Here is a 108,184-nt window from a genome sequence, read left to right on the forward strand (position 1 = left end):
GGAATTAATTGTTTTTGGTGAAGGAACAGTGATAATATCTCCCATTGTTGTAGCTTGGACTGTGACTGTCCGACAGTCTGAGTGGGCCATGATCCTACTAGAAGGTTAAACTCTGCCTCAGTCTCGGCACTGTTTCTTCCATCATTGCCCTTTATTTAGTTCAATAATCTCCCTGCTGAAGAACAACATGCCAACATCATGATGCTGCCACTACTAGTTTTACTGAGGGGATGGTGTGTTCAGGGGGAGGTGTGATGTTACTTTTCTGCCACTTATAGTTTAGATAGATTTTGTTATGTCTAAGAGCAATAATATGAGCTTTTACAAAATTGCTAAACTTGTTTTCTGCTTACCTCAAGCATTTAGCATTGCAAAATCTTTTTCTGATGAATGAACTGTCAAGATGTCAGCCTTGCAGCATCTTTTTTGAACCATGTGTGGTTGAGAAGCAGAAGCTGTTATTAGAGCTGCTGTAGACACCTTATTAGGCTCCAAATGAAGTGTCATCACCAGATTCTCCCTCTTGCATCATTTCCTGATATTATATCACAAATGTTATCCAACACAGTAATTGCCCACTTAGTGTCTTACATCCATACCCCGTTAACATTTTTACATGTTGTCTCTAAAAATCTGAAAAGTTAAACATATTTTCTTGGGATTTTTTGTGAAAGATCAACACAAAGTAATGATTTTTCTTTTGTTTTAGGAATGATGTTTGGCCTCCTCTACTCTATTACCCCCAATTAAAATCACGTGCACCTAATTGTTTTCGAAATCCCCTAATTATTAAATAGAGTCCACAAAAGTGATAAAAGAATTAATTACATAGAAGCTTTTAATTGTCTCTTTTTGATATGAAGCATCTACAGTCATTTGAAAAGAGTTAGGTCACACTGCAAATGCCTGTGTATTTTTCTAACACTTAGAAATTAGAAAAAAAATTATTTTGTTTTACAGAGAAATTTTGGTAATTAAGATAAATATTACAGCTAAAGAAAAAATCTTTTAAAATTTGAAGTAATGTTTATTCCTACAAAAAATGTCTAAATCACACATAAGAATCTCATTAGAGGCTTATGATTTAAACATCATTAGTCAGCATTTTGAAGGAGGCTTGCTCGGTTTGAATCTCAGACATTTGAGTTAGGTGCTCCACCAACAAAGAAAAAGAATGAAATGAAAGGCGGAAAAGAATGAAATGGAAACTCCTTGGCCTAGTCAAAGCCCGGATCTTGATCTCATTGAGATGTTGTGGAATGACTTGAATGTCATTGAGAATTGCCTCCCAGAGGGTATTTCAGCACAGAGTATTGGACTATTAGAGGATAGGATGTCCTATTTTTTCCCTCAGCTGGAAAGCCCATTATTTGAGATAAGTTTTGTTTAGTGAGTGAAACCAGTTTAGCCTTTGGTGTTTACCTGTAATTTACTCCCCTTTTTTCCAGAGATAATAATAATTTTTTTTTTAAAACTAAAGCTTTCAATATGTACAGCTTATTTTTGACAGAATTGAATATTTAAGGGGGGGATTCAGATTTTTTAACACAATTGTATTTTGTGACAGAAACATTGAAAGCAGATGCAGTTCTTTTTAAAGTAAAGGAATTTTAAGGAATTCCTGCCTCACGTAAAAGAGAACTGAGACACTTTAATATTGCAGTGCAAGTCCAAATAGAGCACATCCATTCATGAACTGATAGTTTGATAAAACTGCACAAGTTGCTCTGCCCTGACTGATACACTTCAGGTTTGTTTAAGTCACTTTCAGTAAAATGTAAGAATTATATAACTCAGTTCAGTTCATCCATCCATCCATTTTCTATACCCACTTCTTCCGTACTGGGTTGAGGAGCTGGTGCCTATCTCCAGTGATCTATGGGTAATAGGCAGGGTACACCCTGGACTGGTCACCAGTCCATCGCAGGGCAACACAGAGACACACAGGACAAACAACTATACACACACACCCATTCACACCTAAGGCCATTAACCTAACAGTCATGTTTTTTGACTGTAGGAGGAAGCCGGAGTACCCGAGAAAACATGCAAACTCCATGCAAAAAGAGCCCAGCCGGGAGTCAAACCAAGGACCTTCTTGCTGCAAGGCAACAGTGCTACCAACTGTGCCACCGTGCAGCCCATCATTTATGTACCAGCTCAATCCAGTTCAGTTCAAAATTGATTATTTCTATTTATTCAACTGAGTTGAATTCAGTTCAGTTGAATGGAGTTGTCTTTAATTCAGTTGAGTTCAATTCAGTTTGGTTCATTTCAGCTGGTCATTTAGGCTCATTTCAGGTAAATTCAAATTGAGTTAATCTAAATTCAGTTTATTTGTATAGCACCAATCGACAACAAGTATCATCTCAAGGCACTTTAATGGGCAAACAGGTTATACAGGATCCAGTTTGGTCCAAAGCCTAATCAGAAGTCAATCCAAAACATCACACTGTAAAATATATTTTAATCACATAATGACAGTTGGTAAAAAGATATTTCAAAGTTAAACTATTTCTCCAAGGAATACCAGTACTGTTTTGTCATGATAGTTTGGTTTCCAATATTTATATATGTATGAAATTTAATTATTAACACACCTGTAGTTTAAATAAGGCCTAGTTTAGAATTTTAAGTCTAGGGTATAATTGAAACTGGGAAAAAATGGTTTAGTTTTTTTTTTAGACATATGATAAGTATGCCGTACTAAGGCTTAAGCTTTGCTCTGAGATGTAATTTCAGCTAAGTGTTGAGAGCTGTTTATCAGTGTCAGAAGTAGGGGGCAGATACAAGTCTCATCTCACAGTCAGCTCACAACATCTCAGTCACAGTGATTGGCCCAGGCACTGTAAAACAGCATGAATGGTGCTATCAGTGGTGCTTGCTTTCATGAGCGAATCATTCTGTCAAACAGACAGAAAACAAAAAACTTAATATACCTTTTAGTTACCATGATGGCAGCATCAGACCTTATTCTTAAAATGTTGACTCTTTTGGCCTTTTGTCTGACATTTTGTCAAAAGAGGCAAGAATTATACACTATATTGCCAAATGTATTTGCTCATTCACTGTCTTGACTCACACATGAACTTAAGTGACATCCCTTTCTTAATCCATAGGGCTCAATATAATATTGGTCCACCCTTTGCAGCTATAACAGCTTCAACACTTCTGTGAAGGCTGTCCACAAGGTTTAGGAACATGTTCATTGGAATTGTTTGACAATTTTTCCAGGAGCAGACTTGTGAGGTCAGACAGTAATGTTGGACGATTAGTCCTGGCTCTCAGTCTCTCCTTTAATTCATCCTAAAAGTGTTCAATTGGGTTGAGGTCAGGACTCTGTGCAGGCCTGTCAATCCACACCAAACTCTCCCATCCATGTTTTGATGGGCCTTGCTTTGTGCACTGGTGCACAGGCATGTTGGAATGAGAAGGGACAATTCCATGATCCCAAACTGTTCCCGCAAAATTGGGAGCATGGAACTGTCCAAAATCTCTGGGTATGCTGAAGCATTCAAAGTTTTTTTCAATGAAACTAAGGGGCCAAGCCCATCTCCTGAAAAACAACCCCATAGCATCATCCCACCTACACCAAACTTAATACTTGCCACAATACAGTCAGATAAGTACCTCCAAACCTAGACTCGTTCATCAGATTGCCAGATGAAGAAGAGAGAGTCGTCATTCCAGACAAATATTGCATCTGACGTTTTGCATTGGACTTGATGATGTATGGCTTGGATGCAGCTGCTTGGCCATAGAAACCCATTCCAGGAAGCTCTCTACATACTGTTCTTGAGCGAATCTGAAGACCACATTGAAGTTTGGAGTTCTGTAGCAATTACCTCTGCAGAAAGCTGGCGACCTCTGCACAATATGGTTGTCAGCATCTGCTGCCCGCTTCTTGAGGCTTGAATTTGTTATATTAAAAAAGACTGACAACTCAACTTTGACATGTATACCAATGACTTGTGCCTTGACTTGGACTTGAGCATCTTTACTTGAATAAGTTGATGCCCTCATCAAAGTCAAACATTTATCAGTCAAAATAATAATAGTTAAAGAAAATATTGACCTGCATCATTTGTTTCCTCGCATCATTAACGTCCCCCCTCCCCCCCTTATTCTGCAGATGCTTTTTTGACAGATTTTAACCATGTTGATAGCTATAGCTAACTGTGAGATTGCAGGTTTTGTTTCATTACACATTCATTACATTCACAAAGTGAATTACTAATATATTTAAGTTGAAAGGCAGACACTGATTTGTGCTTCCGCTTTGTGCTACTAGTGAGCATCTTCCTTTAGGATTTTTCTTTCTTTCTTAACATAGTATTTAAATGTGCACTGTCCAGACGTGAGAGCTAGAAAACATTTGTTTAACACATTTATTTATTTTTAAATAAATAAATTCATTAAATGCAAATGTTTTCAACTATATTGTAATGAGATTCGAGTACAATCATCCACACAGTGATAATTAGAGTGATAAATAGTGCAGAGCAATATTTCAGAACTTGTCAGTTGTTTATATTTAGTTCATGTTAAATTCTGTAGCTTTTTAGAAATGCTTCCTGCTTTCTAGCAGTGTTAAAGCATCTTTTTTCTTCTGTTTTGACAGGTTTAAATAATTGTTCTATAAATAAAGGTCTTGTTTCTTTGACTAAAAAAACTAGAAATAAAAGACTGAACTGATAAACTGGGAAGGAATTGTCTTGTTTGTCTAACTAGCTAATGATGTTTAGAATTATGACACTACCATTGAAATTCTGTTTTTTTATTAGCATTAACAAGTTGTTTATGATTGCCTTCATCTATTCATTCATTTTCTTCTGCTACAACATATTAAGGTTCTTGTAAGGCAGCTGGTCTTGAAAGCCTACCCTAGCTGCCAGAAAGCAAATGATAGGGCACGACCTGAACAAGTTGCCAGTCCATTGCAGGGCTGAAAGCCTTCAAGAAAGAAGTCAAAAATGTATGGAAAGTATATGTTTAGATATCTTGTGACATTTAAACAAACACTTTTCAGTTTTTTTTGTGTGTGTACAGTGTTTCAGGGATAGCTCATTATGACTTGGTAATGACTTGAAATTTAACTCAACTTGAGACACGACTATAACGACTTGAGACTTATTTGTGACTCGGGAAGTAATGATTTGGCTCTGCTAAATAGGGGGCAATCCTGAAAGAAAAACCTTTAATGGAATGGTTTAGATTAAAGCATATTCATAATGGCCCAATCAAAGTCCAGACCTAAATCTAATTGAGTGGCAAGACCCCACATTTGTTGTTCACCAAAGCTTTCCATCTGCTGAACTTGATTTTTGTTTATTTTGATTTCTGCAAAGGATAGGCAGACGTTTCACTCATTAGATGTGTAAAATCCTAAGAAATAGAAAGACTGCAGTGCAGCCTCTGATTTTGTGTGTGTGTGTGTGTGTGTGTGTGTGTGTGTGTGTGTGTGTGTGTGTGTGTGTGTGTGTGTGTGTGTGTGTGTGTGTGTGTGTGTGTGTGTGTGTGTGTGTGTGTGTGTGGATTCAGTTCAAGCATGCATAATTCAGATTTAGAATAAACAAAGGCCTGCTTATGTCATAACGACTGAAATCCAGCTTTTGGATAAACAGGATGAGAACACATTCAGCATTTTCTCCCTCTATCTGTCTTTCTGGAAAGGTGCATTCATTTCTCCTTCCTTTTTACACTTTACTTCAAAATGTTTGAATGACATGTAAAATCAGGAGGTAAAGCATCCATTTTCTGTCTCTGACTTGAATAAGATGGCAAAAACATGGCAATTATTGCTTGATTTGTTTATTTGACTTCTAATTTTTAGTCGTTTGAATCTGTCACTCCTTCACCCTGTGTTTATCAGTTTTGGGTTATAATAAAGGAGAAGAAAGCAGGCAATCTGTCAAAACATGATAATAATCTCCTTGTTTTAAGGGATGGAAACGATACCTAATGACCTCGGCTGCCATCTGCAGGGCTTCCCATGAAACTGCAGCAAACCCACTTAAATACTTTTCTCCGAACTGTCTTTTATCATTTGTTCTAAACTTTATTCAGATTTATTTATAAAATCTAGCTTTTTATATAAAAAAATACCATGAAAATAACAAAATAATGCAATGTTCTGGTTGATTTTCTGCTGTTGAAAGAGTTAATGCACAATTAAATATTTTTCAAATTCAAAGTAAACATATTCACACCCTTTCATTTTCTTATTTTGTTGCATTACAGATTTATTCTAAAAAAAGATTTGGCATTTTTTCTTTCAAATACTACTCACAGTTCCTTTATAACCCACCCAATCATCATCCATCCATTGTTCACACCAGCTTATCCTTGCAGGGTCTCTACAGCAGTCATAGGACGAAAGGTGGGATACACCCTGGACAACATGCCACGCCATCTCAGGAACAAAGAAAACTTTGTTAAAATATGTGAAAGACTTGCTGTATCAGTATGCACACCCATAGTTTTTGTTCACGTTAGAGAAGATGTGCTGGGTTGACCCTCTGGATGGGTCTCCTGTCTTAACAAGGAATGAGACCACTGGGGGTTTTGGCCATCTGATCAAGGCCTTTATTCCCAGATTACTCAAGCCATGTCCATATTACCAGGGAAAATTAGGTAAAAGGATATTTTCTGCGGTGGTTGCTCCTTTTAGATGTTTTTAAAGTGGCTTTCACAAGTGGACATTTAAAAAAAGACTTTATTTGGTGAATGTACAGGACAGACCAAATGTTTGGACACACCTTCTCATTCGAAGAGTTGTCTTTATTTTCATGACTATGAATAATGTAGCTTCACACTGAAGGCATCAAAACTATGAATTAACACATGTGGAATTATATACTGAACAAAAAAGTGTGAAACAACTGAAAATATGTCTTATATTCTAGGTTCTTCAAAGTAGCCACCTTTTGCTTTGAATACTTCTCCGCACACTCTTGGCATTCTGTTGATGAGCTTCAAGAGGTAGTCACCTGAAATGGTTTTCCAACAGTCTTGAAGGAGTTCCCAGAGATGCTTAGCACTTGTTGGCCCTTTTGCCTTCACTCGGCGGTCCATCTCACCCAAACCATCTCGATTGGGTTCAGGTCCGGTGACTGTGAAGGCCAGGTCATCTGGCGCAGCACCCATCACTCTCCATCTTGGTCAAATAGCCCTTACACAACATGGAGGTGTGTTTGGGGTCATGGTCCTGTTGAAAAATAAATGATGGTCCAACTAAACGCAAACCGGATGGAATAGCATGCCGCTGCAAGATGCTGTGGTAGCCATGCTGGTTCAGTATGCCTTCAATTTTGAATAAATCCCCAACAGTGTCACCAGCAAAGCACCCCCACACCATCACACCTCCTCCTCCATGCTTCACGGTGGGAACCAGGCAGGTAGAGTCCATCCGTTCACCTCTTTTGCGCCGCATAAAGACACGGTGGTTGGAACCAAAGGTCTCAAACTTGGACTCATCAGACCAAAGCACAGATTTCCACTGGTCTAATGTCCATTCCTTGTGTTCTTTAGCCCAAACAAGTCTCTTCTGCTTGTTGCCTGTCCTCAGCAGTGGTTTCCTAGCAGCTATTTTACCATGAAGGCCTGATTCACACAGTCTCCTCTTAACAGTTGTTCTAGAGATGTGTCTGCTGCTAGAACTCTTGTCTAACTTGTGTGGCATTGACCTGTTCTCTAATCTGAGCTGCTGTTAACCTGCGATTTCTGAGGCTGGTGACTCGGATTAACTTATCGTCTGCAGCAGAGGTGACTCTTGGTCTTCCTTTCCTGGGGCGGTCCTCATGTGAGCCAGTTTCTTTGTAGCGCTTGATGGTTTTTGCAGCTGCACTTGGGGACACTTTCAAAGTTTTCCCAATTGTTCGGACTGACTGACCTTCATTTCTTAAAGTAATGATGGCCACTTGTTTTTCTTTACTTGGCTGCTTTTTTCTTGCCATAATACAAATTCTAACAGTCTATTCAGTAGGACTATCAGCTGTGTACTGTATCCACCTCCTGCACAACACAACTGATGGTCCCAACCCATTTATAAGGCTTGAAATCCCACTTATTAAACTTGACAGGGCATACCTGTGAAGTGAAAATCATTTCAGGTGACTACCTCCTCTAATGTGCTTAAAAAGCTACACCTGGCCTGGCTCTGTGTCTACCTGTGACACCTTTCTGGAGAGGGGCATCATCCAAGCTTCTGCTGGCAACAACTTAATGCTCACCCTCTACCGATGATCCACATAGCCCTGTCTTTTAGTGTTTAACCCTTTCTCTCTCCTAGACACGGCGATTGACTGAGCTTAACTGTAACAAACTCTATGCGCTCTCTTTCAGACTCTAACCTTGAAAACTGGCTCAGAGTTTATCTGTTCTTTCTTTCTAGGTGAAACAACTAAAGGAGCTACATCCATTAACATTTACTTTTCCTTCCCATAGAAAGTACTCCTGGATCAGTGCTTCTTTGTTCTCTTTGTGTCTCTGCTCTGTTCTGTCCAACCCCCAGTCGGTCGTGGCAGATGGCCGCTCACACTGAGCCTGGTTCTGCTGGAGGTTTCTTCCTGCTAAAAGGGAGTTTTTCCTCTCCGCTGTCGCTACATGCATGCTCAGTATGAGGGATTGCTGCAAAGTCAACGCCAGTGACTGCCCACTGTCTCTACATGCTCATCTGGGAGGAGTGACTGCTACAAGTCTCTAACTCGATGCAATCTGCTGGGTTTCCTTAGATAGAAAAACTTTTTATCCAATTTGAATAAATAACTGAATCTGACTGCACTGTTCAATGGTTAGGATTAATTATGATGTATGTACCTGACTTTTGTGAAGTGCCTTGAGACAACATGTGTTGTGAATTGGCGCTATATAAATAAAACTGAATTGAATTGAATTACCTCTTGAAGCTCATCAACAGAATGCCAAGAGTGTGCGGAGAAGTAATCAAAGCAAAAGGTGGCTACTTTGAAGAATCTAGAATATAAGACATATTTTCAGTTGTTTCACACTTTTTTGTTCAGTATATAATTCCACATGTGTTAATTCATAGTTTTGATGCCTTCAGTGTGAAGCTACAATATTCATAGTCATGAAAATAAAGACAACTCTTTGAATGAGAAGGTGTGTCCAAACTTTTGTTCTTTACTGTATATACTGTATATACAAACTGCTACAGATAATTAAAAAGGGTAACATAGAGGATGACTTTGAGCATGTCCATCATCACCTTTTCTGCACAAACCACAATAATGGAGGTGTTTATGGGTTTTTTGCCACATCTGTTTATTATGACTAAGTTTCTTATGATCAGAAACCATTAGTTTTAATGTCTGTGAATACATGTTCATGTATTTATTTAAATGAAATGATCTTATTCTTCTAGTTTAACACTCGGTAAGCTTTTGAAACAAGCTGTGGTTAATTTGCAATCAGTTATAATATTTAAAATATTAAACTGAATCCACCGTTGCTTTTGTAATTCATATCTCAGTGGACCCTAAGTTCTGCCTCCAGCCCATGATACCAGGTTTTGTTTGTAACAGCCTGTCTCTATGGAAACAATAGAGTATTTAAAAGCCTGTTTAATTAGAAGCAGCAAATGGCATTTTTCTCGAGTTGAGCTTCCAGTGCTGCTGTCAGAGAAGATAGTCAGAGAGTCACGGGCTGACTGAATAAAGCTTGGGACAAACCAGACAATTTTAACGGTCTTCACAGATCTTGTTATTCACACTCACAGGCAGGTTTCAGCAGGTTTTTGTTCCTGAGAGACTTAAGATCACAAACTTAACAACTGGACCTGCTAAGGGATCACAGACTACAGGATTTGTCAAACCCTATGGAACCACCTAACCCCAGACTACAAAGTGGGCATGAGGGCAACAGTTGGAAGAAACAATCATACCACTAGGTGGCAGTAACAAAGGATGTTCCTAGAGATATGTTGTTGTTCCACTCCTCCCTAAATTAACTATTGGCAACATACATTTGCTGTTTGGTCAGGAATCCGTTCACACAACTCAGCTATGGCCAGATTCGACTGAAAAAATTCAAACATCTTTGTTTTACAGCTTCTGAGGCCGGTTGTTGTTCCACTCCTCCCTAAATTAACTATTGGCAACATACATTTGCTGTTTGGTCAGGAATCCGTTCACACAACTCAGCTATGGCCAGATTTGACTGAAAAAATTCAAACATCTTTGTTTTACAGCTTCTGAGGCCGGTTCGGTTCAGCTCAGTTCCCTCACCTCCAGACCCTAGTCTTCACCTCCTCTCACACTAACAGATTTTTCTACAAACTCACCACTGGCCAACTGATCAGAAATACTGCAGACTGACGCTGAATTTCCCTGAATGGGAATCGAGGGTAATATTCTGTGAACTCAGTTTTAGAGAGACACACAATCAGAACCAAAAAGAGAACTTAGTCAGATTCAAAGACAGGTCTGATCCACTTGGTTAAAAATTATGTTGCATAATGTTTTATTCACTGTAACTTTTGTTTTGTTTACTGTCTGATGTTTAAAGCGTTAACATATCTCCCCAGTGCTCATTTCCCTCCACTCCGTGTTTGTTTTAGAATTGATTTCACCGTTTTATTCAGTTATCTTTCACACATAGGTTGTCACATACAGGTCCTTCTCAAAAAATTAGCATATTGTGATAAAGTTCATTATTTTCCATAATGTCATGATGAAAATTTAACATTCATATATTTTAGATTCATTGCACACTAACTGAAATATTTCAGGTCTTTCAATGTCTTAATACGGATGATTTTGGCATACAGCTCATGAAAACCCAAAATTCCTATCTCACAAAATTAGCATATCATTAAAAGGGTCTCTAAACGAGCTATGAACCTAATCATCTGAATCAACGAGTTAACTCTAAACACCTGCAAAAGATTCCTGAGGCCTTTAAAACTCCCAGCCTGGTTCATCACTCAAAACCCCAATCATGGGTAAGACTGCCGACCTGACTGCTGTCCAGAAGGCCATTATTGACACCCTCAAGCAAGAGGATAAGACACAGAAAGAAATTTCTGAACGAATAGGCTGTTCCCAGAGTGCTGTATCAAGGCACCTCAGTGGGAAGTCTGTGGGAAGGAAAAGGTGTGGCAGAAAACGCTGCACAATGAGAAGAGGTGACCGGACCCTGAGGAAGATTGTGGAGAAGGGCCGATTCCAGACCTTGGGGGACCTGCGGAAGCAGTGGACTGAGTCTGAAGTAGAAACATCCAGAGCCACCGTGCACAGGCGTGTGCAGGAAATGGGCTACAGGTGCCGCATTCCCCAGTCCTGGGCTACAGAGAAGCAGCACTGGACTGTTGCTCAGTGGTCCAAAGTACTTTTTTCGGATGAAAGCAAATTCTGCATGTCATTCGGAAATCAAGGTGCCAGAGTCTGGAGGAAGACTGGGGAGAAGGAAATGCCAAAATGCCAGAAGTCCAGTGTCAAGTACCCACAGTCAGTGATGGTCTGGGGTGCCGTGTCAGCTGCTGGTGTTGGTCCACTGTGTTTTATTAAGGGCAGGGTCAATGCAGCTAGCTATCAGGAGATTTTGGAGCACTTCATGCTTCCATCTGCTGAAAAGCTTTATGGAGATGAAGATTTCATTTTTCAGCACGACCTGGCACCTGCTCACAGTGCCAAAACCACTGGTAAATGGTTTACTGACCATGGTATCACTGTGCTCAATTGGCCTGCCAACTCTCCTGACCTGAACCCCATAGAGAATCTGTGGGATATTGTGAAGAGAACGTTGAGAGACTCAAGACCCAACACTCTGGATGAGCTAAAGGCCGCTATCGAAGCATCCTGGGCCTCCATAAGACCTCAGCAGTGCCACAGGCTGATTGCCTCCATGCCACGCCGCATTGAAGCAGTCATTTCTGCAAAAGGATTCCCGACCAAGTATTGAGTGCATAACTGTACATAATTATTTGAAGGTTGACGTTCTTTTGTATTAAAAACACTTTTCTTTTATTGGTCGGATGAAATATGCTAATTTTGTGAGATAGGAATTTTGGGTTTTCATGAGCTTTATGCCAAAATCATCCATATTAAGACAATAAAAGACCTGAAATATTTCAGTTAGTGTGCAATGAATCTAAAATATGTGAATGTTAAATTTTCATCATTACATTATAGAAAATAATGAACTTTATCACAATATGCTAATTTTTTGAGAAGGACCTGTATAGGCCTAAAGGCTTTTATCCCCTTTTTTAAAGTAATCTCGCTATTAGTGTGGGACACTGCAAACAGATTTATGTCTTTATTTTAAAATAGCTTTCTTCTTTCCAGTATTAAATAACAACCAGATTTGTAGAGAGTGTGACTGATAGCTGTCTTGTCAACAGATCACTGCAACTCCTCCAGAGTTACCATTAGCCACAAGGCTAATGGTAACTCTGGAGGAGCAACCCTTGTGAAATGTTCAATGAGATATTATTTCATAACCTCAACCTGTCTTAAAGTACTCAAGAACATCATCCTCTCCGTGGCAAGAACCAAAGACATACTCCTAAGTAAACCTATAATTCTGATCTTATACAACTACTGTTTGGTAGCTATCACCCGGTATGTGTAAATGAGGCGGTGGTCTGTTTGTCACATCTGCTTTGGATAAATAGTTGTGGGCTTATTTATTGAGGTTGACTGCAGTGGAAAATACAAGCTGCACATTTTCCAGTGAGACCTATAACCAAAACGTTGCGCTTGTTAGTGAGCATCAATGCAAAGTTGCACACACTGTTCCGGACATGGATCGTTTCATGCGGCATTAAGTGTTCCCACGCTGCGGTGCGCTGAGAGCAGCTCCCCGCTGCGCACTGAGGACACTAGGGCCGCACGGACACCGAGTCCGCCTGGTGCCATCCGAACCAAGAGGACGGCGAAGTTCGGCGAACTCCGGCTCTTGGTAAAGATTGCACCAGCTCATTGCTTTTCTATGACAGATAGGGCTGCGGATTTCTTTGCTTTCGTTTGATTTCTTGCTGAGGGTCAGACCACCGTGACTGAGACATGAGTGGACTGTCCACAGAGGCGCTTTCCCCTAATGGACCTCTGAAGGTAGGAGCTCCCTGCTGATAACACACTTAAAGTGTTCTACTTAGTTTAATCCGTCCAAATAGCTCAACTACAAACTTTTATTTGTTATGTGTAATCAACCATTATAACAACAATATTTCAAAGTATTTTTGTATATTAGTTGCTTATACAAAACAGATTATCCATTCACCTTGAACGTGAAAAGTGAGATAGATCATGAGAATGTATTGCTATTTTGGTTGAAGTTACGCAGCTCATTTCTTGTGAAAAGCATATGTATATATATATATATATATATATATATATATATATATATATATATATTACCCGAAATAATATCAAATTAAAATATTTAAAGCATTAATACCTGAATGCCCGTGATATTAAAACATGATTACTCTTAGCACACTGAGCAGGTTAAATGCGTTGATCCTATAGTTTTCAAGCACTGGTTGAGCATTCCAGGCCCGGCCAGCAGGAGGCGACCTCAACGGAAGAAACTTATGTTATTTATCGCTGCTGCTGGGGTTTGATTTAGTTTAAATAATCCTGTCAGATTCAGATAACTAGATAACTTGGACTTCCAGACATTGTTCAAGCAATGGTTTTGATGTTGCAGGTAAAGGTGCAACTTATGATAAATGAACTTTTTTTTTTCATCTCTAGAGTTTTTACTTCTAGAGTTTACAAAAAACCAGCAACATCTACTTTGGATACATAGCTGAGCTGTGGGCCTATTTCTTGAGGTTGGAAACGTGGTTGATTAGGAAATTGCTGGATTTATCATATAAATAACGTAAGATGAATACCAAAGTCCTTATCTTTTATGGTCAAGCAACAAAGCTGCTTTACATCTCACCATTGAAGTGCTGAGCCCCTGACTTTCATTAATCATTGGGGCTGTAAAATGTAAGGTCAGTTCTTTCTAATGTGTAGTTTTTAAGCTGTATGCTCACGGAAAAGCCCCCGAATTACATCAGAATCTTTGTATAACAATGTGGCTAAAGTAACTAAACTAAATGAAGTGTCAGTCATAGAAATTATGGGTTTTGCAGGAGACTCCACCCCGACACTGTCCAGACCCATTCTGACTTGCAGGCATGCAGTTTTATTTATGATTATTTTACTGTCCCAAGAGTCTGTGAGTACATTTTCTGACAGATCATACTGAGAGTTTGTACACACTGCCTAGCAGATGATTAATACATGGCTTTCCTTTTTTCTTATAAATAAAAATCTGAAAAGTGTGGCATACATGGCTTGTGAGAAACTGCATTCAGGGTTCCCAAGGCATACTTTCAAAAATTACTATCTTTAGGCCACTTTTCTACAGAGACCAGAGTGCACAACTAATATGTGTGCTGTCAACAGGTTCCCCTACCTGAGCTTTGGATCTCTGCAGCTCCTCCAGAGTTACCAGGGGCCTCTTGGCTGCTTCTTCTGTTGATGCTATGCTTGCCCTGCCTGTGATTTTAGTTGGGCGTCTGTGTCTTGGTAGGTTCGCAGTAGCAGCATACTTGCTTTATAACCTAACTTTGCTTTAAACTCCTACACAACTTTCTCTCTGACCTGTGTGCTGTGTTTCTTGGTCTTCATGATGCTGATTGATCACTATTGTTCTCTAGTAAAAGTCTGAGGACTTCACAGAACAGCTGGATTTATATGTGATTTTATTGCACACAGGTGGAACTTATTTGCTGGTTATTAAAGAAAAATGACACTGGACTTTATTTAGGGGTTTCGGAATAAATAGGCTGATTTCAAATGAATAACACACTTTTCAGATTTCGATAAAAAAAGAATTTAAACCATGTATCAATTTCCTTCTATTTCTCCTTTTGTAAGAAAACTGTAAATGTATTGGATATGTGTCATTTCAAATGCTCCCATTGGGGCCCTCAAACAGAACGAAGCTAAACAATCGGATATGTTATTCTCCTCTGCAGTTCCTGCAACAAGCACAATGAAACTGATCTTATCCCCTTTTTATTGTTCATTGGATTGAATATGATTCATGCAATGTAAAAACATAAATGTTGCTGATGTGTACCTGAGTTAACTTTAAGCTACATTTAATTTGCAATCCTACTTACAGATTGAAAACGTTTTAGGGCTTTGTATAACAGTTAATGATTATTCCTCTTGTACATTAAATTAAACACTCAAATGACTTGGAATCTGACTCATAGGGGTGTTTCCCTAAAAACTGTCACTTAGAATTACTTTTTTTTCTCTGCTGACTGGGAAGCGTTAGAGGTTGAAACAGTAGTGGTGGCATACAACAAAGGATTCACAACTAGTGACCATAAATGTTAATGCTTTGTTTAATTGTGACACATGCCCTTAGTTCTCACTTGCTGCTTGCTTATAGAAACAGGAGCAAAGCTAAGCAGACCTTTTCCTGTGGCCTACAGGATGTTAGAAAGTTCAGATTTCTATGTTTTGAATCTGGTGTATCAGACACCATTTGCAAATGCATTAATTAATGGATGAATGAATGAATGAATGAATGAATGAATGAACGAATGAACGAATGAATGAATGAATTTTACATAACGTAATAATGATCAGCACAGCCGTTCCCTTTTCCTCATTGTCTCCCTCATTGGGCATACAGTGGCTCACAGGGCTTCCTGCTCAAATGACAGTAATCATTTATCAGTCATTTCAAAACACTGTTCCACCTTTAACATGAACTACCAATCCTAAAATGGGGAAAAACGTGAAACTATTAGCTTTTCAGCTGCTGGATTGTAACCAGCATCCAAGCATCTGTTGTCCATACTATCTTGTTTAGAGCTTCAAATTGCAAAAAGAAGGAACAGGAGCAAAAAAAAAAAAAAAAAAAAACTCAAACAAATGGAGAAGGAAAATTTGTAAAAACTGCATTTAAGCTTAAACAGACTGTTCTTTAGCTGAACTTAATTGAACTTTAAGACCATTAGAGAAAAAACCCAAACAGAACTAAAAGCAACTGACTAGTGCAGGGGTCAGTCACCTTTACAACTTTAAGAGTCGTTTTTGCCTTCAGTGCAGCTAACAAATGCCACAAAAGCAATAATACTCATTGCTTGTTTTTATAATGCCTCCTACTGGACATTTGTTGTTTATTTTGATGAAAAGCAAAAATATATATTTTTTTTTAGGTTTTTTACCTTGTCCTTAATGGGACATTTAATGTTTATAAAAAATTACATAAAAAAGCAAATAGTTCGCAACCTAAAACTGAAACTGAAATGTATTTTTGTTTTTTTATTCTTCAAACCCATGTTTGACTATTGGGTCATAATGTAGGTCATCACAAACAGCCCATTGCATCCTCTGGTTCAGTGCAGGTGATATTTTGGTGGGTCTACATCTTGATTTTGTTGTTCAGTGACATCAATACAGCATTGTAAAAGGCATTGATTCTGCAGCTCAACATACTTGCCACTTTCAAAGAAAGAAATACTTTTTGCTATGGGGGGCATGCAAGTATGCAAGTATGAATTACTGATGAAACTCTAGATATGCCAGATAGAAAATGACATCAAGGTCAGATATCGTCTCAGATTTGGACTTTTTACAGCTAATGGTCTTTTGCCTGTTTCAGTTTAAATGCTGCTTTCAATGATTTGTCTATTTGTTTTATCTTTAGTTTCTGTTTCTTCTTTTTGTTTTTTGAAGCTCTTGCAAAAACCTGGTTCTGATCCACCAAGCAAAAAATGTTAATACTTGTAATCACTACCAGAGTAATAAGATTTTGATCAGGATTGTATATCCTGATCAAATCAAGTGAAAAACAAGTTTGTAACAAGCAAATGTAACAATTTTAAATTACATATTTTACCTTCATTCTCTTCTGGAGAGAAATAATTTTAAATCCTGCAGCTAGCTCGTTGCACAAACCAGCATCACTATATCACATCCTGGATCTACGGAGCCAACCTGCCCTAGTTCCACGCTACCTCACTGGATGGGTCTGGAGAATAACAGAGTGTGGCTCCTTGCCACATTGGTCCTTTCACAAAACATATGGCAAAAATGCCTCTTTATCCAATCTTGAAGTGCTTTGTGAAGCAGGCTTGAGTAGGATTTTCAAACGTTTTGCTAATTTGCATCCTTTAAGTCAAAGTCATAGTTTGCCAACACATCAAAAGTGTCTCATTGTATAAAAGTATCAGTCAGTAGAAGGGTACAGTCAATGAACATTATGGAAGTAGATTTGACAAGATAAGGCAGTCATCAATAACTGGAGAAATATGGGACAACAGAGACATTACAAAAACTGGACATTTCCCCCAAATTTCGGAAATTCTACTGAAACCATTTAGGGAGACATTCAGGAGGCGAACAGCAACACTGAAGGAGCTGTAGGAAATTCTGCTATGTACTGTGTTCTACACGTGACAGCAATCTCCTTTAATTATTGCGCTGAGCAGTGTCATCTCTGCTGTTAAACAACAACTGAGTGAGTTAGGATTCTCCCAGTAACCAAGTGTCAGGGTTTGACATTTTAGAATAAATTTGATCATTAGGGACATGTGAATCTGAGATGAAAATCAATACTTTTGTCTTCACACTGCTGTACTATAATAATAGTCTGTTTACTTTTGTCAGTAGGAGCGGTTTAGCTCAGGTCGGCTCTGGAGCTGCAGGTGAAGTTTTGGACCTTCCACAATGGCTCTTCATAACTTTGGCTAAAAATGATAAAGAACCAACAAATGTTTTGTTATTATAGAAATAAAAACAAATGCAGGTTTTAGCAATTTTTCCATTTTTTATGGAATAATTGCGTTGAATTTCCACAATAGAATGACACTACAATTTCCGGTCATACTTCTTGTCATTAGGTTGTTAACTATATGCTTTTTCTTTTTTTTACATAATTTTCCAGAAATATCAACATCAAGAAAATGTTTCTATCATGTTTCTGCAAAGTTTTCTGTGTGTTTGGACTAAGGGGACAGAGGACGTTTCTTCTAAAAGAATCGTCCAGGGCTGGCTAAAATCTCCAAAAACATTGTGAAAGAATGTGTTATGGTCTGATCAAACCAAATTTAAACTTTTGTGTCCCAATAGTAAAATGTATGTTTGACTCCAAAAATAAAAAAAAATGTAAAATTAAATACCCACAGTAAAACGTGGTGGTGGCATTATGTTATGGGTTTACTTTTCTTCAAACGGAGCTAAGGCTACGTTCCCCCTGCAGGTCTTAATGCTGAAATCTGATTTTTTTTTTTTTGTGTGTGGTTGTTTACATTATTTTGAAAGTGCGCATAAGATCAAGAAGTCAAGCGCATCACAGCAGTAAACACGGAGAAATAGGTGTTATGGTTTAAGTGCCCAACAGAAGCCATTTATTGTGTCAGCAGGTGCTGTGTGGAAAAAAAACGTGAATAAAAGGAGAGTGAAACTCTTTATTGTTCCGTTTTAGGGAGATCTGACAATTCAGCACAACAAACTGTTTGGATGTGGAGACACAGCCAGCAATGGTGGGGCAGGGATGTTAACTTTACAGAGACCGAGTTTATTCAGAACTTTATCACTTCGAGGGCAGCTTTTCATCATATATGTCAGCACCTCTCCTCTCAACTCTACAGGCAGAAGCCTTGATGCAATACAGTAAATCGGACTGCAGCAGGGGCAGATCATCACATGCTCGGTAACCTTGATAGCATTTTAAAGTCCTCTGTTTGAACAGTTGTATACGAACTTTACAATACAAACTACGTCCCACATCCAGAGGCTTGAATAAAGTTTTATCTCTGTTTATTAACAAGCTCTAATTTCTCGTTGTCTCTCCACTGTGCAGTACTATTCTAGCCCCCCCATGGTTTTGCTAACTGCTACCATTTTTCCTGCTGGGCGGTGCAAAGTTGTGATGAATGCGACGGAAAGTGACGTCAAAGTCACATCTAATCCCACTTGGTCGTTCCCACTGGAGTCACATTCCGAAAGATCAGATACGAGTCGGATTCAGGACCACATATGAATGTGGCTCAAATGTGACTTGAAAAAGTCAGATACGGGCCAGATATAAGCGGTCACACTTGTTCTAAAAGTTCGACCTGGTCACTTCAACCCAAAAAAAAAGTTTGGGCCACATTTGCCTGCAGTGTGAACAGGTCCTTAGTTTTTTGTCAAGGTGGATGAAATTATGAATAGCCCGTAACACCAGTTGGTTCTGGTCCAAAACCTTCAGGTATCTGCTAAAAAGGTGAAGATGAAGAAAGATTTTATTTTTTATCATCACAGTGAGTCTGATCATACATCACATTAATATAATGAGATGATGACATGGCCCAGTAAGAGTCCAGAACTAAATCTGGCAGAACGTCTGTGGGAGGCCTGTGGAAGAGAGATGTCTTTACAGTGGAATAGATCTGGTGAACGTTTTCTGGTAGAAGGGACAATTATGGCCAAGCTAAGATGTGGGTTGCTGATGGTCTCTAACAAGAAGACTAATTGCAGGAATTGAATCAAAACTGGGTTCGGTAAAGTGTTAGTATAAAGGCGTGTACACTTATGCGACCAGTGTATTGTACCTTTTCTATTTTGGCCATTCGAACACATTTGGTTGTTTTCCAGTTAAATTCTACAGGGTAAATATCACATTCATTGTGGGAAATGGTTTTGAAATTATTCATCTTATTTTTCTAAATGACATAAACTTGACATTTTAATTAGGGGCTACACACTTTTGAGACCTATTGTATGTAGTCCCTGTTGTATATGAAAGTCCTGGGTGTTAGGTTAGAACATTTCTGGAGGTCTTAGGTATTCTTTTTTCCATTTTTATCTGGTGTATTATTGTCATGTCATATGATACTCTAGTTTATCCACACCAGTAGAGTCAGATCCCTAGCCTCTAAGGTTTGCTGTCCTGCATGGTTTAGCCCAGTAACTTGCAGGTTGCTCAGTGGCCGTTGCTGAAGTCAGAGGATACACGAGGGCACCTGTATGTGTTTTGTCATCTCAAACCGTGTTAAGAGTATACGCCCCTCATCCTGGGCAGCTGCTAACTACTACCACCAAGATTTAATCAAACCTACAATCTAATCCCTATCAAACTTTATATATAGCTTGTTATGCTGTCTCATGTGTCGATGTGTGTCACACACATTTTTAGCTGTGCTGCCTGTCAGATGCTCAAGCAACCGCCTGTAACACTATTGCTGCTCTGTTGACACAACCACTCTGTTTCCTGTTCTAGATATGCCAGCTCCTTGCTGACTGGGTCATTTACATATCAATCAGTGGTCTTCATGGTTACCAAATTACATCCATTTCACAACATTCCTTCTCTGTGTTCAACTTGGTGCTGTAGAGGTTTGAAGCAGGATTAGCTTGTGAAACATCTCAAGTTTTTGAGCTACATGCAAAATGCTGCCAGCCATGCAGGTGTTAAACATGTTGAAGAAGGTCCTCTGGTCCAATAAAAAGCTCAACCTTTTGCCCTACATGCAAAACGTTATTTGTTGCACAATATTAACATTGCACATCAGCTTTAACACATTATTCCCACTGTAAAACATAGTGGGGGCAGCACCATGCTGTGAGGATGCTTTTTCTTCTGCAGGAACAGGAGGGCTGAACAAGGTTGATAGGAAGATAAATTGAAAATTTCACTAAAACCAGGCACGGTGACAATGAAATTGATTAGATCTTATCAGTGTGTTATAACGGTCCAGTCAAAGTCCAGATCTAAAACCAAAAGAGAATTTTTAGCTAGATATTAAAATTGCTGTTCCCAGACACTATGAAGCAATCTGGAAAGGTGTTTAAAGGGTGTAGGAATACACACACATGCCACATTATTACAGTTTTCTTATTGGAAAAAAAGTTAAGTGAATTAAGACATGTATAAGTTTCTTTCACTTCACAATTCTGCAGTAATTTTTGTTGCAACATCATATAAAATCTCAGTAAAATCTTAAAAAGTGCAAAGGGCATATAAGGCACTGGAGATGCATTCCTTAACTGAGAAACCAGTCATCGAATTGTCAACCATCAGCTGATGCGTTTGTTAGTTTAACTTAAAATATCAGCTGTCACACAAACGGCCTAATTCAATTTCTGACCCATAGGAGCTATAGTAGATCCAAAACATAAATCTTTGCAAAAACAAGCCTAAAGGTAATGTGGGCGAGACAGTAAGTGGTTTTTCATAAGGCCATCATTACTCTAATAACATTACGTCTAATTCATCATAGTACAGGCTTTAAATGACCCCTAGAGTCAGAACATGGCCTCCTGGGAGATAGTGTATTCTGGAGAGATTTAAGTGATATAATGCTCGTTTGATTGACGTAGAGAGGGAGGAGAGAGGGAGATGGACCGTGGCCAATGATCTGCAAGCAAAGGAACTAAAGAAGAGGCACAGAAAAGATTTCATTGAGAGCGTTTCCCTGCATACCCTGAAAATGGGAGCATGTCACAGAGGAGGAGAGCAGAAACAGAGCCGGTGATGCTGAGCAGCCAGGTGTTTTAGTCTATTTAGGCTGTTTCGTTCATTAGTCCTGCTAACTTCATAGATGCGCAGGCTCCAGGTTCAGGCCATCGGCGGGGATTGGACAGATTACTAATTCTAAACATTTTGTTCCCAAAAATGAGAGCCACATTCAATATCCTGCACTAACGCAGGCTGAGGAGAGCTGGATTTATTGGGACGCGTTTCTAGCCCTTAATGTTCTCCAACGGAGACGGGAGGAGCAGAGAGCGGTTCTGGCTCGCAGCCGATGCCCGGAGAGCTCCAGCAGCGGCGGACGAGAGGGAAAGTGGTACCCGAGTGTCGCTGTTCGTTACCGGGGATCAGGCTCCGGAAGGCGCTTTCACTGAGGTATGGGCTGCGCTCCAAGCATCCACGTCTCTCAGAGCGGGGTGATCTACTGCCGGGACTCGGACGAATCCAACTCCCCCCACCAGACCACAACCATCTCCCAGGGCACCGCGGCCACGCTGCACGGGCTCTTCATCAAGACAGATGCGGCCGAGACCATCCCCTCCGTCATCACCTACCAGAGCCGCCATTCGCGCAACAACTCGTGCCGGGACCGAAAGGAGAACAGCGGGGGGCACGTCTGCATCGAGGCCGAGACCCAGACCAGCCACGCCAGTGTTAAGGTACGGTACCGTACCGGACGCGTTCTGTCCACAGACACAGTCGCCGCCGTGTTGTGAGCAATGATACGAGTGGAGGAGGCCTTTGTTTTGGTTTTGGTCTCCACAGGAGGCCCGATCCTGCAGGTCTGCTCATGAATCTGACCGATTCATTCAATCTCCGCTCATTCACTGCATCTGTCAGTCTGCATCGACAGTCAGCGGGGAGAGCTGCAATGATGACCCTGAAGTCATGCGACAGGAGCTGTTTCATCCATCCTGTCACAGACATGGGCAGAGCTTCAGCAGGTGGTTTCCAACAACTGTCCCACTGAACAATAGACCTGATAGACTTGACTTAATATTAAGTCTATACCTATCTCTGATTTACGTTTATAACAAACAGTTCAGCCCCTGTAACCCGCATAGTTAACATTTCAAAGGAACCACAAACAAAGTCAAAAACATGCAAAAATGCTAGAATGCCCATTGTGCAGGGCTGGATTTATGACAATGTGGGTCTCTGGGCTACTTAGACCACTTTTGGTGCCCTAGCTCCCCACAAATGCCAGTATCTATCTATCTATCTATCTATCTATCTATCTATCTATCTATCTATCTATCTATCTATCTATCTATCTATCTATCTATCTATCTATCTATCTATCTATCTATCTATCTATCTATTAATATTCAATAAATTTGAATATAACTGAAAATAATTATTTTTCAGCTCATTTGCCAGCGAATGAGAACATGACATTTAAGGTCAAAATATTACATCAGACCAAAAAAAAAATGTTTTGATACAGAAATGTGGGCTTAATGAAAAGCATGTTTTATACCTGATTAAAGGTTGTTATTTTCAGAAGGTACTATTGATCTGACAAACAAGCCTCTAATTTATTTAATAAGACTGTATCTACACAAATTCTTGGGTCCCATCCTACTGCACCAGTAAGGCCTTGCTAAATCCCAGCCCCAGCTTTATGAATTGAGTAATTTAATGCTCATCTCAGCCCTCCATTGTATTATTCAGCTGACATCACATTCTAAATGCTTCTATTCTGGAAGTCATTTTGCATCTAATTGCTCCAAATTATTTCATTTTTTGACTCTACTAAAAGTTTCAGTACAGTGTTAGCACCAAACAAGTTTTAGGCCTTCCTTTTTAACGTCAATGAAGTTGACCCACTACATTCTTTCTTTGCATTCTACATTTATCATTTTGCTTTTTGTTTACTTGTCACGTGCTACATATGAAATGTCCTGCCTTCTATATGGAAAGCCTCGTTTAAAGATGATCAACTTATAGAGTGCGTCTGCAACTACAGCAGTATGCTTGATCAAACTGTTAAATAAGCAAATATGTTCACTCACTCTGGAAAGACAGTTGCTTTGGCAAAAGGGATGGAATTGAAAGGATAAGTTGCAGTTTTACCAGATAAATTTAAGTAAAGCCCACTAAATAGTTCATGGCTTTGACATCCCTGTATTTGACGTAATTTTCTTGAAAGCTGTAAGATGCCATGTGCATTCTCTAGTGTGAAATAATTATTCTTTTACATTTGATCACATTTGAACAATTTAATTCAGTTTATTTATATAGCGCCAATTCACAACACATGTTGTCTCAAGGCACTTCACAAAAGTCAGGTACATACATTCCAATTAATCCTAACCATTGAACAGTGCAGTCAAATTCAGTTATTTATTCCAATTGGATAAAAGTTTTTCTATCTAAGGAAACCCAGCAGATTGCATCGAGTCAGAGATTAGTAGCAGTCACTCCTCCTGGATGAGCATGTAGAGACAGTGGACAGTCACTGACGTTGACTTTGCAGTAATCCCTCGTTGTGTTTTCTCTGGATTTAATGTAATACATCAACAAGAAGTATCAGGCAATTAAAAAAATACATTATTCTATAAAAATACATTATTCTATAAAAATACATTATTCTTAAATAGTGGCATGCATTTGTAACCATACTTCATGAGTCAATGCTGTGTAGAACCACCTTTTGCTGAATTTACAGCTACAGGTCTTTGGAGGTATGTCTCTACCATCTTTGCTCATCAACAGACTGGAAGTTTTGCTCATTCTTCTTTGCAGAATAGCTCAGCCTCAGTCAGATCGGATGGAGACAGTACGGGAACAATATATTTAACAAATTCCCTTTTGAATTTAGATTTGGACATTGACAGGACTGTTCCAACACGTGAATATTGTTAGCCTCATAGCATAATTGCCCAAGTCATCTTAGGCAACTATGCTATAGGGCTAACAATATGCTTTAAAATAATTTTAGGTCTATTTTAGGTCTGGCTGTATGTTTACGGTAGTTATCCTGCTGGATGTTAATCTTTCACCCTAGTCTCAAGCCCTCTAACAGGCGGCTTGATGCTGTCCCCAACATGTTTCACTGTGCTGATGGTGTGTTTATGGTGTAGTATTAGTTTTTTGCCTCACCAGGGCTTCTACTTCTTCCTGTTTGGCATGTCTCCTTCTAATTTGTGGTAAACCTTAAATGGGACGTCTTCTTAATTAATGGCATTCTTTTTGTAACTCATCCATATAGGTGAGGTTTATGAACTGCAGAATGTTTTGCTTACCTGAGCTTTGGATCCCTGCAGCTTCTCCCAAGTCACCATTGCCCTCTTTAGATGCTTCATTGACCAATGCTCTCCTTTCCCAATCTATCAGTATAGGTCGATGGCCATGTCTTGGTAGGTTAGTAGATGTGTCCTGCTCTCTCCATTTTTTGGACTGAACCACGGTATATTCAAATCTTGGGATATAGTTTTATAACCCAACTCCACTTAACAATTTCTAACCTGTTCTCTAACCTGTTAGTCTTTATGGTGCTGTTCTTAAGAAGCTTCAAAGAACCACTATATTTATTAAATATACAAATTAAATTATCAGTGGATTAACATAATTAAAAACAATATAAATATACAATCATGTGCTACAATTTGTAGGTCTGTCACATAAAATCCTAATAAAACACAACAAAGTTTGTGGTTGTAATGTCACAAGATCTAGAAAATTTCAAGTAAGCTGAATAGTTTTGCAAGATGCTGTATAACAAAAGGTCACAATCTTTTAAAATGTCTAGGGGTTTTGGCCCTGAGAGAAATGAAAAATGTTCTCTCTTTCCTCCATTTGTCTAACATGTTTCATTGAGTTTAGTTAGATGAATTACCCACTGGGTTGCTGACAGACAATAGAAGTAACACCGACATAATGCCAGGTTGGACCTGTCATCGTGGGATAAAAACGAGCCTGAAACTTGAAAGTCATGAAAGAAGAAAAAAATAAATAATACCCTGAGGGAAACACACATTGCTCTCCACATTTAATGTTACCCTTGATGAAGATGTGCAAAACGTCTAAGTAAATTGATATTTTATTGTATCTTTTTATTGCCGTTGGCTGTGGTTTACCACCCTCCTCACTGTGTGTGGTAGCCAAATAAATACAGCATTATTTGATGTAGTCCTACTTATTTTAAATGTATTCATTCCTGCTATCACAGTAGATAAGAGCAAATTGTGGCAAGTAGTTATTTTTTATAGATATTTTCTATTTTATGAATTGCATGTTCTCTTGTTTTTCCTATTTTGAAAAGTGGCCTAGAGACACAGGCTTGCTTTTTATATCGTATCTGTACCCCAGAAGGTAGGAAGTCCAGAATTACAAATGAAATAACGCTTGACACACTGATCAGTTTAAAGCAAGAAAACTAGAAAACATCCTTCAGTCAGATTTATTTTATAGGCATTGTTATGGGCAGTTTGGTAAAAAAAACAACTATTATTTACATAACAAGGGTTTTGTTGTTGTTGGATTTTTCCACATTTTCAGTGTCAGATTATGCTACTGCAATTAAGAGGAATTTATTTTGAGGCCTTTAACACTATCTTTGGTAAGGGTGCAAATAAGTGAAGAGGGTGATGGATGGTGTTCGGTAAATTATGACGTACCTGCTTTTTTTTATAGTCAAAGCCCTACATTTACATTTAGAGTAAGCTTACAATCCATTAGATATCTGTTAGGTTAAAGTTAGTTCAAGGCTGCTGTTATTTCAAAGTTATCTAACCAACAAAACCCTACTTGTAGATAGGGATTGATAGTGATTGTATGTTGGTGTATAAAAGACCTACATTCCAACTGAGACTAGGCCAGTTGTCTTATCACTTCCTGTGATAAAATTATAGGCTGTGTGTTTTGTAGTGATCCCTCTCATGAGGAGGCATGTGAACATCTTGATATTTATGATCAAACCCTAGAGGATATTGTTGTGTTTTGTTAAGAAGTGGTACAGCAGATGATCCAGTCATCGGACTCTCAAAGCATGTTAACCCATTCTTACCCAGCTGAGATTGGGAACATTTTCCAAGAGGAAACAATTCTGGTTACACTTTAGTTAAAAACAGCCACGACGGTCAATAAAAGGGAAAATGATTAAAATAAAAAAGTCATTCTAGTCGCCTAAGTAGTTGTACCATCCCTAACATGAAAAAATACCCAGCAGGAAATGCAAAGCAGCATTCATCCATCATATCCACTGCAGCTTTACCACTTAAAAAAGGTAAGTGTCTCACCCACAGCTACCAACAAAGATTTCAAGCGGTCATTGGTGTTAGGGGAGGCAATACACAGTATTAGAAACTACAGTCAAACCCAAAATTATTCATACCTCTGGCAGATGTAGGTTTGTTTTTCCTATCAGAAACAAACTTCCTGGTTAAATCCAAGTAATTTTAAATCTTTGTCTCAACTTGACGTTTTGAGCTTCATTTCAAAGCGATTTCTACCTGCCATGTGTTCCTTCCTTTTAGTCCAGAACTTCTTAATTTAATCAGTTAAACTGGACTATTGTTAGTAAGTAAATACTAATAAAGAGACACTGTGGTGGTGTCCATAAATAGACATTTTACTGCAGTGATTGCAGAACACTAACAGTATTGTGTTGCAGCTTGATCTTATCTGGACACTTTCACTCAGGCTATTCAAAGCCACTGCCTACGGCATGTACTTTACTGTGACTTAGATAACTACTGTTGTCTCTCACACACTCGAGAAAGAACTACTTCCTAAGTTGTTCGCTGATTGACATCACATTTACAACGGCTACCCAGGGAGGACATTGAGAATTAAAGCTCCTTCAGGAGATGGAGGAGCTAGCATGCCTTGATACGATTTTTGTAGCAAATTCTGTTTGTTCAGTAGATCAAAAGCAGGGTGATCCAATGATCTTCATGTAGGGTTACCGTGGCTCTTAAAGGTGTACTAACCTCTGTTAAAATGGCAGGTTTTTGTGTGTTGTGAAAAATTACACTGCAATAGATAAATGTGCAATAGATAAATAGTCAATATGTGATGTGACCTGTATCCTCACAGTTCAACTGAAAACGAAACAAATCTGTAGTGTGCACATGCTACTGAAGCAGTATTCAGTCCTCTTTGGTTGTAGTCTATCCCTCCTGCATCTTAATTTTACAATATTTCCCAACTCTACTTGGCAAAGGTTCCACCAGATCTATCAGATTGTGAGGAAATCTCTTGTCCACCTGCCTTTTTTGTCAGATTTAGTATAAGAGTTTGGCTAGGCCACCCTAAAACGTTGTTTCCTCTCATTAAGTCACTCCTTTGTGGATATGGTCGTTTGCTTGGACTCACTGTGATGCTGGAAAATAAAATCTCTTTATCTTCAGCATGCTACCAGACATCCAAAGGTTTGGATCAAAACTGACTGGTACTTGGAACTACTCATAACTTCATCTATTTCAACAAAAAGTAGCTCCATATGAAGATAAGGAACCTTCAGAGCATGATGCTTCCACCATCATGTTTCACCATGGGTATGCCTTATAGGCGATGTTTAGTGTAGTCTTTGTGCCAAACTCACCATTTAAAATTGTAGCTTAAAAGTTGAAGGTTTTTAAATCAGACCATAAAAATCTTTCACAATGATCTGGAAGATTTTACCCAGGCCTGGTTGTTTTCTTTGGAGGGAAATACATCTGTTTTGCAACTTATCTCCTTAGTCCAAATTAATGAAGAACATTGCAGATTATTGTCACGTGAAGAAAACAACCAGCAGCACCGCCTCCATATCCAGTTTCAGTTTTGGTGTTTTATCTGCTTTGGAGAAAGGTCCAGTTTTTGTAATCTCCCTGTTGTTCCTTATTGTTCTCCAGTTATTGGAGATTGCTTTCACTGTCCCATCGCGTATTCATAATGCCGTGGAACTTTTATTTTCTCTTCCCCTGACTGATACCCTTGTACAATGAGATCCTTTTAATCCTTTGTAACCTCCTTGTAAACTATGGCTTTGCCTAAAAGATTGCCTACAAGCAAATGAGTAACTGTCAAAAAAAATCCAAGTATGAAAGCTAAACCTTTTTTTCAGATTAATCAGTATAACTGTAATTGATGTAAAGTCCAGAAGACTGAGAACGGAACCTGAATCAACGGGTTCCCTGACAAAGTATTAGTTTAAGGGTGCATTCATGCAACCAAGTTATTGCTGCTTTTTAAATATATATCTTTCCTTGAATTATATGAAATATACAGTATGTATTTGAAATTATTTAGTAGTGTCATTTTCTTTATCACAAAAACCTGTCATTTTAACTTGGCACGAATATTGTTATTTTTGGGATTTCGATTAGTTTTTCTTTTAACAGGATGAAATGATGATACACCAAAGAACCTTAATTCAAATGCAGTTGTTTAAATTTATCGTAGATTCATTGCAGTGCTAATGGCTTTTATTTCCAGTAACTAGACAGGAAATTGGTATATGGAAAGGGAAAGATACTGATCAGAGTTCTCAGGGTATTGAGAATGGAACCTGAGTGGGGCCTCCACTCTTCTGGCAAACCATGTGCTCGTCGTCGTCTTCCGCTTATCTGGGACCGGGTTGCGGGGGCAGCAGACTCAGCAGAGACGCCCAGACGTCCCTCTCCCCAGACACCTCCTCCAGCTCCTCCGGGGGGAGCCCAAGGCGTTCCCAGGCCAGCCGAGAGACATAGTCCCTCCAGCGTGTCCTGGGCCGTCCCCTGGGCCTCCTCCCGGTGGGACGTGCCTGGAACACCTCCCGAGGAAGGCGTCCAGGAGGCATCCGGTATAGATGCCCGAGCCACCTCAACTGGCTCCTCTCGATGTGGAGGAGCAGCGGCTCTACTCCGAGCCCCTCCCGGATGGCCGAGCTCCTCACCCTATCTCTAAGGGAGTGCCCGGCCACCCTACGGAGGAAGCTCATTTCAGCCGCTTGTATCCGGGATCTCGTTCTTTCGGTCATCACCCAAAGTTCATGGCCATAGGTGAGGGTAGGAACGTAGACCGACCGGTAAATTGAGAGCTTTGCTTTCGGCTCAGCTCTCTCTTCACCACAACGGACTGGCACAGTGCCCCCATTAGTGCGGCAGCCGCACCGATCCGTCTGTCGATCTCCCGCTCCATTTTTCCCCCACTCGTGAACAAGACCCCGAGATACTTAAACTCCTCCACTTGAGGCAGGAACTCCCCTCCAACCTGAAGAGGACAGGCCACCCTTTTCCGGTCGAGAACCATGGCCTCAGACTTGGAGGAGCTGATCTTCATCCCAACCGCTTCACACTCGGCTGCGAACCGTCCCAGCGCATGCTGTAGGTCTTGGTTAGAGGGGGCCAGCAGGACCACGTCATCTGCAAAAAGAAGAGACGAAATCCACTGGTCCCCAAACCAGACCCCCTCCGGCCCTTGGCCGCGTCTAGAAATCCTGTCCATAAAAGTTATGAACAGGACAAAGGGCAGCCCTGCCGGAGTCCAATATGCACCGGGAACAGGTCCGACTTAGTGCCGGCAATGCGGACCACTCTTCTGCCACACCATGTGCTGCCACTTAATATGAAATTTCTATAGTCCACAGAAAGTCAAAATTGCTCTTCACTAAACTTTAATTAGTGCCTTAGCAATCTGCACATCAACCACACTTTTTGTAGCCACAGAAAGGCTTCTGGTGTAATTCTGGCTGGATATTTGACCACTCATCTTAGCAGAATTGGTAGAGTTCATTGAAAGTCGGCAGGGTTTCTTGGCGTAAACCCTGCTTTTGAGTATTCCACAAAAATATTAAATGGTTTTGGGGTTGGAGCTGAAATTTAGGAATTTGTAGGTAGTCCTTCTTATTCATTATTCTCTCCAGTTTGTACAATGTACTATTGGCTGCGAAACTTCCCCACTGCATGATGCAGCCTCCAGCATGCTTGACAGTCGATGATATGGATGTTTAAAAGCCTTACCTTGACTCCTTTTAATATGGCTAAAAATTTGGCCCGTTCCACTAGTAGCAACTCTGAGCAGTTCACCACAGCTGCTCGCTTTTTTGGCTTTTCAAATAGTTACGGTTACATGGAACCATTGCTATTTTTAGTACCAGCTTGATTTTGCTTTCAAAGTCGCACTGAAAACCCGATGTCAGAAGACAGTTGGTCAATGATTGGATCATGGGCAGCGGCACTAATCACAGCATATTTCAATAAATAATATTTTCAACTTTTAAATAATTTTACATGGGGCTTATTGTGTATATGAACGCTATTATAGCAAGCTAGCATTAGGCAGTGTTAGGCTACCCTCATACATCCTCTAGTTCGTATCCTTCTGTTTAATACGGGACGGGTTCCCTCTCTCTCCTGTATTTATCCACAGAGCTTCAGGTCTCGCTGCCCAGGGCCTTCTTTGGCTCTCTCCTTTCACTCTAAGGCTGGCAATAGTCACAAACAGAGCAGCAGTCTAGGCTGTTGTTGTTTTTGTATTTCTACAAATCACATCACTTTGGACTGTGGGGCTGCCTTGCAATTAACAATCCTGGCCCCAATCAGATGGTCCTCAATTGTAATGGAAAATGATTTAAACAGTGTTAAACTGACTTGACCTGACCTGAATAGATTGGGTACTAATGGTAAAGGGGCATTTGTCTGCCTAAACAAACAAAACCCTGGACAACACCCTCTTAATCTGTGTAAATGGAAAATATGCTTCACTGTGGACTGTGACACTGGTGCTCTAGGAGTATCCTGGTCATCTGAGATTTTAGCCTAAGTAGCCTTAGACCAGTCATGGGATGGAACAACCAATGAACTACAAACATAGAGAATAACAAACTAGAAATAACTCTGAATCCCAGAATGCACAGCATTAATCCTTTCTCAAGAAAAGCTCCTAGGAAGGAGTCACAGCTGGAATCCCCGTGACATAAAAGGTTACAAAAGTCTGGCGAACACTCCTGTTTGAACTCTTTCCCACAGCTCTTCACCAGAGCGGCAACGGGGAGAGACGCATGGATGTCTGACTTCATTGGCCAATATATACAGGGGTTGGACAATGAAACTGAAACACCTGTCATTTTAGTGTGGGAGGTTTCATGGCTAAATTGGACCAGCCTGGTAGCCAGTCTTCATTGATTGCACATTGCACCAGTAAGAGCAGAGTGTGAAGGTTCAATTAGCTGGGTAAGAGCAGTTTTGCTCAAAATATTGAAATGCACACAACATTATGGGTGACATACCAGAGTTCAAAAGAGGACAAATAGTTGATGCACGTCTTGCTGGCGCATCTGTGACCAAGACAGCAAGTCTTTGTGATGTATCAAGAGCCACGGTATCCAGGGTAATGTCAGCATACCACCAAGAAGGACAAACCACATCCAACAGGATTAACTGTGGACGCAAGAGGAAGCTGTCTGAAAGGGATGTTCGGGTGCTAACCCGGATTGTATCCAAAAAACATAAAACCACGGATGCCCAAATCACGGCAGAATTAAATGTGCACCTCAACTCTCCTGTTTCCACCAGAACTGTCCGTCGGGAGCTCCACAGGGTCAATATACACGGCCGGGTTGCTATAGCCAAACCTTTGGTCACTCATGCCAATGCCAAACATCGGTTTCAATGGTGCAAGGAGCGCAAATCTTGGGCTGTGGACAATGTGAAACATGTATTGTTCTCTGATGAGTCCACCTTTACTGTTTTCCCCACATCTGGGAGAGTTACGGTGTGGGGAAGCCCCATTAAACAATCAATGAAGTTTTCTAACGTTTAATTATCCAACTATGGAGTTGTGCAAATAAAACAGATTTGGAAAGCCATTATTAACCCCTGTGTTTCTACTATATTTACCAGGGTAGAAATAATTTTCCACAGTAGAAGTTTATCCGAGAATAAGGCCAGGGTGGGGAGGTAGATCTACAGCTCATTCCTTCAAATAACTTCAACTATAACAGCTTTTAATTATTCAGCATCTGTTTAGAGTTGTTTGTGTGGAAAGAGGGAGTTAATCCTTCATACTTAATAATATTTTGGGGTTGTCGAACCAATATACCACAGTTTTTAAGAAATGAGGAATTGCTGTTTTGTGTGTGTGGTATATGTTGTTTGGTGGTTGTCTCTCATGTTTTGTTTATTAAATATGTGTGAATGGTACAACTTTTCTCTGAATTTGTACCATTCGAATTTTTACAGTGTCACTGTAAAATGATAACAAATTTATGCAACACGAGAGAACACGGAAGTTGAAATGTGTTAAAGTTACAGCTTTCTATGGAGTGCTTTATATACAGGGGTTGGACAATGAAACTGAAACACCTGGTTTTAGACCACAATAATTTATTAGTATGGTGTAGGGCCTCCTTTTGAGGCCAATACAGCGTCAGTTCGTCCTGGGAATGACATATACAAGTCCTGCATAGTGGTCAGAGGGATTTTAAGCCATTCTTCTTGCAGGATATTGGCCAGGTCACTACGTGATACTGGTGGAGGAAAACGTTTCCTGACTCGCTCCTCCAAAACACCCCAAAGTGGCTCAATAATATTTAGATCTGGTGACTGTGCAGGCCATGGGAGATGTTCAACTTCACTTTCATGTTCATCAAACCAATCTTTCACCAGTCTTGCTGTGTGTATTGGTGCACTGTCATCTTGATACACGGCACCGCCTTCAGGATACAATGTTTGAACCATTAGATGCACATGGTCCTCAAGAATGGTTCGGTAGTCCTTGGCAGTGACGTGCCCATCTAGCACAAGTATTGGGCCAAGGGAATGCCATGATATGGCAGCCCAAATCATCACTGATCCACCTCCATGCTTCACTCTGGGCATGCAACAGTCTGGGTGGTACGCTTCTTTGGGGCTTCTCCACACTGTAACTCTAACGGATGTGGGGAAAACAGTAACGGTGAACTCATCAGAGAACAATACTTGTTTCACATTGTCCGCAGCCCAAGATTTCCGCTCCTTGCACCATTGAAACCGACGTTTGGCATTGGCATGAGTGACCAAATGTTTTGCTATAGCAGCCCGGCTGTGTATATTGACCCTGTGGAGCTCCCGACGGACAGTTCTGGTAGAAACAGGAGAGTTGAGGTGCACATTTAATTCTGCCGTGATTTGGGCAGCCGTGGTTTTATGTTTTTTGGATACAATCCGGGTTAGCACCCGAACATCCCTTTCAGACAGCTTCCTCTTGCGTCCACAGTTAATCCTGTTGGATGTGGTTTGTCCTTCTTGGTGGTGTGCTGACATTACCCTGGATACCGTGGCTCTTGATACATCACAAAGACTTGCTGTCTTGGTCACAGATGCGCCAGCAAGATGTGCACCAACAATTTGTCCTCTTTTGAACTCTGGTATGTCACCCATAATGTTGTGTGCATTTCAATATTTTGAGCAACACTGTGTTCTTACCCTGCTAATTGAACCTTCACACTCTGCTCTTACTGGTGCAATGTGTAATCAATGAAGACTGGCTACCAGGCTGGTCCAATTTAGCCATGAAACCTCCCACACTAAAATGACAGGTGTTTCAGTTTCATTGTCCAACCTCTGTAAGTTATCAAATGTAGTCGCTGTGGCAGAATTATCATTTATAGTTTTCTTACTTAAAATCACAGCTTTTTATTCTGCGATGGGAGCGTTTCTTCTATTCTGATTCCTCCCCTCCAGTGGGAGGACTTACAGCCCAGCATCTGCTGATGTAATGTCCCATTTCATCCCTGGAAACACTGACTAAAAATTTGCCAAGATAAGTGAAAGTTCAGAGAAAAATTATTCCCGGTCTTATAGTTTAAACGTGCCTTTGTTGCAGTCCTTGGCTGCTGAAATGAAATACATTTTCAGAAGTGAAACTCCTTAATGCCACATTGCAGAGTTCTAGAACAACATGACAATGATGTATTAAATCTATAAATAGAGGCCTTTTAATGTAGATATCATGACCATTATGTATCCTAAATAAGCCTACCACATCTGATTAGATAACTCTAACCTTTTTTAAGATTGTGCAGTCTGCAAGCCAGCCATATCAGTCTTCATCAATCTGCTTTTGTGGAGCATTTTCTGATGTTTTTTAGAATCAACCATTTTAAACTGTTTTAAATAATTTCAGGGCTGCACAACATATTGCAAACATGTCATCCATGTGTTGAGTTTAGAAAAACTCTGTGTGTTCATTGATCTGAGACAGACTTCTTCTGTGTGATGAGGATTCAATGAAGGTCAGCGTTCGGTTGTACAAAGTCTTCTGAAGAGAGGGCAACTTTTTCCATAGTCCCTCCACCCACAAAAGGCAATTCTCCACATGTTCTGTCATTTGTCAGGTATTCTGTTGAGACATGAAAAGAGAAGTTTATGTAGCATCTTTAAGTACACAGCAGATAGACATAATAAATTTGTATCAAAATAAGTACATTTCCCTTAGTTTGTGATCTCCTCCAACAGGGATGCGATTCCTCAGTCTCAGACAGGTTTAAAAGCTTCTTCCATATAACTGTGTGCAATATTAATACTGGAAAGGATTGTTTGGAATTGTTGACTAATATATTCCAGTGGCCTTGGGTTCACACTTTGTGACCTTCAGTTTGTTGGATGTAGTCTTACTGCAGTAGATGCTCATACAGAGCACAGATTTTAGTGTGCAAGATGCTAAAGGTCACAGAGAGTGTTTGAGAAGTGAGGAAAATGTAGAATTATGGAAGTTGATATTATAATCAGAAAATATATTGGTAACATAGTCACTGCATTATTTTCTAAAATCATTTGACTGTAACTTTTTCCACGAGAACAGCAACTTCAAGAAATATGAATAAATCCCCCTCTTCAGCATTCTACCTCAGAGAACACATTACACCATATTCATAATATTTCGATTCAGCATTTTAAGGCCAACCATTCATTCAACCATCTATTGTCTATTCCTGCCTATCCTTACAGGGTCGTGGAGGGCTTGTGTCTATCCCCAGCGGTCACTGGGCGAGAAGCATTTTAAGGCTTTTTATAGGTTTATAGATCATGAGTTTTGTGTTGCCCAGTGTGTGTGCATGTGGAGTGTGTTGGTTTGTCAGCTGTTCATTTGTTCTCCCTCAGTTTCCCAGTTTTATCACTGAGAGCTAAGAGACTATCAATGTTGCCATTTATTATTAAAACCATCTGCCTCACCCTGCAGGATCTTAATAATCCACCATGGTGTTGATCACGCTCCTGTGCCTGTGTATGTGCATGCACATATGTGTTTGTGTATGTTTGCATGCACAAGTAATCTGTTTACCCTTGTGGTGATTACAGCAGGGGTGAGAACAGTCACATGTACAAGAATGGATGCTGGTGGCTTGTACAGAAAACACCATGGAGCTTTGTGCAGAGTCACTGACTTACAATACACAGACCAGAGCAGGAACTGGCAACTTCTCACCATCGTGACATCTCTTGATAATTATGCAAAGGTTCAAGGTCAGTAGGGCTGTAGTGTTACATTTAACTCACAAAGTGAGACGATACAGGATATTGGGTTCAGAAGACCAAGATAAAATTTTAACAATCATTGTGAAACTAAAAATCTCCAGTTTTTGTTCTTACAAATAGAGTGAGGGTTTCACCAACCACCAACTATGTTTAAAGAATCTATAATAACTACACTAGCAGTCGAAAGTTTTGGAACACCTTTCTCATTAAATGCTTTTCTTTTTATATGACTTTTTACACTTTTTATGACTATTTACATTGTATGTAGATTCTCAATGAAGGCATCAAAACAGTGAATGAACACATCAATCAAAAATGGTAAAATAACTTGAAATATGTTATATTTTAGGATCCCTAAAGTAACCGCCCTTTGCTGTGATGACTGAAATATTAATCTCTGGCCGTCCCTCAATGAACCTCTGAGAAGTTCTTTTGAAGACTCTTTGGAAAACCATTTCAGGTGACAACCTCATGAAGCTCATGGAGAGAATGCCAAGAGAGCAAAGCAGTAATCTGAGCAAAGGGTGGCTATTTTGTAAAAATCCAAACTATAAAAATGTTAGAGTTATTTCACACTTTTTGTTTGCTACATAATTCCATGGTTGTTCATCCACAGTTTTTTTTTTGTCTCTGGTGAGAATCTACAATTCAAATAGTCATGAAAATAAAGAGACGTATTAACTGTGAATGGCGTTTTAAAACCTTTGACCGGTAGTTTCTATAATATTCCTCTCCAGGTTTTTTGGTTATTTAGAGTTCTCCTGTTTTGTGATTTTTCAAATTGATCAAAGGTTTCAGAAATCTAAAACTGTGTTTTAAATTAAAAGGAAGGTTTAAAAAAAATACCCATACTGACTTGACTGGAATGCTTTTTTTGTACATGGAAAAAAGCTGTTGGGGAACTTTTGGCTACTATCTCCCTACACACAGTTGTGGAGAGTTTGGCTCTAATTAGGGCTGTCACAGTTATTACATAATCTCGGGCAGCAATTATTTCTGCTGACCGCAAATCATTTTGTGTAATCATCATAATCATGTATATTTACATGTATGTAGCAGCTGGATGAAACTAACATGTCACTGTTCTGTCACAATTTCCACATTATTTCCCCCTGACTCAGGCTGAGATCATGCAATTAAACCCATTCTGTCTTTTTGGTCTGGTTTGATGATACCTGACTGGGGAGTTAGAGCCTTCGTATGTCTATCGCTATAGTTTACCTCACTGCATCAATTACCCACTGTTGCGGATTTAATAAAAAATACATAATTGTGAGCAGGACATTCAGATCATGGAAGACAGAGTGTCAAAATTTCCCAGACTTTATTTAAAGTCTCTCTAGAGTAAATGCAGACCATCTTGAGCTACATTATAATAGCAACAGTGGATTTCTGATCATCTCCAAACCCACTTACTTCATTCAAACTAAGGTTGAGTGATATGTAAACTTTTCCAACTGTTATTTATCAGTCCAACAAATGACAATGAGGGATACACTCACGCAAGTGACGTTTGGACTTTTTTTTGGGCAGAGCAATGTACACGTTCATGGACTGATTTAACAATTTAGAACACAAATGTCAAAAAATAGAGGAACTAGTTGACAATCAAAAATGTGGAATTACTTTGGCTTTAAACAGGATAAAAGAGGTAAACCTCAAGAAGTAAAAAGTGGTGTACCGCTTGTGTAGACGTTTAGTGCTACTAAGAAACATAAAGGGCAGAACATAGTCGGGCGTACTGTGAGCAGAGCGGACTCCGTGCGCACTGTCCACGGATGTTTGAGGCTTCATAGTGGAGCGTACCAAATTCCTACATTCCCTGCCCTTTCTGCCATAAGCTCAGATGCTCAGCTTTGTCTTTGTTGGAAAGCATTAGGTTGTGGTTTATAGACAGCTTCCATACAAGTATTGTGTGCATCGATTTAATACTAACTTGTTTTTAATAATTGGTTTGAGTAGATCTTGTTACAGGGTGAAATCACTGAACAAAGAGATTTTTTAAAACAAGAACAGGTGCATCAGTTTAAATTTATTGTGCATTGTGCCCTTTTCACACAGAGTCAAATTTATGCATATAAAGCCAAAAATATGTATACCCCACTACTAATATTTTAATAATTATCTCTTGCAGGTTGCATATTGATTGGAGGCTAGTCTGCAAGACAAACGTCTGGCTGTTTTGGCTTGAAAGCTGACCAGTAGAATGCATTTAAATAGTTTTTTTCTGGAGCATGTCTGAAGTTTATTCTATAATCCTAATCTTAGCCAGCTTTAACTATTTTAAAACCAGCTTTGAAACCAAATGTTTTAGCCATCTAGCTGTTGATTTGTTGTGCAGTTGAAGAATGTGAAGGTAGTTCTTCTTCAGTGAAACAGCCCCACAGCATGATGCTACTACCTCCATGCTTCACGGTTACTACAGTATTTTTAGATCTGAATGCCTTACATTTAGTCCGTCAGACAAACTTCTAGCCAGCTCAGTCTTTCAGACCATGAAGTTTTTCTCCAGAAGGCATTTGACTTGTCCATGTGGACCCCGTCAGTCCATGGTGACGTCAAACTGTTGCAGTTTGCAGTTCATTTTAGGCTGGAGCCCCGGCATTGTCTGGTTTGTTCCAAACACATCTTAACCAACTTCAATGCATCAGAGGGTAACAACACAGAGATGACACACCTGGCCTTACATACAGGTATTTGAACTGATAGCCTTGGAATCTGCAGTTGGGGAAATCTCACCACATTGTTGCCCTTTTCTTGTAACCTTGGCAATTCCTAAAAAAGAAAACAAGAAAAACCCATTAAAAAATAATACATTTATTTATAATGCACTTTACATGTAAATCTCAAAGTGCTACAACGTGACAGTAAAAACATTGACCAACATATAAAATTATAACATTTAAAACATAAAATATAAACATATAAAATCTAAAGTTAAGATATCAATCCAATTTTTTTTTTAAACTTGATAAAAGTCAGCGGTACTCTCAGGTATTCTGGTATCTCATTCCATAAGCGGGAGCGACTGAGGAGAGCTCCACTGTCCCCCGTCTCCCATCGATGTTGTGCGAAGGGGGCGTCCTGTGATGTGTATGGATAGTAGTTCTTTGAGGTAGCCAGGTGTGCTGTTATAAAAGACCTGGTGGGCGAGGAGACAAATCTTGTATTGAATCCGAACAGCAATGGGAAGCCAGTGAACAGAGTATAAAATTGAAGTGATGTGGTCACATTTTCTTGCCTGTGTTAGCAGTCTAGCAGCACTGTTTTGAATACCCTGTAACTTTTGTAAGTAAAAACAACAAAAAGTGTTGTTTAAGCTGAATCCTATTGTCATCAGCCTAATTTTATTTTATCATCCACAGATTTCAGGAGAATGCTGTAAAAACAATGTAAAACTGTAGGTCCTCTAATTGTGTTTCTATTGGCAATTTCAGTCACTATATTGTAAACATAAATACTTGGCATAAATTGATGCAGCCAGAAGAATAGTGTATTACTGATCAAAAATGTATTTACATCACCATTAGATGGTGGAGTAATATTAATCTATTATTAATGAACTCTGCTTGCTTAACCCTAAACCTGATTTTACCAAAAAAAGGGTTAATAGATCCCTGATTCATGCATTTGAGTTAGGGAATAGATGTGCTATGACAGGTTACATTGTAAACACTGACCAAAAAGAAGAGAAAAAAGCAAGAGGACTTTACATCACTGCTTTCTGTGATCACCCATGTAACTCACTTAAATGGCACAAACTAAAAAGCAATTATGTTATTTCATTCTCAAATACAGAATAAGAAGAATGATTCTTAGTGGACAACTGGGACAGCAGGTTTTCCATTGGTTTACCAGTCTTTGCCCTGTTAGCCATAGTAGTGAGGGATTCAATGTGTCGCAACATGAGATATGAGGTGTAGCCTTCTCATCCCCCCAGCACTTACTTAACACTGGTACCTTACTGGTACAGCCTCTGTTGATCTATATAATGAGTCTCTGCACAAAATTAAAAATCATAGCTTGAGCAGGTGCTGTACCCTCCTCAATTCCTATTAGGCATAGATATATAAATTCTTGAGTTATGTGAAAAAATTGGGACATCCTATGAAAACCTTTGTAACATATTTGGATGTTTGGATTTTTTATATAAATTTTAACATCACTAAGAAATTCAAATAATGCAAAAACAAAACTGTGGAAAATAAGTTTTTAAAAATAACTTTTAAAACCTGCTGAGGAATAAATTGGACACTTATAAAATTGCTACAAATTCACATAAGCATACCACATCAGGTGCAAATGACAAGAACATCGTTAGCATTTTTAAATGAGACTGTTAAAGGGAAAGTGAACATCATGGTGAGAGCCATTGATACCACTGTATCAAGAATTATAATTAAAAATCATAATTTGAGAAAATCAATTTCTTAACCAAAAATCCTCATTTATGAATCGAAACCAGAGATGTCTTCTGGTGTTGTAATTGTGGCTCAACGCCTTTGATAATTACAACCGTTAAATACTCAGTAATAATTAATAACTATTACTAGATGACACTGTTTAATTAACCGTGTATGGAATCAAACCAGCAGTTATGGCAAAGGTGAAATGACAAAGGAATATGGTGTTGAACGGAGTTTTGGGAAGCGGCCCGCCAGAAAGTGTAGCTTAGTTACAGTGAGCCATAAAACTTCCCTCATCGCTGAGGATGTTAGAGAACACAAAGGGTTGTAAAACTTTTGGCGCCAACTAATAAAACCCAAAGTTGAAGACAAAGAAAATGGTTGATTTTCACCATAAGGTTATGACACAGTTCAGTTTTAAATGTGCCCTGAGCTTGCTCTCAGGTGTTACAACAATACAGCAAAACACACACAGCTGGGTAGCACAGCGGCTTCCAGATATCCAACACAGCACATCAAAGTTTCAAAAAAAGGTTACATGCACATACAATTCAGAACACATTAGACTATAAGTGGCGATTCTACATCGCACCTAAACCCTACTCTACCCTGCTCAAGCTATTCCTAACAAAGAAATAAAAATAAAAGGGTGGATTTTACTTGTTGAAGTCTTCCTTCTGGGGCAGCGAGTGAGAGAGAACAGGGGGGTGAAGAGTTCCATGCGTCCGCGGATACTCAGCAAAGCAGTCCATTTTCTTCCCTGGTGGCCTCCGTGGCAGAAAGGTAGAAAAATAATGACGGACCGTCACTAGTCGACTGGTACAAAAACAAGGAGGAAAAATTGCGTCTCCTTGAAAACTCCGTGGTTTTTGGTACGTGTTAAACTCACGTCTTCGATCGGCAAAGTGAAATTTCTGGCCTTCCTATTCCAGAAACTTCTTTCATGAATTTTTCGTTGACCAACGGGGAGAATAAATGAAAGTCCTCTTGGGATTTTCTTCTCCAGAGCGATGCTTCAGTTGCGTGGTAACCGTGTCGAGGTCCCAAGCTGAAAAGCAATGGTGGGGCGTCTCATACTCTGTTATATAGTTGACGGTGGCCTCAGGGCTGCGACGCTGCCATCCTATCAGCCGCGGTGCCCGCTGGGATTTGTAGGAACAGACTATCCTGCGGTACAAAATGGCCGATGATGTTGGAAAGGCATAGTGGCGTCTAGCAACGTGCAACTGGTCCAATATTCAGCAAACAAGTGGTCCAACATTCTCCCCTAGGTTCAAAGGTTAAAAGGTTGAGATGCATCGCAGTCTTTGAAACTACTGGGACCATTCTGTCCTTAGCTGTACGATCAGTGATCCATGGCAAAGCAGAGCAAACAAAACTGTCTCTGTGTTCCTCAAAAGCCTATGATTGGGCAGGATAGAGGTTAGCCTGGGCAGGGCTAAACTCTGACTCATACCTTTCTATGTTGTGCAATGAGTAAATACAAGACAATCCATTCATATCATCATTACATTCTTTTGGTCATCAGCTTTGGTAACCCTGAGACAAAGTGAAACTATAACAAAAAGATACAGTACATATATATGTATATATAAAAAAAAACAAAATCATGGTTCATAGATTATTCGTCCAACTTCCATTAGGCACTGGAACCCGCCTGTGTCATTGGCAAAGGTGAGGCTATGAACCGTGGGAAATGAATGTGAGGGAATCAATCCTGACTTGTAAACGCTTAACCTGTCTGTATGCGGTGTGTAATCTTTAACAAAACAAACGTTTATTACAGGTTTAGGCTTAAACCATTAGCTCTTCCAAATGATGATGGGTTTTAATATAACTCCTGTCTCTAAATTATCTAGATGCGAAAAGAGGGAGAAAAGAAATAATTGAACTGCAGTACCTAGGCTATAAGCCAGGTGTGTTTGTGGAGGTTGCAAGGTGTCTGCTGTGGTGGACTTAGGATTTTCTCTACTAAGTTCAGCAGAACTAGGCCAGTAGGGATCTGTGCCTTGGTTAGACTGTCTACAGATGAACCAACCTCCTTTAATAAGATTTTGCATGAAATCTTTGGCAATGTGTGTGTCCATTAAAACATTCTTAATCACTTCTGTGAGGGTCTGCAGTGCATACAGTGTTAATGGAAAATTGTCGTGCCAACTTACAGTTTAACACTGTGTCCTAGAAGGTAGTTATATTTTTAACTGTTTCTGTTGAAGAAAGTTGTTAGTGATTAGTGCATGTAAGTGTGAGTTTATGAAACATGCACCAATTTAACTAGTCCTATGCACTGATCTCTCCTTTCCTGGACATGGAGACAAGCTCTGTTCTTGGGGAGGAGAGTTCAATGTAGAACTTCAACTGGTTCAGCAAAGAGCAGCAGCTGGGATGATGGTGTCAATCTTTTCTGACATGCATCCGACCCACTTAATGAAGCTGCATGTCACAGTTAGGTGGAATTTGTTACCTCCTGCTAATTTTGGAGCTGGTTCGACCCAGTTTGTCTGAAGGTGGAACCAAAGTAATGCAACCCCCTTTCGCTGAAGCGGAGGTTGACTGATTGGCTGGGATGGCTGAAACTGGCAGCAGGTTAAACATCCTTTGATGTGGACCTGGGTGTCATGAGATGTTGGAGGCCAGTACGCCATCTGTTGGAGGGTGTGGATTGTGGTTTTGTAGCTCCTATGGCACCCTACAGGACAGTAATGGCCGTAGGATAATGTGACCCCCCTTTGGTCTGTTGGAACAATGTCCACAGCATGGGAGAGCTGTTTTATGCCAGTCTGCACACTGGAAATGCACACTCTGTCTGTCTTAAGGAGAGGGCGGAGCCCATCTGCTAAAAGGAGTGTGTGGCTGTGTTGTGCCTCAGTTAAGAGGGGATCTTTTTGGCACAAGCGGTCATACAGCTCTCTACTGGTTGATGAATTTTCCAGTCAGAATGCTAGAAGCACTTCTGGTATGAACATGGCTTCCAGGTGTACGCCTTCCACCACTTTGGGGTTGTAAGTTTTCACACCTGGGTTCTTTAAAGAGCAAAGCAATGCATGAATACATCTGGGAGGAGTTTTCTGGATGGCTGGGTGCAGCTGTGTCTCAAAGGTGCCCATGACCGGCTCTGACGAGGGCCTGAGAGGTTCTTTGGGCTCCTCTAAGCTGGTGACCTGGTTGGTCACAAAAGGTGGTTTGCTGCTTGCACCCAGTGGCACTTCCACCTGAACCCACAGTTGGTCATGGTGGCAGTCAATGAGCAGGGCCAGCCTGTCCAGCAGGTCCTGGGCACGAAGAAAAAGCTCTGTGTTCAATGTGCACATATAGATTTGGTGCACCAGAGTCAGGTCTTTGAGTGTGACGTCCAGCTCCACCCAACTAGTGATGCATGATCTGTCTTGGGTGCGGCTGGTGATGCTTACATCACAAGCTTCGGCCTGAAATGGTTCATTGAGGGAGAGCATGGCTCTACTCACCTCCTCAAACAAGACCAAGAACATCAGGCTGATCTCTGATCCCTTTTTAAAATGGAAACTCAGTTGGAAACATCCTCCTATAATGATCAGACAGTATAGACAACGTGCATGTCCATTTTGGTTTAGTTTACCTGAGAACCTTGGAAAGATGGTTTGTGGTGTTTCTCCTGGAGAAGTGTCAAGGGGTACTTGAAGTTTCCCAGGTTTGTCTCCCCATCCGATCAGGTAGACTCTGATGGCTGTGAAGACTGGGTCCATGCCTAGTCATGCTGATGAGAAGTTTGGGTCTGGTTTAACTGCAGGGTCGGCTTCCTGTTTCAAGGGTTGTGGGGGCGTGGTGGCCTGACACACTGCTTCTGTCACCATCTTGCGTAAGGCCTCCTCCATCTCTTTCCCCAGAATCCCTTCTGCATGTCGGTTCCATCCTTTACCATCAGGTTTACCTTTAGGCCTCACGTGATGGTCAGGTGGTCTGTTCGACTGGAAGTGGTCCGGCAACTTTGACCGTGGTTGGTATTCAGTACCACCCCCCTGGTCCAGCTGACCAAACCTACGTTGTTCCCTGAACTTGTTCTTAACATAGGTTCTGGTTGAAGGTATTTCCTGATCTTCCAATGCAAGGTTGTTCCTTTCCATCTGTATCTGTAAAACCTAGCCTTGCCCTCTGATCCCTTGGTTGGGCGAGCACGTGTTTCCCACACCATCTGAACATATTTCCGGATCTCTTGCATGCTCATGGTCAATGTTCTGCAATACATAGTAACATCATATTGCACACTTTCATGAAGGTTGTGGAGGAACAGGGATTTAAAAGTATGTTCCTCCTCAATGCCGGGAGCATTGCGTCCTTGGAAGTAAACAGCTCTCAAGCGCCGGTAATACTCCCTGGGTGCTTCGCTTTTCTTCTGCTGGATAGTGAAAGCACCAAGTGTGGCGGAGGCCCGGTCCGTGTACACAGAATATTCTTCCCTTGAAGCTTCGCAAAGGGTTGAATAACGGTCTCGGACTGAAGGGGTCAGGCTCTCCATGAAAACATGGACGCTCCTTGATGTTGTCTTCTAGATGAGCTTCAGTTTTTCCCGTGCTGATGGACAGTACAAATCTAAAAGACAGCGTTCAACTTCCCTATGATAATCATCAATGTTTGATTCTGCATTATTAGGATCGCTCTGTCTTTGGCCATAGACTCAAGCTGGCGGGTGCGCAATCCACTCTCAGGGATTGGTGCCGGCCCATCTGAGTCATCATCTGAGAGTTCACTCCGGCTGCACTCAGGGTGTGTCAGTGCATCCCGCCTCATCCTCGGGGGAGGCAGTGGAGGCTGCTCAGGGTACACCAGTGGGCCCTGACTCGAGTCCTGGGGCGCAGTTGAGGGCGGTAGGAACCACCAGAATCCCAGGAGCGGCTCCCCTGTCGACTTGGCGTAGGTGAGGGATCGTAGAGGACCGTACTGCGAGTCAAGTTTGAAGGCTGCTCGCCTCTAAACCTTGAACTATTTACTCCTGCTGGACCCACAGCCAGGTATTGCTCATGGCTGCTGATTACAGTGGGGTGGTGCACCGCACCACTGAACCTATTCTGACTATTTACACCTGTTCTGGCCTCGGTTGATGTATGGGGAACCCCATGAGCCTGGAAAGGTAATCTCTGGAAAGCAGCTTCTACATCCTCCAGATCTGACCGGCAGGTTCTCTCAGGGTATCGCAGGTGTGGCTCACCTTCAAAGGTTTCAACCTGTGAGGTGGGTTTCTGTTCGCCCCATCCATTCCTCCAGGGATGGGGGAGTGGCCTGGCTACCCTCAATTGTCTCCAACCTATTTCCAACTTCTGTTAGTTTACCTCTAAGGACATCCACCGTCTGCAAAGTATCATTCAGCTCAAACTACAGTTTAACACGCTGGTCAACTTCCAACATTAACCTTCGCTGATACAACAGAGTGAGCTGTCCTAACACATCTGAGACCCGTCTGTCTTTTGGTGGATTTTTGATGACTCGGAGCAACTCCTGAATCCTGGCTTCACATTGCTCAATGCTATAATCATTGAGACCTTTACGCTCCTCTGGGGATAACAGAATCAATGACCCAATCACCTCTTGTGCCTGCATTAGTATGGGATCCTCTAACATACCCACATCTCCAGCTGCAGTCTGGGATGTTTCCTCCATCTTAGGCTAAAATGCACAACAACAAAGCTGTTCAGCTCTGAACCACCATTAAATGCAATTAGCAGCAACACAAACAGGCTAACCTGTTCTATGATGAATGATAGCTAACTTAATTAGCAGCACTACAAACAGGCTAAGCTGTTCAGCTAGCTGTCTGATTCAGATATATATCTTGCAGGTGTATGGGTTTGCTTAAAATGGGCACACAGGTTTGACCATTCAAACTGTGGCTTACCCAAGTCTATGCTTTAATGGGAGTAATCAAGCAAACACACACACAAAAAGGGAAAGAGGAAAGAAGAGAAAAGTTTTGAAATAACTCAAAACCAAATTCAAAATAAAATTTTTAAAATGGAAAAACAAAACTAAAACATTCAATGCTGTTCTTAGCTTCAAATAAATGTTAGTGCTCTCTAATATGGATCACTTACCTTCTAGTTAGACAACTAAGTTAGTTTTATGAGTCAGATCAAAACCTGCTTCACACAATAAAACCCAGCAAAAATGCTTAAATTTTATCCAAAGTGGTAATGAATGATCTGTAACTTCAACTTTCAACTTAAGTTATGCCCTTTGATCATAGGTGATTGAATTATCTGCCTGTGCCAATGAACTAAGTGCTTAAAATCAAAGTAGGAGAAGCACTCGGGACCACAGATGCAGATCCAGCTACAACTGCAATTTTACTCAATGGCCACCAGATGTAGGCGTTGCTCTCTACCTGACTGGGAGAGGGTTGGTCAGAACTGTAATTACACCCAGTGGACACTGGAGGCAGATCTGCTGCTTCTCAGCTCTGGCCGGCTGGAAATTAACTTTAAATTTACCACAAGCTATCCCACCTTTCACCTTGCACCACAAAAAAACACCTCTGAAAGATTTTTTTATCCTCTGCAGCAGAACTTAGCAAACCTTTGTCAAGATATCCCCTACGTCACAAACGCTTTCTGCAAAACTCAAAAATCTCACAAACTTCTTGGTTTTACGGATATCACAATTATTTAATTCTGTGCAACAGTGATGTGATGTCTGTCTTTTTAATGCCCGTCAAGGAACGCCAAACTTTGATTATGATAATTGATTAAAAAATATTCATCAAGAATTATAATTAAAAATCATAATTTGAGAAAATCAATTTCTTAACCAAAAATCCTCATTTATGAATCGAAAGCAGAGATGTCTTCTGGTGTTGTAATTGTGGCTCAACGTCTTTGATAATTACAACTGTTAAATGCTCAGTTATAATTAATAACTATAACTAGATGTCGCTGTTTAATCAACCGTTTCTGCCGAAACGTGGGGAACTTTAACCTTATTTTGACTGACAAATCACTCTTGCACAAAATAAACACAAACGACTTCTCTTTATCTACGTGAATATTTATTAAATCAACAGCCTGATCCACCTCACTATTCCGATTCAATAATCTTCACCTAATCAAACATGCAAAGTTCTACACAGAAGAGTAAAAAAATATCTAACTAAACAAAATAGCTGTGTATGGAATCAAACCAGCAGTTATGGCAAAGGTGATATGACAAAGGAATATGGTGTTGAACGGAGTTTTGGGAAGCGGCCCGCCAGAAAGTGTAGGTTAGTTACAGTGAGCCATAAAACGTCCCCCACCACTGGGGATGTTAGAGAGCACAAAGGGTTGTAAAACCTTTGGCGGCAACTAATAAAACCCGAAATTGAAGACAAAGAAAACGGTTGATTGTCACCATAAGGCCTTCCTATTCCAGAAACGTCTTTCATGAATTTTTCGTTGACCAACGGGGAGAATAAATGAAAGTCCACTTGGGATTTTCTTCTCCAGAGCGATGCTTCAGTTGCGTGGTAACCGTGTCGAGGTCCCAAGCTGAAAAGCAAAACGTGGGCCGTCTCATACTCTGTTATATACTTGACGGTGGCCTCAGGGCTGCGACGCCGCCGTCCTATCAGCCACGGTGCCCGCTGGGATTTGTAGGAACAGACTATCTTGCGGTACAAAATGGCCGATGACGTTGGAAAGGCATAGTGGCGTCTAGCAACGTGCAACTGGTCCAATATTCAGCAAACAAGTGGTCCAACACTTCTCTGTGATACAGTCTGGGCCCCGGTGGTAACTCTATCAGAAATGAGCATGTCCAGGAAAAACTTGGGCCCCTAATAGGAGATAGATGTAGTGAATATTTGGCTCTCGAGGTAAAGAGCCCGGTCCGAACCCTGTTCTTGAATATTTACAGGCCTCCTAAGTCCAAAACAAACTTTATCAGTGATTTTACTGAGCTGTTATCTGTGATATGTGTTGATTATTACTGTTTAATTATTGTGGGAGACTTCAACATTCACATGTACAATCCTGAAGACAGAAGTGCAATAGATCTATGTGACACTCTTAGAAATGTTGGTTTGACTCAACATGTTAAACAGCAAACACACAAACAGGGACATATTTTGGACTTGATCACCACTAAGGGTCTAAACATTTCCAAGGTATCTGTAACTGATGTTGCCCTATCTGACCACTTTTCTGTTATTTTTGAAAGCATCATCTGCAATGACTCAGTTAGCCAAAGAGACATTATAAGAATACTGGCCTGTCTCCTGGTAGCGCCTCCAGGCTCTGGACACTACGCTGACAGACACAGCAAACCTTCTTGCAACAGCTTGCATTGATGTGCCATCCTGGATGAGCTGCACTACCTGAGCCACTTGTGTGGGTTGTAGAGTCCATCTCATGCTACCACGAGTGTGAAAGCACCACCAACATTCAAAAGTGACCAAAACATCAGCCAGAAAGCATAGGTACTGAGAAGTGGTCTGTGGTCCCCACCTGCAGAACCACTCCTTTATTAAGTGTGTCTTGCTAATCGCCAAAGATTTCCCCCTGTTGTCTATTCCATTTGCACAACAGCTGTGAAATTGATTGTCAATCGGTGTTGCTTCCTAAGTGGACAGTTTGATTTCACAGAGGTTTGATTTACTTGTAGTTATATAGTGTTGTTTAGGTGTTCCCTTTATTTTTTTGAGCAGTGTGTGTGTGTATATATATATATATAGCTCATGTTCATTTGTTACAGATCAGCTGTTCGCCAGTGTGCAGCAAAGCTGATCTGCCTGACTGGAGCAGAGGAGAGGTTTGTCCGAGCTACCGCACCCTGTTGGCGGTCAGACCTCTCGGAGTTTCTCCGGTCCTTGGTCCACAGAAGCGATTACACTCTATCTAACACTGACTCTGAAAGGAACGACTCTCAAACACTTTCTAACTTTCAGCTCTTTTAATCTAAATTAGGCAGAGGAATGATGTTTCATACGAAACACACAAGCCTCCTCACCATAACAAAACCAGAACAAGACCAGAAGCATACAGAATTATTCTCAAAACTCGACAGTTTTGAAAGTCTCTGTTTTTGCAGGCAGGAAGGTAAACAGTGTCATCAAATATTTTGGGGAGTTTACTGTTTATTGTTTTGAGAATGGTCCTCAGTAGGTGGTAGTTAATAAAATGGCAGCAATGATATCCAGTTCATTAAAATTTTGTTTTGTTGTGGAAAAATGCTTGTTTTATGTTGATTTAATTACCAGGAAGATTAACAGGAAGTTGTGCTAGACATCTTCGAAGCCTGATACTTATTTTTATCACTTTAATCTTGGATTTTACTACCTAGTAATTTGCATCACTGAAAAGAAAATCTGTTAAAGATTATACATCTTTTGTTTTGGACACATTTTAAGAGGGTTTAGTATTTTTTTCCTTTTGATGTTTTCACCTTTCTTTACCCTTTATTCTTATTTTTCCTTAGCACATCTGCTGTAACCTTCCTTAGGCTCTTAAAATCAAACAAATCTTTTGTCATCTAGCTTTGTTTTTTCCTTAAAATATCATCTCTTGTTTCCTCACCCTTTTCTAACTGGCAAAATTTGTTTAAATCAAGACTTTAAAAACGCTCCCAGTCTTCCTAACTCTTCTGCATCCCATCCTAACTCTTCTGCATCCCATCATCATAATCACTACATCTACTTTTGCACAATTTAATTTATGTACCTGTACCAGACTACCCTAGAAGGCTCTCTCCAACCAAATGACAACTTCCTTCAGCATTTCCGACACAAACTGCTATGTTTACCTATAGATTTCTCTCCAATTTCTTCTCATGGCGTTGCTTACAGAACTGTTCCTGCTTCTGCTACCCTCCTTCCTGTTCTGTTTCACATCAGGCAATGTTGTCCTTTAGTAAAACACAATTACTCAAGTTCCCATGAAGCCAACCTCCAACCACACTATTATATTTGGTGTTTGTGCTTGTGGAAGTTGAAGTTGAAGCATTCAGCAGTTATTCAGTCCCCTCAGCCTGTGCACTGCCTCTTATTTTTACTCGCACTTGATCCAACACCACATAATTTAACTCTTGCTCACTGATTCCCATGGTTGACCTTATGTCTTTTTAGACTTCACCTCTGTTGCTGACAGTGACTCCGGCTTAGTGACCCAGTCCTGCAAATCTTTTGGCAAAAACAAAGAAACGTTGTTGGCGTTATGGAGACAGTTTCAAACAGCCATCGAAGCTGTTAATATTCATTTACTTACAGCAAAAGCTTTTGGGACAAGACATTTCTATTAATTACAGGCACATATTATAAATTAGAATATCATCATAAAGTTAATATTAGAATATTACATAATACCAGCACAAAAATGGAATATTGTGGTCATGCTAAGGGCTACCCAATCATGGGAAAAACTCCTGACCTGAAATGTGTCAAGCAGACAGTCACTGGCACCCTCCATAAGGAGGGTAAGCCATAAGATGGCACTGCCAAAGAAGCTGGCTGTTTAAAGTGCTCTCTCCAAGCATATAAATGGAAAGTTTTGTGGAATGAAAAAGTGTGGTAGAAAATTTGAACGAGCAACAGGGATAACCACAGCCGTAAGAGGACTGTGGGGCCCATTCAAGAGTTTGGGTATGACTCACAAAGTATTGGCTGAACCAGAATATCAGATGTGTCTTACCTGGGCTAAAGAGAAAAAGGACTGGACTTTTGCCCAGCGGTCCAGAGTCCTCTGTTTGGATGAAAATAAATTTTATTTGTAAATCAAGGAGGACGAGTGGAAAATCAGAGCTGAATGAAGTTCACTGTGAAGTTGCCAGAGTTAGTTGATGGTTTGGGGTGCAATATTATCTGCTGGTGTTAGTCCTCTGTGTTTTCTGAAGTCCACAGTCAATACAGCCATCTACCAGGAAGCACATCCTTCTGCTGATAAGCTTTATGAACATCTGATTTCATTTTCCAGCAGGACTTGGCACCTGGCCACACTGCCAAGGTTACTAAAACATCTGTTTATGACCTTGATGTCACTGTGCTTGGCTGGCCAGCAAAATGTCCTGACCTGAACCCCATAGAAAATCTATGGGGTATTGACAAGAGACACAAAACAATGCAGAAGAGCTGAGGGCTGCAAAGCAACCTAGGCTTCCAAAAAACCCCAGCAGAGCCACAGGGTGATTGCCTTAATACCATCCTGTGGTTTCTTGTATTTCAGAAAATAGCTGTAAGCCATGATGGTTTTCCCCGGGCTGTCTCTGTGTTGAACACTGTGAACACCTCACAGCCAGAGTAGTCAGCTTACTCTGCTGTGAAGGAAATAAGCACATTGCACTGCCACAACACATTCATATTGCGGTTGTTGTTTTGGACTGATGTTTGATATACAATGTCAGCGATGGAAACCAAAGTCAGATTCCTTGTTTGTGCTCACAAACCTGGCCATTAAAGTTGATTCTGGTTCTGATGATCAAAATGCACAGAAGAAAAACACTTGAAATACATCATTATGTATGTAATAAACAAACAGTATGAGTTTCACTTTTTTAATTGAATTTTCAGAAATAAATCAACATTTTAATGTTATCCTAATTTATTGAGATACTTTTGATCTATAGTGATACTTGGCTGTTCCACATGGTTTTGTTGGTTGATGTAGTTGGTGCTCAAACTCAACACGTAAGCAAGCTTCCTTTTTCCTCAAACCACCGCTGTCTTTTTGGTGCAACCATCAGAGATACTCGTCTCATACCTCTGCCGGATTTGTGGCTCTGTATCCTGCTTCCTTTATTTCTGACTGTTAAAGAGCTGTAATCCACATGGCCACTTAAGATTTTCCTTTGCAATTTAAACTTGTTGCTTTTGGCATCTGCTGAAATAACATACATAGAGTCAGTCATAGTTCTGATCTTCAAAAGAGGTTTCTCTCAAAATGGATTTGATGCCCTCACTATTTCATCTGCTACTGTATACTGCAAGAAATAATCACGAGTCATCTTGTTACTGTGATGCAGGTTTAGCGAGAGTTTTGCTTGAACTAGCCGACCACTATAATCCCTAACAGCTCCACACACCTGCTTTGGATTTGCAGGAACAACATGCATCCCATTTGCAGGTATTCTATGGAACATTTTCCATGTGGGAGCCAAATATGAAGATAAACAACTGTGATATCGTCAAATATATTTGGTCTAGAGGAGCTAAAAAGATCTTTCAAATTTATATTTCTTTTTGGTTATTTTTCTCTAGAAAAGTCTGTAATACTTTGCTAAATTTTTGTCATCTCTTCACTTGCTATGATTGTGGGTGAGGCCTTGACTTGTGAGCCTTCATAGCCAGAACAGTCAATCCAACCAGTTTAAGCACAGCCAAACAATCTTGGTGAAGAATACAAGTTTTCAGTATTCGTTCTTTTTCTTTAAACTTTTGATTCTCTCTTTTGTAACAATGTGGTGGGTCTGGTTACCTTACTGTGTCAGTGCAGATTTGCTCTTCAAAGAGGAAAAAAGGACATTTCCCCATTACATAACGGACTTTATTAACCATATGCCACATATGTATGTATAAGGTATACCTGTTCAGTTGCTTGTCAGCCCAGCCAATCACATATCAGCAACCTAATGCTTTTGCCTTTAAGCATCTAAATGTGGTGAAGATGACTTGCTGAAATTCAAACTGAGGATCAGAATGGAAGAGGATTTAAATGACATAAGTGACTTTGAACATGGCACAGTGGTTGGTGCCAAACAGGTTGGTCTGAGTATTTTCAGAAACCACTGATCTGGTGAGATTTTTTTACACAACTATTGCTGAGGTTTATAGAGAATGGTCTGTGAATGCCAACAAAGCGTTCCTGATGTCAGAGATTAGAGGAGAATGGGAAGATTGCTTCAAGATAATAATAAGGCAAATAACCACTCGTTACACTCAAGGTATGCACAATACCTTGCCTGAATACACAGCATGTTGGACCTTAAAGCTGATGGTCTATTTCAAGCCTAAGAACACACCTGGTGCCCCACCTTTGTTTTCCAAAACATAGTATTTTCACTGATCATGTCTGTACGTCTATGACCATATCTTTAGCTTCTCACTGCCACATCCTGCAGAAAAATGCCGTATGTCAGAAAAGCTCAGATTATCGTAAAGGTTTTTCAACATGACAAATTCACTGTATTCCAGTTGGTTCCATAGTCACCAGATCTCAGTCCAACAGGTCACCTCTGGGATGTGGCTGAACATCAGATGCGTGTCATGGATGTTCAGCCGACAAATATGCAGGAACTGCCGGATACTAACACTTCAAAAAGGACCAAAATCAGACTCCTTGTTGAATCCATGACATGGAGATTTAAAGCAGTTCTGAAGGCAATAGACAGTCAGAACAGTCAGACCCAGTACTGCAAAAGGTTGTACCTTGTGTCTGGCTCGCAATTTAGATCATGCCTATGAGATGTAATTATTCAGCAGGGTAAAGTTCTGTATTACCCTATGTACAGTACATCTCAGAACCTCCCAATTTTGGTATCTAAAGCAGCAACGACTCTACCGAAAGTAAGGCTTTTGAGATTCTTTAAGTGTTGGTCGTTTGATGATGCTTCATTGTTAGGAATTTGTAGTGGCTACGTGAGCTTCCATGTTGGCAAAAATATGTCCCCCTTTAAGCCTATTGACCAATAATGGATAACACTGACATTATGAGTGGTTGAGTCACCACCTCCTACCTTCCTTACACAGTTTGTGTGACAGTAAGTAGTTTGTGCACAGAGTAAGCCAGACCCCACCACTTTACATTCTTCTTCTTTATCACTAAAGAGTATTTGCTTTGCTTTAGAGACAGAATGTGACTGCATACCTTTGTGGTTTATGAGCACATCTTCTGTCTAAGAGCCCTTCTTAATAAAAAGCTGGCTCACAAACAAGTGGATTTTCAAGAGTTAATACCCAGACATGACACATAGAGCTTATGCAGTGTCAGCTACGGTACATCATGATATAGTACACATCTCACATCTTAATCATTCTGAGTGTGGCATAAGTATCTGTGCACACGCTTATGCTTGGAAGGATGCACATCTAGCTGAGCTGTGTATTCACACCTAAGTGACGCATGTGGTTAAGAAGTCTGCATGAAGAGAAAACACACCCATATCCGCAGCACAGTGTGTGATGATACCCCTTTAGGATTAAGCAGGTAAACCCGGCAGCTTCAGTCTGTGGCTAATACGCTCTAAAGGAGGTTTGGAGCAAACGGCTCCGGCTACTTGAAAATACCCATGACTACAGTTTAGTCGAGTTCACCTCAAAAGCTGCATCCACACATCCAGATGTCATATTTGTTGTTATAGGTGGAGTTTACTGATACGCTCTGCTCAGCATATCTCCCTTCTAACAGCACTTGTTGCTGCGTGGACTGAAAACCGACAGCAGGTGGTGAAGAAGGTTAGAAGTGGTAAAGTAGACAAGGGACAGGCAGGCTGAGCAAGACAAAAACAATATGCCAGTATGCTTCTTGACATCAATGGTAAAATGGTAAGAAATACATGGTTTTTAGTTGTTTTGTTTTTTCATGTGTGTGCATTTTCTTGCGCGTGTTCTCTGTGAGTGATTGTTGTTGCCGTTTCTTCTGCAGGTTTCAGCCACAGAAGAATGTGTGGGACCTATGAAGCTGACTAAGGAGCCAATTCAGGTAAGACCCTGTAGCAACATCTGCTAACACTTAGTTTTAATATAGTTTGGAAACTCATTTTGAGGACCAAAGATTTCAGGATCTCTGAAAAAAGTAGGCCAGTTTTTATTTCAGCTGAGCATTACAAACAACTTTGCTTCTGACTTTTGTTTTCTAAATCAAATACTTTGAATAATTTAATACAGATCCTTGCAAAAGTATTTTTTCCTCTTGAATTTGTTTGTGTTTTGTCACACGTAAAGAAACTTAGCAATGGTGTGTCTTTTTTTTTTACTAATTCAAATGTGAAAAGTGTTCCTTACATTTGTGTTCAGCCCTCCTGAATCAATAATCCCACTCCATTTACTGTACAGCAAGAAGTCTTTACAGTTATGTATTCACCAGCTTTGCATACATATATAGAGACTGAATTAATTGCCAATTGTTCTTTACAAAAAATGTCAAGCTCAGTCAGATTGGATGAAGAGCATATGTAAATATAGGTTTTCAAGTCTTACCTAAGTATCAGAATTGGATTTGGGTCTTGTCTTTGACTGGACCATTCATTGAACTCTTCCATTGTAGTTGTGGAGATGTAGTTGTCTGAATGTGTGGTGTAATTCTGACAGAAGGTAAACCAAGGGTTGCCCTGCATCCATCTTCCCAGTCTCTATTGAAGAAAAACAACCCTGCAGCATGACGCTGCCACCATGTTTCTCGCTTGGGTGGTGCAAAGCAATCTAGGTCAAGATGTTCCGTTTTTCAGTTCTTCATCGTTTTTCATCGTTCTTCCAGATGGTTTTGCTGTGTTGCCTCTATGGCAATGTGCAAACAGGACGTACTTTGGCTATCTTTCAGTACTGACTTTCTTCTTGCAACTCCTCCATAAAGGCCAGAATTTGGAGTGCGTGACTGAAAGTTGTACTGTCAACAGATTCTCTCTGCTGAGCTGTGATTCTCTGCAGCTCCTCCAGAGTTGCCATGTGGCTTTTGGTTTTTTAATCCTGTCCTTTCTGGGTAGGTTTGCAGTTGTGCCATAATCTTTCCATTGTTGGATGATGAACTGAAAAGTGTTCTGTGAGATGTCTAAAGGTTAGGATGTTTATCAACTAATCCTGCTTGAAAATTCTCCACATCATTCTCTCTGATGTGTCGGCTGTGTTTCTTCTCTAATGTTCTCCAAAAACGTTCTGAGCCCTTCACACAACAGCTGGATTTACAGATGAAATTGCAGTATCACAGTAAAGAGGGCTGAATACATATGCATGCAATATTTTCCAGATTTTAATTGGTGAAACATTTTGAAAACCTTGGATTTTCAAAATAATTCATAATAATTCGCTACTTTGTGGTGGCCTGCACATTGAGGCTTGTTGCTATATTAAGAGAAAATGTGAAACAGTTCAAGGTGTATGGATGTTTGCAGGGCACTGTATGTATGGACTGTATGCAGTGTAGTGCACCATTTTCACATGGGCAGTAAGTTGGGTTAGGGTAAGGACATTCTGCTAATGTAATATTGCAGTAAAAGCTATTACATTGACTTACTATCGCAGGTAACATAATTACGAAAATACCTTAACAAACTTACTCTTATTTATCTGTTCAACTCACAGTCAAAAACAGTCAAATCACCATTTGTTGGCAAAACTGTTAGTGGATTTACAGCCTTACAGTCTGGCTGGCAAATGCATTAAAAAGTTCTACTGAATCAAAATAAGACGAAGATGTATTGTTCCTAAATCTGTCTCTCAAAGACTCTAAATGACATCAATATTTCTATTAAAATAGCCAATGGATTTGGCTCTTGCCCTTAAAATAATATGACACTAAATTTGTGATCCCTCCCACGTGACCTGTTTTTCTAAACATGTCCTAAAATGACTTTAGTTACTGTGGTGTAGACACTGCAGACAGCCCACGTCCTCTGTTGAGTCAGTCCAAAGGACCCCCCCCCCCCACACACACACAGTTTGAGTTGCGTATTGTCTGCGCTCATCCTCTGGTTACGGATTAGGACATATGCTAGTAAGATTTATCCTTACATAAGAGTGAAAGAGCTCGTGGAGTTTACCCAGATGGTTGGGATGTGAGCTCCACAAAGCATTCCACTGTTCTGGCAGTTCTGCCCAAAGCCCGGGAAAGAGCTGCTTTATTAGGAGCTCGTTTATTGCCTTTGATTTGATTTGCTTGGGTTTTTAGCTGTGTGAGACATTGACCCATCGCCAAGGGTTTCTGAGTTCAGCTCAGTGAAGTCAAAGGCCTGGCACGCAGCTCGTTTTCATCTATCCGTCCATCCGTCCGTTCATCCATCCATTCATCCATCCATCCATCCATCCATCCATCCATCTTATAGACAAGACAAGAAAGCAGGAATAATTGGAGTATGCATGCAGGTGGAGGGAGCTTTATTAAAAAGGTTTTAGAGCTTTTTTATGGTCCATAAAACCCTAAACTGCTCTCCAAAAAAACAGCACTCTACCACTAAAGTTGTACCTCCAACTCTCTGCTATGTCCATGACCTAACCTTTTTTAAACCCCCCCTTCACAGGAACGTAGAGATGAAAAGAAAGATAAAATGCTCTGCAAGGGAGACCAATATATTGAGGGTTTTCTTTGACATTTACCATTACAGCCTCTCAGGCCTGGACAGTTTCAAAATCCCCATATACTTCCTTCATCTAATAACACACTTCAGATACAAACACATTAAAGGAGAGCAACTCTTATGCTATCATATTTCTCAAACGTCCATTTAAAGAGTACCTGTAGCATGTTGTTAAACTCAAGAGTTTCAATCATTCTGCCACTTAAAACTTTCACTAACGTATGCGCCAGAACATACAGTGCCTTGCAGAGTACTCACAGCCCTTCAACTTTTTCATATTTTTTCAAGTTGCAACCACCATCTTCAATGTATTGTGTCGGGTTTGTGATGCAATAAAGCAATACAAAATGATGCATACTTGTGAAGTGAAAGAAAAATGAGTCCGACTATTATTAAATCAATCTCAGAGGTTTGTTGGAGCACATTAGCAGACAGGTCAGGGATAAAGTTATAAAGAATTTTAAAACAGAGTTATGGTAATCAATTAATATATTTAAACATTCCACAGAGCACTGTTGAACCCGTCGCCCAAAAATGGAAAGCGAGTAGCGCATCTGCAAACCTACCAAGCCCATCGACCTCAACTGACATGCTGGGCAAGGAGAGTTTAATCAAAGAAACAGCAAAAAAGGCACATGGTAACTCTGGAGGAGCTGAAGAGATCTGTAGATCAGGTGGAAGAATTTGTTGTCATGACAACTATTAATTGTGCACTTCCCAAAAAAGGGCTTAATAGAAAGTAGAAATAAGGTTCACCGTAAGTCATATAGAGTAGACAGCAAACATGTGGAAGAGGGTGCTCTGGTCAGATGAGACAAAACTGAACTTTTTGGCTGGCATGAGGAAAGGTTACCTGAGGTTCAAAGGTAACACTGGAGATCACCCTTAACACACATCATGCTGTGGGGATAATTGAAGTACAACTTAAGTCTAGAAAGTATTGACTCTGGGTTGAATACATCTGCAAGCACTTCAGACTTCTACTTGTAAAAACCTTAGACAAATTCTAATTTTCCTTTTATTTTGCTGAAGCTTGTGGCTGTAAAGTGACAAAAGGTGGAAAGATCAAAGGGAAATGGACACTTTGGCAAGACACTGTAAGAAAAATGAAGGTTCTTGTAAACATATATCAAGTAAGTAAGAAGATAAATAGAAACTGCTGGCAAAACTTTATGGTTGTGTCATTAATAAGCCTAGTGGTTTCTGCTTCTCAAATAGGGAAAAGAAAACATTTTAGTCTTTTTTCATACTGATAATGACACTGAGCTTGATAAAATATCATATGATCCATTTTCAAGCTACCATATCATGCCTGATAAAATATTATTGAATAATAGCAGTTTACAAGGAGGACTTGGAAGTATATTGAGATGAAAATGTGATGAAATGGGGGTACACACTGACCTAGAGCCAGCAGATCAAAGGTAACCCCTGCTGCAGTCAACACTAAGGGTAAGCTGATTTTATGCCAGGACAAGGGAAGATAAGATAGAATAAAATATAATTATATTTTAATATTTTAAAATAGCATGTATATATATATATATATAATAAATTGTTCTACAGACATGTTTTGAACTATTTTCTATTTATTATATGGGTTTTGATTATTTTGTATCGATTATTTAGTAGATTGCTCATCTTATTAAAAAGACAAGACTTTTTACTTTGTCATTTTTCTACATTTAATGTGGAAACTATATTGAGTTCACAGCTGATCAAAGCAAAATGAAAGCAAAATTCATAATGCATAAAACGTCATTCAAATGTGCTTACCAATGTGTACAAATGCTTATGTTTGGCATTTAGGGTTTTAAAGCCTCCCTACCTTCCTCGTGGGTAGGGAGGTCATGGGCCCATTAACATCAACCAGAAAGCACTCACATTTAGGTTGGGTTTCTACTATAATTGATATTATTTAAGTCAATTGAATTTTTATTACAGCATAATAGCTTGAGTCACGAATTATTAGAAACACCTCACTCAGATCTATTTTTAATTTGGTCAAATGGCTCCTTCCCTCTTGTGCACACATGGCAGATTGACCTGTGAACTCTTGCAATGTGAGTCAGCACAGCAGCAGACGTTGAGGAGAAGGTGCTGGGCCAGTATAAACATTAACTTTACGGCGTTTTCATACAAAACGTTAGGGGTGGTTGGTGTAGCTTGATCTGTGTGGTAATCAGAATGTGGTTTAAAGGTGCGTTGACTTGGGGATAATGTCAACTGTTGGTCTTTTGTGTGCCTTTAATAGAGTTTCATGAAGAGTATGTACCTATAATATCGATGGGGGGGTGATGGAGGTTTGTCATCGGTAATGTACTCGGGTGGTGGGTCAGAGATGTGTGCACAATGTCTTTAGGTCCCGTCTGCCACAGTACGTTTCATGGCCGCTTTGTGAACGTTTCGTAGTCACTTTGACAGCAAATGTTTTTCTCTATGATTTGCCCTTTATTAAGTATTAAGTAAATGTGGTTTTAAGACTCCAAGACTCCAGTACCCAAACTGAAAAGTAACAAAAAGTGCAATGCAAAAGTGTTAGCACCTTATTTAAAGATTTCTTCTGTTTTTGCTTGTATGTCATTATGACATTTTTTAAATTCTCAAACAAATTGTAATGTCAAACAGTAAAAAATAAGCACAAAATGCAGTTTCAAATTAATGAATTTATAATTGCTTTCCAAATCAACTTACTCTTATCTGAAAATATATTTGCCGCCTTAGTAAATCATGAATTAACTGTGGATAACTACATATTTTGGAAGTTTCATTAGCCACACCCAGGCCTGATAACTACCCGAAACAAAATTATTGACATCTAACAGCCATTTTTAAGGCTTTGGGACAGTGATGGGATAGTGATGAACCTTCCCAATTAGCCCTCCGTAATTAGAGCACAACAACAGCTCATCCAGGAGGTCACAAAAAGAATCAGAGAAAATCGTAAACATTGTAGTCATTTTCCCTAGTTAAGGTCTGTTCATAATTCAACAACAAGACTGGGCAAAAACTGTATCTGTGAGGTAGTTCCAAGGCCAGAACCACTTTTGACCAAAGACAAAATGATGGAACACCTCACATTTAAAAAAAACAAAAAAAACATCTTCATTATCACCTAGACCTTTGAGGACATTTTTTCGCGGACTAATAATTACAAAATTAGAACTTTTGGCTTAAAACTAACAAAGCATTTCAGAAACAAAATGTCACTCAGTCAGGCATGGTGGAAGTAGTGTCATGGAGTGACATTTTGGACTTTATGGGTTCTTGTGATGGTTTATTTTGTAATTTACATTCTCCTTATGGCTCTTTGTTTATTTCTTAGGTTGTTGTTTCTATGTTCTCCTCTAGTTTCTTTATTTACTTTAGTTCATAGTTATTCTAGTTCTTTATTTACCTCCTCTGATTTATTCTCTTGCTTAGTTTGTGTTTTCTGTTGTTTGTTTAGTCCTTTCACTCTTCTTCAGCCTTTGTATTTGTTTCACCTGTTCCTTGTCCCACCTGTTCCCTGCTTCTTTGATTACCTGCCTTTTGTTCCCTTCTATGTGCTCTGTGTATATTAGTTGTTCTGTGTGCTTAGTTCCTCGCTGGTTCCTTCTGTTACTACCCCGTTCCCTACCGTGTCTATGCTTTGTTTATGCTTCGCTTTGATCTTATGCTACATTTACCATGACTATGCTTTGTTCATGCTTCGCTTGGATTTTATGCTACATTTTGCCATTAGTACCTGCAGAGTTTTGTAAGTTTTGTATTTTGGACTCTGATTCATATCTGCAGTGTTTTTGTTACGTTTTTGCTTTTGAGGAATAAACTATGATGCGGCTACCGAGCTCTTATCTGCACTTTGGTCCGACCCAAGATCCTCCCCCGACAAGTAGAAGGATAGTCTGGGACTCCTTTACTTCTTTAGGACCTGGACGACTTGCTGTAATTGATTGAACTATGAATTCTGCTGTTTAATAGGAAATACAGAAGGAGAATTTCCAACCACTGGTTTGTAATCATTGGTTGTTCAGCAGGACAATGATTCAAAGCACAACAGCAAGTATACTTCTGAATGGTTCAATGAAAAACAGGTTTTGTGGAGTGACCTAGTCAGAGTCTGGACTGATTGCCGTTCATGCTCAAAAACCCTCCAGCGTGGCTGAATTATGACAATTCTGCAAAAACGGGTGGACCAAAATTCCTCCGCAGTGATGGAAAAAACTGCAAATGCTTAATGGCAGTTATTTCTGCCAAGGACGGCACAACCACCACTTATTAATGCGCAATTGGGTTTTCACATAGGACCAGACTGGTTTGGATAGGTTTTTAAAAATAAATTCAATCATTTAAAAACTTTATTCTATCTTTACTCAGGTTTTCATTGTGTAATAATAAAATTAGTTTGATGATTTGAAACCTTTATAACAAAAAAGCAAAATCAGAAAAAATCTAAGAGGACAAATTCTGTTTTATGGCACTGTTTTGAAATATATGTGAAACAATGGTGAACAGAATTAAAAGTATTTCAAATGTCAGTCAGTCAGTCATTTTCTACCGCTTATTCCATAGTGAGTCGTGGGGAAGCTGGTGCCTATCTCCAGCAGTCTATGGGCGAGAGGCAGGGTACACCCTGGACAGGTCGCCAGTCCATTGCAGGGCAACACACAAACAACCATGCACACACTCATACACCTAAGGTCAATTTAGAGTGACCAATTAACCTAACAGGCATGTCTTTGGACTGTGGGAGGAAGCCGGAGTACCCGGTGAGAACCCATGTATGTATGTTTGGAATATATTTTTACATATATTTGAAAGTCTTAAGTCGGTGTGGTTGTGGCTCTGTAGGTGGAGCTGTTGAGGACGAGTCGCTGTAGCAACACAACAGTCACTTCACTCTGTTCTCATTCAAACAGTGATCTTAGTGAGCGAATGCTGGTGTAGCTTGATCTGTTTACGAGTAAAAATGCTACCTATGGGTGCTTTGTTGCACTGTTAGAGAGTGTCAACAAAGGGATCTGTGTCTAATGGTGGTGTATTGTAGCTGTTGGTGTGTACTGATGGAGCATTCAGACCAACGGCGCCTCCTATCAGCCTTTTCTTGGTATGATTCTCGGGTGGAAGGTGTGCGCTCCAGTGTCTGTGGGGTCCCCTCTGTGTGGAATTTCACATGCTAGCATCATGGTTTAAAAAAGCCTCCACAGGATCAAAGACTGTAGACCTTTCACAGGCACTCACAAGTACAAGTCCACCTTCTCTCTCTGACATCTACTTCAGTTTCCATCCTCTTCTCCAAGTCCCACCCTTTCTTTTTTCTTCAGGTTCAGTGTTTTTTGTCTGTGCGCAGCTGTGAAGGACAAAATGCCACAGAATAAACTACTCCTGTTTTGTTTTAAAGTGCAAGAAATGTGGAAAGTCATGACTATAGTTGTGCTCTACCTCTTTTACTCACTCCTTCATTATCTCCCCTCTCTCTGAGTGCTGGCCCCTCATACTCTTACTCTGTCCCTATTCCCTTTGTTGTCCTCAGAGCGAGTCAGGAGGTGATGCTGGTGCGATGCAGCACCAAGTGCTGTTTGTTCTGGCTGCAGACCAGCTGCGATTGGGTGCACAAGAGCATGTGGGTGTGTGTGTGCTCTGTTGCTTTTCTGCACCACTGTACCAAAGGTGGTTGGTGTGTCAATGGTCCAAGCAGTGTGTAGGATCAAAAACCTCAACCCAAAGATTTTTGGGATCTGTGTGTGATAGCGAGAAACACTAATCTATGCTTGGGGTTGCATGCTGCTCAGTTTCAGCCAAAATATACGGAGCGAGAGAAAATGGAAATTTAAATAATTGCCTTAATTTCCTTCATAAAGAAAGGTGCTTCTGTTATGCTCTGAACAGAAGGCACTGATGCACCTTGATCACACAGCTGAGGATCTCCCTAAAGATGTGTGTGGCACCTGGATTCATTACAAAAGAGCAATAACTCAACATTGCAGTTGTACTTCTCTGTAAAACAGCCGCTTGCTCTCTAAAACTAATGGAGAATTAACAAATGAAACGCCATTAAAAGAGGAAGGGTTTTTTTTGCTTCATATTGATGTGAAAGTAAAAGAAAAGAAAGGAGAAAGAGCTTGAATAATACTAAACAAAAACTACCTGGAAAAACAGTTACAGATGATACATTTTGGAAGACAGCAAAGCAGCCCACTTGAATGTATAATTATCTGGATATTATGATAGAGACCAACTGAAAGATTTATGATTATTGATTATAAATATTTATCAAGAAGTATAATTAAATATCATAATTTAGAAGAAATAAATTGTAACCAAAAATCATTTCTTACAAATAAAGATCAGAGATACACTCTGGTGGTGTGATTATTGGGCTCACAGCACTTAGTTAATTATCATTAATAATTAATAATTATTAACCAAAACCACACCAAATGTCATTGTGATATCACAGTTAATACCTTGGAATAATTAACGGTGATCCTAACTCACCTTAACCATGCCTCATCCTGCCCAGACCTCTAAATACATCTATCTGATAATTTTTCTAAAAAGAATGAAATTACTTTGATGTCGATTTCGTATCTTCACCGACTTGAGGATGGGTCGTGGGTCTGAAGAAAAACAGGGGGGAACCAGATTGTCACACGTCCGTGATCAACTCAAAAACGGTAAACTTCTCCTCAGTCTAAAATGGGGAAAAAATGAGGAACCGTTGCAGTTGACTGAAAAACAAAGTAGAAACTTGTCTCCTTGGAAACAAACCTCTGTGGGTTTCACCTTGGGGTGCATCTAATGATCTTCGATCGAGGAATATGAATCTTCTGACCTTCTTTCCAGCATTCAGGCTCTTCCGGGTATGGCCAGTGTGGAGGAAAAGTAAACCCGCCCTTGATCTTCTATTTCTCCGGAGATGCCCCCTAACGTCATAAACTATGACTGAAAATGCTGGCTAACAATTTATTTTCTCAGCTTTTTATAAGCTCTGGTGACGTCAGACCTCTGACGTCCATTGCCGCAGCACATGTCAAGCTGCGCAGCCCAGTCGTCCATCCGACCAAAATGGATGACCCAACACCAACACAAAGTAGCGCATAACAGTGAAGTGGAGAGAAAATGATACATGGTTCTTTTCTTTTTTTCTTAACGAATAAAATTCTAAAAATTTTGTTTTACCTACAAACCTACACATACAAACTAAAATTTTTACCCATGCTGCTTTGCAAAATATCTGAAGCTCAGTCACAATGGCTAGATTGCCATGATTGGGTTTAGTGATGGACTCACTTGCAGAGACAGACTGAAGTAAAACTTGGTGCTTTAATAATGAAGTTAGAAGGTGCGGACTCTGTGCACCTCCATGCGTTTCCCACAGTCTCTGCCATGATGTCATCTGACAAGGAGGAAGAGCTAATTTCCCTTGTAGCTTTGGAAAAACAAAAAATGGTGGTTTAAAAGGCCATTAAACCACACTAGGGACGAAGGGGAATACACCTGTCAGTGCAACGCAGACAGTGGCAGTGACACTGCGTCTTCGCAGCTGGTTGCTCGGAGCAGTGTGTCACAAATAAAACAGTTCAATGTGGAGACGTTTGTCCCGCCAAGCAGCCTATTGTATGACACCACGTACGAGGTCGTTAAAATTGAGCTTTGTCACACTGAGTCAGCACTGAGTCTGCCTGGAGTACACGTGGACTGTGTGGCAGCTTTAACTAACCAGAACAGAGCTGAACAGAAACACAAAGAAACTGTGGGATGTAGCTAACAGGAAATAACCCTAGACATATAAAGAACACTAGAATAAAACACAAAAAAATGAGCTAATAAGGAAAACACCTAATAATAATGAGTACAGGAAAATGAACTAAACAAGCCAAGACCTCAAGAACATGATAAACAGCAAATGGAAATAGTTGAAATACACACAAACAAAAATTAAAACCCTCAGGTTTAACCTGAGGCTAAGTGAGAAGAAATATTTAATCAGATAGTAGTGTTTTTGATTCCAGCTTTTTTCTCGCCAACCTGTCGATTTTCCCATGGGCAAAGCACTAAAGCAGAAGTTGCCAACCATTCTGTGTAATGTATGAATAGGTGTGGGCTGGGCAAATGTGGTTCTAGTGTAAAAAGGACTTTGAGTGGTCAGTATGAATGGAAAAGCATTGTATTAGCTCAGTCAATTTAGAGCATTTGTGAACATAAAATTGTACGTTTTGCCACATCAGATGACAGTCGCTTTCTAAGTCATGAATATGTTTCAGTCTAAACCATTGTATTGTAGCTCTAGCTGTATGTTTAAGGTTGTTGTCCGGCTGGAACATGAACCTCCACCCCAGTCTCAAGTCTTCTGCAGCTTCTAACAGATCTTCCTCCAGGATTGCTCTGTATTTAGCTCCATCCATCTTCCCGCCTGCTTTGACCAACTTCCCTGTCTGTTTTGAAGAAAAGCATCCCCACAGCATGAATCTGCCACCACCATCTTTCCCCATAGGGGTTGTGTGTTTTAGCCGTTTTAGTTTTCTGCAGCACACAGCGTTTTGCAGAACGTTTGATGTCGGTCTCTCTCACATATTTGCTGTGTCTCTTACATGGCTTATGGCAAACATTAAACATGACATCTAATGGCTAAAACTCTAATTGAACACAAATGTTGCTCTCCTCTACTTTAGGTCAGCAAACTTTTCAAGGACTTTCTGATCAAAATCTGTCATTTCACAAACAAGTCTCCTTTTCATGGAAAGCATGGCCAGCACCTTCAGCCTCTCTTGGTGTCATGGTGTTTCCACCAGTTTAGGTCCACAGCACCACAACAGGCCTTAACCACTTTGCTGTAGATGACTTCAGGTTCTGTCTTCAGCTTGCTTCCATTCAGTATTGGGTACCCATGAAACGGACAATATTTCTGTGAAGGATAAAGAGAAGTCATGACAATAACCAAAAAGGGGAACGAGAAAATGATGAAAGAAATGACGATCATATTACTGACAGGAATACTTATTACCTGATGTTTTGTATTTCCTGTTCGAACTGCTGAATGCTCCCTCTGAGTCTATGTTCTTCTTCAGGAGCTTGGCATAGAGGAAGTCCTGATGTTCCAGCAGGATGGCCAGGCTCCTGCCTCTCTGATGATACTTGGGTCAGACTCGCCTGAGTCTCATATGTTCTTAAAACACTGAATGAGATGGTTCAATCCACCGAATGGATGTTGGAAATCTATGGGACACCATTAATCAAGAACAACTGTACGCTTTTGTGATCTGGAAAAAAAGCTGGAAAAACCACCCAGGTCAAAAAAAACCTCCCACCTTGAAATGTGAGACGGGGCCTGTTACAGGATCAGGTTGAGTTGATGTGCATAGCAGTGGATATAGTGAGCATTTGGGTAGACATCTTTGATTTTCTTCTGAGCACCTGCAGTAGCATACCTCATCACACTGGCTTCATCCTTCATCCACTTTTTTTTCCTCCAGCAAAAGCCTTGTAAAATTATTAGTTTTGTAAATAAATGACCACATTTTCTTTCAGTGCTGCCATTGTCTCCTTTCTTGTCGTTGTGATTGTCTGATTACTTGGTTTACACTTATATGTGTGAGTGACATGTGCGCCCTTGCATCTAAGCTGCCAGGGGAGTGACTTTGATTGACAGGTATCATGAATGAAACTGGATTGGATAAAGAATTAAATAAAAAACGTTGTTTCTCCATGAGAACTGCTCCCAGAGGAGAATGTGTAAATAACTAAATAGGGACCAACATGTCACAACAGGTCACAACAACAAGTCACATAAAGCCAAAGGTTTAGGAACATACATACACACTCTTTTGGTTGGCACCCCTCGTCATTGAATAGTAATTATTTAGGCATACACAAAAAAATAACCTCAAATATACCCAAAAATGAAATGGGAATGCTGAAAAATCCAGAGTCAGACACATTTTAAGAATAAACAGATGTGCTAATTGCTTTTTATTTTGTAATTTTGTTTACTGTGTCTATACTTTTTCGGCAATTCCGATGGGGTGGTAGCCTGGTGTCCCCTATTAACAAGCTGCCACTTCCTGGTTCCTTTGTTTTTCTCAGGTGCTGCTGGTGTTTGCCAAGGAGGACAGCCAGAGCGATGCCTTCTGGTGGGCCTGTGACCGTGCCGGGTTCAGGTGTAACATCGCACGGACGCCCGAGTCTGCCGTCGAGTGTTTCCTGGACAAGCACCATGAGATAATAGTCATTGACGGACGTCACTCGCGTTACTTTGAGCCCGAGGCTATCTGCCGGTGAGCCTTGACTCAAATAAACTGAAGAAAACATGATATTTATAGAAATATACCTTGATATTGATCATTGGCGCCATCTGGTGTTCACTAGAGGCACTAGAAATATAATATAATATAAGAGCACAGTGCATAAATTTAACAAGTTTTTGAAATTACAAAAAATAATAATGTCATAAGCTAGAAGAGGCTAAAGGAAAGACATGTTAAAGTAAGCCAGAATTACTAGCGAAAGACTTTATTTGCTGACATGAGAGCTGCAGAGTAGCTCTACTGTTTTCTTTCTTCACTCGCAGTGCTCTCGCAGCTGTTAGGTTCATACTGGTTTGTGCTTCTGTCCCCTCTTGCTTTGTGGCATGCATGAGCATATGAGGATATATTCAGAAGATATTTTTAGTCCTGTATTTTTCGCTGTTTCCCCTTCCTGCCGAACTTTCCAGGAATATTTTGGACATGTTGACTTTAATGTGAGTTCCGTGTCTAGAGCAGCTGATTAGTGAAAAGAGCTATCACAAACTGGATGTTCTTTGCCTTTTTGGCACTTATAAAAATGTATTATAGCCTTTTTGTCATTGTTTTTACCCCTATGTGTGTCCTGCAGTTATGTGCTTCGGTTGTTGTTAGATAGTGTTGAGCAGTCCAAAGATCTGCTGCAAAATTCACCACTATGTATTTTGTCCAGTGATTTATTGTAGTACTTTCAAAATTTTCCCAACACACTGATCCATTAGTCTCCCCTGTCCTCTGATTACCACAGTCCTGGCTGCTGCTGTGCCTGGCCTCTATCACTCCGTTCCTTGATATAATTTTTTTCGCTATCTCCCCTGAGGACTTTTGCCATCATCTATTCCCTCTGTTGCTTCTTTTGTGCTCCATCACTGTCGACCCATTGCTTCTCCACCTCCAGACCACTTTCCCACACTTTCTGCCAACTATGTGGCTGGTGTCCAAACTTCTGAAGCACAAGCCGCATTTGGTGTTTCTGTGTTAAACACATAAATGTTCTTCCCTTCGTCCCCAGCAATGACATCACCCTCGTTCGGCCCGAATGTTTATCCCGCACCTCTGTCCAAGCCACTTCTCAAAAGCCCAGCATCAGAATTAAATGATGTGTTGTTGATTTTCCAGCTGAGTTTTTTATTTTTTTTTATTTCATTTCCAGGATGATCCATGCCACAAAGCACTCTGAAAACACAGTTATTCTTGCTGTTGTCCCACAAAAGTAAGCTTTACTTTTAAAATATTATTATTTTTTTATTGTTTTGTACCTGTCGTAGACATCTGGTAAATTTACTATAATACACTAACAGTCAAACGTTTGGACACACTCTCTCAATACTTTCTAAATACCCCCCATACCTCTTGAACACTTCCACATTTTCCTGTTACAACCACAACTTTTAATGTACAGGTCCTTCTCAAAATATTAGCATATTGTGATAAAGTTCATTATTTTCCATAATGTAATGATGAAAATTTAACATTCATATATTTTAGATTCATTGCACACTAACTGAAATATTTCAGGTCTTTTATTGTCTTAATACAGATGATTTTGGCATACAGCTCATGAAAACCCAAAATTCCTATCTTACAAAATTAGCATATTTCATCCAACCAATAAAAGAAAAGTGTTTTTAATACAAAAAACGTCAACCTTCAAATAATCATGTACAGTTATGCACTCAATACTTGGTGGGGAATCCTTTTGCAGAAATGACTGCTTCAATGCGGCGTGGCATGGAGGCAATCAGCCTGTGGCACTGCTGAGGTCTTATGGAGGCCCAGGATGCTTCGATAGCGGCCTTTAGCTCATCCAGAGTGTTGGGTCTTGAGTCTCTCAACGTTCTCTTCACAATATCCCACAGATTCTCTATGGGGTTCAGGTCAGGAGAGTTGGCAGGCCAATTGAGCACAGTGATACCATGGTCAGTAAACCATTTACCAGTGGTTTTGGCACTGTGAGCAGGTGCCAGGTCGTGCTGAAAAATGAAATCTTCATCTCCATAAAGCTTTTCAGCAGATGGAAGCATGAAGTGCTCCAAAATCTCCTGATAGCTAGCTGCATTGACCCTGCCCTTGATAAAACACAGTGGATCAACACCAGCAGCTGACACGGCACCCCAGACCATCACTGACTGTGGGTACTTGACACTGGACTTCTGGCATTTTGGCATTTCCTTCTCCCCAGTCTTCCTCCAGACTCTGGCACCTTGATTTCCGGATGACATGCAGAATTTGCTTTCATCCGAAAAAAGTACTTTGGACCACTGAGCAACAGTCCAGTGCTGCTTCTCTGTAGCCCAGGTCAGGCGCTTCTGCCGCTGTTTCTGGTTCAAAAGTGGCTTGACCTGGGGAATGCGGCACCTGTAGCCCATTTCCTGCACACGCCTGTGCACGGTGGCTCTGGATGTTTCTACTCCAGACTCAGTCCACTGCTTCCGCAGGTCCCCCAAGGTCTGGACTCGGCCCTTCTCCACAATCTTCCTCAGGGTCCGGTCACCTCTTCTCGTTGGGCAGCGTTTTCTGCCACACTTTTTCCTTCCCACAGACTTCCCACTGAGGTGCCTTGATACAGCACTCTGGGAACAGCCTATTTGTTCAGAAATTTCTTTCTGTGTCTTACCCTCTTGCTTGAGGGTGTCAATAGTGGCCTTCTGGACAGCAGTCAGGTTGGCAGTCTTACCCATGATTGGGGTTTTGAGTGATGAACCAGGCTGGGAGTTTTAAAGGCCTCAGGAATCTTTTGCAGGTGTTTAGAGTTAACTCGTTGATTCAGATGATTAGGTTCATAGCTCGTTTAGAGACCCTTTTAATGATATGCTAATTTTGTGAGATAGGAATTTTGGGTTTTCATGAGCTGTATGCCAAAATCATCCGTATTAAGACAATAAAAGACCTGAAATATTTCAGTTAGTGTGCAATGAATGTAAAATATATGAATGTTAAATTTTCATCATGACATTATGGAAAATAATGAACTTTATCACAATATGCTACTTTTTTGAGAAGGACCTGTAGTTTATTTGGATTTTATGTAATAGACCAAAAGAGTGCATATTTGAGAAGTGGACGGAAAAATGATTCAAAGTTTAAACACTTTTCTGACTGTTTCAACGTTTATGTTCGTCCCCCTTTACTCTGATACCCCTAAATAAGATCAGGAACAACCAATAGGCAACAGAAGCTGCCTAATGAGTAAACAGAATTTGCATGCTTGTATTGTCAAGCTCCATTCACATCCAGCTGTTCTATGAAGGCCCAAGAGGTTTGTTAGAGAACATTAGTGAACAAACAGCATCATGAAGACCAAGGAACACAGCAGACAGGTCACCGGGAAAGTAGTGCAAATGTTTAAAGCAGGAAATGTTGGTCTATTACAAAAAATTACTATTAAACTCATTAAAGTGTGTGACTATAAGGAGTCAAAATGACTAAAAAGAGGTATGGACACTGTTGAAGGTAAGCTGTTAGCTTTACTTGGTCTTTCTGTTGTTTGCTTAGAGGTGGACTTAGGAAAAATGTTTTTGGGACCTGTATGGTTTTCCATCCACTCTAGGTGTTTATTTGTGTAATTATGCAATAAAAAAATGCAGATGGTAATGATTATCTTCTGTCAATACATAGACTCCCTGACCAAGAGGAACCATCTGTTCTCCCTCTCCTCTGCGCTGGATTTAGCAGAGTATGTCCAACCATTTACCTGCTCTTTATCTGGTTTTTACTAGTTACTCACGGACTTACTTTATCAGAAATCTAAAGAGTTTTCTTTCAAAAATGGCAACATGACGGTCATTCTGAGTGCGGGTCGTGTTGCCTGTAGTGTTAAACTGTGTGAAAAAGACGTGGGTGGTTGCTAAACAAGTTGCACTTGAGCGAATCCTGACTCATTCCATTTCCCTACCCTCTCTCTGCCTCTCCTTCAAACACCACTTAACCTGGGTCGGCCTCCAGAGGTTTGTGGAGAACAGCAGTGTGTCAGCGTGCTATAATGAACTCATACAGATCGAACATGGAGAGGTGCGCTGCCAGTTCAAACTCAGGTACGGCACACGTAATGGGATCCTGGTACAGATGAAAACGTGTATGCAGTCTGAAGCATGTTTAGAATCGTGGCTCATTTTGAATCACAGCAACTTTACTCATCCATAGGGCTTGCAACTCTGTCTTCACTGCTTTAGAGCACTGCCAGGAGGCTGTGGAAATCACCAGTGAGGATCACATCATCCAGGTGGAATGTTTACACACACACACACACACACACACAAATAGATAACTCCACAATCCCTTAACTAAGAGCCATTTAGGCATTTAATAAATTTATAAACATATGATTAATTCAATAATATTTAGGCATTTGTTACTAGTAGGGGTACCTACTAATTTACTAACTGCATATCCCTTAGTAAATAGCTGTTTTATTAACCCTTTATTAGTGATTTATAAGGAGGATTCAGTTGAAAAATTGTACAAATAAACATTTTAGTCCGTATTACTTAATTAGCTATTTATTATTATTGTTAAAACTATTATTATTGATTTATTAAGTGCTTAAATCTTCTTAACAACTGATTTATTAACTGTTAGTCACTTATTAGTGGACTTTTATTGTAAAGTTTTGTAAAGAAATATTGTTATCTTTAATTAATAACTAATCTTCTATTATTTGTATTAATGATGCTTATTAATGGTTTAATAAATGCTTATGGCATAATTGATATATGACCTTTTAACTCTTTATTGGTCATTTATAACCAACAATGCATTAAGTGGTCACAGCTTAAATACCTGTTTTATTGACATTTTATTGGCCATTTAAAAGGGTAAGTTGACTCTAATCTGTCTGTGGTTGTAACCCAGTATGTGAACCCTGCCTTTGAGAGGATGATGGGATACCACAGGGGGGAGTTGATTGGCAAAGAACTGACCGAACTTCCAAAGAGCGACAAGAACAGAGCTGATCTGCTTGATACCATCAACACTTGCATCAAAAAAGGCAAAGTGAGTTTTTGATCCATTTGTCAATCCGTTTCTGTTGGTAAACTGAAGAGGTCTTCCCCAGCCTGATTGCTCTGTCGTGTCTAAAGGAATGGCAGGGCATTTACTTTGCCAGAAAAAAATCAGGCGACAACATTCAACAGCAGGTGAAGATATTGCCTGTCATTGGCCAAGGAGGGTAAGCTAAATTTACACAATCCATTAACAGCTTCCATGTCTTAACAAGAAATTCAAAAATCTCTGACCTTCTCCCAACAGAAAAATCCGACATTTCGTAGCCATCAAGCGAGCTAATACCGACAACAATAATCAGGTGATTAGATGTTTTCTTTCAGTCTGTTAGGTTGTACACATTTTTTATACGGTAATATATTTTATACTTTGGAGCTGCTATATTGGGCCATCTTCCATTATTCTGCACAAAATCATACACCGGAAAGTTGGATTACAACACTATTCTGCCTTTTTTGTTCAGGTTTGCAGATAGTAAGAGTTACAATGATGTAGAAAGTAATTTTGTTATACATAGGCTGATACTCTATCAAACGCACTTGAATGGGTTACAAACGTCTGGAAATGCAAATTCTCTTTGATATGTAGTATAATCAAAGATAAGGAGGGTTCTAGAAGTTTCAAGTTTATGTATTTAGATATGACTGATTTAAAATAAAGATTAAAGGACAGAGCAACAAAGCATCGTTTACAAAAGATGTTACTTCTAGATGTTGACATACCCTGGCCTGACTACTCCCAAAAATCTTTTTCTATTTACTCAAGCTGTATTTCATATAAACACATCAATTTTGATCTGAAAGATTTAAAAGTAAATCAAGAAACTAAAATACAATACAGGGGACCAAGACTTTTTCTCTGCACTGAAAATTAAATCTAAAGTGTCATAATTGAAAAGATTAACTTGAGGGAATATAGACCGACAACCATCCAGGACTGCAGAGCACATTGTTGCTGCTCTCAGCTGAGTAACAGGCCAATACCGTCATACCATACTAAGCTACAGCTAAGCACCAGGATCTCCCTCTAAGGCCTACGAAGGCTAGAAACCAGGTGCCAAAGCTATTTATACCTCAGCCTGTACTGCACAGAGAGCACCTTTATCTCATTGTTCTGTTTCATGGTGTGTACACAAGGTGACTCAGCTGCTGCCAAAGCCAAATTACAACCATTCCAGCTTTCGGGGAATGAAAATTCTTAGACATGGTAGCGACTGATCCTGTTCTTGAAGGCATAGAAATTTCCCACATACCCTGAACTGTTAATTTCTAGACAGTCTCTGTTTGCCCTTTTCAAAACTGTATTTAACTGTAAATTGTATGCAAATAATTCCTTTTACCTTTTAAAATATGTTGTTACTTTATTGGTAGCAACATATTTTCCAAATTTTACACCTAAAACTTGGTTGATATACTGTACAGTATGTTACTAGATACACACCGATCATTACATAACTGTGCTTGTTTATTTGTCAGCGCTATGCAAAGCTACAATGAGTCACTGGGTGAGGAAAATCTTCTATAACCAGATTAGAGGCTCTGCACATCCATAACTATCTAACCTTGCCGTGACAAACACAGTGTACTGTACAAACAGTCACCCTCATATGTAAGCTACAAGTTTGAACATAGAAGCAGCAATCTGAGTTAAGCTGCTTGGATGGCAGTAGAAGGGCAAAAAAATAGCTAAGTAGCTGGAAAAATGTATGTATATATATATATATATATATATATATATTAGAACCATTATATAACATGCACCCCTGCACACGTTGACTATGATCATCTCCTGCTTTCTTTCTGTCAGGTCTTCAAGATAAACAAGGAAGATAGATGCAGCGTTGACCATACTCAATCAGGTAATTAACATATGTCATGATTCCTGTCTATGTGTACAGATGCCTGTCACGAACCTGATACATAACAGTGTCATTTAGATTACAGTCCGGGGCAGATACATGAAGCCATTTGCAGATTTTATATACCGTAATATAATAAGCCCCTAACTGAATCTAGACACAAAGTCAGACCTGCTCTAAAAGTGGCTTTTATTAAGCAAACAGCGGTCCTCTGTGCTGACAGTGTTTTCCCACCTTTAAATGAGGCATATACATGCATTTAAAGAAATGTAAATGTAAATAACATGCAGAGCAAATTGCTTGGCCTTCCCAAAATCCAAAGCTGTTTTGCACAGTGCAGATTTAGCAGACAAATTAGAGGAAAGTCGGGAGAAAAGGGGAAAACAGTAACCTGCTGTACAGCCGACTTTGCAAAACATGGGTTGGGGTGTTAAAATACACAAAACATATTATGTTCATTATTAAGTAGAGAATTTCAAGTGAAACAACTGTGACCTGATACAACAACATTTACACTCTTCTACTGGATTTAAAGGGTGGGATTGCTTCTGTATGTATTTATTGCAACCTGCTTTGTGAATCCTGTGCAGAAACAAAGCAAATAGTGGGAGCAAAACAGCTGCCAAAAAAGAGGAGATTGTAACACTCTCTAAATTTGTCCCTCAGAGTTCTAGTTATACAGGTCCTTCTCAAAAAATTAGCATATTGTGATAAAGTTCATTATTTTCTATAATGTAATGATGAAAATTTAACACTCATATATTTTAGATTCATTGCACACTAACTGAAATATTTCAGGTCTTTTATTGTCTTAATACAGGTGATTTTGGCATACAGCTCATGAAAACCCAAAATTCCTATCTCACAAAATTAGCATATTTCATCCGACCAATAAAAGAAAAGTGTTTTTAATACAAAAAACGTCAACCTTCAAATAATCATGTACAGTTATGCACTCAATACTTGGTGGGGAATCCTTTTGCAGAAATGACTGCGTCAATGCGGCGTGGCATGGAGGCAATCAGCCTGTGGCACTGCTGAGGTCTTATGGAGGCCCAGGATGCTTCGATAGCGGCCTTTAGCTCATCCAGAGTGTTGGGTCTTGAGTCTCTCAACGTTCTCTTCACAATATCCCACAGATTCTCTATGGGGTTCAGGTCAGGAGAGTTGGCAGGCCAATTGAGCACAGTGATACCATGGTCAGTAAACCATTTACCAGTGGTTTTGGCACTGTGAGCAGGTGCCAGGTCGTGCTGAAAAATGAAATCTTCATCTCCATAAAGCTTTTCAGCAGATGGAAGCATGAAGTGCTCCAAAATCTCCTGATAGCTAGCTGCATTGACCCTGCCCTTGATAAAACACAGTGGACCAACACCAGCAGCTGACACGGCACCCCAGACCATCACTGACTGTGGGTACTTGACACTGGACTTCTGGCATTTTGGCATTTCCTTCTCCCCAGTCTTCCTCCAGACTCTGGCACCTTGATTTCCGAATGACATGCAGAATTTGCTTTCATCCGAAAAAAGTACTTTGGACCACTGAGCAACAGTCCAGTGCTGCTTCTCTGTAGCCCAGGTCAGGCGCTTCTGCCGCTGTTTTTGGTTCAAAAGTGGCTTGACCTGGGGAATGCGGCCCCTGTAGCCCATTTCCTGCACACGCCTTGGCACGGTGGCTCTGGATGTTTCTACTCCAGACTCAGTCCACTGGTTCCGCAGGTTCCCCAAGGTCTGGAATCGGCCCTTCTCCACAATCTTCCTCAGGGTCCGGTCACCTCTTCTCGTTGTGCAGCGTTTTCTGCCACACTTTTTCCTTCCCACAGACTTCCCACTGAGGTGCCTTGATACAGCACTCTGGGAACAGCCTATTCGTTCAGAAATGTCTTTCTGTGTCTTACCCTCTTGCTTGAGGGTGTCAATAGTGGCCTTCTGGACAGCAGTCAGGTCGGCAGTCTTACCCATGATTGGGGTTTTGAGTGATGAACCAGGCTGGGAGATTTAAAGGCCTCAGGAATCTTTTGCAGGTGTTTAGAGTTAACTCGTTGATTCAGATGATTAGGTTCATAGCTCGTTTAGAGACCCTTTTAATGATATGCTAATTTTGTGAGATAGGAATTTTGGGTTTTCATGAGCTGTATGCCAAAATCATCCGTATTAAGGCAATAAAAGACCTGAAATATTTCAGTTAGTGTGCAATAAATCTAAAATATATGAATGTTAAATTTTCATCATGACATTATGGAAAATAATGAACTTTATCACAATATGCTAATATTTTGAGAAGGACCTGTATATGAATCACAGGTACGATCTGAAACTGCAGAAATAAAGTATGAGTAACTAACCTTCAAAACAGGAGTTAGAAAGAAAATTACTTTATAGATTACTTTTTTTTTTTCATCTCAACAAGCATTTATGGAGATGTTTTAACTTAACAAACAACAAGGCATCTTTATACCCACCAAAAAAAAAATCCCCACTCAGCATAAATAATGTGCATTGAATGTTTATTTTTTTTTCATGTACAGGGTGCCATTCACTACGTCACAGGGACAGAAGGAAAGATTCAATCGATGCCCGATCGGTTGGTTCCCGTGGCAGTGACGGTAGGTCTGCTCAGAAGCTTTCTCTTATTTTCGGACCTGTTTTACTGAATAGAGCTGCATCAGTTCCACTGTGTGAAGAAAACAATGAAGGGACAGAATGAGTTTAAACCCAAAAGGGGTACAATAGAAAGAGGAATAATAAAGAAAGAATGGGGGGAGGGGGTGTGATTAGAGATGGAAAATCGGAGAGTGAGTCAGACGGCGTTGTGGTTGGTACTTGAAGCTGAAGAGATCCTAAAGGGAGATGTTGTAGGCTGATGACATCTGCAACCCCCAACACCTCAACGCTCTTTGACGCAGCTGCTGCTATTTTCAGATATCTCTCCTGAATGCAGCTTCTCCTCTTCTCTGCCTACCAAGGTTTTTTTTTTTTATTTAAACATTTCCTGTCAGTCACCCTAAATTACTCCTCCATAGTGCAGAAAACTTTAAGCTGTCAAACAATGAAATATGTATACTGTAAATATATATTCTTCTTCTTTTATATGTAAGTCTTCACAATTTCAGAACCCTCTAATCCTTATTTTTATGTGTCCAGCAGACCAAGTTTTTACAGTACTAACAGTCTTGGCTTTCTTCATTACAGCTCCTAGTTTACAGAACCGGAGATATTCATCTGTTGCCAGGATCCATTCAATGACAATCGAGGCTCCCATCACGAAGGTACTATTTCTTTTTAACAATCTTCCTGATCTAGAATGAAGAACTGAGTTATATCTAGTTGAATCATGAGGCAACATTTATTTTTAGACTATTTTTTGAATGTGTACACTGTTTTATGAAACGCTTCACACAGTGTAACATTTTCTTTAATAGACTAGTTAGATAAGCAGATTATTTTCCATCCAACACTTTAAAGCAGTCACAGGTAGTTGATGTAGATGGACCCTATTTTATCTTTTAGGGTACATAACAGACAAGTGACATCTTGTTAGAATAAAAAAATGTTGGGTACAAAAACTATCAACCAGGTTTCTGCATTCATCCTTGTAGTAAACAGAACCACAAACATCATGGCAAAAAGTTTGGATGCCTCTGGTTTAAAGGGGGCAGTGGATATAAAAACTCCACACACTAATATTTAATCAAAACAAATCAGTTCAAGTAAAAAAATATAAAGACATGAAATAAATGCAACAATCTGACTGCATTAATACACACACACCGACAAACTAAAACTTTGTTGAAGCATCTTTAAGCATTTAGTCTTCTATGGAAACTTGTCATTCAAAGTTTTTCAAATCTATTGTGAGGACATCTCTTGTCAACAGCAGTCTTCAGGTGACCCCACAGATCTCCTGTCGGATTCAGGTCAGGACCCTGGCTGGGTCATTCTAAAACCTCAATTTTCCTCTCATGAAGTCATTCTTGTGTTGATTTTGACGTATGCTTGGAATCATTATGATGCTAAAAAATATAACCCCTCTTCATCTTCAACTTTGTACCAGACAGCTGAAGATCTTTGGTAAAAACAGACTAAGTATTTAAAACTGTTCAGTTCAAGTCTAGTTTAGTTCGCAGAAAAGAAACCCCAAAGCATAATGCAACCACCACCAGATTTTGTTTTTGCTATTTAGTTTAATTGTACCGGATAGAAATCACTTGAAAGGTGGAAAAACTAAAATTATATTTTTTTATGGTCTGATTTATTTACATCACAAAAACCCAGAATTTTTATACCCACTGCATTTGGACCTTATATGTGCTTTGTGGTTGTAATAAGGAACATGTATGCCCCTAATCAGACTTTACAGTAACTAATTAATTCACATCTATACATATTTAAATAATGAACAACCATTTGAAATCAAGGAATAATTGAATTGCAGAAAAGTTTGTTTCTGTGCTATTATTGCATTTACCGTTATCGTCAGAAGGTTATACACACTCATCGTGGTTATAAATGTCACATTAATTTTGGGCATCAGAACCATTATTTAGCCAGGGTAGCATTATTATGCAACAATTCTAATTATAGTTACAGTATCCTGAATTGAATGTCTAAGGGAACAAATCTCCCACCGGTTTACCCAAATAAAGCTGTGGGATGGATCACATTGTGGCACATTTAACAGTATTTCACATTGTCTCATTTTGCCTCCTGCTGCAGGTCCTGTGATGCTCTTATGTATTCAGAAATAGCTTTATTCGGCTGTTTTGCTCCAGAAGAAATTTGCAGTGCATCACATGCACATCTCCATGACACATGCACAAAGAAACACTCTGTTATTGCATGTTATGCAGAGGGCCTGTGGTATGTTTGTGTGTAACAGGGACCTTTGTACCATCCTCTGCATCTGCAGGTAATAAACATTATCAACGCAGCCCAGGAGAGCAGTCCGGTGACAGTAGCTGAGGCTCTGGATCGCGTGCTGGAGATCCTGAGGACCACAGAGCTCTATTCCCCTCAGCTTGCTTCCAAAGAAGACGATCCCCACACCAGTGACCTGGTTGGGGGGCTTATGAGTGTAAGAAAGAGCTAGCTTGTTTCCTTTATAGCTTTTAAAGCAACGTCTTATATACAGTGCCATGCAAAAGTAGGAAGACCCCTTGAACTTCTTCACGTTATGACCGCAAACTTGAGAAATAGGCAAATACAATGTAGTGCATTAATGTAAAGTGGAAGGAAAATGATAATCGGATCTTCAAAGGTTTTTTACAAATAAACATCAAAGATGTTTATTTGTTTATTTGCGTGCATTTGTGGTCAGAGAACCTTAGTGAACAAACAGCCTCATGAATATCAATGAACACACCAGACAGGTCAGGGATAAAGTTAAGAATGCTTTTAAAGCAGGTTTGGATTATTCATCAAAATTCCAAGCTTTGAACATCTCAGTGACTCCATTCAGTCTATCAGCCAAAAACAGGAAGAGTGTGGCACAACTGCACATCTACTAAGACATGGACATCTACCTAAACTGATACGCTGTGTGCAAGAATAAATCAACAAAGCCGCAAAGAGGAAGCAAAAGAGACAAACAGCTCAGATGGGAGAATCTGTTGAAAGGAGAACTATTAGATGTGCACACCACAAAGCTGGCCTTTAGAGAGTAGCAGAAAGAAAGGTCTTGAGCAACAATGCTAAATACAGGTCCTTCTCAAAATATTAGCATATTGTGATAAAGTTCATTATTTTCCATAATGTTGTGATGAAAATTTAACATTCATATATTTTAGATTCATTGCACACTAACTGAAATATTTCAGGTCTTTTACTGTCTTAATACGGATGATTTTGGCATACAGCTCATGAAAACCCAAAATTCCTATCTCACAAAATTAGCATATTTCATCCGAACAATAAAAGAAAAGTGTTTTTAATACAAAAAACGTCAACCTTCAAATAATCATGTACAGTTATGCACTCAATACTTGGTTGGGAATCCTTTTGCAGAAATGACTGCTTCAATGCAGCGTGGCATGGAGGCAATCAGCCTGTGGCACTGCTGAGGTCTTATGGAGGCCCAGAATGCTTCGATAGCGGCCTTTAGCTCATCCAGAGTGTTGGGTCTTGAGTCTCTCAACGTTCTCTTCACAATATCCCACAGATTCTCTATGGGGTTCAGGTCAGGAGAGTTGGCAGGCCAATTGAGCACAGTGATACCATGGTCAGTAAACCATTTACCAGTGGTTTTGGCACTGTGAGCAGGTGCCAGGTCGTGCTGAAAAATGAAATCTTCATCTCCATAAAGCTTTTCAGCAGATGGAAGCATGAAGTGCTCCAAAATCTCCTGATAACTAGCTGCATTGACCCTGCCCTTGATAAAACACAGTGGACCAACACCAGCAGCTGACACGGCACCCCAGACCATCACTGACTGTGGGTACTTGACACTGGACTTCTGGCATTTTGGCATTTCCTTCTCCCCAGTCTTCCTCCAGACTCTGGCACATTGATTTCCGAATAACATGCAGAATTTGCTTTCATCTGAAAAAAGTACTTTGGACCACTGAGCAAAAGTCCAGTGCTGCTTCTCTGCAGCCCAGGTCAGGCGCTTCTGCCGCTGTTTCTGATTTAAAAGTGGCTTGACCTGGGGAATGCGGCACCTGTAGCCCATTTCCTGCACACGCCTGTGCACGGTGGCTCTGGATGTTTCTTCTCCAGACTCAGTCCACTGCTTCCGCAGGTCCCCCAAGGTCTGGAATCGGCCCTTCTCCACAATCTTCCTCAGGGTCCGGTCACCTCTTCTCGTTGTGCAGCGTTTTCTGCAGCACTTTTTCCTTCCCACAAACTTCCCACTGAGGTGCCTTGATACAGCACTCTGGGAACAGCCTATTTGTTCAGAAATGTCTTTCTGTGTCTTACCCTCTTGCTTGAGGGTGTCAATAGTGGCCTTCTGGACAGCAGTCAGGTTGGCAGTCTTACCCATGATTGGGGTTTTGAGTGATGAACCAGGCTGGGAGTTTTAAAGGCCTCAGGAATCTTTTGCAGGTGTTTAGAGTTAACTCGTTGATTCAGATGATTAGGTTCATAGCTCGTTTAGAGACCCTTTTAATGATATGCTAATTTTGTGAGATAGGAATTTTGGGTTTTCATGAGCTGTTTGCCAAAATCATCCGTATTAAGACAGTAAAAGACCTGAAATATTTCAGTTAGTGTGCAATAAATCTAAAATATATGAATGTTTAATTTTCATCATGACATTATGGAAAATAATGAACTTTATCACAATATGCTAATATTTTGAGAAGGACCTGTATACAGCCACAGCTGCACTGGAATGGTTTAGATTAAAGCATATTTGTAAGTTAAAATGGCCTAGTCAGTGTACAGACCTTAATTAAACTGAGGATTTGTGGCAAGATATAAAAATGAATGTTCAAAGCTACTCTTCATCCAGTCTGACCTGAGCTATTCTGCAAAGAATGGGCAAAATCTTTAATCTCTAAATGTGCGAAGTTGGTAGACACATACCTGGGCTGAATACAAGAGCATGCCACACTTTTCACATGAATCGGATAAAATCCCGCTGAAGTACATTGAAGTTTATGGTTGTCATGTTACATTACAAAATCTGAAAAAGTTTAGGAGGAATGAATATTTTTGCAAGGCAATTTATATAGCTTAAATACTTCATAGATACAAATACTGTATCTGTTTTATTATGTACATTTGATCCACTAAATAATTGTTTATTACATTCATTAATTTTCACTTGGACCAAACTGCCAGCATTGTGTTTTACAGCTGAACTGTCACTTTAGCTGGTACTATGGTTAAAAAATGTATGATTGGTAAAAACAATGTAGAATAAAGGAAGCGTAATAATTTCTGGGATAACAAGATGATATTGGGTTTTTTTTTTCCTTACTGCTCTTCAGGACGGGCTCCGAAGACTCTCTGGGAATGAATACGTTTTCAGCAAAAGTAAGTTTCTTAACTTCACTAAACACCAAAAACAAAAAGAATTTAAACTGTTATTAAAGCACAACAATGGCAGCGGTGATGATTTATGACTAAACTTCAGATTACAAGCGTTACAATCTGTACACATTGTGTAATCTTTCATATTCTTTTATTATTACTATTATAAAATGCTTTGCTAAAATTTGAATAAAATCTTATTTTCTGAGACTTTTTTCCAATATATCTGTATGTAGCTCCATGAGTACAGTTCTTTTCACAGTGGCATGCTCAAAATGAGACTTTTAGTACTTTTTAGTACTCGATTTTGTTCACTTTAGCTTATTTAGGCCAGAAAAAAGGTCCAGTTTATTTCTATTTACCCCAAAATAATTCCGGCCTAAATTTATTTCAGATCAGTCCAATTCAATCCAGTTATTGTACAATACAGTCAAATTCAGCTAATAATATGATGTTGATTGAAGCTAGTGAATCATATTTGCAGAAAAAACTGTTGCCTGAAGCAAGCATGCGGTGATAGATGAGAGGAGTAACTCCCATTTAACAGGAAGACCCTCCCAGTAGAATCAGAATGGGCAGGATGAGCTGGGGGTCTGACAGGACTGGTCACAAAGCAACTACAGTAGCACTAGGCCAAGAGCACTTTCTATGTAAGAGGAAAATAAAACCTGTGGCATGATTTTGATGACAGCATTGCTTTATGTCTAAACAACATAAAAATCTGGTAGGGGGAGGGGGGTCAGGTGACCTGGGGATTGTTTGCAAATGTGTCAATTCTCTACACACAAGGTTTGAACAGTCATTCATTACTGAGCTGTCAAACAACCATCCAGAGTCTGGCTTCCCTATCTTATGGTAAAATCCCCTGTTACCTTCAGGGTGTATGTCCATGGCATATTGAGGTGTTTCTGTCTCTCTGCTAGATATGAGCCAGAGCCAGCTGGCCATCCCAGTCACACTGAAGGATGTTCCTCCCTCCATCGCCGAGATGCTGAATGATGAGGAGCGCTGGGAGTTCAACATCCTGGACCTGGAGGCAGCTACACATAAAAGGTACCAGTTATTTGCATAATACATGAAACTCGTGTTTTCTTTAGACAAAACAGCAGACAACCAGCTTGCCAAGTTACAGCAAAACCATCAGCTCTCCATGTTCTAAACCCCATAAAGTACACCCTGGCTTCATATGCATATACCGTTTTATAGGAACGATACTTTTATCCCTACAACACAATTTTAATATAGGCTTAAAGAAGCTGAAACACAGAAACATAAAACAGTCTGAGTTTTCACTTTCTAGACTCGTGTCTGCAATATTGTTTGCTCCCCTGCAGGCCACTCACTTACCTCGGGTTGAAGATTTTCACCAGTTTTGGAGTGTGTGACTTCCTAAACTGCTCAGAGGCTACGCTACGCTCCTGGCTGCAGCTCATGGAGGCTAACTATCACTCTTCCAACTCCTACCACAACTCCACACACGCTGCAGATGTCCTGCATGCTACAGCCTACTTCCTCCGCAAGGAGAGAGTCAAGGTAAGAGACCCTGGCCAGACTTGATGTGACAAAACAGCTTGATTTTTAAAGACAAACATCAAACCAAAACTTGCAGAGCCACACTTCCCAGGACTGTTCTGTCTTCCTGCATGGACTCCCCCATGGCCCTTTTTCTTCTTGCTTACTTCCCTAAGGAACTAAAAATGCTGTGGATCCACCAAAGGTCCCAGCATTTGGTCTCAAGATCCTTCTTGCTTTCCAGCTTTTGCTCTTGTTTTCTCCCACTCACTCAGCATAATTTACCATCGTCCTCCGCCCTCAGGCTGGACTTGGTTGGCCTCATGAATTAATTCTCTCAGGAAACAATAAACTCTAGGAAAAATCTAGACTTATTGGAGACTACAGAGATCAGCACCATGTCTGGCCTTTTGTGTTGTTGTGGCGGGAACAGTTGCTGGGAACTGTGATTTCTTCCCTGGGTAAACTTTCTGCTCCTGGCAGAGTTTTGTTACTAACAAGTGGAGGTGGGTCATGGCAGATGATTTTAGTTTTCCTTTGGTTCTCAAAAGAATGACAGAAGCAGTGTTTTTCTGCATAAGGTACAGTTAACACACGTAGCAATAGGTGATATGAGATGATGTCAAAAGATACATAGCAAAATGTGTTTTTAGACCAACATTAAGTAGAGCATAAATTTGAACTGATAGAAAAATCATTTTTCCCAAAGAAAAATCTTAAGTGGAGGCTGCATTTTTATTCAAGCCGCTGAGTCAGTATTTTATAGAACCACCATTCTCTTTGACTGGGCCACTTCTGTTTTTTTTTTGGTTTTTTGCCTCCATGTCCTTTCCGGCAGAGTAGCACTCAGAATTGTACCAAGAAGCCCAACAGATTTTACATTCATGCTCCGCTTGATATATTTCAAACATTTTATTAGAAACTGCTTTGGGATTATTTCAAATGCAATTGAAACGGAGGCCGAAACAAAAGGGAAAAAGAGAAGCAAGGAAGGAAGAGAGGTGAGGCAAAAAGGTAAAAGGGAGAGGAGATAAGAATAGAGGAGAGAAAGAAGGATAAAGGGAGTACACGATGTATAGAAGCAGACCCAAGAGGTCTGCTTCTATACATCCAGAAACGAATACATAACAGCAACAATGTTACTGAAAAGTACACGGTACTAAGTATTTACTGGCAACCACAGCTCAATACAAAGTATATCTGTATATCTGTGTGTCTGTAAACACCTGAATCCAAACACCTGTGGGTGTATGTGAGCACGCTTGTGTTGTGTGCAGAGGTGTCAAACTCTAATCCTTGAGGGCCTGGAACTTCTGTTACATCCTGGAACTTTTATATGTGTCCCTGGTCCAGCATACCTGAATCAAATGGCTGGATAACCTCCTCAATTTGCAGTCATGTTCTCCAGAGTATGGCTAATGATCCAAATATTTGATTCAGGCGTGCTGAAGGAGGGACACATCTAAAGGTTACAGGACACCGGTCCTCGAGGACTGGAATTTCACTCCTCTGATATAAGGTTTCTCCATAAGAATATTTAATAGCGGATGTGAGGAGCCACAGATCTGCCCCCTAGGACCCGAGACAGAAACAGAGGAGATCGGAGCTACAGACATCCAAAGGCTCTCCAGAACACAGGAACTCTGGTCGGAACACTGCTGGGACTACAACCCTCACCAGAGAAGAGAAGAGCAGAGCCACAGGAGAGCCACCCAGCAGCCACAGTGCAGAAGCCCCAGGGAGCTGCAGTGCAGGAGCAGGTCCAGCAATGGACCCAGAGACCCGAGACACCACCCCCAGTAGAGGGCTGACAGTCAGGGGGTCCAGGTACAGGCCCCGCCAAGCAGCAATCTGGAGTGAGCCGGACACATACCGGAGCACCCAGCCCCGGACACCGGGAACCATCAACACACCAGTGGGCAGAGACACCAGCCAGCGACAGGGAGTGTGGCTGGGAGGAAATAGGCCCCCATTTGATGAGGGGCCTAAGATGATCCAGAAGAGCCCAGGACCCAACCTGACACAAAAACAGGCCCACACAGTCACAATTACATGTTCCCATCTTCATGCATACACATAAAAACACCCACACACCCAACATAAAGACACACAACAATGGACGTCCTACACTCACTCGCACTCTCAATGCAAACTGTATAATCCCAGGTCCAGGTACCAATACCTTAGAGGGGCAACCGGACCCAGGAGGTCCCTTTCATTCTGGTGTGGAGACAGGCAGACCACCTGAGCTACCAGTCCAGACTAGCACCAGCACCACCCGAACCCCAATGACCCTGGCCCAGACTCCAACTCCCTGCCCCGACCCCAGCTCCGAACAACTCCAGTCCCCATGCAGAGAGGGGGCCATAAACAAAAAAGGGGATGTCCACCCAGTTCAAATAAGTCCGCCAGCCAGAGCCAGTCTAGGACAAGACGGTCCCAACCACCCAATGAATTCCAATCTCAACCCCATGATTCTCCCACCCCACCAAAACCCCAACATGAATTGGATGAACAGGGCCACCCCCAACCAGGACAGAGATATCATTCATGTGCCCCTGAACACAAATGCCATGAATCCCCTCCCCACAGGGTCAAACCATTCTGTTTTAGCTCTGGCTATATATTTCGGGTTGTTGTCCTGCTGGAAGAGGAACGTCCAGCGCAGCCTTAAGTCTTTTGGAGCCACTAACAGGTATTCATCCAGGATTGACCTGTATTTATCCACCCATCTTTTCATTAACTTAGACCAGATTCCTTGTCCCTGCTGTAGAAAAGTTCCCCATAGCATGATGCTGCCATCAACATGTTTCACCATTAAGATTTTAAGGATGTAACCCCCTGGTAACATCAAACATGCACCATCAACAAAAGACTAAATGTTATCTTGCTAACATTGGCTTTATAGTACCTAAATTGATGAAGTTGTCAAAAAGACGCCAAAGAACCCGAAACCTATTTACTACTGTTAATGTAAGGAAGTAGTGGGTGATTTCAGAATTTGTTTAACACATTTATAAAGTAATGTATAGATGGGCAGTCCATTACTGACATCTTTGTTTCTTCTTTGCTGTCTCTTCAGAGCAATCTCGACCAGCTTGATGAGGTGGCAGCACTGATAGCGGCCACAGTCCATGACGTGGACCACCCAGGCAGGACCAACTCCTTCCTGTGTAACGCGGGTAGCGAACTGGCCATCCTTTACAACGACACGGCCGTACTGGAAAGTCACCACGCGGCCCTCGCCTTTCAGCTCACCATCCATGACAGCAAGAGCAACATCTTTAAGAACATTGACAGGTCAGTTGGTGTGGATAACTGAGAGGTTTGCACTGCAGTGGTTTGCACAAATGGTAAACGGTAAATGGTCTGCACTTGTATAGCGCTTTACCTAGTCTGAGGACCCCCAAAGTGCATTACACCACAATCAGTCATCCACACATTCACACACTGAAAGTGGTAAGCTACATTGTAGCTACAGCTGACCTGGGGTACACTGACAGAAGTGAGGCTGCCATATAATCATATAATCGGCGCCAATGAGCCGTCTGACCACCATTAGCAGGCAAGCTGGAACGTTGTGTGTAAATATACTAAAGTTCGCTGCCATAACGCAACAAAATGTGAAAAAGTTAAAGGTGGATGGACACTTTCTCAATTAACTGTATACTAGTTCGGTGTATGAGCTTACCACTGACTCACCTCACATTTTGTGTTCTCCACACACTCTTACTGCTGTCAGGAATCAGTTCCGAACACTGCGACAGGCTATCATCGACATGGTGCTCGCCACAGAGATGACCAGGCATTTCGAGCATGTCAGCAAGTTTGTCAACAGTATCAATAAGCCAATGGCTGCCATTGAAGAAACCAGCATGAGTGTAAGTCTTAACAGGCATCATTTTCTAATATCCTAATAGCCCCTATGGGCCAGAAATTGTGGCTTTTTAATATAAAAAGGAATTTGATGATAACTCTATGAATAATTCTATGTAATATGTGTATCATCATCACTCATTCAGAGGTCATCTGGGACAATTGCTACATTACTGTTTTTTACGATGGGTGTCCAAATATGCTCTAAGCAGCAGAAAGGACCCAATCTGACTCTAAGCTGAAAGATAATAGCATGAAACCTAATTAAAAGGTAAATAGCATTCAGATTTAACACAGATGTAAGTGCACTGGATGGTTCTACTGCTCCCCATAGTTGCCTATGAACTAGTATCGCCTTAAACCAGTTCAGCCTTGTTTTAAGTCCTCACATTTGGGAAATGGAACAACAATGAATGTTTTCCTGATCAAACCCAGATGATAAAATAGACTCAAACTTTGAAATGCCGGCAGGAAGAAGTTAATAATGCACATAGACTTTCAATGCAACCAAATCTTATAAGAAAGTTGGTAATTTATCTGAAGAATCATCAAATTTGATCACAATACTAGTGTTACTGTTTTTCTGATTCAGCACTGCATTCCTGCTATCCTAATTGTCAGAACATTGTTCCCATAATGATAATTCTTCACACCCATTATGAATGAAGAGGCAGAACATTGGTGTAAATTGTATATAGGGCACTAAATGAAACCTAAAAACATCACTTTTATGTGAGCACACACAGAGTCAGAAGAGAAAAAGCTGAAAATTAAGCTTGAAATAATTGTTGCCATGTTATCTGATAGTCTGCATCACACAAAATCGATAGTTCATAATTCAGTTAAATTTCAATTCAGTTTATTTATATAGCGCCAATTCACAACACACGTTGTCTCAAGGCATTTCACAAAAGGCAGGTACATACGTTCCAATTAATGTGGAGCTAAATTGAGGCCATAAAGTTTGTTCAAAAGAAAAACATTTGAACCTGAAAAATTATTCTGAACCTCCCCCCCAAAAATGTGAAAACTGGAAAAAAAAGTTTTGCAACTGAAAAAAAAAAAACAGATGTGAATGTGGAAAAAAAAAGTTCAAAACTACTTTTCAGAGTCAAGTTTTTTTTTTGCACTTGCAGATTTTATTTTTTCGGCTTTAAACTTCTGCCCTGTTTTGGCGTGGGGGGCGGGGCCTCAGATCATGGGGGTGCGGAATCATGACTAACAGCTCAACACAGCGGCTGAACAACATATTCCCAGCTGTTGCATTCAGGGACCGTGGGAACTGGAATTATCTGCAATACATCATCAATATTCTACAGGTCCTTCACAAAATATTAGCATATTGTGATAAAGTTCATTATTTTCCATAATGTCATGATGAAAATTTAACATTCATATATTTTAGATTCATTGCACACTAACTGAAATATTTCAGGTCTTTTATTGTCTTAATACAGATGATTGTGGCATGCAGCTCATGAAAACCCAAAATTCCTATCTCACAAAATTAGCATATTTCATCCGACCAATAAAAGAAAAGTGTTTTTAATACAAAAAACGTCAACCTTCAAATAATCATGTACAGTTATGCACTCAATACTTGGTGGGGAATCCTTTTGCAGAAATGACTGCTTCAATGCGGCGTGGCATGGAGGCAATCAGTCTGTGGCACTGCTGAGGTCTTATGGAGGCCCAGGATGCTTCGATAGCGGCCTTTAGCTCATCCAGAGTGTTGGGTCTTGAGTCTCTCAACGTTCTCTTCACAATATCCCACAGATTCTCTATGGGGTTCAGGTCAGGAGAGTTGGCAGGCCAATTGAGCACAGTGATACCATGGTCAGTAAACCATTTACCAGTGGTTTTGGCACTGTGAGCAGGTGCCAGGTCGTGCTGAAAAATGAAATCTTCATCTCCATAAAGCTTTTCAGCAGATGGAAGCATGAAGTGCTCCAAAATCTCCTGATAGCTAGCTGCATTGACCCTGCCCTTGATAAAACACAGTGGACCAACACCAGCAGCTGACAGGGCACCCCAGACCATCACTGACTGTGGGTACTTGAAACTGGACGTCTGGCATTTTGGCATTTCCTTCTCCCCAGTCTTCCTCCAGACTCTGGCACCTTGATTTCCGAATGACATGCAGAATTTGATTTCATCCTAAAAAAGTACTTTGGACCACTGAGCAACAGTCCAGTGCTGCTTCTCTGTAGCCCAGGTCAGGCGCTTCTGCCGCAGTTTCTGGTTCAAAAGTGGCTTGACCTGGGGAATGCGGCACCTGTAGCCCATTTCCTGCACACGCCTGTGCACGGTGGCTCTGGATGTTTCTACTCCAGACTCAGTCCACTGCTTCCGCAGGTCCCCCAAGGTCTGGAATCGGCCCTTCTCCACAATCTTCCTCAGGGTCCGGTCACCTCTTCTCGTTGTGCAGCGTTTTCTGCCACACTTTTTCCTTCCCACAGACTTCCCACTGAGGTGCCTTGATACAGCACTCTGGGAACAGCCTCTTCGTTCAGAAATTTATTTCTGTGTCTTACCCTCTTGCTTGAGGGTGTCAATAGTGGCCTTCTGGACAGCAGTCAGGTCGGCAGTCTTACCCATGATTGGGGTTTTGAATGATGAACCAGGCTGGGAGTTTTAAAGGCCTCAGGAATCTTTTGCAGGTGTTTAGAGTTAACTCGTTGATTCAGATGATTAGGTTCATAGCTCGTTTAGAGACCCTTTTAATGATATGCTAATTTTGTGAGATAGGAATTTTGGGTTTTCATGAGCTGTATGCCAAAATCATCCGTATTAAGACAATAAAAGACCTGAAATATTTCAGTTAGTGTGCAATGAATCTAAAATATATGAATGTTAAATTTTCATCATGACATTATGGAAAATAATGAACTTTATCACAATATGCTAATATTTTGAGAAGGACCTGTATATATATGTGATTGGTTTTGAAAGATAACCTGCTTCACTGATAGAAGCAGCTTACATGAATACACGACGCGCATCTCAGAGGAGAAAATATGATCTTGACAGATTTGCACAGCATTTTAAGTCCATGTTGGAGATTTCCCATGCTCTCAACATCAAACAAAAGAACTGCCAGACTAAGCGGCGGTATGAAACCAGATGCAAAATGAGCCAGTATTTTCCGAATATCCTTGCATAATTAAGCCTGGACTTGTTTTCACATGGACTGGACTCGGGTTTCGGTCTCTGGTGCATTTTTGATTAAAACGTGTTTGGTCTTTATTTAGTGAAATGACTCACAGCCAGGGGAAATCTGGCATACGGGGCAACCGGGGAAATCCCCGGTGGACCGCTGGCTTAGTTGGAAGGTGGTTCACTTTACGGGCAAAGGGGTTCCCCACGAGCTGAACCACCGGCCCACTGCCCTGCACAGGGCGAGCGCAACATCAAGTACGCAAGAGGCGACAGTTTCTGGGGCTCTGATATTTTGTTGGACCATTGTGCCCTAAACTATGCCATATCGACCTGTTAGGGATAACCTTTATTTATATGACTCATAGCTGTTTTTCTCAATTATACCATAATGATATAAAGCATAAGCATGTTTCCTTTTTGTTAGAATAGGACAAGAATGCTTATCGACACACATTACAAGGATAAATGGCACAAGGTTTGTCATGAATGACCTGTGGCTGGGGAACTGGGTTTGATGGTGGAGCAGGCTGTAACTGGTTTGATTAGAATACAGCAGCACACTTAGATTAAGGATGGACACCCACTACTACACAATCTAACAAATAAACACCACAATGGTGACACAGTCTACTGATAAACACTGAGGGAGTGAACATCCATTGCATCGGAGTGCCAGATATAAAACTATATGTGATCTTTCGCGGCTCTTCGTCATCCTTTCACAGATGGCGACGGTCCCAGATGGGAGCCTCAGCGCTGATCTCCGTAATCATTCCTCTGCCTAATTTAGATTAAAGGAGTTAGAAACTGTTTGAGAGTCGTTCCTTTAAGAGTCAGTGTTAGATAGAGTGTGATCGCTTCTGGGGTTCAAGTACCGGAGGAACCCTGAGAGGTCTCACCGCCAACAATGTGCTCGGACAAACCTCTCCTCTGCTCCAGTCAGGCAGATCAGCTCTGCTGCGCGCTGGCGAACAGCTGATCTGTAACACATGAACATGCGCTGCAGGGCGGCCAGCTGAGCTGACAATGAAGAGCAGAGATCAGAAAAAAAGCCCGGGCTACTAAAACAAACAGTGGCACTTATTAAAAACTGCCAGCGGTCCACTGGGGATTTCCCCGGTTGCCCCGTATGCCAGATTGCCCCTGGCTGAGTCATTTCACTAAATGAAGACCAAAGACGTTTTAATCAAAAATGCACCAGAGACCGAAACCCGAGTCCAGTCCATGTGAAAACAAGTCCAGGCTTAATTATGCAAGGATATTCGGAAAATACCGGCTCATTTTGCATCTGGTTTCCTTCCCGCCGCTTAATCTGGCGGTTCTTTTGCTTGATGTTGAGAGCATGGGAAATCTCCAACACGGACTTAAAATGCTGCGCAAATCTGTCAAGATCATATTTTCTCCTCTGAGATGCATGTCGTGCATTCACGTAAGCTGCTTCTATTGGTGAAGCATGTTGTCTTTCAAAACCAATCACATATACAGGGGTTGGACATTGAAACTGAAACACCTGTCATTTTAGTGTGGGAGGTTTCATGGCTAAATTGGACCAGCCTGGTAGCCAGTCTTCATTGATTGCACATTGCACCAGTAAGAGCAGAGTGTGAAGGTTCAATTAGCAGGGTAAGAGCACAGTCTTGCTCAAAATATTGAAATGCACACAACATTATGGGTGACATACCAGAGTTCAAAAGAGAACAAATTGTTGGTGCACGTCTTGCTGGGGCATCTGTGACAAAGACAGCAAGTCTTTGTGATGTATCAAGAGCCACGGTATCCAGGGTAATGTCAGCATACCACCAAGAAGGACGAACCGCATCCAACAGGATTAACTGTGGACGCAAGAGGTAGCTGTCTGAAAGGGATGTTCGGGTGCTAACCCGGATTGTATCCAAAAAACATAAAACCACGGCTGCCCAAATCATGGCAGAATTGAATGTGCACCTCAACTCTCCTGTTTCCACCAGAGCTCCACAGGGTCAATATACACGGCCGGGCTGCTATGGCCAAACCTTTAGTCACTCATGCCAATGCCAAACGTAGGTTTCAATGGTGCAACGAGCGCAAATCTTGGGCTGTGGACAATGTGAAACATGTATTGTTCTCTGATGAGTCCACCTTTACTGTTTTCCCCACATCCGAAAGAGTTACGGTGTGGAGAAGCCCCAAAGAAGCGTACCACCCAGACTGTTGCATGCCCAGAGTGAAGCATGGGGGTGGATCAGTGATGGTTTTGGGCTGCCATATCATGGCATTCCCTTGGCCCAATACTTGTGCTAGATGGGTGCGTCACTGCCAAGGACTACCGAACCATTCTTGAGGACCATGTGCATCCAATGGTTCAAACATTGTATCCTGAAGGCGGTGCCGTGTATCAGGATGACAATGCACCAATACACAGCAAGACTGGTGAAAGATTGGTTTGATGAACATGAAAGTGAAGTTGAACATCTTCCATGGCCTGCACAGTCACCAGATCTAAATATTATTGAGCCACTTTGGGGTGTTTTGGAGGAGCGAGTCAGAAAACGTTTTCCTCCACCAGTATCACGTAGTGACCTGGCCACTATCCTGCAAGAAGAATGGCTTAAAATCCCTCTGACCACTATGCAGGACTTGTTTATGTCATTCCCAAGACAAATTGACATTGTATTGGCTGCAAAAGGAGGCCCTACACCATACTAATAAATTATTGTGGTCTAAAACCAGGTGTTTCAGTTTCATTGTCCAACCCCTGTATATATAGAATATTGATGATGTATTACAGATAATTCCAGTTCCCACGGTCCCTGAATGCAACAGCTGGGAATATGGTGTTCAGCCGCTGTGTTGAGCTGTCAGTCATGATTCCGCACCCCCATGATCTGAGGCCCCGCCCCCCACGCCAAAACAGGGCCAGAAGTTTAAAGCCGAAAAAATTAAATCTGCAAGTGCGAAAAAAAAACTTCAATCTGAAAAGTAGTTTTGAACTTTTTTTTTTCCACTTTCACATGTTATTTTTTTTTTTTCGGTTGCAAAACCTTTTTTTCCAGTTTTCACATTTTTTGGGGGGAGGTTCAAAATAATTTTTCAGGTTCAAATGTTTTTCATTTGAACAAACTTTTATTTTTCAGGTTCAAATTTATTTCTTTTGAACAAACTTTATGGCCCCAATTTAGCTCCATAAATTAATCCTAACCATTGAACAGTGCAGTCAGATTCAGTTATTTATTCAAATTGGATAAAAAGTTTTTCTATCTAAGGAAACCCAGCAGATTGCATCGAGTCAGAGATTTGTAGCAGTCACTCCTCCTGGATGAGCATGTAGAGACAGTGGACAGTCACTGGCGTTGACTTTGCAGCAATCATAGGGGAATGTGTTGCTCACTGCAGGATATAAAACAAGTCATGGAGTTGCTGTTAGTAGCACATGTATTTTATTTCTTCTGAGTCCAGTTCACATGAAAGGCTGCAGGTTGCAGAAAGTTTCGCAACTTGAAAAAAATTTGAAAAAGGTTGTCACATAGATCCTGTGAAACACCTTTTACTCATACTTCACCCAAATGTTGAATTTTCCATCACTTTAAGTGAGTTGCTTTAATTTAGCGGAGCAATACAGAGCAAATCCTGAAAAAAGATTTAAGCTAGTTTGCAATCATTGGGATCTTTATTCTATTGTGAAAAACAAAAGGAGTTGGGGTGGTCGTTGGGGGATAGGGGAGATGGGGTGCCCAGGGCGCAACAAAGAACCACTGGTTAGAAGAAGTTGCTAACACCAAACTCTGTGTAGGTGTATCTTTGTGCTTGTCAGATTAGCCATGGTCTGTTTTAGCGCCAAGTTTCAACATCTGAATTACTGTATTTGCGTTGATAAAGGTGCTTATATCTGTCTCATAATTTCAACAGAGCATGAACAGTGACTGCGAAGGTCAAAGCAACATCGGAAACTCTCCAGAGAACCGACTGCTGATAAAGAGGATGCTTATCAAGTGCGCAGATGTGGCAAACCCCTGCAGGCCTCTGGAGCTCTGCATTGAGTGGGCAGGCCGGATCTCGGAAGAGTACTTTGCCCAGGTAGGGTGGAAACTGGATTAAAATAAGCAAAGCTTTTCAAAAGCCTGAACAGTAACTGTGTTCCTAAAAGGAGGCAGCCATTTGTTTCTTATCATCACCTTCATTGTTTCACCTTGAAACAATGGAATTCATTGTTGTTTTTGTCTTTTCCTGTAGACAGATGAGGAGAAGCGACAAGGGCTGCCTGTGGTGATGCCCGTGTTTGACAGGAACACCTGCAGTGTGCCCAAATCTCAGATCTCATTCATAGACTACTTCATCACAGATATGTTTGACGCATGGGATGGTAAGAACAACCTTTTAATGTTGCCATTAGTGTTTTTATTTGCAGGGAGTTTGTTTTGATCTGTATTACTAAAACATATCCACATGATTGATGAAGCTTGCTTATAACTGGTCATAGTCATAGATTGAGATCAACCCAACAGGTTTCCAAGAAAAAAAAGTTCTTCTTGTTCTGGAGAAAGTCAGCTTCAGGGCTCTTCCTCACATGCTTTTGTTCTAGCTGTTTCTCCGAAAACCATCTGATGTCTTCTGTCAATTCCAGTTACACTGAGTTGTTTCACATTCTCGTGTGCTTGAAATGCTTTGTTCTTGTCTTTTTCTCTAAAGCCACATCAATTTGTTATTATGGCCATGCTATTTCCAACAAATTGTTTCTTTGTTTTGCATTTTCATTCTATAAAACCAACTGGTCCTGCTCATTGGCTGCTGGAGGGTGTCAAGGTAGAAAAGGGGTTTAAAAATCTTTTCAAAATGATTAAAATGTTCTGTCATACTGTTTTTATGATTTAAAATCCTTTTAATGATAAGCCAGAGTAGAGAAAAACTTTCCCTCCCCCACCTGTTGCAACAGGCTGTCTGTTCACCTTATATTTTAGCCTAATGAGAGGGGTTCCGCCAACATTTTCCCTATTAGAAACACGTTTGCTATTAAAAATGGTTAACATGAAAAACAATGAGATAATTATGGATTCTACAACAGAGAAGCACCACTCTTCACTTTTTAGGGGAACCCTATTTTAAAACCAACATAGGTAACAATTCATTTTAGATAAACAGCCCACTGCAGACTTGCTATTGGGGATGCTAACTTAGCTAATTTTCAAGCTAATAGTAGATTGTCTTGGTGACAGTGTTACACAAAGCAGCTCAGCAGAAAAGATATATTCTTAAATTGATAATTTAATATGAAAAAAACTGATCGGGACATCACAAAATCACCTTAATTTTCCTATGTTTAGACCTGAATAAGATGTATGCCAGCATACATGGCAGGGCTTGTCACCGTGTGGCAGCTTTAATTTTTGCTTTAATTTTTAACTAAACAATCAGAGTTGGTACTACTGTTTCCAGGGACAACATTCACATGGGAAACGATTAAGAACAGTTCTTATTTGTCACTTTTGGTTTTTGTTTAATGTTAGATAGCTTGATGCTGGTTTCTGTAGAACAATTCACCCTAAATACAAGCAGCATAAATATCTTTAGGCAAGGCATAATATAAATTGATCTGAATGTCTAAACTTATTTTTTTTTATAAATCACATTAAGCATCAGGAGTTAAACCAAAGTCATGAAGAAACCTGCTGACAATAAAGACATTTCAAACAATGGCTAGACAGTATACACAAATTTGGCCATAAGCACAATTAAAAAACTTAAAGCACAGCAATGCAATGAAAAATATAGTTTTGTTGTCAAGCTCAATTAAAATCAAATCTGTACTTCCCAGCCTTAAGCGTTTCATAAACCAGATAATAGAAATCAAAAATGTCTCAAATTGCTTTTGTACTTTTGTTACAGTTAAACCCAAAATTATTCATACCCCGGGAAGTAATATTAAAGTTTTTAATTGGCCCAACAGAAGTTCTGACTAGAATCTGATGGAAAATCTGTAGAGGTAGCTAAAGATTTGAGTGATGGCAAAGAGGCCTTCCACCCTCAAAGACTTACTGTAGTTCTCATCACCAAAGATAAAATTCCCATTGGAAACATGCAAAAGATGGACAGACATAATAAGAAACAGACGTTGTAGTTAAGTTAAAATAATACTCATACTCGTACTCGTCGTCTTCTGCTTATCCGGGACCGGGGCGCGGGGGCAGCAGACTCAGCAGACTCAGCAGAGACACCCTGACGTACTTCTCCCCAGACACCTCCTCCAGCTTCTCCGGGGGGAGCCCAAGGCGTTCCCAGGCCAGCCGAGAGACATAGTCCCTCCAGCGTGACCTGGGCTGTCCCCCGGGCTGTCCCCTGGGTCTCCTCCCAGTGGGACATGCCTGGAACACCTCCCGAGGAAGGTGTCCAGGATTCCACATCCCTAGAGCCAGCCTAAGCATCCGGGAATTGGGCCGGCGGTGTCTCCACCTTCGTCCGCCACCCCAATCCTCTTTGCACCGGTCCCTCACGGTTCCCCCTGCAGGTGGTGGGCCCACTGGGGGGTGGCCTCGCGTCTCTCGTTCGGGCTTGGCCTGGCCGGGTCGTGCGAAGAGCAACCCAGCCACCAGGCGATCTCCGACAAGTCCCGACCCCAGGCCTGGCTCCAGGGTGGGACCCCGGCTCCGCCGTACCGGGCGACGTCAAGTCAAGTTAAAGTAATGTTAAATCTAAATCCGCCAGGGGAATAAATATTTTTGGGCTTAACTGTATGTACAATTTGGATGGGCCTATGAGATTAAATATGAAGGCCCTGTATGGAGATGGATAGATAGATAGATAGATAGATAGATAGATAGATAGATAGATAGATAGATAGATAGATAGATAGATAGATAGATAGATAGATAGATAGATAGATAGATAGATAGATAGATAGATAGATAGATAGATAGATAGATAGATAGATAGATAGATAGATAGATAGATAGATAGATAGATAGATAGATAGATAGATAGATAGATAGATAGATAGATAGATAGATAGATAGATAGATAGATAGATAGATAGATAGATAGATAGATAGATAGATAGATAGATAGATAGATAGATAGATAGATAGATAGATAGATAGATAGATAGATAGATAGATAGATAGATAGATAGATAGATTGACAGACCACTCTGTGGTGACACATAAAGAAATTTTACTGGAAACAGAACTTGTCTTATAGACTTCCTAACTGGTAGTTTTTTTTAATCCAGGCATAATGAATGAAACCAACCTATTTAAGCAAGACTAGCAAAAAAATAGGAAAGGAATTGCATGATGCTTATATTAGCTCCTTATTCCCACTAAATTTCTCTCTTGATACAAACCCCGAGAGGAAACTTGTCAGCACAGCTCTGATGTCACGGAAAGACATCAAATGCTAGTGGGAGTGTCATAGGAGGGGGAATTGGGAAAGTTCTAGCTGGGATATCGGGGGTAAGGGGTTTATGATTACTCGATCTGGGGAGGGACGAGCACTGGTTTAGAACTCCAGTCATACATAAACACAAGACACATACAGTTGCTTTCAATTCACCAGGGTCGCTGTCAGTTCATGTCAGGGGTCACAGATGCAGCGTGGGCCATTAGCAAGCCGGAAAGGAGGATGTAAACAAGTGAACGCAAGAACACTGGGAACGCAGACACTGTGGACTGAAAGGTCCATGTGTGAGAAAGAAAGGCAGGAACACCTCTCAACCCCATCAGCCCTTCAACGTGAGAGCAACATGGCAGAGTGTACATAATATTAACCACCATGCATGAGCAAGTCACATACATTTGACAACACAAGCACATTTTCTTCCAGAGCAGGATGACAACCACAGAAGAGATGCTTGTTCTCCAACTACAGGATGCAATATTTACAATAAATGTAGACTGAATGGAACTGGGTATCTTAGATCATTCATGAAAAGTTATTTTTTAAGTAACATTTGTAGCTGAGTTGTTCATGTGTTTGTTGTGTTTATAGTTGAGTGCTGTCACCTAATCCCTTGGGAGCAGTTTTTGATGCATACATAGTATATAGACTCTGTGTAAAATGAGGGCTATATCACAGCCCTGGGTCACATGTCTGTTATCCACATATCCGCTGGTTACAACGGAAGCCTAGAAATACTGACTCCGTCCCTTCAGGGCAGATTCATTAGCAGATGTGTTCCCAGGTGAGCAGTTAAATAACTTTATTTTCCATGTTGATTTGATTTGGCTCACAATTAAAGCAACAACCTTTCCCCTACATTTAAACTGGTTTAGCCAAATTCTTTTAATGTTTAAGATGATTATTTAAAAAGAAAAACACATTTCCACAACTCATAAAGTCCACTATTGGGTTTTAGCTTAATTTCACTGACACCATTTAGTGTTTTGTGAGCCCATTATTAACAGTCTTGAAGTGCATCTTCATGGTAGCTTTTTTTTTTTGCTTTTATTAGCATTTTAAAGTGTCTGTGACATCGAATTTTTATGATAAATTCAATTACATTTATGGAAAGGAAAAATTAATAAAATATTTCAAAAAGTAAATTCATGCCACTGAAATAAGTTGTTGAAATATATGGTCATACATTTCACTAAAAAGGCATTTCCAGAATACTCCTTTGCACTCTTTTATGACGTAGAAGGGGAGCCCCGGCACGTAAACTGATGGCTGTTACAATGGCTGACAACACAGACATCAGCAAAGAATCTGATGTTTCTTTAGATATGTTTTAGTCACTATCAGAGAGAGGAAGCAGACGAGTCAGAAGAAGAAAGTCAGCTTTCATCAGATGGCAGACAACAAGTGCTGCAGCCTGTGGACGGCCATCTAATTCAACCAGTCTATTTTTGCGGGATGGCGGAGCACGGCCAGAGTCAATGTGCATGAATCATACCGCACCAACAGGAAACAGAACCAGCACAACATCAGGGTTTTCAAAATAATACACTAAAGACGGACTAGATCTCGCTATATTAATAAATACACACATATATATTTACATTTATTTATTTATATATATATTAGCAGGTGTTTACATTAGATCAATTAAATTAGTGAAGGATTCAAATGCAGAGACTGACTGAAGTGAACGGGGTTCTTTAATTAATAAAAGAAGAACTTATAGGTTGGCTTTGCACATGGAGAACAGCACATGGAGCATGATTGGTTGCGACCTTATATATGGAGGGAAGTGTGGAGAATGACATTGGGGATGATAATGCAGGATGATGCGGAGCAGCTGAGGCAGAAGGAAAGCAAGAAAAAGGAGGGAGGGAAACTAATTCACATAAATGGAACTGAACTAAGATCCAAACTAACAAACCAAGGGGAAAAGTCTAACAGAGGTCTAAGAGAAATAAATTTGGATGTACTGAGAACAGAACACAAGAATTCCCTTAGAAACTAATCACAAAGAAATTAATTAATAAGGCAACAAATTTCTAACGACAATGAGAACAGGGAATTGAACAGAATAAGACAAGACTTTAAGAACATAATAAACAAGGAAATTATCAAAACACAAACACAAATGACAACCAAAATACCAAACGCTTGTGGATCATAACACTGTGTGAAAAAGTAACCACCCTCCTTTTTAAATTATGAATTAATTTAATTCTGTTTTACTAGAAAGTAGGTTAAAGGATCTGAAAAAGCCACATGGTATGCCTATGCCTCGAAGCTCTAAAACAGGTGAGAAACAACATCATCAACATCTACCACTTTGGAAAGGGATACTAAGCCATTTTTCCTAGTCTTTGGGACTCCAGTAAACCATGGTGAGAGCCAATATCCATAGATGAAGAAAACATGGAACAGTGGTGAACCTTCTCAGGAGAGGTGGACCTACTGAAATTACTCAAAAAGCGCATCAACGACTCATCCAGGAGGCCAGAAGGCCGGCTTTGCTTGCCTCAGTCAAGGCTAGAATTTATTATTCACCACTGAATGGCTCACCAAAAACAAAATCAAGGTTCTGGAGTAGTCAAAGTCTGGACTTTAATCTGATTAAGATTCTATGGGATGACCTTAAACATTATAATTATTTCAGAAAACTGTCCAATGCGGCCAAAATCAAACAATTTTGGAAAGAAGAGTAGACCAAATTCTACAGCGATGTAAAAGACTTTTTGCCAGTTATCACAGAAATTTGATGGCAGTTGTTGCTGTTCAGGTTGGCTCAAACAGTTATTAGGATTTTTTTTACATAGTGCCACGTTAGTTTATTCTGAAACCAGCATTCTGTATTTACTCAGATTATATTTGATTTTAAAATTTGTTCAATGGTCTGAAAACTTTTGTTGGGACAAAAAAAAACAAAAAACGTCAAGGAACTTAATTTATTTTGCTTACATGAAGTTTAATTAGACATTTAACATTAATTGTGGATTTTATTGCCCTCACCTGCACTAAACTTGCAAAAGAACAAATATATTAAAGCTGCTGTTAGTTTCCTGCCTTGTCATATGTGTCCTGGCATTACAAATGTCTGTCAGGTCTAAAGAAATGGAATGCATTTTGTGGAACACAATGTACCGTTATGTGTATCAAAATGCATGTAGCTCTTAATGCTCCCGCATCGTTTTATTTTTTTTTCCATATTTCAGGATCAACTGACCCTCTGGGGTTAAATGTTCACTGCTTTATAAGTTCCCCCAAGTAGTCAAACAATTATTAGTCATATTCTACATAAAGTAGGTCATGCTGCTGTCAGTTGTAGCTACTTTAAGCATTCAGCATGCAGAGCCAGGTCAATCTTCATCAGTGCAGAAAGAGCATCTGTATTGTGGAGCAGGAGAACAAGTTAGAGTGTGCTGCAGCGTTTGTGAGCAAAATGCCCAGAAAAAGCTTGGCTTGTAATCAGAAGCTTGCTTATAAAACAGTTTTGCAGTGTGGCATGATTCAAAGTTAACTGTTTTTCATTTTCTCTATTCACCCTTTTTCATTATAGTTTGTTTGTATATATAGTTTTGAATGTGAATTTGGAGTGTGAAAATAAAGAGTACTGAAACAATAAAAATTGTTTTGTTTTTTTGTTTTTTTAAACTGTAGTTTATGACCAAATATATAATAGCAACCCACATTTTCAATTTCAAAGATAAATTAAAAATTTTAATAATTGTGCCAAAGTGTGCCAAAGTGGCACAGTAGGGGTCCGCAAGGATTTGTTTCAGTCTAAACACCAAACTGGCTACAGATGTCACTCATATGTTGTAGTTACAATTTTTTGTGTTTATTTCCTTCTTCACAGTAAGAGTAAGAAGTTCTGTATGTAAACATCTGTTTTTTTTTTAGGGGGAAATTATTTTTTGGGCATTTAAACCCCAATTACTCAGGTCCAGAATAATTTACTCCCTAATTTTCACATCCACATCATCCTCCAGGACCTATCTGTTAGTTGATACCAAGATTAGCAGTTTAGGCATTGTACAAGTTGAGAAATGCCTTGTAAAGTATGAGTATGCATTTTTGGGAAAATATACCCCAGGGGTTAAGAGGTTAAAAGACAACGCAAACATGAAACTGTGTAATTGGGGTTTAAACTATTCTTTAAATCCACCAAATGATGCACCTGTGTTAATATATTTTGGTTAATTTTTACCCACCTCCTCCTCTCTGTTGCAGCCTTTGCCAGCCTCCCTAACCTGATGGAACACTTGTCTGAGAACTACAAGTACTGGAAGAACCTGGATGAGATGAAGTGCAAGAGCCTGCGTCTTCCACCACCCTCTTGACATCCTCTTCTCCTCTCCTCTCCTCTCCTCTCTTCTCCTCTCCTCTCCTCTCCTCTCCTCTCCTCTCCTCTCCTCTCCTCTCCTCTCCTCTGGCATCTTGAACAGGGTCGGACACTAGACGCAGCCCTGCGCTAAAACAATTAGTTAGCTGTCATATGCTGGAGCTCTGAGCCAGAGCGGCGTACGGCAAGAATAAAGACTAATTTACTCCTCACAGTGACAAGATCGCTGAATGATGAGCACTGTGGCGCTGTTCTCATCTTGAATCCCAGCCACTATTCTTGTTTCAGCTGAATGTGGTGTTCTGCCACCAAAAAACAGCTTTTCATCTGACAGCCTGAATTGACTGTCTACTGCCACTTTGTTATGGCACCTCTTTGATACTGCGTGGACTTCATGGCTCACCTGACAATCTTTACCATACAGTGCAACATGCCAGAAACCTGCACTTTAGCAAATCAAGACATTTGGATTTCGAGCTCCAGTTTGCTTTTTTTGGCACTTATTTTTTTCTTTAAACCAACTGTGTCATTTTATATCTGGGTATTGTTATAACAGAAATAGTAGCGATGAGAGCCAGACCATGCTTGACCAAAATTGAGTATCTCTATAATGGTTGTGCTTCTAAGTAGATGTTAGGGAACATCTCTAAACTTCCTGTCCAAACTTGTGAAGGTGCTCAGCTCGAATTATTTATCCTTAATAGCTGCAAAACAATAAACCACATGTGCGGGACCAAACTGCAAGCAACCTCTGCCCCTAGTAGCCCTGAGCAGGAAGACCATATAAAACAGATTCCAAGAGCAAATCTCCAGCGGCAGCAAAGCACCAGGGTGCAGTCCCAGTCTGTGCTAAAAGTTCAGCCCCACAGAAAAACTTGACAACGAAGGTCTGTACTGTATGTCGTGAGGATTTTAAGGTCAAGTAGCTAAAAGAAAGTATTTAATAACCATATAATCTGCAGCTATACCTTCTTGCAGCCAATCCGTCTTTAGTGCACTGTGAAAGCAGCTAATGAAGACAATGGAGATCCTTGTTTAGTCTGTATGTAAGAACAAACAGAATGCACTGTACCAGGGTAAATGTATCATTTCTAGCTTTGTGACACTAACTGTAGAAAGGAATTGGTAGCATCTGAACAGTAAATGTATCTGATTTCATGTGGAGCCAAGCCAATGTCGGACAAAGCTTTTTTTTGCAATTTGGGGAAGAGGTGGACCTCACAGTGGCCCAAAAAACGCACGAAGGAGGTGCAGGTGATAATTGATTGGCACCTGTGGTAAAGATGTGAAAAAGCTTTAGATGTGTTTTTTATTAAACAGCAGAATCTCACAGTGAACTTTTTAACTGTTCATTCACTCACTGAGGAAAATAAAATATCTTAATAAGAAATAAAATGTTTTAAACAAAAACACTAGTGCCACAGTAAGCAGCCCTCCTACAGTAAGTACTTTTTACAGCCCACAGTTTCCAACAGAACAGAACTTCTATATCATTCTACAGTTTTGGAGCATACAGAGAGAGGGATCTTTTCTCCATCTCTCTAGCTTAGACCGAGGCATTTTATGGCCCTTTAGCCCTCAGGCGACTCACAGGAACACTGGAAATCAAGCTAACATCGTGTTCATTCTTTGCTCCACTACCATTAAATTTCGATTTCTATTCCAAACTTATTTCTTTCACTCGATGGAGATGAAATCCATTCAAAGGTTGATAGTTTTTTGTTTTGCACAATTTAAAGGAAGAACAGAATGTCAAGGGTTATGTTATAAAAGGAAGTTAGAGTAAAATAGTCAGTGAGGTGGATCCAATTTCATTGTTCGGTTGCAACATCTGCTTAGACTTATTTAATAAGTTTGGGTGTTTAAAAGAGTTTGTGATGTCACCCGCTCTAGTAAGGTTCCCGGGGCCTTTGGGTGATAAAACCAGCCCTTAGTATTACAGATCCTCCACTGTACATAACAGTGGACATGATGTTTTTCCACATATTCATTCTTTGTTTCATTTCAAACAAGCCTGTAGTGTTTGCTGCCAAAGAGATCAGTCTGATCTGACCAAAGCACACAGGTCCAGGCAAAGTCCCTGTAGAATTTAGCTAAATCCACACGTTTACATGTGTGAAGGTAGGAGAGAAATGGGTTTGCTCTGGCAACACTCCCAAACAGCTGGTTGGCATCTCATAATTGTGCCATTGTTGATTTCGTAAAAGCAATTATTCATTAATATGGCATTATTTTCCACACGGAATAAATGTACTTAAATTAAAGGTTGGATTTCTCTTAAATTTCAGGTGTGAGATTATGCTGCTGCTGTAAAAGATGTATTAATTTTAAGGCTTGTCACACATCTGTACTAAGGTCACAAACAAATGTTTGGTTTTTCTCCAATAAGATCTCAGATGCTGGAAACACAACCTAATAAAAATCTGAGTTTAATATTCAAAAGACAAAAAAAGCCTTATCAAACCCTGGGTATGTATGCCCCCTGGTGGACATAAGGAATATTTGCACATCAACCCATCACTTAAATGTGGTAAAGAAATTACTTAGATTATGATTGGAAATTTAAAAAAGATTCACTAATTTATTTATTTATTTAATTTCAGGTCAACAGAGCCACAAACCTTCTGGTCACTTTTAAGGTGAAAAAGTATTGGAAACCGCTAAAGCCAGCAGGAAGATCTTATGGTGGTGATGGTGATTTTGTGGCTGAATCTAAAGCTACCCATGAACCTCTATTCCCATGAGAAGATGTCATTATATATTACCAGTTTTTTGTTTAGAGTCTGAATCTTAGCAAGTGATTTAGGAGGAGCTGTGGCTCCATAGATTACACATTGCAGTGTTAACCAAAGGCACAGAGATTCCCTCATAGGTGCCTTATATCTTGCTTATCTTCACAGACACTACAGTATTTTCATTGTATCGGTTCCTGCTCTCTATACAACGAAAATCAAGAGAAAAGCCATAAGTGTTATAGGTGTTTTTTTTAGAAAAAAAAAAAACATACATCTGTGAGGTATGGACATCTGTCTTCAGTGGTTCTGTCACAGTGATCATGACATTTTGCCATGGGTTTTGAATAATTTAGGCAAACATTTTTTGACTCACCTACTGTATTTGTTGTCCCTTCATGGATGATCATGGTCATACTTGAAAGCCTTAATTCTGTCATGTCTCGCTGCCTGGGGTGTGCTTTGCTTGTGTCACTCTGTAAAACTACCTTTTATTCGAAACTCAGTACCAGCTCGGATTGTTTTATGGCTCCCTTCAGCGATCATGAGGGGATACTTTTGTTAGTCTAGAGAGATATTCTAAATATTTAACTTGCACACACCAGACAACCATGATTTTTTCATTGAGCAGCAGCAGCAAGTTGAATGTTTTATGCATTCAGAGTCTTTTAGCCTCGCTTTGTGTCTACTGAGGCAGAACCACAAACAGCTTCACCTTCATCCACAACGCTGATGGCCGTGACTGTGAGATCGTGCCAATCCTGAGCTTTGCACCATTTATACATGAAAACGAGTGATATATTTATATATATACACATAGACAGAGAGACATATATCTATATCTCTATATAGATATATAGATTTTCTTAATTATATATAGATATATATAAATATAGTTAAGAAAATCTACAGTATATATGGATATATAGATATAGCTAAGAAAATCTATTTTTGAGAAAATTATTATTGGTATTATTATTGTCCCCTGTGACAACTGTACTGTGTTTTTAAAGATTTTACTCTCATGCAGAATAATTGCTAAAGCTTTTCAGTTCAGCTTCCTAAAATCTGCCATGTTTGTTTGTTTTGAAAGTTTCATGTATTTCTCTCTCCACATTATGTCTTATTTTGATGTTTTCTGTAAAACAAGAAAAGTAATGTGAGAGATGAATAAAGCATTATTTAACTATTGAGTGGCTACCTTACTGGCACCAACACATTCAGAGGACTGGCTGAAAAGTTTCCCATATATGTCTATGTCTAATCTAATGTGTTATTTTATCTCTGTTAAAATAACAGAGACATTGAACATTGTTTTATTTATGAATATCCAGTGATATTAGTCTAAGGAAAGTTTTCCCCACTCCTCGCTTTCAGCTGTGAGATGTTTGAGGGGTTTCCTGCATGTAAAGCTGTTTTTAAGTCACCTACAGCATCTCAAAGAGATGAAGATCTAGGCTTTGACTAGAACCAGGACCTTTCATTTGTTGACTGTCAGCCAGTCCTTGGTGGATATACTGGTGAGTTTTGTGTGATTGTCAAGTTCCGGGTTCCAGTTAGGGTTAGTGTCTGTACTTTTTTACAGATGGTCTCACATTTTTCTCAAGCACCCTCTGATACATGGTAGAGGTCCTGCTGCAGCGAAGCATCCCCAAATCATGACACTTCCATTCCCATGCATCACAGTTGGTATGAGGTTATTTTCCTGGAATGCTGCATTTGGTTTGTGTCAAACATGTCCTGAGGTTTTAGAATTTTTGGAGACTTCTTTTAGCATCTTGAGGTCTATCGTCTCAATAAACTTACTTTGATGGCCAGACCTGGGTATCTTTGCAGTAGTTCTGAATGTCCTTGTAAACTATTTTAGATTGAATGTCAGATTTCAAATTCTTTTGAGACCAGATTCAAAAGACCAAACTCAAAAGCTGCTTCAATCCTCTTTCTGGAGGCCTTGGATTAATGTAAGAATGCTTTAAGTCATTACTCACCAAAAACATTTTAAATTTAATTTTACAGATTATTTTAGAGGGGTTTTATGATCAGTTTTCATTGCTTATTTGTATTACTTCAATTATCCAGTAGTGTGAGAATGTATGTTAAATATCTATATGCCCAAACATATTAAAAGATACACTGACTTTCCTAGGGTGTCCTAGTTCTTTAACAACTTTATGTATGCATGCAGTTTTCTGGATGCACTTGCATGTATGCACAAATGTGTACACAGAAGTATCAGTGCAGATGGGCTGCAAAGGGCTAGAGGAGGCAAGGTACCAACACCAAATTCACCAAGGCAGGGTTAACATATAGTACAGTAGTAGCTAAGACCGATGTTACATCACTGTATTATTTGTCGAGGTCCTTTTAGCATTTGTCACGTCTAACATCTAACACTTCGTGCTCTTCTGCCAGAAATAAATTTAACTTGCATCACTTCAATTAAACTAAGCAGGAAAGTAAAAATTATTGTAGATCCATAAACAGTCTCAGACAATAAAAGAAAGCTGTACAATCTCCAAACTTCTTGCGTGGAATGTTTTCTATTTTGTGGGTTTAGAAA

The 108,184-nt window shown here is 40.3% G+C and overlaps 1 protein-coding gene across 3 annotated transcripts; it reads left to right on the plus strand.

Annotated features, from left to right (window-relative positions):
* The first annotated feature begins 18,447 nt into the window (after positions 1-18,447).
* Positions 18,448-106,815, plus strand: pde8b (phosphodiesterase 8B). Of its 3 annotated transcripts, XM_047373452.1 has the most exons (23): positions 22,049-22,157; positions 22,264-22,442; positions 54,901-54,957; positions 67,613-67,803; positions 68,963-69,022; positions 71,428-71,485; positions 71,755-71,843; positions 71,953-72,031; positions 72,661-72,801; positions 72,888-72,976; positions 73,057-73,111; positions 74,617-74,668; positions 77,196-77,273; positions 77,860-77,936; positions 79,577-79,741; positions 82,599-82,644; positions 83,565-83,694; positions 83,976-84,174; positions 87,236-87,453; positions 87,896-88,034; positions 95,074-95,241; positions 95,398-95,527; positions 102,781-106,815. In XM_047373452.1, exons 3-23 carry the CDS (start codon positions 54,931-54,933, stop codon positions 102,888-102,890), a joined length of 2,301 nt encoding a protein of 766 aa, XP_047229408.1. In that variant the 5' UTR covers positions 22,049-22,157; positions 22,264-22,442; positions 54,901-54,930; the 3' UTR covers positions 102,891-106,815. The 3 variants fall into 3 exon arrangements, with proteins under 3 accessions (XP_047229406.1, XP_047229407.1, XP_047229408.1); XM_047373450.1 differs by lacking the exon at positions 22,264-22,442 and having other exon boundaries at positions 18,448-22,157; XM_047373451.1 differs by lacking the exons at positions 22,264-22,442; positions 68,963-69,022 and having other exon boundaries at positions 18,448-22,157.
* Positions 106,816-108,184: the final 1,369 nt, after the last annotated feature.

This window comes from Girardinichthys multiradiatus, chromosome 8 (assembly GCF_021462225.1).
Source record: "Girardinichthys multiradiatus isolate DD_20200921_A chromosome 8, DD_fGirMul_XY1, whole genome shotgun sequence".
Taxonomy (NCBI): Eukaryota; Metazoa; Chordata; class Actinopteri; order Cyprinodontiformes; family Goodeidae; genus Girardinichthys; species Girardinichthys multiradiatus.

Excerpts from the sequence above, each read along its gene's own strand:
- pde8b (XM_047373450.1), top strand. The coding sequence starts at position 21,876 with ATGGGCTGCGCTCCAAGCATCCACGTCTCTCAGAGCGGGGTGATCTAC. Across the intron at positions 84,175-87,235 it reads TCCGCAAGGAGAGAGTCAAG|AGCAATCTCGACCAGCTTGA; the intron begins GTAAGAGACCCT and ends CTGTCTCTTCAG. Across the intron at positions 95,242-95,397 it reads CGGAAGAGTACTTTGCCCAG|ACAGATGAGGAGAAGCGACA; the intron begins GTAGGGTGGAAA and ends CTTTTCCTGTAG.